This window comes from Anguilla anguilla, chromosome 14, assembly GCF_013347855.1.
Source record: "Anguilla anguilla isolate fAngAng1 chromosome 14, fAngAng1.pri, whole genome shotgun sequence".
NCBI classification, from domain to species: domain Eukaryota; kingdom Metazoa; phylum Chordata; class Actinopteri; order Anguilliformes; family Anguillidae; genus Anguilla; species Anguilla anguilla.
The window spans coordinates 10,074,123-10,196,018 of NC_049214.1; the positions used below are offsets into that span (position 1 = coordinate 10,074,123).

At 39.2% G+C, this 121,896-nt stretch overlaps 1 protein-coding gene across 2 annotated transcripts; it reads right to left on the minus strand.

The window, feature by feature from the left end:
• Positions 1–5,407: 5,407 nt before the first annotated feature.
• man2a1 (mannosidase, alpha, class 2A, member 1) lies at positions 5,408–119,494 on the minus strand. Of its 2 annotated transcripts, none has more exons than XM_035390370.1 (22): positions 118,018–119,494; positions 98,129–98,392; positions 94,081–94,225; positions 86,176–86,347; positions 76,549–76,676; positions 73,479–73,652; positions 68,765–68,951; positions 66,018–66,195; positions 65,072–65,277; positions 47,565–47,750; positions 43,732–43,846; positions 43,069–43,136; positions 41,521–41,686; positions 40,221–40,454; positions 39,475–39,597; positions 39,078–39,192; positions 30,461–30,594; positions 20,729–20,870; positions 18,856–18,989; positions 14,871–15,062; positions 11,228–11,341; positions 5,408–9,345 (listed from the first exon to the last, which is right to left on the minus strand). In XM_035390370.1, exons 1-22 carry the CDS (start codon positions 118,153–118,155, stop codon positions 9,193–9,195), a joined length of 3,468 nt encoding a protein of 1,155 aa, XP_035246261.1. In that variant the 5' UTR covers positions 118,156–119,494; the 3' UTR covers positions 5,408–9,192. The 2 variants fall into 2 exon arrangements, with proteins under 2 accessions (XP_035246261.1, XP_035246262.1); XM_035390371.1 differs by having other exon boundaries at positions 11,228–11,338; positions 118,018–118,155.
• Between the last annotated feature and the right edge of the window lie 2,402 nt (positions 119,495–121,896).

A 121,896-nucleotide genomic window follows, 5' to 3' on the forward strand; every position in this document is an offset into this window, starting at 1 on the left:
AGCTGCAACTACAACCTGCTGGGCAGGAACAGTGTGAACAAACTCATTTCATTACAGTGCAGCGAAAGGCTGCAAATCCTCATTCTCTCAGTTGACACATTGTTGAGGAGATGACAATCCAAGGGATAAGTTCACTTTCTGGTCTTTAAAAAATAGATAAATTATTTCAGTTTTTAGTGTATTTTTCAATTGGCCCAGATTCACTTCATGTAACTCAAAAGTAGCTTCTAACGCAATATTATGGCTATGCATATGAATTATTATATAATGTTAATTGTATAGCATTTATTCACAATTATTAACATAAAATCAATTTCTACGGTGCCAGTAATGCTTTCTTTCTCAGTTAAAAACAGACACAATCGCTTCTTTCTCAGTTCTAGAGAGGCCTGGTCTAGATGCAGTTGGCCTGGCCAAGGGGTAGCCTATCATTGCCTTGTTGCATGCCTAACATAAACAAGCCACTTGTAAATTGAAATTGAAGTCAGGCTATAAAACCAAAAAGTTTCAGCCATGAAACTGTCAAACCTTATTCAAGCCCATATTTACAGATGAGGAGTTGCAACAGATAGGGATTGAGAGGTCAAAGAGGGAAGGTACATTGCATTGCTGACATCCTGTTTGATGACAACTTGTCACAATTCCAATAGATCTGGATTGTTTAGTTGGTGAAAGTGACATGAACATCATTTCATATTTTTCCCCTGAACAGACACAGCACGCAGGGTGGCATATTGCCATGGTTGGCTGGTGCAGCAGCCTGCAATTTATATTTGCTTTCAAAGTTCTGTTTGCTCTGTACTGTATATTCAAGACTTAAAATGATCACAAGGAGAGGATAACTAATACACCCTACATTTACATTAGATTAAAGTACCAGAGAGCTGTTGGGTCTGAAGTATTGATCTTGGAGGAAAAAATAGGGACACACTTGGCATTAGTGTTACCATGTCGCCAAGGTTTAATGCACCTTGTGTATTAATGTTAACATTGTCTAACCTTTACAAAATATTAGCACATCATGAACATAGGAGAAAATGTCTCCCGCATTGGAGTTTTTTTTTTTCTGGTTCAGGCATGCTCACGTTGTCGTAAAAATTTCTTCTTACCATGAAGAATGCCTGACTAGTTCATCTCCCCCCCCACCCCCCCCCCCCCCCCCCCCCCCCCCCCCCCCAACAAGATTAACAAGAGACTACAACACAAGCTTCCTCTTTGAAGGACTTGAACACAGTTAAGCTTCAGGCTTAAATATTCAAATTAAAGTCTTTGTTCAACTAATGATATGGAAAAAGCAAAAAACGATTATTAGATAATATATATTAAACATTATATTATATAAAAATAACAACAACAGCAATGACAACACACCACCACCATCATAATGATGCATTGTGTTTGTGTGGTTTTTATATCCCTAGCATCAATATTCAGAGAAGGCTGAAGGGCCATTCCTCTCGCTGGCTGGCACCTTCCTGTTGGTCTATGTATGACAGGAGATAAAGGGTGACATGCAGCTAATAAGGTTCATTCTCTCTGTGTTTTCCACTGGCTACAATGAGATTTGCTGCCAGTTCTCATAGAACAGGACCAGTCTCAATATATCATCCTCTTGCAGCGTCACTTACCATGGGGGAATACAGATAACTCTTTCCATTAGATATAATTTCCAAAACAAATGTTTTATTTATGCCTTCATTCATAACATTCAGGGCCGCAGTGTCTGACCTGTGCCTCCCCTAATTTCGCTCCAGTCCACCCAGATGAAAGCAAAACCATACAAATGTCAGTGGGTGAATAAAGACGGTGCATAGCAGAGGGCATACACATATTTCCACCACTGGAGTTAAATTGAAATGTCACAAAATCCAGACAGAAGGTTTGTTAAAAAAAATAAAATAAAAAAAAAGACTGTTGGAAAGTGTGGAGAGATCATTTGAGTGCTGCATAAAAGGTGCTGCATGCCTCTTTATTGCTCAGGCTTTAGTTTAGCATGTGAAAACTCAACAGGTGGGAAGACAATCTAGAAAACTTCCCATTGTTTCCTGTCTGGGGGATTCAACCCCATTTCTCTTTGCATGAGCCAGCTTTTATTCAGTCCACCTGGAACATAACTGCCACTAAAACGAAGCTTATTTGTGAATCCAAGTGACCCAGGCAGAATCTGGAGTAGCCTATACAGTACGCACATACCTTTTTGGAAGCTACACATCTGAGACATGGGGAAATACGTACGTATACGCATGCCAATACATATCATATTTCCTGTGCTTAAATAATTGCAGATTTCAAAAGGCGAGACGACAAAGAATGCTTCCAACTAGAAACAGAGTGTGGGACTATCAGGTTCTTTATGATTATGCTGATCCACTACAATCATTATAAACCAGTTCCTACCATGGTCATATGGTAGAACAGAACATCACAGCACTTGCAAAGCTCTTATATATTGTTATTACATTTTGTGAAGTCTAGCAGTTGGACTAACCATCTCGGAGCTTCAACTCATTCCATTTAAAACTTAAAATTAGCATAACAAAACAAAAAAATCAACTGCCATTGGACCGCCCTCAATCCCCACAATAAAAGCATGTAGCAGCAGTAACAAATGGGAATTGGCAGAACTTTTTTTATAGTATAATCCTGTGGTTAAATGTACCAGAAAAAATGGTAAACATTTTGCAAATTAAGTTTTAAAAAATGTATTTCCAGTATGTGTGCCCCGCGATAGTTTGGCAACCTGTCCAGGGTGTATTTTTGCCTCTTTCCCAATGCACACTGGGATAGGCTCCAGCACCTTCTCAACCCTGACTAGGAATACGTGGGTATAGATAATGGATGAATGGATGGATGATTTGTCCAGGCTGTCCATTTTTGTCCCATAAGGTGAGATTCAATGCTCATGGAACATCAAAGTGATTGATTCACAGATCAAACTGCTTCAATTCCATTGCAATTACTTGCATAGATCTGTGGGAGATATTTCTCCCAGTCTTGGATAGCGACAAGGGAACTGTCAGTTCTTACATCTCTTATTGACTTCCATATGGTTCACATGCCTGATTTAGAGGAAATATCCCTGTCTAATTTTCAGCGTTATCTAAAATGAACAAAGTTTCTATCACCAAAATTATTATTCACAAATTCACAACTTCAGCTGTACTACAGTCCAAGGAATGTGCTGGACAGAATTTGTCCTTCCCAACATGTTTCCATTCATCCACAGTCATGTTCTGGGAATTGTAAAATGGCTTGTGTCACTGTGTGAATAATAATAATAATTTTTTTTTAAAAACAATGTCAGAGAGGTGGGGTGTAAATTAGACAGGAATCACAATGTTTGACCAAAAGGGGGGGAAATTCACATTGAAAAGCAAACAAAATTAAGAGCCAGAGCAACTGGCAGAGTGGGGTAATGTGCTCTTTGAACCTTGTCTGCCAAAGGAGGTGAGAGCTGAATTTTTAAACACTGGCAGAATTAGGCAGGATACCAAACAGGAAATTACAATAAAAGGATTAAATAAACAAAGCATGAACAAGGGCAGAGCAGGGTCTTGTTCAGTGCAGATTTTCAGTGATTTCATAAAGATTTCTTGGTTGGAGACTGGAGACAGCTCTACCATTATACCTGGGGTCAATAGTCCTATTTTCTTATAAACCAAGCGTAAAAATCATTGACATCACACGGCTGATCCAGAGCTCTGAACTGAACAGTAGGTGGAACTTAACAAATGTACTTATTCTCTTTTAAGTGTTATCTAGCTGGAAAGCCAACACACATTCCAAAACATTTCACAAGAAAAAAAGACAAATAAATATTATTTTAAAACAAAGAAAAAAAACATGTGAGAGGGTCTTTAGTTGGTGTCCTTGAAGAGATTTATTTTTAAAAGAATCACTGGACTTGGTCAACATTTTAAATTTGGTTAATAGCGCAGACAATCAAAGAAGTGACTTGATGATCAGCAATTTGGAGAAATAAGGCCAACAGGGGACCCAAAGTTTACACTGGATAAAGCAGAAAAGGGGATCAGTATTAAAGTATGTTCAGAGAAATTAAAAGAGACTGTTAAAATTGTGTCATGAAGACATGTACATTTCCAAATGTGTAATTACTTAACTAATCTTGTCTCAGGTGACCTCCAAATGTGTTCACACCATACAAACATCATATATTAATTCAAGATTCTTAATTCAACAGCCATTTTGTGACTGCATTCATTCAATGACCTTTCATTGCACTATGTAAATGTGTAATAAAAATCTAAACATAATTACAGTAAATAGTTACTAACCATCTAATCAGTAGCTAATCAATGTCAAAGATTTTAAAAAATGAACCCTTAAATGGGAAATATATTTTTCTTACATTCAAAGTCAGACTTTAAGATGTGCAAACAGGCAATACTATATGGAATATTTATACTTGTGACTTAAGAAAAAAGTAAAAGTGAAATGAAGAGCCAATGCCCTGCACAGCAGATTTTTCTGGCAAGGGGCAGGTAGAGCAGAGGGAAGCCAAAATGACAAATGTATTACAAGGAGAAAAGAGGTGGACTTTAATTCACTTTGATAACTTCTTATCAAGGACACACTTCCACAAATGGGAAAATGTTTGCTGCCAAAAAAAAAAAAAGAAAAAAGAACTCCCTGCTCCTGTGCTGGGTGGAACGGCTCTCCGACTAGCTAAAACGTTCAGTCTTCATTACAAATTCATGATTTCATAATCACATTATCATATGTGTGAGATACAGCAGCAGCATGGTCATTGCAGCAGGCAAAGGGCCCAGTAACGTCCTTTCACTAGAGATTTCATAAGGAAAAAATAGTGGTAATCTAATCGAGACCTGTCATGTTTACAGTGATAACCTACTCTGGAACTAAGGCTGTTGGAGGAAGAGGAAGAAAAAATAAATTGAGTCACATATCAACATATCAAGTACTCACTGAATAATTCTCAACTGAATTATATTGTAAAACAAAAAAAGGAAGGACTCTGAAACTTCATTAAAAAAAAGATGTTTATTTACAGGAATGGCAATTGCCATTCTATAATTGAGTACTATGCTGATCAGTGGCAACGAGTTGTCGCCTATGCATATAACCTGCATTGTCCTTATGATACGTTGACCAAAAACTGGGTGGCAGGCGTAGTTGATGTGCTAGTGTTTGAGACTTGAGTGGATAATCTTACAATATTATATCTGCTGTATATGTATGCCACTTGGAATTGTATTTATTTAAAAAGAAAAGAAGTACTGGAGAAGTGAGATGGATTACAAAAATAAAATAAAAAAATGTCTATATCCAGCAGTATCAAAGGAAAAAAAAATTTTTTCAACGGAAATATAAAATGATTTTCAGGATCTTATTTACATTTGTTGACATATAATGAGGACAACAGAACTGTAATATTTCCTTTTATTATTTCTCAATTATATTACATTTTAATCAAAGATAGAAAATTCTAGAAAAAATCAAATCCTGAATGAGCAGCAATCTGTAAAAAGTGATATCAACATTACACACAACTACATCCCCACCCACAAAAAAAAATAAAAAAATAATAATAATACTTACAGATTTCAAAAGGCAAGATCACAAGAAATACTTCCGACTGGGAACAGTGTGGGAGTTTCAGGTTTTTTATGATTATGCCAATCCACTACAATCATTATAAACCAGGTCCTACCATGATCATAACTGTAGAGAAAGTGATAACCCTTCCCCTAAAAAGTAATTTATTACCTTAATGAGAGGAGACTATTGCTAGAAAGCTAAATTTCAACATTCAACATCACTTTCGAACATCCCGCAGCACTTACAGTAAAACCACTTTCCATGCATTTACAAAATAAAATAAAAAACAGAACACAGCATTGCCTAAGCAATGTCCTTACATATTGTTATTACATTTTTGAAGTCTTGCAGTTGCACTATCATCCCATAGATTCAACTCATTTCATTATAAACTTAAAATTAACATTAAAAAAATAAATAAAATCAACTGGCATTGGACCTCCATCAATCCCCACAATAAAATCATGTAGTAGCAGCAACAGCAACAGATGGGATTTGGCAAAACCTTATGACAGCTGGAGACTCTTCAAGATACAGCTGGTCTCAGACAGGATTTCAAGTGTCCTCCACTACCATAGGAAGCAACAATGAAAAATGACCCCTGTTTTCACGCTCATTCTATTTAATTACAGACAAATAACAATATGGGCTCTATCTTACACCCGGCGCAAAGCGGCGCCAAGCGCAACGCAGGTGTCTTTGCTAGTTTCAGACTGACGCAGTTGTCATTTTCCCGTCCAGCGCACACGTTGTTTAAATAGCAAATGTACTTGTGTCCATCTGAGCGCCCATGGGCATGAGGTGTGGTCAGGCACATTGTTGGCGCACTGCTATCTTGAGGCAGCGGAAAGCGATTGCGCGATTGACCAACAAAAACCTGGTCTTAAGTCAATGGCGCAGTGTTTTACGCGCCCGAGCAGATCCGTTTTCTCTGCAGAGAAGCGTTCTTTCCTACTACTTGGCAAATCCGCCATTATAATAGCAATCCGCCAAGGTGCAAGCGCCGCTGGCTTTTAAAGGGAATGGGAGATGACAATCTGATTGGTTGATTTCATGTTACGCCCAAAACAAACCTATGATTAATTAAGAGACTAAGTGCAACCCCTTTGAACCATGCACCTTCCTTTAGCTCAGATTATCTGCTGTTAAAGTAGCAAAAGCGGCCCTAAATGCACTTGCGCCATGCGCTTTAGACTGTGCACTTAGATCGTTAAAATATAGCCCTATATCTTTAACAGTACTGCACTGCATTGACAGGGCTTATCTAAATTAATTTATCTCATCAACTTATCTATGGATGAAGGAAGAACTGTTTAAAAAAATAGTCCTTTGAAGACCTTAAACAAAAATCACGATGCAAAGCAAGATAGGTTGTCTCCGATAACTTGGAAAAGGTGACAATAAACAAAATAGGAGAAAGCTTAAAAAATGTAATTGCTCTTCCACAATAATGAATTAAGGCAGTGGTTCTTCAACTGTTTCCTGTTTTTTGTGGATCACTTGTAAGGAGGGGCCTTTACTTGAGGCTTTGACCCTCCTACATTAAGGATAAACATTATGATCACATCAATTTACACAAAACTCCAATGCTCTTCAAGAGCGAAGTAACTAAAAGCGTTTATTTTTTTTTTACATTTCATTTTCATAATTCTTGACTGGAGCAAATGGACTGCACACACAAAGGCATTTCCCCTGCTGCCAAAGTGGACTTCACAAGCCAAGCTACAGAGACAGATCAAATCTGTTCAGATTTGACAGGCTAGGTGACCTTTGGCATCTGTTATTTGTAACGCTGAAAAATGCTAAAGCCTTCCAAGCAAATTGCATGGCTCCAAGACAGACTTTTTGCAGGTCTTTGCCTTGCCACAGGTGTTGCAGAGGAGATACTCATATAATGCATCTGTTACAGGTAAGGCAGAACACACTATGGCATAGTTTGATTTTCAGTGCAGTTTTTGGCATATGTAATGATAAAAACAAAACCTTTCCCGCCACTGCATCCCAGTGAATTCACTAAGCAAAGTTATGGTTCAGGGTCCAGAAGGACGGATAAATTATTTAATGGCACAGCTAACAGTATAAAAAAATATAGTAAGAATTTAAAAAAAAAAAAAAAAAAAAAAACTTCATAGGGAACCGAAGAATGACAACACTGTATCCTTTGTTTGCTGAAGATTATTAGTATTATCTAAAAATCTCAAAACAAGTTGATTTGGCTGGTCACTTTTTTTGCTGTTGGTAATTTTATACAATTTCCTCTCACCTTTCAAGACATTTTAGTTTAAGAAAGGTAGTGACATTTTATGTTGTAGCTCAGTTCAATGTAAGCATCTGTAATTTATGAGTTACACCAGGGGTAGGCAATTCTAATCCTGGAGTCCAATTCTAGTCTAATCCAAGGATGTTTCACAGACTAACACTGTAGGTTAAATTTAGGCTGCTACATTAATGCAAGTGACTTGACCATGTGCTTGAAGTACTCAGCATTAAAATGGCTCAGCTTGTATTCCACATATATGTAATATGTAAAATCTTTCTGTTTGGCTGAGATAAAGGTCAAAATTGAATATTTATATACATTTCCAAACACTGTTCACCCCCTTTCACCATACTTAAGACTAAGTGTAAAAGCTTATTTGTCAATAAAATAATTTTTTTTTTTTTAAATAGTAGCTGGTTTAACACAGGTAACATTTTGAAGATTTTTCATCCCATGGTAAACAAAGAATTAAACCTGATTCAACAAGTTATGTAAAGCATTAAACAGAAATATTTTCACACTAACAAAGGCCAAGAAAGTGGACCCATACTGATGATTGTGATCACAGGTTAATAGCTGCACTCATTTGCACTGACAGCATAATGTATGGGACACTGAACTCCACCAAAACAAGAGCGCACCAAGATACAAAGACCAGATAGAAAGACTCATTAAGAAAACGTTTTGTTATGAAATTGAGAAATAAGGCACATTTCAAATTTCCACAAGGTTAAACTTTGGAACAATAAAAACATATCCAGCTTGGAATAAACTGCTTCTGAGAAGGTTGGATGTTTTGAGAAAAAAAGTTCCTTTTTCTGCACATTAAGACACATTCAAGACTGATTGAATATGGCATTGACAATGCATTGAACACAGATTGAGCTGTGTGTGTCTGACCACATAGATTATGTAGAACACATGGAATTCCAATTCACCTTCATTAAATTCAAGACAAGGAACAATACGCCCATCCTTTTGGGATCAACAGTAGATAATCATTCATTCCAAGACAAAAACAAGTTAAAATCCAAATCGAACACCCAAATAGAGTCAATAGTTTCCAGCACAGTGAATTTCCTGTTAAAATGCGGCATAAATGTTCGCAAAAATACGAGACCTGAGACCATGCTGCTGGGCAAACGTTTAAATAATTCTTTATTGCACTCGACTGTGTTTCTTAGAGAGCCTTTTTTAAATTCTATTTCTTTAAATCTAGAATTCCCATCAGTTTTGATCTTCAGTAACTGAAAGATATAGCCTAGTGGCTCTTGCATCACTCCAATGGCTGTGTTGGACACAGAAGAGGAGCATGGTCTATGCGTGTCTCTCAATCCGATTCAGGGTCAGGCTCATCTCAGCTGTACACGGTATGTGCTGATCTCCATCGGCTTCAGCTGGATTTCCCTTTGGCCTCTCCCTCTGTCAGATGTGTGCATCAGGGACAATGATACAGGTGTGATACTCCCCACCGTCAGTTCACTGAACAACTTGTCCACGAGAATCTTTCCAGACACAAAAAGAAACACACATTATCATCACACTGTGGTTTTACAAAAAAAACTTTTCATTTACTGTAATGTCATACTCTTGAATCCTGCAAAAATGTCCAGAATGTTTTCACCTATCTTTCTCCATGCATAATGCCAGATGTATTTGTGAAACATCCTGTTGTCAGTCATTCTTTCAAAATATTTCACTTTCACATAAACCCGTATATATAAATATGTTACTTCACTGATTGTATGCAAAGCTTATTTATACTATCCTCAATGTAATTTTATTATATTCATTTGACATCAATTATATATAGTAGATGGCAAGCTAGCAAACAAACAGAATGTTAGTCAGGGCATTCTAGCCTCACAGTGCATTGTAATGGAAGGACAGAGGCATAAGGTGGGGCATCACTTTAAATTTGATTCACAGACAAATAAGTGGTATATACTGTTACAGCTTGGCATTCTAGTGGAAGGGAATGGGAAATATGTGAACACAACAGGAAAAGTGTCGTAGCTGCGGAAATGGCTCTTGATATTTTACTTTCATACCTACAGTTACACGTCAAGAAACAACACATTAAATGCTGAAGGTGCGCCGGTGACGGACAAAATAATAACCATAAAACAGCCAATATATTTGATTCTTCTCCCAAAGTGCTGGTTCTATCAGCCATGTGTCAAGAAAAATTGGGTAAAATCTATCCTATCTCCAGGTGAACTTAATCAATATGCCATGGAGTCATTACCTCCGAGTAAAATGAGACCCTCAAGATGGAAAACTGTCAGTTGAATATGAACAGAAAAAATCAACAAATTACTGGAATGCACCAACTACTCACACGTTTGGCTTCCATTCTAATTAGACCACACTGAGCATTACATTTAGTATGACAAAAAACACAAAACAACGCATAGCAAACCTCTTGTGATTTTTATATTTCTATAACTGATGTATTACATGCACATGTGTGCATGGATGCCTCTGAGCATTAAAAAAAAAACACAGGACATTCACAATAAGGAAATTTTGCTGCCTTATTGTTAATCTTTTGGTTTACATCATTTTATTATGCCTTGTAGCCTTATTGTGCGTTTTATTGCTGACATTATATAAAAACGTGTTTATCAATTTTGTATCCCTACTTTGGCATAAGAAGATAAGAAAACAGCCACATTCCCAATAAATCGATGCTGAAGTGACCAGACTATGGACTAATTTGCCAAGAAACTCTATTCCACTGGAACGCATACAAAGCACTACATGGGTACAACTGTATAGTTTACTCAGTTTTACTGAATGTGAAAATCTAGTAATATTCTTGAGTGGCTGATAAATTATATCTGTCTGATAACACCTGGTAGTGCTAGAGTACTTGAGCCAAGAAGAGTTTTAGTTAAAAAAAAAAATATATATATATGTATTCATAGAATAAAATCATGTTCATATTGCAATGCATTACTTGTTCCTGTTTTTTTTTATCGAAATGGGGCACATGTGATATAGGAACCATGAATGCCTACACGTTCCTCTCTGTAAAACGTTTGGTCCATTGTTGCTGTTACGGTTCCTTGATTAGAGGTAATATAATAATTTTACTTATAAGTAGTAAGAAAACAACAAAATGCATAGGCCTAATAAGATGCAGCATAATAATAACTGTCTTTATTTGAACAATCAGTTTGAGAACGGGTAAAAAGCCGTAAAGTATCAATTCAGCAAAATGCTGAAAGTATAATTATATAACATAATATATAATTATATATCAAAAACCCAAGCAACACAAAGGAATTGGGGTATGCATTTTCTTACTACAGAAACAACGATAAGTAGAGGCTCTAACGGCTTTGTTGCTGTCGAATGTGTGCGGAGAGTGTTTCGCCTTACCTTGCCCCGATTGGTCATGCACAGTAGCCCAGTGTTCCTGTTGGAGAACTCACAGTCAAACCCTCTTCTGTGCAGAATCAAAGCCGCTTCATTGGACGGGCCAGCCCCCTCCTTCTAGAGGTAAAGAGCGAAATGGCTCAGCAGACGTAAAAACGCGCCACTGTTTCCTCCCACTGCAAACACTGGAGCGCTTATGAGACCCACTCTTTCACCACTCAGCTGCACTTGGGACCATTTTCCACATGAGCCAAGATAGGCAGGGAGGAAAATCATTGAGGAGGAAAAGGTTACTCCAGTTCAATGAGGTAAAACCAATAAGCAACATCTATCCCTACAGCCACCCCCCACCCCCCCCCACCCCACCCCACCCCACCCCACCCCACCCCACCCCACCCAGACTCCCACATTTTCAATATCCATCCTGTTTTTAATGTCGAGGAGAGGAAATGACAGTGCAGACTGGGTCACAATGCACAACAATGGCGTAATGTGAAAATGGTGGAAAAACAGCCTTGCTGTTTAACAGCTCCATTGGAGGAATGGAATGGACTATTATCTCCATACCCAAGCGGAGCTCTCTGCTGCTAATAGCTTCTATTGTTGAGGGATCGGCTATTCAGATTTAGCTAATAGCGATAACAAAGAACACCAGATGGATTCACTATGCTTGATACAAACTGGTGCAAGTTTCAAATATTTATAGTTGCTGGTTGTGAATGCAGAAATGTCTTTAAATAAATTCTATTTCAGAGCAATATCTAAAAAGGGTGCACATTCTGGAGAGATGCCAAAACCCTCTTAAATTTGCCCTCAGCCATGCATGAAATCAATTCCTTTATTCAACAGAGAACAAATTAATGTCCTATAGCATGTGTCACAACAAAGTTAAAACTTTTTGAAAAGAATAATTTAGATGCATGCTGGGCCAAAGTATGGAATGGTAAAGATACACTGTAAGATACACTGTATTTCCTCTCTTTAATCTCTCTGCCTGGAATGTAGTAAATTCAGCCTGCAATGACCAGATAAAGACACACAACAAAAGTGTAACAGATCAAACCTTCCCTATCTAAAACATTTCATTATCAGATCAGAAATATTATCACCAAAAATGGGACAAAACAAGGATCCCTCTGTACTAAAACCATCACAATACATTTAGTCATATAATCACAAAGCACATTTTCTTCAAATTGTTGAAGAAATATTTGAGTTATTAGAATTAGCTTATTTTTTCTGTAATATTTTGTCACAAAAATGCTACAATTAAAAATATCGTCTGCACAGTGCCCACCTACTCAAACAGTGTTTCTAATGAAAACACCAAAATAAAACCACCAGGACAACAATGACTACAGTACTGCACTGTACTACTATCCTGAGAACCTATACCTGCTTGCTTGCTGTTCCTTGCACCTAACAACAAGAGAAAACGACTGACTGAGACTTTCATTTCCATCACTGTAGTACTTCAGTCGTCTAGATCAGTGGTTCTCAACCTTGGTCCTGGGGACACTGTGTATACTGGTTTTTGTCCCAACCACAATTGCAATCCCTAGCATCCTTAGAAAAATTCTAGCAAGCTGTTGACTTTCTTCATTAGGTGCTTTTCACATTTAGAGGGTTTATTTACCCTCTGAAGCCCCATCATGTCAAAAACTGCTATGCATGCCATGAAGAATAAAATTCTCATATTCACATAGTGCTATACTGCAAACTATCACATAAACAGAGGTAAAAAAAACTGCTTTTTATCTAATCAAACTAAAGACTGAGATGAATCAACAGGCTCCGAATTGGTGAAAATGTTGACACCCGGCCACTAAAACTAACCATTTGGTAGATAATCAAGAATTCAAAGACAAACAAAATAACAAGCCAAACCTTTAAAATAAGTTGAAGGGAAAAATTATGCAATAACTTGTAGATGTGGGTTCATAAATCTAATTAGAAGCCTATTAATTCACCTAAGTCTTTAATTTGACCAGTTAAAAAATTTAGTTACCTCTTTTTAAGAAATTGTTTGCAATACAGCACAGTAAGCACAGTGGGACTTTTATTAATCATGGCATGCATAGCAATTGCTGACATAATGTGCCTTAAGAGGCTTAATAATCCCTCTAAACATGAAAAGCACCTAATTAAAAAATAATTTTAAATAAAAAAATAAAAAAGCACCTAATTAATAGCTGAATGCATTTAGAATTTTTACTGGTTCTCGGTACACATAGTTATCTTGAACTTGCACTTGCATCTTCACTTGCTGTTCTGGGAATGTCGATAGCCATGTCTGGCACAATTACTCGTATCAATCAGGTGATTATATTAATCAGGTGAATGCGCATCCTTTCCCCGAAAGACATATAAAGGTGGACGGCTTGTAATACAGTTCTTCCATTCGCAAAAAGACAGTTTAATCAACCTCTGATTCACACTGCTTCAAATCAAACTACTTTCAGCTGCTCAGCCAGACGCAATGACGTAAATGTGACTTTAAAAGCTTTATAGGAAGGGAATCGCACACCTGACTCAGTTCATACTGGGAACCCAGCATCATGAATGTTCCTTTTCAATCTGAATGCTCACCTTTTTTGACAAAAATGATAACTAGACTGGCAACTTATCAGCTGTGGGCGCCAGATTAGAATATCATTGCTAATGACTCATAAAACATGACAAATAATAATAATATGCTACTGAGAAATTAATATGCATTCTTTAGACTTTATACTTACTCCAACTGTACTATTAAAACTCAACAGTTGTGGGGTGAAGATTGAAAAAATACAGTATATATTACTGACTTGTAAATCTGGTACTGTGGTAATGGCAGAAATCGACTGTACGTTTTATGAAGGCTTTTGGCCTTCTCTCTCATTGCAGGCCCTTGAAAACAAATGTCCATGGATAAAAACTGCTCCTCTTAAACATTTGTCTCTGTCATGCAAATACCTCTTCTGGGGTTTAGTTCTATAACCGTTTCTCATCTGCAGGCCCCCTGCGGAACAGACCACTGCAGCTACGCTTGGCATCTTTGGTGGACCCTTTTAATTAATAATTCAGCAAAATGGCAGGCACATTCACCACCCCCACCCCAAAAGTAATTAGGGAATCCTTTAGTGTGAGAGGACGATGCATCAATCCGGGTGGAAATGAGCCAAGTGACGATGACGTCAGAGGCACAGAGCGGAGGTCAGAGTGAGGTGAAGAACGCTGCTCCTCTCACATACACCTCTCTCTCACGCTCACGGTCTGCAACTACTGAAACCGCGACATGACCTGATATAAACATTTCTAAAATTGATAAATACAGTGTTTACTGAACTGATATCGATGTAAACGAGAGTGACTTGATAAGCAGAGCACTTGTTACAATTCTGAAGAATCATCTGATCAGGAATTCTGCAAGGAAATATTCTCACAAAAGGTTGGCAGATTCCACTGTTTCCAGATTCCACTGCTAACCTGGGGGCATTATACCTAAGTTATATATGTTAATCTTTTTTTAAAAACTTTGTTACACTGGAAAGGGTCAGATCTTTATCTTTGGAAATATACAGGGCTCTGAATTCCCACAGAGCTGTGGACCTGACAGAGCACAGCACCACAGCAAGCTGATGATGCAGAGAGTACTTGGCCTTACCATGGACTGGATGGTGCGCAGGTTGACCAGGTGAACATCGCAGGGCAAGGATGATGCAAGCGGGCTGAAGGGTGACAGGGAGATGGACTCAAAATCCAGGCTGACAGCCATAGGAATGAGAGGGTGGTTCAGGTACATGGAGGAGATGTGGCTCAACAAGGAGGGGTAGCTCACAGGCTGGGCCTTTTCTCTCTGGCACATAAGGAGAATAAATGAATGTTAAAGGCAACCCATCTTGTTCTACAAAAAATAGACCAATAATCACATTTTATCAACAAAAAAAAAAGGTTTCAACACAAAAATTGATACTCAATGCATCTGTAGAAACTCCTAAAATTGTTTCTGTGCATCAAATTACTGATATGAATATGATGCCAAGATACAACAAAACTTGTAACTTGACCCTGCATTTCATCATCTTGCCAGAGAATGCAATCTTGTAACTAGTGATTTTTATCCATGTAATGATGTTTTGTTTGCATTCCATTTTGTGGGAATTGATATCACTGTCCTTTTAGACTGATATAGGAAGCCACCCTTCTTACATGCAGAAATGTATTAGGCTATTTTGCTAACCATTGTGGGCAGGGAGGGGAAACGACTAGCAGTAAGTAGACAGCTAGTTATAAATATATACAGTTATTATATCATTTTAAATCCAGCTAAGTAGCCATCCAGTTAATGTAACCTAATGAAGGTTAATGATGTCACTGGCCACATAGCCACGCTTCAATATTTAATTTGAATCAACTTCCTGGAAACTAGCTAGATTTGGATTTATGGAAGGCTGCACCAACCTATTTGTAGTTTAAGAAAATTAAACTGAAATCTGGAGATTACAACTTGCCGAGTAGTCATGCTAGCCATCAAAGCCACAAAACAAAGAATGCAGGGATTTCATGTGAAATTATAGAAAACACATGAAGAGGAAGAAGAAGAAGAATAAAAAGCATAACGAACAAAATTCAGTGCATTATTGTGTTGCTGTGTGCAATTGTATCTAAGTCCATGGGGTATGACCCACCAATCCATAACTTAGCAGATGGCACACTGGCACTGGCGTATGAGGGGGATAATGGTCAGATAACCTCTCAGTCCCCAATGTTCTTTATAATGTTCAGTGAAATATATACCTGTGCTAAACAACTTCAAAGTGATGCTAGAGCAGTTGGATTAAGCTCTTCATTTCAAACATAAGACAGCCACTAATAATACTGTATTATCCAGTGTTGCTTTGCTAAATTGCTATCATTACCTGTTTCTCCATCATTCATGATTAGGACGGTGGGAATAGAAATCTGGGATTGGGTCTGGTCATGTGCTATACAGTTTTGGTATGTGTAAATTTGTGCCATTCACACTGTGGTTGCATTCTGGAATGGATGCCTCATACTTCCCTAATTAGTTCCTGGCATGTTTGGCTAGGGTTAGCAAAGATGTTTGGCAGTTTTAAATCTGCTACCTCGCTAATTAGTTGTATAAGCAAGGGCAGACAAGTTTTTGTGCGCAAGTAAATAAATAAAAACACATTTTTATCATCATTCAATATTGGATGAATGGATATGAAATTGAACAGCAGGAATTTCTATTTATGGCATTTTTACTTCTTGTGATGCTGCTTTGTAGGGAATTTTCTTTTGTGAGCTGGGAACAATGGGGAAAACACCCATAATGTGCATGAATAATCAGAGGAATCCTCATTGTTTCCTGTAATTAAAGGTTTTCCAATGTTACATCCAGTGAAGTTTACCTTTTAACAATTAAGGCATTATAATAGTTCTTTGCACAATTTAGATTCAAAATTGAATGTTTTCTGCCTGAACAAGGACAACTTATTATTTGGATGATTGTTCACAAAATAAAATGTTAAAAAATTAAACAACATGAGGATAATGGAATGATTTTTGTCAGAGATGTGGATGTGGTATTTTTCAGTATGAGAACAAAGCTATGAGAACTTGGATTGAGCACATTAATTACTCACATAGGAATTGCTCAGATCACTTTAAAACCAATCATTCCTAAACCAGACAACAGAGCTCTCAATGAAAGTAATGAATTACCTGGGGAAAAACAATTGCCAATAAAATCTATGGAACTAAAGTCCATCAATAAACCTTAATGAAAAATAAATCTTCAAATTCCAATTTTCACCGACTGGCAATCACAAAACTTGTTTAGCTAAGGCAATTTAATGGCCTTGGTTTTAGTTGGGTTCCAAAGTAATCAGGATACATTTAATATAATCAGCACTAAACCTCCTATCTGACTTCTTCATACCATGTTATCAAGCGTTTTCTCCTGGATATTGTTAATTCTACTGCTAATTGTCTTGCTTTCAGTTTTAAAATCAATAATGTCTTAGGAATTACAGGGCAAGTTTAAAGTGGATATGTTAAACTCTGCAGCACATGAGAACTCGGCAAAGGTTTAATTGAAAAACTGTGTGTGAAACAACTATATAACTGCTGCACAGTGATCTGACGGTTAACCTCAATGTGGAAAGCCTTTCTTACATATCCACTAGAAATTGATAAAGCATGTTTTTGGCTTTACTGTTATAGGGTAACAGTTGTCTTCTCTGGGCTACATATATCAAATTTTATAATAGACACAGCCCCTTATGTTTACAGACATTTACATTTTTTTTAAGTTTAAGTCATTTAAAGTAAAAAATAAAAAAGTCCATACCATATAAATTCTTTACCAAGTGGGAATGACCTCTAGAAGTACTCTATATCACTATACATTTAATTTTCTCCAGTTATGTAATCTGGCTATCCCAGTGAATAATGTTATGTCTGGGTGTGTATTCTGCCTACACCAGTAAACGTAGGGAAAAATGTAATACTAATGTACACAGCTGGTTTTGCATTGCCTTTTTGACTCACTGCTGAGTGAATGATGCGTTTTGCATTCTTACTTTTTATACCACCATTAAAGTTTTTTTTTATGTTGTGTGCATGCACCTAAACTCAAATAACCATAGAAATGTGATCTCTGAAGATAAATCAAAGCATATTTCATATGATCTCATTCCTCTTACTTGTTACCAGGAGTTGGGAAGGGTTGAATGCTGTGAGAACTATCATTCTACAGCATGGTGCTTAACCTAATGGCTTTCATAAATGCCTGTCTATGTAAATGCATCACACATCTTTAAAAATCCATGCCTTCTAAGTCAGCCAAGATTAGCATGTCCACTGAATAATGAAAGTGCTTAATATATAAAATACAGATAATGCAAATGCTTTTAGATTCATTTCAGGTTCTATGTCATACATTCTTTTTGCTTTTGATCAACAAATCATTCCATTTACCACATTTGCAAAATAACTTAACCCTTCAAAGTGACTTTGAAATGGTGACTTGTCATGGTGACATTGTCTTCCATGTCTTGTCATTATGATTTTTACTGTGTGTATGTCAGGTCCCCCTTGAAAAAGAGATGCTGATCTCAATGGGGTTTCCTGGCAAAATAAAGGATAAATAAAATACATTTTTAAAAAATATCAAGAGAAACCTACATAAAACCTGGACTGTTATTTTAAATATGAATTGAAACTGGATTTACGGCTTTAAAACATTTTATAAAACTAGAAAATAATAAACTTTGTGGCCTGGACTACATAAAAAATTTTCCTTAACTTTGACTTGTAGTGAAATGCATAGTGATTTTTTTTTCCTGCTCAAATACCTTTTTGTGAGTTCTGTGACCAAAATTAATTTGGCAAACATTTGTAACAGACATTTGTAACAAAGACAAATTCTGACTGAATGCAGGCCTGTGTCATTAAACTTCAATCATTTCATTTTCTGTCCTTAGGTGAGGAATGACTTTGTGTTCATTTCGAATGTGTGTGGAAATTCTATATTGACTGTGACGTGTCAATGACAATCTGTGGTTTAATTTGTGGTACGGTTTGTGGCTACAGTTCCTCCTTTAGCTCCCATGTCAGCTGGCTTAGGGTACTGTAAGCGCTACCTCGTCCAGCTGGTTTCGCTTTTCCAGGAGGAGACGGAATAAGTTTGCTGTGATCTTGTTGTCTTGGACGCCCTGGCCCAGTCCTCGATTGTCATCTTGCATCAGTCGCCGATCCATGATGACCTCCACCTGCCCTGTGGGGAGAGGTGAGAGAGGTGCACTCATTACTGGAGCTTTGCCAGATAATACAGGGCACTGCTGAAACCCAATACTGTTACTAGATCTTAGGATTTTCAAAGGGTGACCTCACCATAAAGGTATAATTTAAATGTTTTGTTACTCACCATTAATGTAGATGGGTTCATTAGTTTAATTATGAACATGACTTAAAATTGTTTTGTGGACACATGGCCTATGTCAAGCTACCCAATATTTAATGAGTTATCAAACACCCATATCAATCAAGTGAAAAAGTAATTTCTTGAAAATTTAATAGACAATTAGGTTCAGTTGATTGAACACAGCCAGCCTTGATTGCAGCCAGCCCTGTTGAACTGAACCTCACTCATACTGAACCATACCACCAGAATGAATTAGTCACTACAAAGTTTCTACAAGCACACTATGCCACAATCAAAAGAAATTCCAGAAGAGATTAGAAAAACAATGTTGTTGAAATCTATCAGTCTGGAAAGGGTTACAAAATCATTTCTAAGGCTCTGTGAGCCACATAGAGCCATTATCTCCAAATGGAGAACACTTGGGACAGTGGTGAATCTTCTCAGGAGTGCCTGGCCTACAATAATAACTTTTAGACTTGAAAACGCAACAATTAATGAACTCCGAGTGTGTTGCAAGTCTAAAAGTTAATATTGTAAAAGGTTTCGTTTACAAATATTAACTTTTAGACTTGCAACACGCCCAGAATTCCTTAATTGTGATGATTAATTGCAACTGTTCTGATATCACATCATGGTTTCCAACTTAACTTTCCTAATGGCTGTTTTGTTTCCTGCAACTTGGATATGTACGTATCGCTAGAAATGTTGATGGGTCCACATTTTCTCATATTAACCTTAAATACTCAAAGGGTGCTTCTACAATATGAACGCAAGACAGCTTCCCTTATAATGATCATACTGCCTGCATTACAATGGTGAAATATAATTTAATAATTGCATTAAGTACATTTTAATGTCTTTTTAAACAGGTGTTTTAATTGTTCAACCCATTTAATTATGGTGGATAAGAAGAAAAAATGGGCTGAATGTTGTCAAATAATTTTTTTAATGTAAATATGCAGTCATCTTTAGGTGCTTCCAGAAGGAACAGGCGAAGATGTATAACAAAATAATTTGTGTAGATGGGATCACTGACCTATTTTTTTGGAAGCTAAAATACCATAGAGTTAAACACATGCTAGTATTTTGGCTTTGAGTGGCTCCACTTGCATCAAATTAGAGAAAAAGAATGGCCGCATTAGCCGAGCTGAAGAAGCACAAGACGATACCCAGACAGATGTACCGCCAGCCTCTAAGTGCCAGAGAAGCATCCCCTCTCCCTCTCTCTCTCTCGCCCGCTTGCTCATAAACATGCACGCACGCAAGCACGCAAGCACGCAAGCACGCACATGCACGCACGCGTCTGCTTACTTAGTATTTTGTATGTATTGTCATATTTATTAAATCATAACTGTAAAACTGGATGTTTTTTTTAAATAGGACATTTTCTATTTCAAACAATCTAAGCCCAAAATGTTAATGTCTAGCCCCGGAGTTTAAAATCAGATTTTGAACCAGACCGACAGTACCTGGCCTGAAATCTGGAGCTCTAAAGTGTAAGGAGCACTGGGTCAGAAGCAAATGCCAAATGTTTGGTAAGTGCAGCGAACAGACTGTGCTTAAAAAGGCGGTGCTTGAAAGCCGGTGCTCACCACTTTTTAAGCTGGCCACTCCGAGGGACTGGCCAGAGAGCAGGGTTAGTCGAGCATTGGGGTCCTGGATGTATGCCATTGTGGTCATCGGGTAGAAATTTGCTTGAAGTGGCAGCTTTGCCATTGTTTTTCTGGGCTGTATCTGTAATTAGAAACAAAAAATAAAAATAAATAAATATGGTTGTGCATTTAATGGCATGAACCAGATGTGCCTTATCTTAACTTTAAAAGGGGAAAAAGGCTGTGAAGTTCACATGTGACGTTCTTCAAATTTGCATGATACAACTTTTTTCTGAAAGAAACTAATTAACATTGATTACAGTAAATCTCCTTTAATCCCTCAAAGCAAGTCCAGAAAGCCAACAACTTGCAAATGAGTGTTTTGGAGAAATACTCTTTCCACAGACTTAGCAACAAATCAGATCGCTGCTAATGTTGGCTCCCAAGCATGTTTTCCTATAGACACTGTAACTAATCCTGTTACTCTTTTTTCGTGTTCATGCATTTTAACAATCTCATTTTTGGGGATTATCCTTCGCCATTCGTTTTTTGTTTCAAAATGGATCTTGCTGCAAGAAAGAAGAAAAAAGTACAAACAGAAAAGGCCCTGCAAAACTTTTTTTCAGTCTTTTTTTAAAATTAAAGTTTCAAAGCAACTTGAAACAAAATAAATCCTTGAGATGCTGATATTTCAAAATGGATTTATCTGTGCTGCCCGCAACACTACAATATTATCTCACTCCACATCAGGGGCGACATAGCTCAGGAGGTAAGACCGATTGTCTGGCAGTCGGAGGGTTGCCGGTTCAAACCCCACCCTGGGCATGTCGAAGTGTCCTTGAGCAAGACACCTAACCCCTAACTGCTCTGGCGAATGAGAGGCATCAATTGTAAAGCGCTTTGGATAAAAGCGCTATATAAATGCAGTCCGTTTACATCATGTTGTTTTGCCATTTGCTGAAGTGTCAGACCCCTATGCTCTCATGTGTGTAACTGAAATTTAAACATATACAAAAATTTTCATGTTTTGAAAACATGAAAATCCTAAGCTGGAAAGAGAAACAACGCATTATACAGTATTTCAGTACCACAAAGTATAACTGAGTGGAAAATGCTTTGTTTGAACCAGAGTTCAGAATCCCTGATTGAAATTAGCAACTTCTCCTCGACTAGAACCAGAACCAGGCAGAACAGTAAAGCTTGGGTTTGCATTGATTTTCCATTGTCTTGCTGGGCTTAAATGCATTTTACTGTTGGGTCTAAATGTACAACCTCATGACAAACTCTAACTTATGCCGACACAACAGAAAAGCCGAAGGTACAACCATGGGTTAATAAAATAACATGGTGAGAGAAGCACTGCCATCTCTGTTCCAGACCAGTCACTGAGCAGTCATCTACAGCTATTGTAAGTGGGAGGCCTCTCTTTGGTGGCATTCTACCTGTTACGTATTCAGATGTAAAAACAGAAACCATATTAACATCAGGGCAGCTTTTCCAATCCTCAGCCGGTTTGAGAAATATAATGAACACATTTATGACCCTGTGACCTCATTTACTTATAAGTCTTGCCCCTACCACATATATATATATATATATATGAAGGCATGTTGATTTACATTCCTTTGCCTGTGCAACCCCCAACTCTTCAGAGCTGGTGGTTATGTACAAATTCCTGTCCACCAATGACAAATTGAGGAGGCATCTGATAGGGAGGGGCTTTGAGAATTCTGACATGCTGACTATAGTGTCCAGGATTTGGGCCATACAGGAAGCTATAAATGCACACAGCGTTGTACACACCCCCCTTTGTGGATTCGATTAGATTTCTGTTCTGTATCTCAGAAATAAAACCTTTTTACTGGGGATGGATATTGACAAAACAGAGCCCTATTTTGATGACAAGACTCACACAGAGATGCTACCCCATCCACGTCCACTGCTCTGTGTGAATCCTCACCACATGGATCCACACCAGCAGCCTGTTAAAACTGAGCATGCTCCTCCGTGTTGGTGAGATACAGTTCCCCTATGGTGACTCACAAATGAACAGAACAACAGTGCCCTGAAGGCACATGTTTGTATTCCTGACAAACTGTCTTGTAAGTCCAGCTACAGCAGAAGACAGATGTACTCTGAATTGTTCAGAATTAAGCGATTCCCTCTCTAGCGTCCAGGACTTCAGGATGACTCAAATATGTCCGTTGGGCTACATATTTACAGACACATCTTGAAATAAAGCCCATGCACAAGGTGTAGCAGTAGGTCATTCCAGTTAGTTGCTTGTTGTTTCTGACGCAACCGTTGCCTAGCCGCTTGCTGTCCTTGAGGTCAAGTGTAAGGAAGCCAATTCCCAACAGATGGTAAAGGTCGAGAGCTTTATCCTATATTTTTTTATTGACAGCACTAATGGGACTGAAACGAGTGGTGCCACTGAAACAGTCCCCCCTCGCTGCAGCCAACACCCTTAGAGGCTGTATCTAGTCAGAAAAAGCTCTCTGGCTGGACCTAGTCAGAGAAAGCTCAAGAGTTTGCCAGCACAACTTAAATTCAACCATTAACACAACAGTAATAGAAAGCACAAGAGCACATGAATCTCTTTTTTTCCCACAGACTTACTGTTAAATACATGCTGTGTTTGAAATTAAATTCAATGCACCATCACAACAAACTTTGCTGCATTAGCAAAAAGTTACAGCTTTAATGGTGCAACAGTAGTTTAACCACACCCACATACGGTGCCTACTGGTGCTGGAGCAAAAAATTATAAAATGTAGAGAATATTAAAAATCATTAACACTATATAGTGACAAAGTAGAAATGCATTTGTGTTTTTCATCTTTTGAGGTATTGACTCTAGCAACAAAATGATAGAAATAAAAAACACAATCGTACAAAAGTATTTTCACTGCCCTGCTTACAGTAAATGCAATAATTCACAACTTCAAATATGAAATGAGGAACCTTAACCCCTTCTGTATCACGCCCATTTTTAAACACAAGTCTGAAAATGATGTACCCAAAGTAAAATGGTTAGTATTATTAAATCCATTTGACTACATGCATAATCCTGGTCTCTTCTGAAAGGAGTTTGTTTTCCAAGAGTCAGAAACAGAAGCTCAAACACAGTGGAAGTGGAAGTTATTTTCTCACCTAAAAGATGTTTTTTTTTAATGGATACATATTCTTGTGGGTGTGCCTGGTGGGTTTAGAAACAAAATGGAGCCACAGCCACAACACTGGACAAATCCTGGTTTAAATTTGATGACAATATCACTAAAACGCATTCCATTGTTATGTCCAGGTGGGTTTCCAAAAAGGCCATTTGGAGACTCCAAAAAGACACTTGAAAACCAAATGATATTATAGATGCTTAGAGGTAAAAAATAATATATATTGCATATAATGTGCTAGTGGAGTTTCACAGAATTCAGCTTGCTTTCCCCCCTGCCTGTCACCCCCCCCCCCCACCTCTACCTCTACCTCTCCCCCTCATCCCCTCTCCACCTACCTTTCCTTGCTCTCCCCTTGCCACCTCTAGCAGCAGTAGGTCTGGAAGACTGTAATAACTACATTATATAGCTAGTTTACTAATCTACTGATTGAGGTCCACTGATTGAAGTTTGCAGCTATAATATCTTGCCACTGGCTGGCTGTGTACTGGGCAGAACTTCCAGGTCGAGTCATTGCTGGCACACGGTGGGTCCCCCCCTGGAAATACTGAGGGACTGCTTGGCCAGTACTCATCAGAGAAGCTTGTACTGTAGCAGGCAGGTTTTATTCCAAACAATCTATACAAACAGGAGATAACATTTCTTGGTACCAAATACTTTTGGCATACATGCAACAACAAAACGTAGAACAATTATAGTTCCTCAGGAGAATTGCTAAGTAAACAATAGACATTCTGTCAATGCGTCTTTGAGTTAGCATGTTTTTGGGACTGAAAATTATTGTGGTGAGGATCCCCAAGCTTGTTTTGCTCACGTTTCAAAATAAGGAACCGTTGTTGCTAAAACATTGGCAGCGTAAAATAGTTTAGAGAGAGAACCCTGATTTTTAACTCTTTTAAATGGTATATTGTGTGTCAAGATTTAAAACTAAATTTAAAAAAAAAACAACAGAATAAATGCACATAAACCAGGCCGGCTCAACATAAGGGGTTAATAATGTTCAGTTTTCTTATCCTTTCTTTGTTGATTTCCTCAAAGGAAAAGGTAATTTCCTCTAGTTCAATGCAGAGCTTCTAGAATACATTTAATTTTCTTTCACCATCAGGTGAATGCATCACAAAAATGCACCTGCAGCAATCAAATAAAACAACTCAGAAAGCTAAAAACAAAGCGATGTTTGGCCATTGTGTGTCCTTTTTGTGCCTACTGTGATGCTGCATGAGCTGGAATTCCACTTCATCAGACAAACCACTGAGTGAAAAACATTGCGTTTGCCATGCACTGTATTTAGGAGCCTGTGATGAAGAGAGCTTATTATGGAGACAAACTATAATATCTAATTGGGCTTTTACACACTTTCCAGAAGAGAATATGTAAGTAGTTCTAAGGGCATTCAGACTACAGGATTCATGTCGCTTACTGTTCCAGTGCATTATATTTATTCAACAAGAGGTTAAAAGCATATCCATAAGTCCTTTCAGTTAAGATGCAACTCCTCTGTACCAAGAAAGGCACTACAAGTATTTAGATTGCTGAGGGAACGAGGGCTGGAGTTTAATCAAAGCTTCAACTTGTCACCTAATCACACACTGCCAGCCAGATAACCGCTGTTTTTTAACCTGTGGGACAGGCATTTTTTTCTGCAGGAGCCACCATCAGCACTGCGATTGAACTTTTTGATTAGTGGGAGGGACAAACCTCTGATTTGACCTGGCTGAGTTCCGGCCGCTATCAAATGAAAATGCGCCGCCCAAAACTGAAATGTCTAGGAATGATTTCAAAACGAAGAAAGAACAAAATCACGGTTCCACGTTTTCCCCCAATTGCGCTAAATTATGATTACACATTATGGTGTGAAATGATGTAGAGAAAATGTGTGCATAAACACAAATTAGTTAACTCAGATCAGAATCAAACATAGGCCCACCACGGGAGTGATATTTTATCTTCGTCTAATTCATGGCCGACACATCTTGCTGAATATTTTCTGCTATTGTATGGGTGTAATGGAGCCATTTCTATGGTCCCTTTGTTTCAAACAATACAGTTCTACCAGGTTTCAAAGCACACCATTAGCAAAACTGCTTCCTCAGCAGAGAACCTGGCACAAAACCCCATGTCCAGCACTAGATCACAAGCAGATAGTTTCATGCCCACTATTTTCCCTTTAGTGGATCCCCACAACAAATACCCCATATACTCGTAAACTCAGATTACAGAGAATATATTCCACGAAAAAAATGGTTTCACTACATCTGAAAACACAGTAAAATTGTGGTTATCACTCACTTAACCGTAATGTTATTTGGCAGAGCCAAATTATATTTTTAACACTGATGCTCCACATACCATTAAGTTATGTACAGTGCAACACTGCGTGTCTTCAGCTAATTAGCAGCTAATCAACCACAGAGCCTTTTAGCGCTTTTGGTGAAATGTTGATATCCGTCTCTTGGCCATCTCCCGCCGGTTTTCGATCTGTGCTCGTGAGATCAATCTTGCCGCAGCGGCTGTATTACATTGTGATTACCCTGTAGCGCTGGCGCAGGCAGCTTTGTCTCCTTTTGTGAAGTGACGCCAACCAAGGCACCACAGGCTGTGAGGGTTACAGATCTAATTCCAATGCCCCGCACCCTCCTGCACACAAAGACACAACAGGGCCAGCGTGCGCTGTCGAAAATGAGAAACTTGAAAAACCCTCACAGGACCTTCATTTACAAAACATGTTGCATTCCTTGTCAGCATGATTTCAGGCAGGGTTAATAACCTTTCTTCTGTTTGGGGAGAAAGAATATACAGGACACCACATGCCTGCACCTGTCGATTAATTGGTGTCCTTCTGTTCTCTCCACAGTGTGAAGCAGAATTGCGTCTGAGAGTATTATATTTGCTCTGCTGTTGTTCAAAAGGATTGTGCTTTGAGAAAATAAAAACAGAGGGAGACTGTCTGGCTAAATGCACCATCCATCTATAAACACGCCTTGTATGGACCAAGGAATGCACATCGGTATGTCCAACAACGTACTTTCCAAGGGGTTTTAGTATTTTCAAATACATGACAACTTATTACTAGTACTCAGTAAAAAAAAAAAAATTTTTTTTAAGTATGTTTCCAGCTGCATGTGTATAATTGTTTTGGCTCGTTGCTTAAATGATTCTCACCAAAAAAATACCCAAATGTTCTAAAAGGAGCTGATCGGTTTAAACCAATCAGCTGTAAAGCTGAATGTAAACAAGCTGCCTCATATGACAAATAACAATAAACGTACGTGTGTGTGTGTGTCTGATTGGCCATGGATCAGCCTTTTGGGAAAAATCTATTTAGTGCATCCCTGGAGACATTCATCCATACCCTTTCCCTGGGGATCTACATATATTTTACTGGAATAGTAAAATATAATCAATTTTAACACCTCATGAACACATAAAATAATAATGGTAGGGCGGACAAGTGATTTGTTTTCTGAAAAAGAGCACCTTGAAGTACTCCAGGCTCAGACAAACATGGCCGTCAAGAATTGGTCGTTGAAAAAAACAAAACAAACGCATTGCCTCTGCACTGGGTACCGTCTGACACCGCATCCCAATGTCCCGGGGGGAAAAGGAACTTTCATTTCAGTAAATACAAGACACTGGATATTCCGCTTCATCATTACCCTCCATTACCCAAGGCACTAACAGGCTGGTCTCCCAGGAGCCAAGCTCCATAAATCTCCCCTGGATCCAACTAACTGGGATGAGCTGTGCAGCATTTCGCATTTCATAGAATCTACGTGAGGAGACGGAAAATGCCACAAATCAAATCACACTCTCTCTCACTTTCCTTGGCTTTCATATTTACACCTGTACAGATCTGCCTAGTAAGTGTATGAATGCCCAGACTGCAATGCCAGTCTTATTATGCTGAAAGTAAGATTTGCCATTATTTTTTCCACTCATTTTCAGTTGAGCATTCTGACTTTTAAAATTTTTTCTTATGTAATATAAGAAATGAGTATGAACCTTATGAACCACCAATCCAGAAAAAAAACCTGAAACATTGCATGATACTAACCATTTTAACTGGAGATCATTTTAGCTCTGCCCTGCTTAGATTAGTACGAGTGCTCTATTTGTATCCTTGCTTAGGAAAGCACTAAACCATTAAACCCTGTTTTGTTTGATTATGTAAACACATGCAAGCAATGATGCAAGCCGAAAGATTGTTCAAGAACTCCAAACCTTTACAATTCTATTAAATCACTGATGCAATTTTATTTTGACTGTTACACTACATTATATAGTTAATACAGTTTATATTGTTAAATCAAAGTTCCAACTTTTGTGGTTAAGTATCTTTAATGAGACTGCCTATTGATTTTTATTATATACCTACATCTGTATTTATTATACTTCCCACATGTAAAAAAAAAAAAATCCCAAAATTAATTTCTCAACAGACAAAAAGCAATCAAGCAGTATGAACAAAGAGCATTTAACACAGGGTTAGCAGCACTCTATATAATGCTCCTCATACATAGCAAGGCCGCACATGAGATGGCTAAACAAATTTTATGAACGGAAATTTAAGTGATAAACTAAGATTTGGTGAATCTATTTCTGGGACACATTATGCGACAGCATTTCTACTGCACAAAAGACTGTGTCCAGGTTTATTTTTTATTTGCAGTAAATAATGGTTGTCCGAACAACGGTCCCTCATTTGACCTCAGCTGCATGAGGACCAGGCAGGCTTCAAAGCACCTCAAAACCACACCTGTGTTCCGGAACAAAACGTTTAATTTAGTCATACGTATTTAAAATAAAGTATTCAGATACTCTGCAAAAACTGGGAGTTGGGTAACTGTTATGAGCAAAAAAAAACAAACAAAAAAAAACACCACTGACAGCCAAAAACTCAAAAAACACAGGTGTGCATTTCACCACCATTTTTTCAGCACACAGAATACAAATTGTTCACCTGTCTGCTTCCCCAGCACTCAGAGGGTACAGCTAAAGGTTATGTTTACAAATCACATTTTTTCAACTTTTGGCTGACTTTTGCCTTACATTAATTCCGATGTTGTTTTTAACCTTGCTCAAGGACTGTGGATTGGGTCCAATTTTCAGCATTTTAAATGTTAGGAGCTTTGGGAAATCAAAAGGGGTAAAAAAAAAAAGAAAAAGCGAAAAAGCAGCAGGGTTTCCTACCTTGAAAGCTAATCTTCTCCAAAGTAACTAAACAAACAGAAAGAGGCGGGAGATCCTTCAGGGATGACTTTTTCCACAGAGGGAAAACCCCTAACAAATGAGGCTGTTTAGCTTAGTTCCAAGATTGTGACACTTGTACAAGAAGAACGGTTCTTTCACACTTGTCAAGTATGGTACATAATTTTTTTTCATTAATATGTTGATGTAATGTCCTACTGGTGTTATGCCAAACCATGAAATCAGGCTGTTATCAAACCTTGAGATTTCATCCCATGTTACTTGAATTCAAGGTATACCATGGTACACTGAAACAGTCTTTATCCCTCATTTATAATCGTCCCTTCAGCCACTAATTTTGTTCAACTCACAGTCCTAATGTAGAGGGCAAAGAAATTCATGTGCAGCTGGTGCAAGGCAACTACAGGTGCTGTTTAACTACAGGAGCTGCTTTTGCACAGCGCCTGAAACCTTCTCTTGATAGCCTATGCTATGCACTGGCATTTAGTCAGCATTTAGTGCTGGACCAGGGGGCACACCACTACACTGAGATTGAGTGTGCTTTGCTGGACACACCCTGGTATTTAACTTGGGGGAAAAGTATGGTACATTTAAAAATATTGTTTTATGTTTTCAAAATCTAAATACAGAGTAGAATGTCTTATGTGGAAAGATACCCCCATGATTCAGAATCTCCCAGTAAGCTATTCTTCCTTGGGAATAGCAATAGTCCAACAGGTTGTGCATATTTACATTTAATTGTGTTCCAATTGTCTTGAGTGACAGCAGTATGCAAGTATTCTTGTAACATGCTGGCACAATTAACTAGGTTGGTGTCAACATGTTGTTTATGCTAATTAATAAGAGTGTCTGTGGTGAGATAGCAGCCAGTGTGTGTGGTCAGTATTTGTTTTGTTGTATAAAACTTACGGTGACTACATAACCAAAAGCAAGTCAAGTTAACAAAAAATAATGGCAATACCTTCACCCAACAAAACACCATGGACTACAGTATACTGGTATACAATTATGCATGACAGTGAAAAATTCAGACAAAAATTAAGTACAGCTAGCATTGTTTGCTTCTTACAGGCACCCACTGCCACAACATTCGAGATTCACTGCAACTGAAAAATGTCATTTTCTGGCAGCGAATGAGCCACATCTGTTTTGGCTCTCGCAGAAGTACAATAGCCCCCACTCTCAAACCCGAATGTAACAGCTGTACAGCTTCTGTTTCCGTCACTCACAGCGTAGGACAAAGACACGGTCCCTTTTTCACAACCCAGGAAGGGTGGGGGAAGCAGGGGAAAGAAATAATTTTGGAAGGCAAAATTTAAAGCGAGAGAGAGACGTGGGATGGTAACCCTACCTGGAAACCGTTGAGGTCTGTGAAGAATCGATCGCTGCTGTTCAGATCTGACGTTATCCTCATTGCAATTTCACGGTTGGACTCCCCCCTTATATCCACAGTATTGGAGATCTCCACAGACTGGCCCTCTACGCCTGGAACGGAAAGTTGAAATAGTAACTCAATTAGAGAGCCCCCTGCACCGGTTACTGGATCTGTTTCTCAGTGTTTTCGTTGTGGACGAGCGCACCAACCCATTTCTCAGGATTTCAGTCAAGCTCCCGTGGGAGGAAAGAGTAATGCCATGAAAATATCACTGATCGATATGATCTCTGCCTGTGCGTAGGAGGCGCAGTATGCCTGTATATATGAGAGCTTGTACAGGTAATTATGCTTGTGAGAACCTAAATATAAAGAATAAAGCATTATGTTTTATGTTTTGAAGTATCTAGATGAGAATTAGCTTAACTTCAAACTTAGTTTATGTAAGCATGTTATACGTGTTGATAAAGAAATGGAGATGTAGTTGACAGATACTAAACTGTAAAAGGTATTAAATTAACCACATGCTATGTGCTGCAGTTTTTATCACAGGACTGAATGGCAATGGTAATGCTTGTTATTTGACTGAACATGGTGCTAAAGTTAATTAGTCCTTTGCTTATTATACAGTAGCCACTGAAATTGCACGGCACTGTGGGTACCCTTTGACCAAAGCATTCAGTGCTTTAAAGCTTCAGTGAAGTGAAAATTAAGACAGCAAGGAAAAGAAGACAAGCTTTTATCATTTTCATCTTCGAAATGCTGTTTCTGCTTCTAAATATGTGAGAAAAAGAGAAGACTCATTGGTATCCAGGTCAAACTGGGAAGGGATAAAGCATTACTTATATCCAGCTCTCTGCACACCACAGGCAAAATGCATGCTCATAATACACATCACGGTGCCTATAGAACATGCACACCGAATGTAATGCTATGGTGCTTTGTTGGTTGCTTTGTTGAAGGAAAGCTAATCAGTCTTTTGCATGGGAAAAGCCATTTGCAGGCATGGGGTGCATACATTTCAGCTCCATTAATGTCACATTGTTTGTGGAAGCTCAATCACTTAAATGTTGTGTGTCGAGGGGAATGGTTCTCTTGTATGCAAATGACAGGATGTCTCATTATTTGAAAGCCTTGGGGCTACTTAAGTTACTTAGGGTAAATCCCTTACAAAAACAGATTTAGCATGATGCCATGATAATGAGGGAGAAAGACCGTGCAACTTTCTGAAGCTCATTCCCCCCGTGGAGTCAGATTTTCTTTTTTGTCATTAAACGTCTCCCCTTCTATTTCCAAATATTTGCTCGAAACAAAAGACGATGATTTCAAATCACAGCTTTGCAATTATCTTTTGTTTAATATTTGCGGGCCTACGTAAACAAGCGCAAAATGGTCCGTAAATTACGAGCCGTCAAAATTTCTCCCGAGCAGAGAGTACAAATGGTAAATCAACAGCAATTATATTCTGTGTCTTTCTAAATTCTTGCTACAGTGCCAGGAGGTGAATGGCAGAGCAGTAATCTCTGCTGGTATTTCACAACTGCAGCTTTTGTACTACACTGCTTGCCATTTCTGTGGAACCCCGTAACCATAATATATTCCTATCGCAGACTTAGGAAGTTAAAGGCTAAAGAGAAAGAAGCAGAATGTGCACATGATAAATGCAGTAGACCTAAAAAAAAACCAAGCACATTCTATAACTATTCACAGTTCTACTGCAGGTGCATAGGTGTATAAGGCTAACATCATCTCAATTGCAATAAGGGAATGAGCAGATTATGAATACTCTGCCCTCTATTCAACCTCATTTTCAGCTTTGTCTCCATTAGCAAGTCAAACTTCACATTGTAGGATGACCCTTCTCTGTGTCACATCCAAGTTAAACGAAGGGGACTGCATCCATGCCTCACCAGTGTGCTCCCATACAGCACTGTAGAGAATGGCTTTGCACAAATGTGCGCAATGCAAGTATGCAAGAGATGGTCGCAACACAATGTGAAAGCAGTTAGCGTCAGTGCGATCCAGATCATTCTCAGCGCATGGATTCTGGAATGCATCTTCACACATCACGAAACACGGTAAAGGTCTGACTAGCTTTTCAGTCCAGCCTCTTGTGTTTCACATGCCCCCTTCTTCGTCCATCCCTCACAACAAGCTCCACAGGCCACTAAGCCCTATGAGGAGAGCTCACCTTGGATTTTGCTTTGGTCTTCGCGGCTTGGTAGCTCTCCTCAGTAGCTCAGCTTCAGGGACCGGCTATCCCCTTGTGAGCAATTATCTCCGCGGCTTCCCCCTTCCTCCCCAGTCGCACTCTGAGGGCGATAGCCTGCACGCGCTCCTATCCCCTCCAGCGCTATTAAGTGTGAGAGAATTCTGGGAAAGAGGCCAGAATCTCACCCTTCCCCCCTTGCTTCTGCTTCTGCTGAGTGCACTGGCTGTCCACCCCTACCCTTTCCCCTGGTGCACTAAACTGAAGGAATGAGAATTAAAGGCCTGTTCCCCTTTTTTTCTCCTTCTCCCCCTTTACTTTTTGGAGGAATTTTATTGCTTCTGCTCCAATGAGCACAGTGAGCGCCACTCCCCCCCCCTCCTCTCCTCACACTTCTGATCTCCTATCCCCCCCTCAAGGGGGGTGTGGGCGGTTAGCACAGTGCTCTTGAAGAGCAGCATGGCCCAGTCCCTTTGCTCTGTTTGAGTCACCTTCGGGACAGAGCGGTTTGCACGGCCCAGCACGCTTGTAATTCTGCCAGCTGAGGAAAACACAGACGAGTCCTTTTTTTTCCTGACCCTGTTAGCCCATGCAGCTGAATAACAGGGAGGACAGAAGGCCCTGGTTTCCCCACTCCCAAACCCCTCCCTTCTGGAAGGTTCCGTGTTTCTTCTGTTAGCCCGCGGAGCCGTGCTCCGGCGAGGCCCCCCCTGCAGGCGTTTTACGCTGCAGAACACGCGCGCGCTGTGCATGCGCCGCGGAGCTCGGCTCGGCTCCGCCCGGGCCCGTGCGAGTGGGAGGGGCCTTCCGCACCTGGCTGGGAGCTTGAGCGCTGAGAGGGGCCAAAGAAAACCTGCGTTTGGCCTCCGAATCCAGAGAACCCTGCAAGCGGAGCTGCCAAGCGGGAATGCCAGTTACAGGATGCACAGGAGTCCGCACGCTCCAGTCGCGTGCTCTGCAGGCTCGTGTGCGCCCTCAAAGCAGAATTTACAAAGCCTGTGCTTGGCTTCTGTGGCTCACACACTCTGCAACAGCAGCCCCTCTTGTTTTGGTTATCTCCTGTGGCATCTTGCGAGACCCACATCCTCTACTGCATGTGTATCTCGGTGTTTTAAGACATGCATCTTTCCAAGTGACAACAGTGAGGGGCTCTGGCTCTAGCACTGGCTGATTTAAGCATCTCTTTTCAATGGCAAGTAGATGTTAAGCTGAGATGTGAAGCTGTAAAGAATTTAAGTTTTTAGTAGAAAAGCATTTGACTTGATTCTTTGAACATTAGCAACACTTGAGTCAGTGGACTGGTAACAGTTCAAAACATGCTCGAGAGCCTTGTCTCACGGGCTAGCCTATGCCGCAGAAAATGCTCTGCAATACCTTTCAGGGGGTCAGGTGCTGTAAAACAGGCTTCAGGCACAAATATTTGAAATGATTAAAAAATTGTTCTCAAGTAAGCGCAAGGACAAGTCAGATTGTACTAGTTAAGAGAAAATCATAAAATTTTCCTCTCCACTCTGACACCTTAAACTCTTTAATGTCATTGCTGGATTTACTTCTCAAAAATGGCATGTACACAAAAAAATGACATATAAACAAAAATATAAAAGACTAGTGAGAAAAAATAAAACATGCTGCCTTATTAAACAGAGGCTGCTCAACCCTTTGATTTATGTGAGGCACTCATCCCATGTAACAGTTCCCATATCATTATCTGTGATGCCTCCAGTCACAATATGATTCGTCTTGCGCTGCCATTGCATCACCTGATGTAATTTGAATAAAATTTTTTATGTTGTGCCAGCCAGCACCTTTTATAGATCTCAGTGAGTGTATTTTTACAAATCATAATCATTTAGCCAATGCAATGCAGCAAGAATCTCCAAAGAAATCTGGACTGCGGCAATGAAGCCAGGATAGTACAGATACAAGAAGGATAAAAATGATACTGACAGATCCTTATTGATGGGTTTTTAAAGGTTACCATGAACGAAAAGCTGGTCCTTTTCCTTAAGTATAGCACTGACTGAACATCTGTCATATGGATAATGGTGATGGCAGTCTAGAACTTTTCGTCCTATTCTTTTCTAAACAGAACAGCCATAAATGAAATCCAGATAGCCAGAAATAATATGTTAACCACATATGAACATAAAACAGGTCCTGGGCACCAGGCTTCTCAGAACAAATATATATTTTGTAATATAAGATTGCTTAACATCAATGATTAACCTTACCAATTAAGAGCTGTACAACAGTATAATTTAATAAAAATGAACAGAAAATGGTTTTTATGCTTTCCTCATTTACACACATGGCTGCATGTACGTGCAACACCTCCAACATTTACCACTTAGTTTATTTGTCAATCTTTAAAAGCTTTTAATTGAAAGCTCCAGGTCATGATACATGTTTGGGCTGTAGTTTAATTCAATAGTTGTATCCCACGCTGCTTTTAGTGGCCTGTAAAGCTGGCTCCTGGTAAAGTTTGGAGTCCCTTCCTCTGTTCTAATGACAGCATACACAGCAGGATATAAATTCCCTTACTCTCTGATATATAGTACAGGGGTTGACAATGTCATTCTTAATGTGCAAAAAGACAATGTAAACACTAAATGGGAAAATCCCACTTTCAGATGTATTCAAACCCAAACAGCTGAGTCTGCACTATTCTCCATACAATTCTCAGCTATTTCAAAGAGATGATGGGTTTTCTGAAAGTAAAACAGAAGTTAACAGCATTCAGACAGATGAATGTAGCAGTCACTTTTTTCTATGCACCCAACACTTCAGCAAGCAGCTAGCTACTGTATATGAAAACATATTCTGGGTATAGCTGCATCAAAAGCATCCTGTGCAATGACCCTGAATAATCCTAAATATAGTTTGCAGCATTTGTCTGAATAACGTCACACTCAAATGCACTGCCTTCTTTTCCTCCAACTGGCAATGACACCCACTGATTTAATACGGAAATACTGTAGGCTCGCAATTGTTACAATGTACAAGGCTCTCACTGGCCACACTGAATGCAAATACGTAATTACAGCCACCGGTTGCCTGTTGGCAGTTATGTCTTATTTTTTCACATTATTATAAACACTTTGTTTTAGCCATTTCTGCCTTTATTTTTATTTTTATAATTTACACCTTATTGCCATTAGTTTTTCAACCTGCACCTATATTGTATTGATGACAGCCCCGAAGCTTGATTTAAAGATTAAAAGAGCAGGCAGGGCATATATTCTGTTGTATACAGTGGACTAAAGTTTCTACTGTAGTCCATCTGGGGAACGTGAGCCTGCTGGAAACTACACATGTACCTGGTCCACATGTGGATTCAATGAATTTTTATGCCATCTTACATTAGATCCCTGCACCCATTCCTCAAAATCCCTTTTATCTCTCAAAATTAAAAGAAGTGATATTATTTGTCCTTTACCATGCAAGTTTGGTGGTGAAATCAATATAATCAGCCATGTTTAGGCTTTTAATCTGGAAAAAAATCCATACAAGGAAAAAAGAAGCTGGAGGGGGTGATTGACCTAATGGATTAAATGATTAATATTTAATATTTGAAATGGGATAACGATTTTGTTTTTGGACATTATTTTCATCTCTAATATGATTACTGCAAGATATTGATACGTGCTGACACATGGTCGATAAAACATGCCCCGATGACCTCCCTGTTTTTTATTACGTGTCTGTGGCTGCAACTGTTAAAGAAATCCTCACAAAACCGGAGGGAAAATAAACAAAGATCGTCTCTGGCAGAAGACTGCAACTACAGCACCGCCAGACAGAAAGGTCTGAAAGGAAAAAAATGTTTATGGAACTCAAGGAAAATGAAGATACTCCTGAAGGGCTTCCTCTGCACGCACTGAGCATGTCAGAATCTTTGAAATGAGTTTCTATCTTCTGACATCATCTCAAAATTACGATGCTCAGTATTTGTGCAGGAACATTTGATGCAGAACATTTTGAACCAGATGACTCCCGATCATTTTATTTGCTGAAACATTTATTTAAGCTGATTATTATCCCTGATTTTCAGCTTTCTTGTTATTTGGCATGTGTAGTTGTACTTCTACGGCCATCCTGCTGCAGCAACATCCTCTTTTGGAGTTGGAGAGTAAGGAGACTTAACACAGGCCAGCCACTGCACCAGGTAATCTGCGCAGTTATTATGTAAGGGCATTGCATGCACCAAATTAAACATAAGAGTTCTAAGCTATTAAGTGTGGGGAAACCCTGCTGACTGAAACCCTCACTCCCAGTGCAATGCTATGGCTAACAGTTTTGCCCTATGGGCCTCCTCACTGAAAAGGTCTGACATGAAAACTGATTGGCCGCCCACAATGGAGGAATATAATTGGACTCCTGCCAGCAAGGGCAGGGTGGGCTTAATGGGGATTCTAATATTTGGATAAAGCAGAAAATAAAAATATATTGTTTCAAAGAATGTTTTCAAAAGTTTCCTTCTCCGTGGTAACAGGGGAAATAAAGAACCCCACTGAATCATGGCATGGATGGGATTAAAAGCCGTTAATTACAATGATAAACTGCTTATACCTGAGACTAATTACAGGATCCCTCCCTCCCTCTCCACCTCAGCTGATGCATACTGAACGCCCTGGCGTAAAGAATGGACGCCGTGCAACATCCATGTAGGCGGTTCAATTTATCCCTCCACTGCAAACCAGCTTGATATCCTAAGATGCCATAAAACGTAATCAATTTTTACGAACGTTTTAAATTACCAATCTCTGAATGTTATCGTTATCAAGGGTCAGAAGCATGGGAGTATTCTGTTATGAGATAAGACTAAAATTACAAACAATATGCCTTATTTATAGCAACCGTATCTGTATGCCATAATTTTCAAGGCACTTAATGCAATTCTGTGGCATTAAAAAATCTGATTAATGGCATAATTAGCCTTGTTTACAGTATGTGTTATAATTATCTAAATGACTTGTTGTATAAGTGCATGAATTCATCATTGCAGATTTTCCCTAACATATTTACAGTGTGTTTGCAGCCCCTGGCATAAAATTGTTTATAAAGACAATATTTATGTTCTCCCTACTGTATGGCAGTTCACGTCTAATGCAACATATGATGAACTTTTCAGGACATGCCTTTAGGAGCAGAAGCTAAATCGCAGCACATGGGCTCCCTAAAAATAATAGCTGGGCATCTGAAGGAGGGCTCAGAACACAACAGGCTTCGCGTAACCTTGGCGATAACCGACCATCAGCCGGCTCCAACAGAGGAAGTGCTGGGCCATGATAGCATATGAAACATTTCTGTGGTCTGGAAGACGTCAAAATGTAGGTCAAACGGAGCGGGCGTGAACGCCTTTTCACTTTGTGCAACGTGGAGTTTTATTTATTTATTTTTTTCCCCTTTCAAAGTTACACAATCAGAGGCCACGCCACGGCCCAAATGTGATAACAGGTTTTGACAATCGATCAAATTGAGGTGGCGGCTTTGGCCGCACACCCTCGGCAGAGAGGAGGAGGAGGAGGAGCGCTCGTGAACCACCACGCCGGACACCGGGGAGGCTCGGGGGTATCAGCGCATTTCATTTCACCGCGGCCCGCTCTCAATAAGGCGGGAAAAACACTCGGTCGCAGTTTACCTCAGATCGGCCAGTATCCTCAGACACAGCAAAACACCGCATTTTAATGCCTTCCGCACAACCCCGTGTCACAGTTGTCAATTTGATTGAAAGCATCATCTGGCTTTTATTACATAAAAACAGTCCTCTTCAGTCACGGCTCACTGGCTTGAATGCCTCATTAGGTAAAGAACACAAGACGGCCTGACGCTCATTCTTCTGTGAGACAATGCAAGGGAATGGCTATACTGCGATACCATATAGAACAGACCTGAAGCTTAATACGGCCTTTACGTGATGCGCAGGGGCATTCTATGAGAAAATAAAATCAAAGAAAAGCACTGGGACGGTGCATTTAAAAACTGTATTAGGGTTGCTGACCCATTATGTCTTAGAGAGCCAAAATGTTCACTTTCCTGTGCTTATTTGAAAGGACTCCAGCTCTACCTCTGAAAGGATGCAATTACTTTCAAACACTAATTGCACGTACATGTTAAATGGTAATCATAAGGTTAACTTCTACAGTTATTCTGAAAAAGAGCCCAGGCAACAGCCCTTTAAAGTGTAACTTTACCAAATTTGGAATCAAAATATCTATTGGTTTATCTATTTAATAAACTCAAAAACAAGCATTTGGAAAAACATTACAAATTATATCTAGTAGTTGAGTATAAGCCTTTCTCCAAGTGTGAACTGCTGTCTCCCAGCTGACATGAAAACACTTTCTCTAAAAAAAATTGTATGTTTTTTTAAAACTTCCCACTCACCTTGCACATTGTAAAGTCGGACATTGTGAGTCACATGTTCATAGATAGTTGTAACTTCAGAGAACACCATTCCTTTGGTTACTCTAATTAGGGGAGGACTGTTGGTAGTATAAATCTGCAGGACAAGGGAAAACATCAAGCATTCATTAAAATCAGACTCAGCAAAATCAAACCTATATTCCACATTCACAAAGGACAATAATCAATTATGTTTAATATACACATGTACAGCTGAGCTCCAACAGCAACTTCCTTTATCTTCAGCTGTCAATAACAAGTAGGAGCGGAGGTATTGCTCCGCTTTTGTGTTTCTTTGGCCTCTAAAAAGTATAATTCTTCCCGCAACTGCAAAGGTATGTTCAAAGTTGTGGCTAATCTGAATATAAGCATTTCTTACCTTAGCTTCCCCATCAGGCAGGAAAAGGTAGGCCCCACTCTTATCTCTCTTGCTGGTTGTTCCATACCATAAAAAGTCCACCTTGATGTGCTGCTCTGCACCATCTTCCTTGTTTTTAATTTTCTGTGGGACACACACACACACACACAGAGCCCATCTTCAACTGTTGTGATACAGATCAATCTTTTCCTGATGAATGCAAGGCAATTCAATTTGCATCTGTGGGTTCAGAGAGTGGCCCATCCATCAAAAAAGTTTTTCTTTGGAATAACTCCACAAATTGATAGCCCTGTTTTTTATAACTGTTTTATAACCATCTAGAAACAGTAAGCCGAGCCGAAGATGTTTCATCTGCAGAAGTCTAAGAAGCAAGCACAGCGAGCCTATATGGAATGGGAATGTGACAGGCAGATTGACAGATAAATAAATAAATGCAGGTATTTTCTGTGGCATAGTTTTTTTATTCTTAAGGTAGCCTAAGAAGACTACACCAGAGATACACAGTAATCTAAAAAAAAAAAAAGCTATATTTGAAAAAGAAATACAATGTACTAGTTTTCTGATATCTCAAAGAAAACAAGAAGACATGCCAATACTTATTGGACAAAACAAATACACTGCCCCTGAACATGCAAGCTGCTATCATTATTATATTATTATTATTATTATTTATTATTATTATTATTATTATTATTATTATTAAGCACAGCAGGCTTGAGTACTTCAGGCAGTGTTGGAGCACTTACCTCCATTATGCCAGATTCTGAAGAGCACCAGATCTTCAGGAGGGGGCTTTCTATGGTGAAGTGGGCGGAGCCATCCTGAGGCAGGGCCACTTTGAAGTGTTCCGTCCCCATAATGGACAGCTGGCTCCCCTGCTTTAAGAAGGTGTAGTCTGCCGGGACTGTGCGGAATTCTCCACCCTCGCTCAGCTGGTAAACACCCAGGCCCAGGGCAGGCACCTGTGCCACGAAGGACAACTGCGGAGAACACCCGGAGCTCACATTAAAAATGAGCGTTTCGAGCAAACCAATGCAACTGTGCTGCATACTTACCTCATGTAAAATACACAACTCACTGATATTGCAACTGTGCGCATGAATGTATAAACACACTTGTCTATACTGATATATAGTGAGGTCATTTTTGGAAAAGTGGAGCAACTGGTCTCAGCAGTGGTGCACAATTCAGTTTATGCTAAAAAATATAAAAACAAAGTATAAAAACTTGAGTGTAATGACTTGGGGTCGAACAAAGAGTTCTGAAGGAGCAAATACTTAAGCTGTAACTGTAGCAAAAAATAAAAATGTTGTGAAAACACACTAAAAATGGGACTGCATCACCTCATCACTAAATCTAATTATGATGGCTAAAATTAAGGAAGCAGGTTCTGGCTGGTTTTGCAACAGAAAGTAAGAAGTGAAACAAAGCGTCAAACCCCCTGCAAAGCAAGTCTGCACTTCACACCCAGTTTTGGATTGGTATGACACACAAATTCAGTACTTTGAAGCATGCAATAAAAATACAGCTCCAATGATGTGGATTTTTGAAAAGATGAACACCATGGAATTATTCATCAGTTTATCACAACTAAGCTTAAAAAAAACTCCCAACTCTAGATGCTTTTGTTTATCTTAAGGCAGGATTTTACAACCGCAATTAAATTAAATAGCAAATGCAACAGCCCGCAAATGTCCCTTGGGCTACAGCACCACCAGCTGAGAATTAAATTCTCACATCAAATCAATCCATGCATACACTGCCTACCCTGGAACCCAGTATTCCATTCTGCACTACACTAACCAGCTTTCCTCACCAAATACTGAATGGCCTGCAGAGCCATTCCAACTCCAAAACCTCTGGTCAAACTGCTCATGTTCACACTATTACTGCATGACCCTGCTAGCACCTCCACTTGAACTGGCCACCATAGACCGTGCATTGCCCTGCGAATGTGACCCGACGGAGGGACATGGGGGTTTCTGAAGCGCGTGACCCCGACGTTTCGGTCGAAAGGACCGGGCGGACGGGCCCAGAAGCCGGTACCTGGAAGGCCTCTCTGGAGGCCTTGGTGGGCTCCTCCCAGACCGCGGCGATCTGGGCCACCACCGGGTGGCCGTGGACGGTGAGCACGCGCACTCTGGGCGAGCTGACGTACACAGTCACCACAGACGACCTGTCCTGATCTGTGGGGTTGCAGACGACCACGGACCTGATACAGAGGGGGGCGATGCTTCAGTTGTACGACAGAGCAGAAATTAAATTCACAGCAATCTGAAAGCAGGCTTTATTGTTCTTGGATGGTAAGCATATTTTGAAAGTAATGAACAAAGTTTCTCAGACTTTAAGTTCCCATTAATCCTATTAATTTTTAACGTACATTTATCTAATAACCTATGCTTATATTGCTAATTAGTTTTAAAATTGTATTTAAATCAAGTATTCATTGTAAATGCATTAAAAAAATGAGCTATATGTTATTTTTATATTCATATATTCATGGGTTTCGATTATAGATTTTTTAAATCATTGTATTCTAAAACTTTCATTTGGACAGAGAGAACAAATCTGCATACAGCTTGCTAAAACTGAATAGCACACTCGGGTACCAGATTTAGGTGTTGAGGAGTATGCCTGAGGCCTTTTATGTATTATTTTTAATACAATTTTAATCAGTATTTTCCCTTAATGCCAATCAAAATCGTCTGTCGATTTTGGAAGGTACACAATAGCACGAGTGTCCTCTGAAACAGGAAGTGCCAAACAGCACTTTTTCCACTCTGCAGTCCGCTCGCTGGGCAGCCATTGTGCTGGAGGCCTGCATCTTACCCAGGTGCTGCACACACACTGCGGTGACCCAATCAACCAGCACTTATGAAAATGGAATATCCTACCAACACGTTGAAATAAAAATCCTGAATACTAAAAAGCTAAAAAAAAATACTATCAAGTTCAGAAACATATACAATATATGAGCCAACGTGCAAATTATTGCTTCTTTCAGGCATTGCAATATATTTTCAAATACACTGCCATAAATTGCATTGCATTGCATATATACGTAATATTTGCCAAACAACAGAGTACATTCCAAACAATACAGTAAATTCAATTTCTGCAAGGGAGACAAAGTTGTTACTGCGTCATTGTACAAAACGGGGTTTATTGTACAAAACCCTTGTTACCTTGGTAATGCTTCGGCCAATTAGCTTGGCATGCTTCCAATAACTCTGGTTTTGTGCAGCTCCAGATATCACCACTGAAAGACTTCACATGACCTCCCTTGGAACTTAATATAAGAACACCTTTTCGACAATTAAAATGCCTTTCAGCGTGAATTTTGTCCTTCTGCCATGAATAAAGTAATGATACGTAATAATATATTTCTGACAGCCAGTCGATCATTCATTTTGTGCCTTAGGAAGAGGACATAATGAAGATACTTGACTGATGCCTTTTCGAGAATGTGACAGAACACTGCAGAGTTTGCTAGTGCTGGTGGGGCTTCTTAAAAGATAAGTGGCTCTGTGCAGCTGTAAATATTAATTTGTTTGATATTCATGAGCCTGGATTAGAAAAGTTAAAATTATTTACCTTGGCTTGGGTCCCAGTTTGAGGACTGTTTTACGGGGCAAAGAATCTTGAGCAGGCTGAATGTCATCCTTTAGAAATATATTAAAGTGTACAGCACACACAGAAAGTCAGAATACACTACTATATATATATATATATATATATATATATATAAAACATGCAACATATTCCACCATTAAGAAAGACATACATGTATAGGACAAACACATTTTGCTCATAATATTATAATAATCATATGGGTATTTTTTTCCCCCATTTTATGTCTTCCCATTTGAGATGCTTCATCATGTGTTAGGACATTTCACAATATTTCTACAAGTAAGTACAAGTAGAACAGCACCACAACAAAAGTAATGACAAACGGCTTAAAAACCGGTAAGCAATTCCATGCCAACAGCATGAAAATCCTGCCCATAATTCTGGTTCTTGCTGTTAAAACACTCCCTGACAGTCAACCGTATGTTTAAAGCCTAATGATTGATCCATTTGAGTAATTAAAGGCTTTGGATGGACCCACTCCGAGCCCACCGCGGCCTGCTCCTGTTTAAATGACAAGCAGCACTTAACGAGGGCACTCCCCAGAGATCAAGCACAGTCTCCCACCCTGGTCATTTGATGTGGTTTTATCTAACAGTAACTCTCAGGGGAGGAGCGGTCACTCACCATCTGAAAGAAAGGGATGGAAGGATTGTGACTGTACTGCCCTTTCTCCTTCAGTGTCAGCCAATGTGCAGAGTTGACCATCACCTGCTTCAAATTCAAAATGGAATGAAACAACCTGAAAGGAAAGGGAAGATGCTTCTGAGCACAAAAGCAGCAGTGTTCATTGGGCAGATGCACTAAAGATTCACACATGTACTGTGTTTAAATGCCGTGGCCACAGCTTTTCACGGCTGGGTTTACTTCATGTTATGGATATGAAAAAAATACCTACAGGAAAGGCAGTGATCCATACGGTTTCATTAATTCATTCATTGGCCCAGCTTTGGAGTCTATCAGAGAAGTGGGGGAGGGGGGGGGGGCAGCAAATTTAAGCACATGCAAAATGTTAATTAATTGGTGGTACCACATGATCTGAAAAACGGGTTGCTTCTGCTTTGGTGAATTACCCTGATCCGTGGCTGTAAATATTAAGCAGTATAACAAAAGGAAATTGGCTCCGGACTAAATGACTGGACTCTGATAGTAACCTTGTATAACCACCAGAGGTTACAGCCAAAGAAACATGCCATTTTCGCTCCTGATCTCGAAAACTTTGGGCCTCATTCACGAAACATACGTACGATCATATTTGAGCATAAACTGTCTGCCATTCATCCTTTTTTTTCTTATTTGAGTTTGTTCTTCGATACAATCAAAATCTACTAGTTTGGAAACATGAGTAAAGCTATTCACAGTAGAGATTTCGATTTGGGTTGTTTTATTATTCATGCAAAGTCAATTTGACCAGTTACAAACCTCATATTAACAACAAAATGTTTATCAGTACAATAATAGACATAAACAGGCTACTGATTTTAACAGCATGAACTAACCTATTTGAATAAGCTCCAATCTAGCAAGGTACATACGCTTATTGTCCAAATGAATAGTTGCACTTGTATATGATTCTATACAATGCTATACATATAGGGATGCACAGCTTGTGATCGGCCATTTTTATTTTTGTTAATGATGTCATTCAGCCCTACTGACAATGTAATACTGACATGATTACGTGAGTACTACTCAAAGATTGTGGAATTACCACCACAGCCTTGTACTAGCAAATACACTTGGGCGTCAGTGTACGGTTTTTCACGGCATGCCAGACATCAAACAAAAAATCTCTCAACAGCACAATCAAGCTTCTGAAAAGCGCACCGAGCCCCTGACCTCCCTTCTGACCGAGCGGAAGAACCCGTGAGACCAGCGTCAGAAAAGGACCAGGCCGCCCCTGCTCCTGCCGTTGCGCCGCGCTGGAGCAAACCCCCAGAGCGCCGACATTTCACGCGCAAACACAAAAGGCAGTGCCGCAGCGCAACCGGTGCAGCACAGGCACCATCGAGTCAACACCTCAGCCTTCTCAGGGACCTACAAAATGGAGGCCCTTTTTCAAATTCACACGCCATTGTTATTGCAGAGAAAATGCCTGTTCAACAGCCACATAGATAGAAAATAACTCAAATGTACATTAAATACATTGGCAGGCTGTATGACTTGTGACCGTGAAACAAAATAATCTTGGTTTTTTTCCCAGATATAAGGAGATTTAAAAAATGCTATACTCAAGAGAGGAGTTGTAATTTATCTGTATAAAAGTCTCCTAGTTCTATTTTTAGACAGTAAATAACTGCATGCAGTTTATTCTGAAGCAGAATAGTTGCACTTGAAAGCAAATTAGGTCATACCACAATTACAGGTCTTACAGGAGATATCCAGGTCTTAGCACCAGGGAGAATGATTTTGGGGATGGTTTTGGGATGACGACCGGCTGACCAGTGCAAGAGGTGCACATGACTGAAAGGGTACACCCCCCCCCCCCCCCCCAAAAGCATCAATGTTTTTATTTGATAGCTGTCAAACACTTTTAAACTACAAAAATGTCCTTCAGTTCAGCTGGCACAGAGCCATAGGAAGCTCTAAAATGTCGGACTGTCCTTGGGCAAGTTGAAACCAGCCAAAGGCTTCCAATATCAGCTCCAGTCTATACTGCAGGTGATGCATTACTAGTGGGTACATTTGAAAAAGCGCCTCTCCAAAAGCCAGTGACGTGCGAGGAGAGTCACGTCCAAAAATCACCCGGTATGTAGATTCCTGACGTTTTGGCTTTCTGGCAAATTCCCATAAACAAAGGTGCCGTAAATACCTGTTCTAAAGCCATCTGATGTTCAATCAAGGCTGATTTGGAAATCAATACTTTCATTTGTTCCTCTTCATTAAATCGCCTTGTACAGCATCTCTTTATCCTGCCTTGACTGCTCAGCCGGGCTTCTCATTATTCTGGAGGCATGCGTCATTATACAGCCAATCAATCAAGAGCTTTTTCTTACAGCTTCTACAGCATGGCAGCTTGAATGGAATCCAGATACAGAAAACAGAATTTAAAAAAGTGGAATAATGTATATATATATATATATATATATGGCCTACTGTGCAGATGAGTAGAACAGCGTAAAGGAAAGGCCTCATTTCAGATGTAAGGTGCTCGAGGAACATGCAAGGTAAATCGACAGTGTTTCTGCTACGCATCAGGAGTTAAACTGCAGAATCTGTGACCTGTGAGTAATTGCTTGTGATATCCTAGTAGCATATGATAGTACAAATAAATATACAGTAGGATGTGTTTGGCTTTTGGAAAGATTTCCATTAATAAAGAGATGTAACAGTAACTAAAATATTTCATTTTTATGAAAATTTGCATATGAAAACAGAAAGGATACGAAGTAGTAAAGAAAATCTTGCAAATGCAAATCTACATTGAAGTGTCTATTCAAGTATTCAAGGGAGCACATTTATTTGAACACAGCAGGTCTTGATTAGATCTGTGTGCAGGACTCCACTCATAAGGTACACATATATAGAGTCCTAAACAAACTTGCTGTTTATGCACTTTCTCTAACAGAGCACTGGCAACAAATAACTACTCTATCGAAGCAGAACATGTAATTAATTCCAAGTCTCTATGAACCACATTTTGTAAATTAACCTTAGATTTCATTATAATGGCAAAACCATTAGCAGTTTGTATTGCCAGCAGGAATTGGAACCACAAACTTGCTGTCTCATTCCCACAGTCAAAGAAAGTCAAGGTTCAGCAGTGTTCTGATTTCCTTAATACTCCAGCAAAGTTTGAATTAAAATGGATTTCTGCATACACACAAGTCATATTCATGAGTTTGTCAGCTATTCATAGATCAGTCCAGAAGAAGTCCTTGCCTCATTTGAAAGAAATTGAATTGGTGCTGTGGGTATCTAGTTTTATAAACCAGCCATTCCAAACGTCATTGGTGAGAGAATGAGCACAGAAAAGATTGATTTTTTTCAGTGCTTGTATTAAGTTATCTTTCTTATTTCTCCAGAAAGCAATACAAACTCACAACAAAATTCTGCTTCCAGTAAATAATTTATATACCAAACATCCACACATCATAAATTAATCTCACGCACACATACACACACAAACAAAACAACTGATTATGTACTGATAATAAACTGATGAACGCATAAGACTTTTCGCATACATATCAATGAATCAAGGACTAAATGAAAGCAAATACACACTCACACGGACACACGAGACATGATGACTTGGAAATGTGTTTATATAAGACATATAACCATGCATGCAACGATGGGAAAGGTTAGTAGGTCGCAGATGGGAAATCTGTTATTTTAAGTGGTCTTTGTTCCTAGTGCAATTGCATGTGCGTGCGTGTGCGTGCTTGTGTTTAAATTATTTTGGCCGGTGGTAATGGCACTGCCGTCAGTTCATCTGATGAAGAAAACAGTTGTACCTGGTACCATAATCGACGACAACCCAGTCTTTCCCGGTTCCTGTGATGGCATCGTGGTGCTGAAACAGGCCGAGATTGCGTCTGGCCTCAGTCAATGATTTGTAATTCTCAAGGGATGGAAAATCACTCAATTTGTCCGACTTCTGGACACTAGCCAAGGCCAGTGAGTACAGAATCTCAGCCGCCCTGGAAGGGAGATAACAAGACAGGCAAAAACTCAGGATCTGCTCAGGGCTCACTTCATGCAAATACATGGACAAAATTTATAACAGTGCTAAACTGATTAAATACTGTAGCTGAAACTGAAATTAAAAACAAAAGCAAGAGTTCAAAACTAGGAGGGGTCCATTGGGCCTCAGGCCCTAACTTTATGACACTCTAGACCATAAATTACTGCAATTGCATAATCAGACAGGAAAGATGGAGTCAAAATCGAAATGACAGACGTACGGTTAGTTAACAATGACCAACAAGTTGAAGTCTCTTAAAAATGTAAAAATGCGAACCCCTTCACCAACTACACACACAAAAAAGCGAACTTATCTCCCTTTTAAAATGGATGGAACATGAGTGATTTTACAATTTTCTGTTTCAATTTCATTTAATGAGTGTGATTAAAATACAGAGCAGAAAGCAGAAGTGAGCATTTTAAGCACAGCTGCTAAATACCAAGAAACTAGAAGTCTGAAGTGGAATGGAGCTTCATTCAGAAGCTTTATCTTGAAGTGTCCTAAATGGAGCAAAATTAGCCTACTTAAATTGCTATGTGCTAAGCTAATCATGTAATCATTTAGAAAAAATACTATGCCTTCAAATGTTTTTCTGAGTATTTACTTGTTTAAAAGGTAAAAGAGAAAACGAAAATGTTTTCCCGGAAAGTAAATTCTCGTTGATGCATACGTATATCCTGTAAAGCGTATCTCTAGTCACAGACAGTCCTTCATGCGGAATCAATTCTCCTCATATTTCTGAGATCAGGGGACATGGCCTTAACGGAGATAATCAGAGAGGAGTCGTACTAATTAGAGATTTTCCTAATGAACTACTTCTGGGAACACTGCTCGGACACACCTTATGAACTTCCAATATTTCCAATAAGTTCACTTCAAATCACATAAAAAGAAGAAATATCCATTTTGAAAAGGTGATGCAAAACCTTCCTACTGGTTATTTATATCAAATAGATAAGGACCCACCCCCCTCTCCTTCCATCGTCTACATTCAGCCTGTGTTGTGCTCAATTCAATTTGGTGCTCTTTCAACAAAAGTTGTCTACTTTGCAAAAATAATTAAATCAGTATGGGCAGATTAAGCGGTTTACTGTGCCAAATCTGCCATTGATATCATGGTGGAACATACAACCCCACACAGACATACAGCAATTATGATTCACGTTCTAAATAAAAAGTAGAAAACAGACAACAGCACAATGTCATTGGGCCCCTAAAACCTACAGCTCCTAATTTTGTTCAAGTTGCTACAAACTTAACAGGATGTTTCAGTAAGATGCTACGTTAATAAGTAACAGCAAAAAAGTGTCCTTCCAGAAGACATAAAATACGCCTTCCAAGCGCTTGGAATTGTATTAACAGAAATCACAAGTCTTCCATTGAGATTACCACATAGCCTCACTTGCATTTCATGAATAATCAGTTTGTGAATATAGCATAATAGAATTTGCAGCAAGGATCAACTGGTTGTTAGAGTTGTGCCAGCTTGAAAAGGGTGCAGCAGTATCCTTTTTAGGGGCTACCTAATTTCTGCACAAATGTCTTTTTTCAATAAAAATAAATACTTCAGGAGCAGGATTTATTTGCACTTAATTGTGGCAAATGTAACAGCAGAATGCTTTTTCTTGCAAAACAAACCATGGTGCTTGTAAAATTAAAAAGTTAGAAACATGGCATCAATCTCTATTTTGGTTCCAAACATTTTGGACCAGCGCCAGTCCACCAGTAACCTGGTCAAATATCACTGCTCAGCACTTCAGACTAATTTATTCTGCAACACGCTTTTTTTCCACATGGTGAAAAGGCAATAAAAGTTGCAAAATGCATTCATGGTATAGCGTTATTGTATTCTACAATAATGCATTTCCCCAGGAGTAGGTACCTATTAGATTAGCTGATGCATACAAAAAATGGAAATGTATCACTGGGCATTCTAAGCATTGCTGCACTGCACCGTCTCAGCAGTGAAAAGGAAGCACAGTGGCCTCGGGTTCAGGCATACCTGCATAAAGCGTCCAATCAGAAAATACAGTGAGTGTACAGCATGAATAGACACCAAGAGGAATAAATGTTCTAACCGCCATAGAGCTGGATATCAATCCTTATTCAACGGATGTGTTTGGTTTATAGTCCTTGAACTACCTGAAATCTTCTTGAGATTCCTTGAGTTATGTAGGGTGAAAAAAAATTACCTTGAGGTACACAAAAAATGTTTATTATTTTCTGCATAAAGACATGAAAGGTGGAAAGATGACTTTAAACTGGTTGTTACTGTTACATATTTTTAAAAATGTACAACCCAACCACATTCCCTTACCCTAATTTGGAAATGCAGCTCTACCCCCATAAAGAGGAAATGACTACTCCCCTCTGGTGAATTTTATCACCAGCTAATGACTATTTCACACCCTACGCCTTAGAGAAATACATCTACTGCAATATATTGCAAATGTGTGACCTTTTTGAAAATACGAGTATATCAAATTCATCATAATATCATGTTTTTTTTATTTACCATAATATCTGACCGCAGTAAAAATTTGTATATTTGCACAAAATTTGCAAAGTGTTGCAATGTCTTGATAATATATTTTATTTCAATATAATATCAGTACATTCCATTTCCATTATGGAAGTCAAAAATTGGATGGGAAGTGAATCTTTCACAAAAGTAAAACCGGTAGTTTGTGGGCTGCAAATTTAGAAGGAACTCCTGCAGCAGTAATCCATCTCCTAGTGTGCACCATAAAACCCAACCTGTTGCTCATACCACTGGAGACTCCCTGTGATAGCTGGGAAGTGACATATCCAATGCTAAGACCGGCAACTACAGATAACAGCCTTCCCCTCCTGGTGATTGCATTACTAAGCCAGTCAGAAGCTCTATACCTGCAGTCCCAGATGCCAAAATTCACTCACTTGTGTACTTGTACTTCCAAAGAAAATGTTAACAGAAAGAAATACCACACAAAAAGAATAGTGCTGAAATTATACTGAAATACATATTGCTGTGATATATGGGTAAAAATGCAAATTGTTGCCACTTGCAGAGATTGTAATAGAGCACACTTCAGAGAAATAAATATATCATATTTACAAAACAGCCCACATATTTACGACATATTTCAATATATTCCATGCAATATATTTGCAAAATATTGCAATATATTCCTAGTAGAGCATGTACAGACCCGTTATATTCTACATAAGAGAATGAAAACGGCTGTACTAAATTTGTCCAAGGTAATCTAAATAAAACATAAAAATGCACTGCAGGCTTCAATATTTCTGAAAAGGTCTTTTTTTCTAGGGAACTGCAGTATTTAGAGAACTACATCTCTCCATGAGATGCTGTCTTCCAGAGAGGAAACGAAAGCCAAAATCTGCCTCTGACAATAATGCACAATGACAGTACTACTGAACTGCAGGCATAATTAACATAAGCTATCCCAATACATGCTGCGGTTTACCTACAGTTATATTCTGGAGATAACCTGCATGTGTTTAATAAAAATAACCCAGCTCAGGATTCCTAAGGGAGAATCCATCTTTTGATCGCTCCACCACTCCATCTCCTGCTGAGCTTTCTACTTAATGAGAAAAGCATGCAACACACACTCCACAGCTGAAATAAAAATAACCAATATGACATAAAGTGTGACAGATTCCAGAACAATCACAACCCAGAGCGTGCCAACATATATTTATTCTTCTATTTTATCCCATCAACCTCAATAAAGGGAATTTGAAAATAAACCAATATACAGTATAAATATTGTCTTATTTTCTCACTAACTACTGTTACTAGTTAATCATTGAGCTAAACAATTGTTCATTTAATCTTGGGACATGGTAATCTTAATTAGATCCATATTGTACATGCATTTATTTGGCAGATAACCTTTTCTAAGGTGACATACAGACTGTGCTTATTTACATAATCATGGTCTCAAAGCTCTTCAGGAATCCTCTCTTCAGGAGAGTTGTAAGCACACTTTTAAATACATATCAATTTTAAATATTTGTATATAATTACAGTGTGATTAAAAAAAAAGTCATAAATATGTGATGAAATTTTTCTTATATTGAAAGATTTTTGAGATGTGTTTCCCAACCTGATATGCCAGCTTGTTTTGCAGGGAAGACAGACACATTCAATTATATATACAGTTAATTTATCATAATTAACATTCTGTATAAGGAAATAAGAGGTAATCCATGCTGTGGTGCATGGATAAGCCCCACGGCCTCAGAGTGAATCCAGACTGTGCCAGTGCCGACTGTGGCCATTAGCTCCATAGACAAAACGCAATTGGCGAATGTGTCGCCCAGGGAACAGGAGGGTTCAAGTCAGATAGGGTTCTGTGTGCACTATTATTTAGTGACCCCCACTGGTCACATGCCTGTGGACTGCATGCTAAAGTTTCATATGAAAGGTCCTCCTTTGACTCTGCTCTGTGTGAGCCTGGGTGTAGCCTGTTGTGCGAAAAGAAGCATCTGGTGACACCCAAATCGGCAGTGAGGCTCACATATGAACGCGACTGTGGTTGCAGACAATTGGCCATCAAAATTGGGGTGGGAATTGGATATGCTCAGCCCCATTTTGGGCTCCAAATTTATGTGAGAAAAAAAGGTAATCACTGCTAAACTACGTACATTGTGTATATCTGAACTATTGGTAGCAGCCATGAAAATAAGAAAATTCTGTGTAAAAGTATTCACGTACATAAAAACACATTCGGCTGCCCATAGCCAACACCTTAGCCTACATACACCTATGGGCCATAATCAATAAGCATGTAACGTCTGAAAAAATGAAAATGTGTTACTAGGGATAAAAAATTTTAAAAAACACAACAAGCCTTTCAGCCAGTCTGGCTCTAAAACCTGATGAATGATTGTATTTCGGTAATCGCTAGAAGCTCTTCAGCTGATCAAAATTTTCCAAATCCATGGAAACTGTTCATTTTTAATCCTACTTACACACAGTCCTCACACCCTGCCTTTCTTATTAAAGCTTGATTTAATTACCAGGATATCATCTGATAATGGATACACAAACAAACCTACAGTACTGCCTGCAATCAATATTCCATTACTCATTGACAGAGGCATTTCCATTTGTAATCCTGGTGTTGCAAATGTCCTAGTCAACCTTTATTTAAGCCAGTTTTTCACTCGTACAGGAGAGAGAACTAGTGTGCATCTACTCTATATGCAAATAGCTATACAGCTTAAGTGAATATTAGGGATTTATAGAGGGTGTTCGCGTCATCCTACACTTATGCTGTCGGCAGGCATACACAGCTGATATTTTAGTCCATTCTTAGCCATAGCCAGTGGTTTAAAAAATTACAATTCACAAGAAAAAACATCCTCAATTGCTACCTACCACTAAGACCAAGACTATAGATAGTAGCAATTAAGGTTGTAACTTTGGTTTTAATAATGGGCCGGTTGAAATGCATAAACCCTGAGAAATGAAATGCAGTGGGGGGGGGGGGGGGGGGGGGGGGGGGGGGGGGGGGGGGCAACTGTACTCTTTGAATTCTTCGATGTAAAGTGCTCCCATACTTTGGAAGATTAGGGTCGCACACAAGTTTCCACCAGTAGTTAGATTTTATATATTAGAGCCACAGTAAAGAACATAATTTGACCACTTTAGCTTGTTGTGCACAGTACTCCTACTGTCATAGTATCAGTGGTAATCAATAATTTGAACTCTAAACTCTAAAGCTGTATAACAATGCAAACAACATCAACAGCAGTCACAAAAATGCTAATAAATTCTCATTTACATATTCTTGTGAATACAAACCCATTCTCAATGCAGCAATAATCTTCTGTGTCTCCTTAATATACCAAACATGTTGATGTTTTTATAGATGGTATTACATCAATAATCACAACAATAGAATGTGTTTGTACTGGTGTCATTTAGAGCTCTACTGAATCCTCTGATTGTAATTTGCACCCATAACTTTCCAAAATTGATTAATCTTCTTTTATGCTTGAACTGCAGGGATGCAGCGAGTGTGGGAATTAAAGCAGACTTTGTCAAGTATGAAAATGCCATAATAGGTCAAGATCAAATTACTATTTCTTGCCTACGTAAATTTAAACTTTTCTCTGCATAGAAGGAATTTCCATATGGTCGTTTTGATCAGTTTATATTCAATAATAATTCTCAGCTAAATGATTTGTAAGCTTGATGGGTAAAAGGCAAACTGCCTTTTACCCATCAACAATTCAACAAACACAAAGTGTACTTGTACGTAATACGATGTATTTTTTGCCAAAAGTAATACGCCGTACATTAGACACACCATGGGAAAAACAGACCTAGACACACCATGGGAAAAACAGACCATTAGGGTGCCAATTCAACTGACATTTCTGATGATGTACTTCCAAGAAGTTTTCATAAAATAATCATGGTGATCACTGATTATTGGTCATTCTACTCAATTGCTGGAATTGGGTTGCCAGTCCTCATCTTTAAAGAGCAGGCAGCGAAATCCCTGAAATTCTTTTTACATTGCCTCCCCGTGCTTCACAAGTAGATTTAATGTACAGAACACAAAACATACAGTATGAGTCCTGGAGAAGCATGCTGCAGTATTGTACTGTGCGCTCGGCAATGCTGAACAGTAGATCTACTTGAAGGGTCCAAATAATAGGATAAAGCTTAAAGGGCATTAGCGTATTGTGGTGGTAACAAACAGTAAGACAGTAAAAGCTCCCCCTGCTCTTCCCCTCATCCATAACGCCTGGTCACTGCCTGCAGGCAGAGCTGATTAAAACGTGTAAGGTACAGAATGTCAGTTTAAAAAAATCAACAAAGCAGCCTCACTGTCTGTCTGTCTACAGGACTGCAATTGCACAAATAAAAGTGTCATTACAATTTTATGAACCTCACAAAATAATCAGCGTAGGTAACAAAGTCTAATACAATGCTAACAGCCACTATCCCAGTATACTGTACATGGCCCGGAGTCACCATTCAAAGAAGTATTGATGGCTAATAATAATAACAGCAATAATAATAGTAATAATAATAGTAATGATGATAATAATAATAATAATATTACTGATATTTCTAATGCCATTTTAGTGATAATACTAGTATAATTTATTTATATTAATCTATCAATAATATTTCCAAAAGAGAAAAACAGTATTCTTTCAAAAGATAAAAAAATGGATGTCTTGTCTACTGATATTAATATATGCAATAAGAACATATAACAATATGACATTTTGTGGGTGCTCATTGAGAGTATGAAGAAAGCCTAATCATATGTGCGTTTCATACAGACATGACCCATTTTAATGGAAGGTGAAACTTGTCACTGTCTGCACAGTAGGGCCTTTAAACGCCACCAAAGGTAGCTTAATGCTGTACATCGACATCAGTGTTAATCTTCTGCTTCTCCACCACTTACATCTGATTATCCCCCCTTCCGACCCCCCACCCCCCACCAAGACAGCCTCCATCCCCTGAGCTAAATGCAATATCACTTTCATAATCCTCATTCAAATGAGGCCCCACCATGACACCATGTCGAGGAGCCTGGCTCTGTGGCAGCGTAATTTACTGTGAAATGCCGCCCGGTTCTAAGCAGTGTGTTCTTCCCGCAGCCTTTCAAATGAATCTTTGTGCATTTGTGTTTCTGCATAATTGAGAGAGCCATGGAAAATTGCAAAATGTATGACTCTCTTCAGATGTCTTTATCTATCACAGATATTTTTTTGCAGATATATATATATATATATATATATATATATATATAAAATAAATTACTGTGAAGTACATTTTAGAGTATACCATAGAATTATTACTCAATCCCAAACTTATTTCAGAATTATAACATTAGGTCAAAAGCTGCAAATCGATTTCCAGCACAACAGGTTGAGTTTTCTGCGACTGCACACACAGCCAAAAACATACCCAGCAGCGCAAATATTGATCATATCCCATTCCCATTCACAGCCAATGCTTTACTGAATTCCACTCTAACATTACAGGAGAGAAATAAAAGTTTAGAACACGTCATATGACAGTAAGTGCTATTACGTGAGAGTGCACTGTACATCATGTATATAAACATTTGTAATTACATTATGACTACTTTCCCTGCCAGTGCTTTATAACAAGGTTCATTTACATACTGCTAGCACTGTGCCTATATAAGCAGACATCAGGTAAAAGCTATTTCAAAATAGAGAACGATTTCTTGTATTAGTGAAGCAACTTAAGGCAATGCACAATGGGACTCATATCAAAGAAAGTAAGACAATATTTTGAAACCAGTTTGTAAAATATCACCAGTGCCATGAGGATGGCAAGGTTTGTAAATCTACAAAATCAGCTATGTTCAGTGACCACTTACGGCGTTCTATCCAACATCCTGCTACTTTATCCAGACGCTATAGTCACTGATATGACACTCATCGTTTCATCAGGGAATTTCCTTGGATTTAGCAGAAATATTACACTTTCTCAGAATAGAAAGTGATTCAACCCAATGTCTCCCCTACAAAGTTACAGAGCAGGCAAGATTTTGACATTCGTAATATCAGATAAACTACACAACACACACCGAAAACACCAAGTAACATATTTACTGAGGGCCTTTATAGATGCTAAGGACACAAATAGGTGTTTTTCTATATTTACTAAGGTGCTGCACCAGAGGTTTGTGCTGGTAATACGAGAGAAATGTGGCATCACTAAAATTTTGCATGTTTGAGTTAATGCATGTCTTTTAGGGCATTCCGATGGTAGACGATAGAAATATTGGAGGAGAGAATGGAAATATATTCATATGACCTGCAACTGATGATTTATCATGGCTGGTGGCCATTGCGGCAGGGGTAATTGCATCTGGTTTTTAACGACTGGAAAAGCAGGAGGTAACTTCTTTCTGGCAAGATAAAAATGGGCGTTCTTAAGAAAAGACATCGTCAGCGTGTTAGAGCAGGGGAGAGTCACCACAAATGCAACAGTATTCAGATTTTGCTCATTTGCATACATTCAAAAAATGTTTAGCCTAGCACTACTACTTCAAACAGCTTCTATATGTCAGTAGTCTAGTCATTACGTAGCAAGTTAGTGACCTGATATTAATAAAGCTAGCTGATGTGTATTCCATTACAAGTATATCTATGAGTACCTAGCTGACTAGCATCTCAATGCACTTGAGCTAATTGTCTTCTTAAGTCTGGTGCCAGCCAAGTTTATTTATTCTGAAGCGTGTTGTTGGATTGACATTGACTTTTTCTTTTTTTGCAGCAAGTATTTTTCAACAGAGATAATCAAGAAAATGATCGTGTTTTTTTTGTTTGTTTGTTTGTTTGTTTTTTTGTTTTGTGTGTTTGTGTGTGTGTGTGTGATGTAATTACAGTCTTGTTTGACAGTAATGGTAAAATTGCAATATAAAAAAATTAAAATGTGAATACTTAATAATAATTAAGAAACACACTAAACAAGGAGCAATTTACCGGGTAAACTCAATTTCATGACAGTCAAATTATGAGTGCTTCACAAAGCTTTAACCAGAACCATGGATCCTAAAATCCCAGACTTCCTTTATTTCCTATTCAAGAACAAAGCTTCTCTAGCTTTTTTTCATTATTCCCTAGCCTACCCAAATGCAAAGCACTATCATGGAACTACAGCAAATATCCTGCATTACTGGTGAAATTCTCCGGAGTGCTGTTCTATAAAGGCATACTGACAAAAAATATCATTTTTTGGGATTCAATTTTATGATATTAGACCTACTGTTCAGCTGTGGCTGAATATTTAAACTTCAGACAAGCCAAATGGTTAAAACACAGGAGGTGTGCTCAGATATCAAGCTGGGACTATATTTAAGTATCCAACTATCTTGACCTCAATCAATTTAAATGCGAATGACTTGCACACATGTAATGTTTTGCTAGCATAAAGCAGAAAGTGCCTCATATTAACAGCTACTATTTGATGGAAGTGGGTTAGAATCAGGAACAAGGGCTTGAAAATCCAGTAATTATTTTACTGCACAACTGACTGTTGCTGTTTAGTATGACCGATGCTGCTTCATGAAATAAATAAATAAATAAATAAAGTTTATTTATACAAGTACATGTCAGTTATAAATCAACATACCACCAAAATAGTGATGTTAAACATTTTTTTCGATCAATATAAAAAATTCAGTCTTCATCATTTGATGGGGAAAAAGTATAAACTCTGATCACCAGTCTCAAGCCAATCTAGTTACTGATACTGAGCTAACATTATACAGTCACTTATATTTAAATGCACATTTTATTCTGAAAGAAAGACCTGTATTCAATCAACATTTGTTCTTGGCTTTGACTAACAGGCAAATGTAAGCATTACATGTTATCTTCAGAAACTCTGTCTGTGAAATAATTTTAAAGATTGCTGGACTTACCAAATTGTTTTTCATTTGATTAAAAAAGTCAAAGATAACATTCACATATATGGCCATTATGGTGTTCTTTGGCATTCATAATTTAAATTAAACTTAAACAGTATTTTATGTAAAAAAAAAAAAAGTATTTATATATAATACGCAACCTAATAGACTTTTTCACAAGAAGCCATTTGTGGACCTTAAAATATAGAACTATTGTGGGACTGAAAAGAATTCAAAAAGCAGCGTGTTTTCCGAGCACAAAGACAAGAACCAAACATTCAGAACAGTGATTTTTCTGTGTGTATTTAATTAAACCCCTTATCATGGCAAGCACACTAAGTGAGCACATGAGGTACAGTACACTGGGTCAATGGCACAGAACAGAGTAAAGTGCAGCCTGATTTCATCCAGCTCTGAATGGCCAGGGATAAGCTGAAGCACACGGCCCGGTCAGTGCACTAAAAACAACCGGGCCATCCCACTGGAATCGCTACTGTGACAGTGAGCAAAACCTCCATATTTATATATATATATATATATATATATATATATATATATATATATAGATACATTCTATATATTTAATGGCAAAGCATTTCCTATTGGAGAGAGAGTTCTCATTAAAAACACATCAAAAAAGACTTAGAACTGCGGAAGGAGCGTCGACACCCCAAGCTCTTAATGAGCAAGCTAAATAAACAGTGAAGAGCCTCAACAAAGATGATTTTATGATGAAGTTAGTTGATTCATTGTAATCATGTATCTTTTCATCACAATTCAGATGACTAGAAAGGAACGTCAGTTCTTATTAACTGACTGACATGATGAAACTACGCATAAGTTGAAGTAACCCTTTTTAAACTAAAATAAATGGACAGCATCTGGTATACAATAGCTTTGGTTACGTCTGATAAACATCAAGACTAATCAAGATATTTGCAGGTTTTGAGAACTATAAACCTTACATACTATTAAATTCTGAATTCATGCCCCAATGTGAAAATGATCAATATATCAAAAGAAATAAATACATTAAAAAATAAAATGCATTGTGTGATACAACTGCAAAGTGTTTCACACTTCTGATCTGTTGGATATACAGTAACAGCTAAGTGCATGTCCATCTGTTCCAGACCATGGGCCCATGACAGTCCTTCCCAATGGAAGGTTCCTGTGCATTGACCCAGTCCATAATTTATAATGAATTAACTTATCATACTGGGACAAATATAATTTCAAATTGATATACACTGCATTGCATAACAGAATTATTACATGCACTGCATAAAAATGCCTTTTGGCATGGCTAGTTTCTGAAACCAGTCTCAGCAGAAGCAGTGGGAAAACGTCTGGATCACTGCTAATGCCGGGTTCCCCGGGCTTGTGCAGTACATGTAATGAGAGGAAATTTGGTCATTGCTGCACTGAGGCCTGAGAACAAGCCAAGCACACGCACAAGCTGAGCAAGATAATTAGTTCTTTCACATGTGAATTACTGGCCTTAACTTAAGCCAAGGTAGAGCTGCAACTTCCTTACATTTAATATGTCACCCTAATCACAGATGCCATGGCTACAAGATTTATGTTTTGTGCCACTGACCTACTTCCCTGTTTTCTTAGCAATCTGTCTACATTACAGAGCGACAGGGCCATGAAAAATGCAAGCTACCCTACAGCTATATTGATGCATATTTATCATGTCAGTCTCTTTTATTTAGCTGTTCCCTGTTCACCTCTTAGCTTCAGTGTGTGCCACTTTGTACTATTCCGCGGTAGAAAATGAAACCAGTCACGCCAAATTGAGTTTGAAAAATTACATATAAAAAATGCATGGGTGGGTGGGTGAACTGGCATTTGTTGCTCCTAGTGCATCTTGTTTACATTCAGGTCATGCAGGCTAAAAAGAGAGACATTCACATATATCCAATCCATAAACTAAACAACCACAAAGGTGTGTTCAAAGTCAACACAAACTAGTTTTAGTCAATAAATTGGCCTCTATTCAATCAACATTTACACTTATACTTGACATACAAATAAATGGACACTTTTTTCCACATACTGAGTTTGGTAAGTTAGTATTAGTCATTGCTGAACAGGCAAATCCTTGTTGTTAGTCAAAGTTAAGGACATATGTTGATTGAATCCCAATCTTTCAATGACCATATGAATCAAAAGGCCTTTGATGGCTGCTAAGTTAAGTGTTAGATGCTTACATACATGATAAAGAAGAGCAAACATTATTTCAGTACATAATGGGAAATTAAGATGGAATTTTTAAAATGCGTTGCCAATGTTCACATATTTTTAACCAAATGAGTTAGCACAACTAACTGCTCTAGTATTGGCTGACATGATTAGACAATGACGAGCCAACTTTTTAGATGCCTGTAAAGATGTGAAACTACTAAACCTAAATAAAATAAAAAAAATAAAAAAAAACACCAGATGTGTCAAATTAAACGAAAGGCTTTAAAAACAAATAATAAATCAGCTCACTTTTCAGGAAGTAATCAATATTTCCTAACCAAGCACATTACCTCAGTGAAGTTCATTTTGAGGTCATTTACACTGGTGAATCGAACATGAAGTATTAGAGACAGGGAAGTGGTTGAATAGCAAGGGGAGGTATACCTCAAATATGTCATACTACACCATCTCTATCATGATCCCCCCAGTAGTGGAAGAGCTCTCCACTATAATCAGGATACCAGATTCACTGCCCATCATCCAGAGCAGAGTGAAAAATGTACTTATTTAAACTGCACCTTGACTCACCCAATGCTGAACCATGATGGGTCTGCTAGCCATACCTTAACAACTACATCATCTAATGCATTTGAGTACAAGTGATACTGCATCCTCTCTTTCCCTCTTGCAACTGCTATGGTATCCAGCTTTGTTTTCTAAGATCATGCGTTGAGTACTTCTGTCGGTTGGGACCTTTTTGAATTAGCATGTGTACGGTTTGTTGCCCTTAGGCACTGTAGCTAAAGTATGCCTAGTCCAAATTTACAATTTACATTTGACATTACATTTGCATTTAAAATAAGCATACTAGAAAAAAACGTATTCACTGTAGCTGAAATATGCCTGGATTAGTCCAAATCTAAAATTTACATTTTCCATTACATTTACATTTAGACTAAGTGTATTAGGGAAAAACTGTTTTCACATCTGATAATGTAGAATGCAGCTACCAAAGACTGACAAATGCAAATAAGAACAAGTACTCTGAAACGCTGTATCTTGCTGGTTGGCAAATTTAATAATTGGTTGACTTATATTTCAGACAAAAAAATAAGTTAACCACAATTAATAAAGTTGCCAACCATCAAGATATGTAGGATTTAATTTTAAAATGTAAAGATTAAAATCTCTAAACTCAACAACCATATGCAATTTGACTGAAGAGGGCAGTTTTTTTTAAACTTGCACATCCCAAAAAAACTGTTAACTGAATGAGAGGAAGCTTGATGAAGCATTTCCTTCAAAAAAAAATGTGGACCCCATGTTGGCATGTCAACCCATGTCAAAACACAAACTGAATCAACCAAAGTCAAACAAAAAAAAAACATCAGGACACACTGCAATATTAGGGGAGTCTATGGAGGAACAGGAGTTGTATTCAACACTGCTCTACATACAGCATAAGACATCAAAGTATAGAATGTGACATGCTAGTGAGTGTGATATCTTGTTTCAGAGCATGTTCTTTTTTTGGTGGACCACCCTCTCCCCCCATATGCATATATTCTTATCCAGTACTCACTTGAGCTGGAATCTCAAAGCAATGATTCAGGTTAAGCTCCCTCATTATAGGACTCAAACCACACATGCTACATCACATAAATGCCCATTTTTAAACAGACCCCTGCAGATTCTTTCCCCTAGTATGCAAAAGAAAATTAGCATAGAAATTGGAAATGGTTAAATTAGTCATGCTTCATAATCTTCTCAAATATATTGGATATAATTTGACTCATCTTTAATGATTGTACATTCAGATGGGAAAGGCAGGGAACTGTTGAGGGGTTGATACACTTGAGCAGGTCACTCCAGTGTCCACAGGGACACAGCAGGAGAACTGAGAAACCAAAGGGAGGGAATGGGGGAGGGGCCTCCAGTCAATAGTGTTTGCTGTGTTATTTTTTTACCCTCAAAATTCACGTGACTGCTCAGTCAGGCAATACAGGCCTCCAAAAATGCTGGGTTTTACCTAGTTCACGACAATTAACAATAGCATGTATAAAAAACAGTATGGCAAAGCTGAATAAAACGTGCTAACTTTAACGAGAAAAGCTATCCTTTCATTAGAGAATCACACAGAGATGATTCTACTTGGGTGTACTAGGTCATGTAGATTCTCCGAAGTACAATACCCACCACCATGAAACCTAATGTCCTTCCCCCTGAAATTATCATATTGATTATCATACATATGGTGTAATCAGCTGATTATCTTTGATAACAAAGCAACCCATAGCACCATTGGGCCCAGTTTAGAAAGAAAACATTTAACAAGCCACAGATTCGTCCTAATAACTCAAACGGATCCACCCACGGTTCGTTCACAAAGCCTCGCAAGACCCCTTGCAAAAAATGAGCATGTGCCAGACGGCTTCTCGTAACGGGGATCGGCATGAGCCTTGACCTTCCCGGCCGACTGGGAACGGACCAGACCCCATTACACACATGAAGTGCTTCTTCAAAGCAGGTGGCAAGCAATTCATCACCAGACCTGCGGAGGATGACTGCCATAAAGGCATGTAAATACCGGGTGACAAGGACCCTGCTGGAAACGAGGGCAACGGTATTAGATTCCATCATCTCCAACATTACATTGCGAGAGCAGGGTGTTGACAAAGCCGGGCTGTGAAGCACCCTCATTTTTGCCCCTACTTTAAATCTGGGATAAATCTCCACTACTGATTTACTACTTTGCAATCACTCACATCAGAATTACATAGTTACAGAAAACGGAAAGGTAAAAAGGCACTATGGCATTGCATTTTTATGGCACTTTACAAGCCACGTTTCTGCCAAGAAACATACTTAGGTGCGCTAGAAAAGGCTTTTCAAAAATAAGTATGCGCTAACTGGCTAATGATATATTTTTTCCCCCAAAGTGAAAAACAACACATTCAACCCTCTGATATCCTTTTTATATTCAAATTTAGCTCACTAATGGGAGAGCGTGAGTCAGGTTTCTTCATTCATTTGTTCAAATAAAGGCACTAGATGGGAAAAAGCTCATGTCAGAAATGGAGTTTAGACCTTCACTGCAGTGCTGGAGCCATATCACTAAAAATGATGGCTATTGAGCAGTGTGCTCACACATACCACTCCTCACAAATGTGTCAGAGAATGCTGCATGGCTGTCCATTTAGGCTTCTTTCAGTATCAAAAAATCCCTTATATGGCAGAAGAAGGGCACCGCTTTGGTTGTCTTTTCATTGTATTTTCGTTATCCAAACACAAACAATGCACAGTTTAAAAATGCATCTGAATTACGGATCTTTGCACCTAATGTTGTACCTAATCTGTGGTAAGTTTATCAAATCAAAAATAATAATCATTATAAAAGCAAAATTCTGATTCTTGGAATCAAACGTTGCATTTTACATCTCTGCCATAAATGACTACTGCATAGGGGAGGCTAATACAGCCTAAATTATACTTTCAGCCCCTCAGCTTAGATCTGACGAGATAATTTGACAAACTGATGGCATTCTTCCATCCCACCCTGCAGCTGGGTGTGCGATTAGATGAATTAAACATATCTATCAATATCCCACTTCCTCTGGTGCGAGATATCCGTCTCATATTTCGTCATCAGTTTTGTCACACGCTCAAATAATGGGGAGCAGCAACTCAAAAGCATGAAATCCTCCAGATGGAAAAATAAATAAAGCTTTACCAAAAATAAATAAATAAATAAATAAATAAATAAATAAATAAATAAATAAATAAATAAATAAATAAATAAATAAATAAATAAATAAAAACAATGACACATATTACAAGTGAAATATTAATCTTTGCAACTACTTTCTTACTTTACCATGGGAAATTATACCTTTTTCCCTCTGGTGTGTGCGAGAGACTCATTTTCAAGTCACAACCCCAAACCGTGGGAGGAATTGCTGTATGAAGTGCACTGCATGTGTACATGTCTGATCCCAGGGGGCAGAGGATTTTAGACTTGGTGTTTATGCAAAGAAGAGGCTTACAGCCTCTCTCAGGCTTCAGCTGTTAAACTGTGTTCAATTAAAATCCATAATTAATGTCTGCCCCGGCAGTGGTGCTGTCAGTGATATTAATACGCTTGGGGGATTGGGTGAGATTCCAGAGTGCCACTTTCCGTAAATGCCATCCCTCAATAGATGTGACAGAACCACAGCAGCTTCCCGTATCTTCCTCTACGATTCCAATTCTGTTTTTCCTCACCTTTCAAGTCGTTGTACTGATCACTGTCCAAAACCGTTACTCCTCACAAGTTCTCAGTTGCGTGAAGTGCATTAGGCTGCACGTTTAGACAAACTATTTTACGTTTAATACTTTTAAAATGAGCTGCATTGATTTGGCAGTATTTTATTCTGTTTACCACATCCTTCTTCAGAGGAAAACTTAATTTAGAAAGATAGTAACTGTACATTTAGAAAGAAAAAAGGACAAACTTTCAATGTTTGTGTTGTCCCTGCAGACCCCACCAAGTATATTAATATACTTTTAATATTTTATAACAAACAAAGAATTAGACTAATACTGCTTTTAATTGGGTATTAGGCATTAGGCTCATGATGAAATATAAAAATTTACAGGGAAGGTGTATCTGTCAGCCTACCTCAGGTGTGACTCCAACATTCGGTCCAGCCTTTTGTAAAATGGACGGGATGTGAAATATCCGCTCCAGTAGTGGTCATCCCTGTCTGCGTATGTGAAGAAGTCTCCGCTCACCACCGGGAACGCTGGGCTGCTATCCTTCACAGGGTCCACATCGGCTGCCTTGCGCACAGCCGCAAAGTAATCTGAAATAGTGCCGAACTGGGCCTGCGAAAGCAAGGAAACAGAATTCTCAATCATACTGGAAGACTCACACCTACGACTTAGCATCACAAATGACAAACATCATTTATAATATAATATTTTGTTTTTTTTCTGGCACTCACTGAAAAGCTGAAAAAATTATAAATAATTCATAAGTGAATATCAAATTCCAATCCCTCCAGCCGTAAAATCAATTTTCAAATATATCCCTATTAATTACTGCAGTACAAATGTGTTTCTTCTGGGGAAAAATGTGTTGTGGTAAAGAGTATAATTAATCCTTCTGCATGCATATGCATCTGACAAAAGAGCCATAAACGAGAGGCTGAGTAGCTCTCAGAATTTTATCATTAGAAGAGTCTGCATTCAACAAGTGCTATTCTTGAGAAAAAGGTTGGAGAAGTTTAACCTCCACAGACATGTACTCTAAACTAAACTCTAAACTCCAGTCGAAACTAAATTAACACTGGCAGTCCCTGTGATGGGGAGCACCAAATAACTTTTTCCATCACAAAGAACTTCAATATTAATAATTAGCTGTGTTTTGCAGCCAACTAATACATGAATTCCCAGGAGAAGGAACCACTAATACTATAACTGTGCAACAGATGTTTGGTTTATTTATAGACTAACAATATAAAAGTACAGTATACTGCCAGTCCTTTTAATACAATGAACATTCTGTGCCTTTGCTACCAGGCTATAGGTAAAAGAGCCAGAGAAGAAAATAAAACTCCATTGACCTTGACATGCAGTTCAGGCTGAGAGTTCATGTAGTCAAAGAGCTTCTGATAGTTCTGGAACTGCTGGTCCCACTCCAAGGCCTCAGTGTACCTGAAGTCATCCCCTAGGGGAGCCAGAACCACCTTGGTACGGAACAGACTGGACTTCTTTCGGTACTGATCCAACAACAGGTGAGCCCTTTCAATGAGAAGAAAAAGGGTGTCAAAAACACTACTTTTTTCACAACAAGATTCACATTGATTTTCCAAAGTTATGGAAATGTGTTGCCTATCAAGGAGAAAACCACCCTGTTCCATAAAATAAACTGAATATGCTCTCGCAGAAAGTAGCCGTATTGAAATTCTACTCATTTGTTTGAATAGCTAAAAACACGATCAGAGTTCATGCATTTGAAACCTGCTTCAGTCCATCTCACCCTCGGAAAAGCCCAAAACGCATCTCTCTACCTCTCATTTCCCTTCCTTGCTAAACATGCTTTTAAGGGTCATGTGCAGATCACATAAATGGCTGTTGCATGCTTTCATTGCTCACACTAGAGTGCAAAAATGTAACATCAGACCAGACCGTCCTCATTGCCAACACCAGTGCTTTGCTTCTGAATATGCCCACCCACTAAATGCGCAATAAAGAAACAGATCTGAAGTGTGACTGAAACTGCGGGCGGTAAAATGCTTTAACAAAAATCGTAGCAATCAATTTCATTTCCTCTGGAATGAAAGGCACCTAGTATTCAGGTCATGGCCATTGTGTGTACACATTTTGTCGTCTTCTTCAAAATCAAAGCATTTCGACATCCCAATACTTTTTGGAATCTGCTTCTCAAATAAGTCTGGGGACCCTCATGGCTTTTCTACCTTGGTAGACCCTTATGTTCTCACCTGTCACACAGCTCAGGTATTAAACCAGTGGTCCCACGCCTGCCGCAGGGGTCCCATGCCTGGTTAAGCTAATAGAAGTGCAAATGGCCTATATAGCGTATATGCCGTCTCAATGCAAAATGTGGTTCTTGAGTTTACTTCACATTCAAAAGTCATACAACATGATAAATGTTCTAGTTATGTGCCAAATGGGTTTCAGAATTATGATTTGGTGCTATTTGAGGGAGAACACTATAAATAAAAAGGTTCAAATATTGACCAGGTGTGCAGTGCAATCCAAATAAATTATTTGAATAAAAAGAATAAATTTGTTTTATTTTTGAAGTGGGCATGCTGCCATTTATTGACTTTTATTCAAATATATTATATTTTCCCAAACAAAGAATGGGATCTGCAAAATAAAGTTTATTGTAGTTCTGCATTCTAGGCAGCATTTCAGAAGATAAAAGAATTTCACACCTAAAGCCCAACTTAATTTGCATGGCATGTCCATTTGCCCATTGTTAAGTGGATAAACACAAATTAATAGAAAGAACTAACCAAGCATAGAGAACAAAACAAGAGATCAGCAGTTCTTTCAGCAGTGCAACAATGGATGGCAAAGAAAACCACACTGACTCCCTTACTAATTGGAGTCACCTTATCGTTGCATTGCTCACTGGCAAATATCGACTTTAAGCCAGGTGAAAAGATGTATGCATTCAGGGGAGAGGGACCAATGCTTCCACAGGAACAATGGATGTCTACTTCAGAGCACCGTGAAGAAATTAAAGATTACCAACACAGCAACCAGGACGGAGGTCCAAGTGGACAAGCCCAACCAGGAGGGCCTAGTGAATAAACCCAACTAGGAGGGCCTAGTGAGCAAACCCAACCAGGATAGCCTAGTGAACAAACCCATGAAGAGGGCCTAGTGAGCAAGCCCAACCAGGACAGCCTAGTGAACAATCCCAACCAGGACAGCCTAGTGAACAAACCCAACCAGGAGGGCCTAGTGAACAAACCCAACCAGGACAGCCTAGTGAACAAACCCAACCAGGACAGCCTAGTGAGCAAGCCCAACCAGGACACCCTAGTGAACAAACCCAAACAGGACAGCCTAGTGAACAAACCCAACCAGGACAGCCTAGTGAACAAACCCAACCTGCAGAGCCTAGTGAACAAACCCAACCAGGAGGGCCTAGTGAACAAACCCAACCAGGAGGGTCTAGTGAACAAACCCAACCAGCAGAGCCTAGTGAACAAACCCAACCAGGACAGCCTAGTGAACAAACCCAACCAGGAGGGCCTAGAGAACAAACCCAACCAGGACAGCCTAGTGAACAAACCCAACCAGGACAGCCTAGTGAACAAACCCAACCAGGAGGGCCTAGTGAACAAACCCAACCAGGAGGGCCTAGTGAACACACCCAACCAGCAGAGCCTAGTGAACAAACCCAACCAGGAAAGCCTAGTGAACAAACCCAACCTGCAGAGCCTAGTGAACAAACCCAACCAGGACAGCCTAGTGAACAAACCCAACCAGGAGGGCCTAGTGAACAAACCCAACCAGGAAAGCCTAGTGAACAAACCCAACCAGGAGGGCCTAGTGAACAAACCCAACCAGGATGGCCTAGTTAACAAACCCAACCAGCAGAGCCTAGTGAACAAACCCAACCAGGAAAGCCTAGTGAACAAACCCAACCAGCAGAGCCTAGTGAACAAACCCAAGCATGTAGGCCTAGTGAGGAGCTCCCTGTTGCCTTTGAAATCCAAGAAGTTTTCCATGATGCTGCTATATTACAGCCATGAGTACCACTGTCTGCACAGATTCTGGGCTTTCGCATTGAGCCCGCCCTTTAAACGGCGGTTATCTATGACAGGATCACCTCTGCTGGACGTTGGCGTCAGTGATGGCCTGTGGAGGGACCCTCCAGGGACAGCTGATTCGGCCCCCAGGGAGCCTCTTGAAGTCAAACTGGCAGCAGATCTTGGGGTCCGGGCCGCAGGTGTGGGGGACGTCATAACTGTAGAAGGGCATCATGTGGCACAGGATGTCTGTGCTGGAGTCTGTGTCTGGAAGCAGAAAGACATTAAAAACAGGGATTTCCTCCCCCCCACATTGATGACGGCTCAGCCACCAGCAGGTCACAGCTGCCGTACCCTTGAGGAAGGGACTTTGCTGCTTCAGCAAGACCCTGCAGTTTATATGGTCTCTGGAACGTATATAAAAAAATTCTGAGAATTTCTAATCAGTTACCGCAATATTCAGTGTAATGTGAAGGGCTCCGTTTATGACATAAATCATATAAAGATTGGTGGCACGTGCGAATGCAATGTAAAAAGCTAAAATTACCCTTGAGGTCTTAGCTGGCAATATTTAATTTTATTACTAGATTGGATTGAAGACAAGCAGGCACAATTGATTTTTTCTCCATAATTCATGTCACTTCTACAGATAAAGAATAAAAGATTAAACATTCTAGATTTTCTGATTTAAAAGGCCATGGCATAATCTGTACTTTATCACAGCTTTGTAGGGTTTTAATGTTTATGTTAAAATGTCCTCCACCCCACACACATACACATAGACACACACAAACACAAAAAATGTTTTCAGCCATTTATAATTACTGATTCTTACAGTGCTGGCAAGGCAACGTATTATCAATGCATTTTAAAGTAATTTATATGGTGAATCATTAGTCACAGCTACTCTTGAACCAAATCTCTGATATGATGAGTATTTTCATTTAAATTGCGATTTATTTCAGTGGATGGGTTCCATGGACTAATGCCTGATAGTCACATAGATCACTACGTTTTCTATACAACTAAATTCAATTTGAGGAATATCTGCTCCAGAGAACAGAATGCAGTTCAGTTCTCTTGCCGTCGATATTACTCGCACTCAATGCAGCTATGAAGCTGTGTAGATTACAGGTCCTTCAAGTCTCAAGAGAGTGTAGTGACAATTTCATTACACTCACCATACATAAATCTTAGAACCTAGCGTGGCATAATAGCTATATTTCAGAACATCATATTAATGGCTACAATGGAGTCACGTTATACAAAACCCAAAATTACCTCAAATAACAATAATAAAATGTGTTGAAAGACAGTAGGCAATGTACTGCAAACACAAGATAGTCATTTATGGAAATGACCTTACTGTACTTGGTTTCATAAAGGAATAATAGCAAACTTATTGCAATTTTCACATATGCACCAACGCTGACAGTATTACATGCCAGGGGTCTGGGGGGGGATCACTAGATTTGCACTTTGTTTCCATAGCAATAACACCCTTCAGCAACATCACAGGGCTTTACTTGGTTGTGCAAATGCTAATTTACAGAATTACACAGGATGGTCGATCAGCTCGGCATCGACTCTGCTTTGCTAAAGATAAATGAACGAAAATCTAATTTTTCAGGAACTGCAAAAGCTCTGCCTCATAACGATGAACACACATTGCCTCTCCTCGTACCAGCATCTGACATTGACATTGTACATTCCAAGCAGATGTCCTAAAGAAAACCAGCAGGAAACTCAATAAATAATGCAGCATAGCCTTAACATGGCTATTATTGCTATTTTTGCTCTGTTGTAATTTCATTGCAATCTGCCTCTGGTATACCTCACTGCTCACAAAACATCTCAAATGGATCAAATAAACTGAACATATTATAATGTTGCACCAAACTGGTTTGTTATTAAGTTCTGGGGCAAAACCATATAAATTACTTTGAATGAGATCAAACTAGTGACAAACTCCATTCAATTAATATGTAGAAAAATCCATATGAGGCAAATGCATGATTTCAGAGCTTTGACTTCTGCAGAAGTTTTTTTTTTTATCAGGTTGGAAGGAAAACTGAACTTTGAGAAAAAGCAGATGTGAACTTCTATTTTTGCCATAACAACATAAAAGATCACCCCAGATAAAACATTTCAATATTAGAACTGAAGGATAATCATACTTGCATCAGTCCCTATTTCTGATTTTCTCAATTTGCTCACATAGGGCAGCATTTATCAAACAAAAACAGCACTAATCTCCAATACTGAAATACTGCATGCCACAAATGCAGCAACAATAAGATCATTTATCACGCGTACATTGAAATCGTCAAGTACTTTTAGATATACAGTCTAACATACTACTGAATCCTAAAGATAAACCATTAAATGGGTGTGACTAGCATTTGTTGACAGAAGCTCATTGATCTGAAAGAATCACAGAAGTTGGAAATTGAACTTGTGATTGATTGGTATGGTGCCAGCCATAATGTACTGTAGTTCAGGAAGCCTAACTCTGCTTTCACTGCTAAAGACGGCTAAATGATAATGCAGCTGAAGTTCTGATAATTGGAAGGGGCTGGTCTAGAAATGCATAACAGCTGTGCTAAAAAATCTTTTGGGATAAAGCATGAAATACCAGAGCTTTGATTAACAGCTTCTCACTTTGGCTCAGATTCAATAAAAATTAAAAGATATCACTAAAAACACTGAACGTTGTGGACGGACTTCTAAGCAAAACCATACATGTGCAGAAGCACATCAGGAACACACGCAAGTGCACACCAAAAATGCATGCACGCGCACATGCACACACTTTATCCGAGGAACAAAATAAAACATTAAAAATGAATGAAGGAGAACAATAGAAAGATAAATGTAGAATGCTGATTAGAAGGAAAAATCATATGAAGCTTAATCACTGGATCCAAGACTGGATCATTGGGCAAATGGTCTCCATCCAGGAGGACATTTCATTCTTGTTTTTGAAATACTGTTAAAAATCCCACCGTGTTGAACAGAGCATTTGGCGCTGGCTCCTCTGCAAAATGCAGAAGACATTGTGAGCTATGTATTCCCTCATGTTTCCCAGAAAATCATCATACTCAGCAGCAGACTTCCATTTGGACTGGAATTCTCTCTTGTAATAAACCGTATATTCAGATTTTAGCCATATGGAGCAAGACAACTTTTCTGCTTTCCGCATGTTTTTTTTGTAGTGTGTGCTTACATGATGTAGAGTTGAAATGAGCTTGAGAACATCCTCGGTAGGATATTAATGGCTTTACAACAGACCCAAAATAAACCTGCCACTGAAAAAAAATTAAATGATAGTCAGCAATGTAGATACATTGGGACATATTACATTTTGGCAAAAAAATCTCTTCAGACCTGGTCCAAAGTTATATTCACTTCATAACTCTGGCAAAGGATTGTATTTTTCCCCAAAGCTGTTGATGCATTATTCTAGAGGTAAGGCCAAAAAATAAAACTGGGCAAAATCTCATAATACTGTGATCTTTACCTACTCAATCAAGTAATTCCACAGGACATAAACAACAATTGGGAGGCAAGGCAGGGTAAGCAGTTTACAATCGGGATTCCACAGAAAAAAATAAAAAATGGCTGCTGTATGTGATGGAAAAGCTGTAAAGCCAACTGCTGGCGGTGGGATTTAATAAGGCCTCTCCTCCTGACCAGCCAGGGGATCAATGAGCACTGAACCAGCAGGCAGCGAGAGCTGGAAAGCCACCAGCTCTAGTGCAGAGCATCTGGGATAGGGGGCTCAGTTGGAGAACGAGCGGATAAATGAGTCTTCTCGCACGGCAGCGGCTCCGTCGCCGACTGCTCCCAGACACGCGCTGCGCACGCTGCAAGCCTAACGTGGATTACCGGCCGTCTGACCTCCAAACACTCCGCCCCTTTAATCCCGTGATTGGACCGCTTCGCTCGCCTCATTTGCATATTTGCTGCATGACAGTTCAGATTGTGGGAAAGCGTCCTTCTCCAAAATGTTAGCCACATATACAAGCTAGCTGTTTTTACATATGGCAGCGGTGCAGTACTACACCAGAACCTGAACATTAAACATGTGCGGGAAATTTTTTCTTCCAGTATTACATAGATTCAGCAGGGTGGTAAACCAGTGCTTAGCCAACCCTATCAAACAAGATGATTTCCATCAACTTAATCCCAGCAACCCAAGGCATCAACACAAATTTCCAACACAGCACCAAATGCAATATAGCAATGTGCCAATTATTCAGATAGTATTCAGCTAATTATCATAATTAAACAGAACAGTGGCAGTGTTGGATTCTGGGGTACCAAATGTTCCATTCATTATCACATGTGCTGATATTAAACATTAAATGAACAATGATTTAAATATTTATTGTTTGTTTTTGCAGAAATGCCAAATGAGTTAAAATAGGAAAATATTAACTTTTGTTATTTATTTATAGAATGCAATTCCCACTGTCGTTTTATGTATTATGCAATATAAAATATGAAGCATGACTTTTTGGATGGATATATAGTGCAATAAATACATTTAGGATCAAATAAACACAAACATGAGAGCACCATAGCCTTCAGACTATATGCTTTTTGATAACACATTAGACATATATATTCCTCAGGTGACTACCACAATACATTTCAACAACATCCTTGGCAGAAATTGCATCACCCATCATCATCTTGAGCCTTGAAAACCACCATGCTGCTGTAATTTACGCTCATAAATGAGCCCAACGAGTATTAAAGAGTGTTTCCGCAACATTGCAACCTACTTACCCCAGTTCTGACGCCAGAAGAACTCCAGCGTCTTTTGTGCAGAAAAGTGCTTCTTCACAGAGTAGTGTATTCTCTGGATGAGCATGTTGGACAAGCCAGCCTGTTTCAGCAGGTAAGCCATTGTGGGAGAGTGCCCAAAAGGGTCAACAGCCCAGCCAGTCTGCGGTTTTACTCCTACACATGAGCAGAGGAAAACATTTTTGTAATATCAGCAACAAAACAGATCTCATATGATGCCACCAAAGCACCGTGAACCTTGTTTTCTGAAATCATTAAGAATCGACACAGTTGATTTAGACTTCAGTGACATTGGACAACATGAAATGATCAAAAAAAGTAATAAAATAAAAAACCATTGCCCCTTGCTGAAAGTGATATTGGAACAAAGGTAATGATCAGGCAAAAGACTGGAGATAAGAGCAGGAGATAAGACAGAGCCGTACCCTTGAGAAAGGCACTTGATGTGAACTGCATCAATAACAGGCGCACAATGTAAAGTAATCTTTATGTTAATGTAGAGGTCAGTCATTCAGAGAGGCTTGATTAATGACGAGGATGTTGCGAAACCATCCTCCTGAGACGCCGCTATGATGTGAGACACTAAGCACTCCACTAAGCAGCACCAATATAAATATTGACCTCGGTAACATCCACTGGAGGGGGGAGGGGGGGGGCGGGGGGGGGGCGGCGCAGTGATGCGCACAAGATGGGCAAACAGATGAGGGTCTAATCCGCCTTTAGATTTCCACCTCGGCGACGAGCGGTGGCGGCTGACATTTTGTCTGGCTCCAAAAAGCTCCGGAAGGAGCAAGCCCAGTTTGGTCATCGGTACCATTTGGTTCCCGTTGGATATGCAGGGACAGACGACTGTCAGAGAAAAATCCATTTTTGAAGTCCCATCCAGAATGAGGATCAAAGTTCCGCATCCACGCCAGATTCTCTCTCGCAGTACATATGCTGTCCATTACGATGCTTGCTACGTGGCGCAATTACCCATCGGCCGAGCTCCACTACATACAATGGGCTTTTAGCTTTACCATTAGGTGTTCTGTTCACAGCTGGGAATTACACTACAACACACCATTTGGTGTCTCAATGTTAAATGGGTAGCACGCAGTCCTCTGGAGAGAAACAGTCAATGGCAATGGAATTAGCTACAGCGCTGTGGAGCATTGGTTCTGTCCGGCAGTCAAAGCTGTTGGGCATGGACCCTTACCACTATCTAGATGTACAAATAACAATTAATAAATGAATAAGATTAACATTTTAATGACTTCCTTATTGAGGGATTTCAGCCAATTCCATAACTGTTATACAGAAATTATCAAATGTTATGCAATCACGTCCATTACGTTCATTTGGTGGCTAACATGCTTTCATACAGTAGGTATGCCTAAGAATATATCTCAAAGTTATGCTTTGTTGTTAATGCAAATTAAATGGCATGTGTGCTTGCAGCATATGCTGTTCCAATTGCTTATATGGGGGGGGGGGAAGAAGTAACAAGGTGATACACAACATAAAGGCATAATCACCACTGAGTTCACTGATGCAACTGGATAGACTTCCCAGTCTTGTATTCAATAAAAATGAGCCAATAATAACCAGTGGCAGTTACATTTTCTGAGGTAAAGGCAGAGCCTGTGTACTCATAATGAAGTCAGTTGTGTCGCTGTGGTGTTCTGACTAATGGGGAAACAGGCGGGGGGGTTCGACTGTTTAGCCCTGCACTGCAAAGGCCAAGAGAGCATGGGCTGGCAGGTGTTGCCCTACAGGAAGAAACCAACATCTGCCACACTGTGGGATTGTGATGACAAACAGGGGTAATTACATGGGCCAGAGACGATAAGCTGGGATGAAAATAAGGCCGAGTTGGTCTAGCGGGGGCACAACTACATTTCATGGCCAGTCAGGGGGCGGGAGGGGGGGGGGGTGGCAGTGGTGATCTGGTGCGCGCTTTCCTGACCACCTTCAAGGAGGACAGGCAGGGAGCCTTGCAGGGACTGGGGGTGGGCACATGGGAGCAAGGAGAGGATCCGCTGCCCGAATGCCAGTCTGGGACATAAATATTAAGTCACGGAGGACATTTCCATGTGAAAACAGCCCCAGATGGATCCCGCTGCCTGGGGGAGAAGGTCATTACTCTAACCTAGGGGGTCCCCTCAGGGTAGAACAGAGAGGCCTTCTTTGTGGGTCACTGGATCATTCTGAAAACTTGGAATGGATGCTGAGGTTTACTACTGACTGTTGAGTAATTTGCACAGCACACACAATAGTGTAAAAAATATGAAGCTCATTCTTGGATCAATGAAACTCAATTTTCACATTTTTCCAAGAGCTCTTAGAGGCCATTGATCTTTATATTAAATATAACACTACATTACAATATAAAGATTACCGCATTACTGGGTATTTTTGCAGTTCACGGTGTCATACTGTTAAATTCCTTATGAAAAGTAATATGAAAGAGAAAGAGAGAGAGAGAGAGAGAGAAGGGGAGGGATAGATTAGTCTTTGTACCACACTGTGCTTTGGTGTGTCACTGTGAGTGAATGAGAGAAAGATCTGTATTTGTGCCAGCTTTAATGCTTTACTATCTGCGCATGTGCGTGTGTGAGTGAGTGGCAGAGAGTGAGAAAGAGGGATTATAGTCTTTGTACTGCGGTTTGGTGCGTGACTGTGTACTCAGTTTGTGCGTGTGCGAATAAATGAAAGAATGAAACCGTGAATGGGAGAATATGCTTACGCGTTATTACCTTGGAAACAGAAATATGTAACTGCATGCGTGTGTGCAGGGTAGCAGTAGGGCTACAATCTTAACTGGCAGGGGCTTATAAGAATAGTGACTTCTGAGTAACTCAGGTCTGATAAAACCACTCTAGATCTCACGATGCAACTATAATCCTTAAATGAACGGAATAGCATTAGTCATGTTCATTTATCCAAACATTCAAAGAATGTTCATTCATTTTTCATTTAAAGAAAAATAATAATAAAGGGGATACAAATTTTCAGTCAGATCTGTTGCTTTGTGCATAATAAATACGCACATACATACATACATACATACCTAAGTTTTTCTCCAACCACTGGTGTCCTTCTAGAAGCTGGTCGATCAGGGCGTAATAGTGTGTGCTGGCCTCATCAGGCATCACCCAGCCTCCAGTGGCGATTTCCAGCTGGCCGCGGTCGATCAGCCTGAGAGGCAAGAGAAAGCGACATAAGGAAGGCCGGCACTGCTTACAGGGAGCGCATTCCATTACGTACACCTTCCCCTTACTGCACACCCTAGAAGCAAATCACGGGCCGCTGATTCATTCTGGGTGTCCCGACCTCTTAGCGAGTGCATAAACATCGCCACCGTGGGACCCCTAAACAAGCACTCAAGGCAGAGCAGTGCTTAGTGTAGCTGTAAAAAAAAAAAAAAAAAAAAGCCCCACTCGTTAAAGGTAACACTTGTTTTACATATCATGCGCTCTACTTGGACTTCTTTTCTAAGTGGGGAATTTTTCTCACTGGCTGCCATAACATTCCTTAATGTCTGCATTCATCCTCTCCTTTTCTCCTCTCAAGGAAAGAACATTTTGGTATAGATTTAACAGTACTGTAGATCACATGGCTTTCTGACGTGTTGGTAAAGTGTTCCCCCAGAGCAATAGGAAACAGTTTCATTTCATTCTGCAGCAGCTCGGATATTGATGTGTGAGAACTCATCATCCATACGGCAGTTCTGCACTCAGAAAACTTGTGGTACTCTCACTGCCAGTGACAGTGGAGCTGGCCGCACAACACCCAACACCAGGCCTCATGGAACAACTTTACCAGTGTGCAGAGGTCTCTCCCGCAACATGGGAGCATGGTGCAATGGATGGGAGGCAATACTAAGGCTTTTTAATGAAATGCAGGAGAAAAAGTGGAGTTGACAATAACCAAAAGCTCATAATACAAAGCCTTTGTTCACAAAGCACACCAGACACTACCAAACATCAAACTGTTCCTTGAAAGTGTGACAATGACTCAAAACATTAAAAAGAAATGCATTCGGGACACAAAAGACAAGCAATGTTGGACCAGGAATGTCAGAAAGCAATTAAACTGCATCAAAAGTGGGAGCCGAAGAAACACAATTTGTGAAGGTTGAAATGGATGGCTAAATTGAATGAAGTTATCTTTCGCCAGCGTACAGTACCCAACCGAGACACTGCTGAAGAGGAAGGTTAAAACAAAGTAAAGAATGCGACACCTTTAAAGAAAAACCATTAACTCTGACAAAGAAAATAAATTAGCCTGGCATTTTCTTGTTTATAAGGGCATATTATCTTACACTATGAATTTCTTTGACCTTTTTTGATATGAAAGTCATGTGTAATGACTCCATACACAGAAACAAATCAGCATAACAGGAATAGGTGCACTGGCGATAGCAGGGAAAGAGAACAGATAAATCTGTCATCAAACAAGGTAACTGCCTTAACTATGACAGTAAAGATTCCCCACCAGAGGATTCTGAAAACATTCAACACTGGATTTGTTAAGCAGAAAAAGGGCAACTTCAAAAAATATATATTTTATATATTCCACACCCTTACAGTGAAAATAAAATATAACAATCTCATGAGAAGTAAATACAAAAAAATAATAATTAAACATGAGATGTGTTAAACCTGCATGAAATATACAGGTGTTGAGTGAAATATGGAAATACAACAGCATTTCTCGAGCATGATTGGGGGCTGTCATCTCCTCAGAAGGAAAGTTAGATACTGTTAACTGGTACAGAGTGATCATTTCTTTTCTGCAGAGACAGGTGTCTTTCAAGACAAGCTCTGTGTCTATGGAGCACGAGTGCTCGCCCAGTGGTTTGAGGAACACGACACTGCGGCTATCTATATATACACCAGCGTTCTCAGTCACCAGATCTGAACCAAATTTATGGCAACTTCTAGAAGGATGCCCGAGACAGCGTTTTTCACTTTCATCAACTGAACACTAGTTGATTGATATTCTCGTGTCGTATTCCTCCCGCAAAATTTCAGGCACTGATTGACTGAGCCATGATACATGCAGGTCATACTATTCACATGAGATAGGCCACCACTGTAGCAAATGACTCTATGGAACACCGGTGTTTCTATTTTCTCCCGTTCACTAGGTAACCTTCACTGGTAATCTTAAAGAACCTTCTGAAAGTCTGCTTCTGTTGAGAACAGCGGCATTTTTAACTGTGAGTTGCACAGAAATTCATAGAATTTTTACAATGCCGTATCTCTGTCGACGATACATAAACGTTCAACACAGATGTTTTCAAATGACTTTATATGTTAAGCACTCTGTATCATAGGAACTAAAATGTTCTTCCTGTTTCAAATGATGTTATAATTTGTGTATACAAATTCTGACAATGACTGGCAAAAACACCCAAGAAAAAAGCAAAGACTGGTTTGAACAGTTCTCCTCAAATGCATTCCCTCGAACAGAAATCTCAATTGACATTTGCTTTTACTGGTATGGCACAGCAGCTTTAACCAGTTCAACATTGCAGAATGTCAGGGAAATGCTGTATTCTCATGATTTTGTCAGGTCTCAAATATGTGCCTAAAAGAGTTTCAGGAAAGTCGATTCACAGCAAAGCTGGAGAATTGTGGCTTGGTGACAAAAATGAAGAGCGTAAGAAGGTTGTAATAATTTTCTAATTATGCGCTAGTTGTGATACCCCTTCGTGACATGAGAATACATCATTTTGCACAAATGTCTGAAACTCCAAAAACATGAACAAATCAGGCTGTTCTGTGAGAATGCCTGTTCAGATATTGCACCGGCTGTCTCAAAGTGCCACTACTTGGCTCCAGCTAGTGAATGGGCCTGTGACTTCAGGTCTTCATTACTTGCTTCTACTATGATTAGGCACATCAGTTTATCTAGAGCAGTTTTCACACCTCCAATTCAGTCATCCCCCAGCAAGAGGTCGATAGATGCTTCTTGACAGTCGATTATCACACATCCACTCCCCAGTAATCTTTATCAATTACGATTAATTAAACACGGATCACAATAGAAACAACTGTCCCCACTGTCACATGCTGCTTTAACTGTTTGGAACTGCAGACATGTGGCAGATATTTTTAGCATTGGGTGATTATGTTTTCTTTACACAAGTCGGCAGCTTGTGGCACATACTGTACTTCAGCCAATGCTGTTTTTTGGGAACATCCCTGCCATTTTTTACATTTCAGTTGAAAAATAAATTGTGAAAAATATTTCATTAAAATCAGACCAAAACTCAGTTTGCCTTCACTGAAACTAGACTAGCAATATTTAGATGACAAAAATGTGACTAAAACTAAAATGCTATTTAGTCAGAAGACTATAACAAAAAGGAAATAAAAATTTGTTGTGAAAACACTGGCTGGAAAAATCAATTTCAAAATGTGTAGGGGGCGCAAATGAGTGGCTTAAATGGCTTTATTTCTCAAAGGTACTCCGTGATGTTACACCTTGAGGCAAACATTTATCCAATGGAATTTGTATAGCACAATCACGCTGTCTGAAAATTTTGTAGAGTATGTGCTTTTTTGAGAGTAAAACCAGGCTGTTGTGTTTTTCTAGTTTAGCCTTAGATAGTGACCTTTCAGGACACATCTTACTTGGCTGTAATCCCTTGTATTTTTGATTGTAACACGCTCCCTTATGTGACTCACACACTTGGTTCCGAGCCGTGAAAGGATCCATCGAGGCGAGCAAATTAATTTTTGAGACACAGCAGGGGATAAAACAGAAACGTTCTTCCCAGGGTCATTATGTTTTCATAGGCTTCGTAGTGAGGTTAGAACCGCAGTGCCCTATTTGTTCAATTTATCATTACATTTACATACATTTTTCAATTTACCCTCTTATTCAGCACACAGCTATTCGCTTCCTGTGATTTTTATGCTTGTAAAGGGCATTCCAGGTAGGGGCTGCTGGATGGTTCATTTGGTTCAGACGCCACGTGGTGTACAGTATAGATGAGCCTCACAGCCTCGGACTGGATCTCGCTGTGCCAGTGCAGGCTGTGGCCGGTAGCTCCATAGGGCGATTCGCAATTGCAGACTGCATCAGCGAGGAGAGTGGGAGGGTTCAGTCGGATAGGCTTCCATGTTAATTGCTATCAAGTGTCCCCTGCTGGTGAATTTGGTGCCCATAGATTCCAATCAAAGCTGCATAAGAAAGGTCTTCCTCAGACTCCTCTCTATGCAAGCTCAGCTGTAGTCTGCGGTGAGAAAAGAAGCAGCTGGTGACACCACTTGTTTCAGATGAGAAGCATGGATGTCTACACTCTCCCGAATCGAGAGTGGCATTCGCGCATGCGACTATGGTTGCAGATGATTGGCCATGCCAAATATACGTCTTCCTACCACTTTCCCACTTCAGCAGATGGCACCTCCCATACACTCTGCCTAGGTGCTACTGCTAAGGTGGTGAAGCAGTGTTATGAGCCTGCTGTCTGATGCCGAGAGCATGGCCCTCGCACCCCAGAATAAAGCCACATCCTTTGTCTGTTTTGGTATTGACTTTAAATGCAGGCTTCCAGGTCTAGGCTCCCTCTGGACACACACAACAGACACTGACACAACAAAAGAACACAGTGACTCAGCACTGAAAATCGCATTTTTCTTCTTTAAGTACTTCAGTGCTCAAGTTGAAAACAGAAACAGCAGTGTTTACCCTATTTTTTTCCTTATCTTACAGGCAACAGGGATACCATTGCAGTATGGGGGGCTGGGAACTCCTAGACTGCAGAGACCACCCTCCTGCACTATTTAAAATTGTAGCAAAAAAAGAGTATGAGTGCTTTTTCTCCCTGAGAAAACAATCAATAAGCAAACACAAAATTGCAGTCCACTAGACACAAGGGGCCTAATAGGCTTTTTAATGCTATTTCACTCCACTCCTCCAAATGTTACCTTACATTTTTTATATTGTGACCAGCCCTGTGAGACAGCACATTAGATTAAATATCTCAAGAGAGCCTGGACTGATCCAGAGTTAATTTTCAGTAGTGTAACTCTCGTTCTTATATGCAGCTTTACCATTTCTATGTTTTTGTAGATATTACAACAGATTAATACCCGATCTACATTCTTACAATGATCACCAAAGCTGAACATGTTAGATGAACTGTTATACTCACACATACATAAAATCGAATTAAATAAGTATAAATCTGTGGGGCGTTTTTTTTTTTTTTTTTTTTTGTTAATTAAAAAAATACATTTGGCATCTCCAGTTCCCATCCCAATTAGGAATGGCAAATCATCCATTCTTGCTGCAAACCCAACTTCCAATTTGAGAGAATGTAGACATCCACAGGTTTCCTCCAAAACACGTGGTGTCACCTGCTGCTTCTTTTCAGACAACAGACCACAGCTATGAGTCTGAGGTAAGACCTTTCATTATGCAAACCCTCGCAAGCAGTCCAAAGGCACCGCATCGACCAGCAGGGGTCACTACATAGCAATCAACACAGATCCCTCCCATGCCCTGGGTGATACAATCGCCACAAAGAGTCTGACAGCAATGTAGCCTATAATAGATCCTAATTATTAGCACGGCCAAATAATCTGCTGTAAGCATACACTATTAATTTTTTTTAGGCTCACAGTACATTTGTATGCTTACAAGCCTACAAATTTTGCAACTGTGCAAGATATGATCACATACATTTGCATAGTAATAGTCATGCTATTTTAACAGGCAAGTGGCATTTTATCATAATACTGGAGTTAACGGTGTTGGAAGAGGATATGTTAATAAGTGTTTTTCAATGCACAGACTAGCCACAAACCAAGATCTACCCATCTACCTTGCCCAACACCGATTCATTTTCCCCACATGAATACATGTTAAGGTGTTCTGGGGGAAAGAACCACAATTTTGATACTGAGTTCACATAGCCTTTTCCAAAATGATAATTTACTGTACACAGAGTTATTTCATGTATAAATCATACTGCTCAACAGTGCTACATGTATCAAAGTCAAGCTGCACAAAAACACCAAATAGTCGGGTTTCACATATCTCAACATTGATCTTTGTTTTGTCATGGCACAAGCATGCTTCAATTAATCTCCTTTTCCCACACCGGATTCAGGGAGAAAGTTTCACAAAAAGCGCTTATTCACTGCAACCGAAGAGCAAGAAAAATGACTAAGAACAAATATTAAAGTTAAAAGAGCTTCTGAAATATAAATATGTAGAACATGGGGGGAAAATAAATTGAAACTTTCGATCACAGGATTTACTGGGTATGGAATAAGATAGAATAATAAATGGACAACAAAATGGATGCGGATTTAGATCTAGATACAAAAGGAAATAACAGGAATACTATCAGGGAGAATATGTGGTGGCATAATATTGTAGATAAGTATAAGGCAGGGATTTGATTTCACAAGGTCAAAGGATTGCAAAAGCCAGGTCAAAAAATATCTTCCTTTCCTTTTTTTCAATAATTATAGTGGTTTATCTGTAATTTTAAACTGAGAAAGGTGATAATGAAAATGTTCTTTTCAAACTGAATATATATCTACAGTCTGAAGAGACAGCAGAACAGACTATCCTAGTATGTGGCATTAGCTGAAATTGATATCTATGAACTGAAACGGTAGTTGACAATCATTCTTGCTTAAATTTTGTGCATATGTGCTAAAACTGTAAAGTTGTTTACCATAGATTGTGCAGTGTCAGACACTCACATGCAAAACAAACTGCTCTTGCAAATTCTTCTTAGCTCCAAATCAATCACCAGCAGGCCAAAAGACTGCCCTGAAATTAATTTAGTGTAGGGCTTCACAAAAATTGAGTAGTCTAATGCGCCGAAGGGAAGCAGATGTTTTCTCCGAACTCCGTTACTTAACGAATTGCAGAAAATCATGGAAGAAGAGGTATGTGACAAGACTTAAACACCCTGGCAAACACTGGACGTGAGGAACATGTTCAGCTGTGGATGACAGCATGAATGACTATTTATTTGGTCCAGTGGGCAGTGCCACATGATGTGTAAACCATCCGCAAGTCCCGAGGTGGCAAGATACCGTACTACCACATAACAGTACTGCCATATAACTCCCCACTTTCAATACACTGATTCTGCTGCATCTCTCCTCTACATTGACGCATGTTGATGCACAGTGCCTGTGATTATTATGATACTGATTGAATGCAAACGGTTATACAGGGAACTGGAAAGAACCAACTAAGCGGAACCAAATTCCATAATGCATGATGTATTATGATTTAGTAACCTGTCTAACGTGATGGATATTTTATAATAAAATGCGTTTTTATATTTCCATTACATTATAACAATTTTTGAGCTATTTTTGAATATGTCTCTGATGTGAATAGCAAGTTGTGGAACAGCCAGGCACAAATAAGGGATTATGTGCTGACGGAGACAAAGATCTTGATTGTCAAGCTATGTTGATCTTCTTTGATATTCCTCTGATGACGAAAAAAATTAATTTTTGCTTAAAATGCCACAAATTGCACACACAAATGTGCCAACCCAACTGAGAATGAAAGATTTAGTGATATCCATTTGTACATATTATATTATCAAGGCATTATTTTAGTATTGCACTTTGGTTTCTAAGTTACTACACAGTCACAGTACGTTTCTTGCATGCGCAAGAAACGTACAAACAAGGCCCCTTCTACAATAATAAAATACGATTTCATAGGAGTCATATTTTTTGCTGTCCATGTCCAAATGAGTACATTGAGCAACAAACGCACCAAGACAGGTGAATATTTAGGATTTTAAGTTAGTTTCAGTCATTGCACCACTATTACTCATTCTCAACAAAAGATGCTGCAAACTTTCTTAAAAAAGAAGCAAAGACCATAAGGATGCTACTGAATCTAAATTTACTTATGCTATAAAATAAACTATATTAATTCTTACTTTAAATTCATAAGTGACATAAATAAGCTCAGGCTAGCAGAAGGCTAATGGGAACACCATTAAATTCGGCAATATACCTTTACATGCAGAAATTAATAATAATCCGGTTAGCTTTGAACTCTTTCTGCCCACCAAAGGGCATAATATTAGTGCTGGATTTTGCATGACTCTCAATCCAACACCTTGGGCTGTTTTTCTAAGTGCTTATAATTGGGAATCCAATGCCTAAAAGTCATACACACATATTACGCATAAGCACACGCACACACTCAGGCATAAAGATCATGGGTCACACTTAATATAAAGACATATTTCCTGAAGACTTCAAAAGCATGCACGTGGCCTTCATTGCCACGGCACACCACCTGTATGCATTATTTATAAGCATTTGTACATAAGGCTTGACCTTAATCATCACATTTGAGAAACTGAATTTCTCATAAATTGTGCCATGCCTTCATAAAAAATTTAATTTGCTCACAAATTATATTTTGACATTTTAATGCAGGTGCTATACATTTTCGATGAACAGTTAAGGACAAGACACTTTGCGTCATCCAGATAATGTGTTCACAGTTGTGAAACCTTTTTTACAAGAGGTAGCAAGCCAGCCTTCACCAAAGAAATATATGCAAATCAATTGCACATGTTTACCGCTTCGTGTCTGTGATATTTGCTGTGAAGAGATAGACCCCACAGAAAAACACCTGATCTATCCAATTACAGCCACCGAGAGCAGACAAAACATGTGCATCTCTCCAGCGATTTCAGGACCTCCCCCAGCTTGGGATCAGCTTAGTTTGTTAAGCCAATTCCGGCCAATTATTTATCGCTACAGGAAAGAAAAACATTTTGCTGTAAGCCTTCATGTTGTCACGGATTAATTGTTGCTCCAGATTTTCCTCCAGCACCCCAGAACTGAAACATCAGATGAGGGACTTTCTGGAATGTCAATGTTCCCTTTAAGCGCTTCGCGACTGTGAGGGTCTTGTGTCTGTGAGGGGACTTTTAATTTTTTTTGTGCCTGGGATGATGTCAGACACGTTCAAACACTCATTTTGCTTCTACGTCATTTCCCAGGGTCTACCTTTAAAAACTGTAGAAATATTCCCCCAAAAAATCACATATGGGCCTATAAAATCTAGCATACTGGTAGACTATCTGATGACATTAGATTCATGGAATAGTCTTTTTCCTATACGTGACCTTATGAGCGTGATACGTCAATTTTGGGCACTTGAGTGAATTTGACACTGGTGTTTTTGAATGGTGTAATTGCAGGTGGCAAAAATGTGCTTATTCACTGTGGGGTATGACAGCTTATTAAACACTAATAAACATGTTTGTAAGCTAGTCTAAATACTAGTAACTATAGTGTTCTATTATTGAACATTATCCATCCGCAGTGCAGCATAAGGTAGGCTACTTTGCAACAACAGTGGCGGGTGCATGATGAGTGCATTTGGTACAACGCATGGCGCTGGAGAAAGCGTATCACGCTGTGATAGCGGCCTCACGCTGCAGACTTTGCACAGGGCCTCACATATCTCCCAGACGGCCCTGCCAGGACTTTAATTAAAATGGGAATACTGGGAGCTTTCACGAGCTGAATCCATCACGCGCAATCTTTTCTGGTTACTGCTGATGCAACAGTGCTTAATATGAAACTGATTAGTCCACAAATCAATAAGATAAGTCCCAATCCCGCGTAGTTTCTTAATGCCGCAGAAGCAGAGCCGAAATGAGACCCACCTCTTGACAGCATCCCTCTTCTGGTTGTCGATGCTCTCCCACCATTTGGAGAAGTACGAAATCTCAGACCATATCATTTTTCTCCTCTCATCCTCGTGGAGCTTCACCACCATGTTATTTAAGATGTGCTGTGTCTGGTCCCGGTAGTAGTCATCAAACGTCTTCAGCCACCCTGAAACAAACACAAGCGCACAAGGTGAGCGAGCATCCGCAATTACGTACACACTCATTATGCTCACATCATATAATTTAGTCCGATTTTCCATAAATCATGTCATGTCAAATACGCAAATTACGCTTCGAATTATGGCTGTAGGACAAAATGGAACATATGGTTCAGTACTGAAAGAGACAGGTTTATTCCTTTCCGTAGTGATTTAAGAATCTAATTATAATTATAATTGATAATTTTTTTTTTTTTTTTAAACACAGTAAGTGAAAAGGAAGTTAAAGTTTTGCTTTAAAGATAATATGATTCAAAGACATCTGTGGCAATGTGGTCACCTATTACTGTAAAAATTCTGAGTGACCCACAGCCCTGACTGCAGTCTCCACTAGGCAGAGAACATAACTGGTATAAGCAAGTATGTATGATTTTTCATATTAAGCACTGAATATGATTTTATTCCCCGGGCATCCCAGCTGTTAGATCTAATCACAGAAGGGATAATGTATTTTGTGATTCAACAATCAAAATTATTGAGCTATGGAAAAGAGAATTAGTGAAATTAGATTTATAATGGCCTGTTGTAGTCATAGGGACAAAATGCATGAAGCTTTGTAGCTTTTGTAAAGAGATGCAATTCAGAGCCAAGGCAGACTACATAAAATACTATGAATCTTATAGCATTACATAACTTAACCCTGGGTTGCTATGTGGTTTCATCTTAAGTTCATGTTGGCATGTACAAAAATGAACTAACTCGAAGCAAAAACGTTTTTTTTTTGTTGGTGTTTCCATTAAATTAACTATGATAGAAATCTTATACCTGCAAACTTAAGTTCTCATGGTGCCTTTTAGGTGTGTTTTTCCCACGGCGCGCAGGCAAGACTGAATACTGAATTCGTGTGAGTGAAGTGTGGTCAGTCACTCACTCACTCATGGGCGACCTTTGAGAGATGTTTTGTGGGACACATGCGCAGGTGGTGCTTCGTTTAGTAGGACGCATGTGCAGGTGGTACGGCACAACATTTTTAAGCACAGCTTTATCGTCTAACGTTACTTTAGCTAACCTAACTTGTTCGCGTTTCACCTACTTTACTTAACCTAGTTAGCGCGTACAGACCACCTACTTCACTTAACCTAGTTAGCGTGTACGGATGCTATCCTGCACGCATGAGTAAGCTAAGGACACACAGCTACAACCACTGATACAGATGTATGCACACACAAAGGACAACAAATAATGTTACAGAGGTGAGGACATGCCGTAGCTAGCTAGCTATATAGTTAGTACAGGTGCACCGTCGGTCTGGACAGTTTCGTGCTTGTTTGTACAACAATCCAAGATACCAACATTGGTATCTATTCCTAATGGAAGAGTTGTACACTGCTTAATCTCAATTCCATTTTAAAATAGAAGTAAGATATAGCCCATGAAGCTAATCTGCTTCACTTCAAAAGCTGAAATAAATACAGTTTATCACAATTGGCTAACTGACAGAGCAAAGACAATTTTATAACACTAAAATGGTGCAGCATGCTCAGTTCGAACAGAGAATCCCAGCAATGTCACTTCTCAGCCGTTCCAAGGTTACTCTAACCTTCTTAAAATGTCTGTCCATTACAGTCCACAAAGGAGCTGTGAGCTCTCAACAACAGACAAGTGAATACCAAAAAAAACTGGTGCTCTCAAACCATTTAGATACACATCCACATCTTCCATCCACAATACTACAATGAGATTATTTTTTGTTTGTTTTTTTAGTATGCAAAATACTTGCGTTCATACCTAAAATGCAATGAATCAAATCTCATTTCACCAGTGGACCCAGAACATTTATTTCAGATTCTATCTCTTGCCAAGATGTCTGGATAATGGGACGAGACTAGGAAAGGTGACCATAAGTACCTATTTTTTGACTTACATTTCAAACAGGTGAAAATGCATAGATTGCCACATTAATAATTTTAAACCGTGAGATCTGAAAGAGCAACTTCATTTCTGTATTAACAAGCAAATTAGTCCATTTCTCTTTGCTGATATGACAACTTATAATTCTGTCTGCCAAAGTACCTGCTACTAGTGGATGTGGGATTAATAAGAATGTTTATGCAGCATGTCAACGTTGATGTACTGGAGGACAGCCATTATAGAAACACAATGTTTAGAAGATTTTCCACCGCAGTCCAAATTTTTGTTTCATGGCTGGGCAGTACGTGCAGCAGTGAATTTTAAGGACGGCTTATAATTAAGCTGTTTCCAGTGGCCATCATGTTCATTTCTGCATCTCATAAGTAAGTCAGAAAGACTTAAGAGTTGGGTGCACTATAATCCATCATCTCACCAGTCACACTGACAGATCCATGAGCTGAGAAAGCCACAACCTCTCATTTCTCACTGTTCATGTCATGCAGAGCAGCTCCTGTACTGCCACCCGCTCCAGATTCCAAAGACTGGATTTCAAATGGATTCAACAGACAAGCTTAATATATCTAAACAAAGCATTGACTTTATGGAACAATTCTCAAAAAGACTCAGCATTTTATTTTACACTGCTCAACACAAAAAGTTTTAAAGCATTCTCTGGTTTTTGTCCCAAAAACATTATTTACATAATTATGCTGATCAATGCTGTAATATAAGCTGATATAAAACTATTACCATAAAGGTACATTATATAGCTAGTGCTTACATAAGCTGCATGTGAAGTGATATAACCACAGGATACAGGCCTACATCCCTGAATGTCTGAGATAGTATTTCCACCTTCATTGTTTGTGTGTCCCTCCATTCAGAAAAGGAAGGACAAAACAGGACTCTTAACACTTTTCAGAAGCTGCCTTCAACATCCTGCCTGGTCAGGAGAAGCGCAATTGTACAAATGCCAAAAATCCCCAGGGCCAAAAAAGAACTAGAGAAGTCATGCAGGTTTCCTGCAAGGATTTCCTTGTGTTTTTTTGTGCTCTTTTTTGGTGTTTCATTACAGTAAAAACCTCTCACGTTGATCTAGAAACGTGCTGACCATGCAACCAAAACTCCTTCTACCATTGCTCTGCATAAGCAAAAGAAGTCAAATTCACCATGTATGTGACTCCAAGTCAGACCATTCTTACATTAGAATGCAATGATAGCTTTGAGTTATACAAACCGCTTATGTGCACCAAAAGGCAGAAATATAAAATAAGTTAAAGGTAAAGGTAAAGACAAATTTTGATTAGGTATTATGAAGCACTTTCATACCCCTTCATCTTAAATAAAAAAGGAAGGGGGCAGCTCTGCACCCGAAGAGATTAGTTTGCTAATTGGTTTATGCTTCATATCGTAACAGCTGCACAAGCACAGCAAAGCAAACATGTTACGAGCATTACGGAGAGAGCACTTAATAAACAAATGGCCCTCAATATAGGACGGCTGCAACCATTCATTCCGCCCGCCCTAATTGAATAGCTCATTTGATTCTCAAACAGACATTATTAGTTACCCAAAGAGGCTGAGGAGAGAGATCTCGGAGGAGAGCTAACGGAATGTTTTCGGGGGAAGGGCGGATCAAATGAAAATGGTTACCGAGACCGTTCACGCCTCTCGGTACATAGCGATGTAATTTTCACCTCAACAAGCCACGAGTCATCGAGAAGGGAGAGACAGGCCGTTACGTGTCCAAACTGACCGAAAACCACACGGGCAAAGTCCCTGCCACACGAGACAAGAGGGAGTCAAAAACCCTGATAAAAAGAATGCTCAAAGTATCCATCCCAAACACGCGCATGCAAGTACAAGCATGGATACACAGTAGGGGGAATCGGGTAAATATCTGAATTAGATTGCAGAAATATAAAATCAAGTTCAGTGTGCCTGAGATAACCTATGTTAATAGTAATAGTTAAAGCCGCTTGATTATTGAAGCCACTACATTATACTAAACCTAAATGTCATAAAGAGAATCTGAAAGTATTCAAGTAGTAAATTCATTATGGTTTATGACAAAGAACATTTAAGTATTCATGACAGCATAATGCACCAGTGCTCCAGCTGCAGGGTGAAAAAGGAAACCTGATATATTTTCATTCAGCTTGGCTATGTCCTTAGCCCTTAGCTTTACTTCTTTCTGGTGATGATGTATAAATCACACTCCTTATAAAAGCTCTGGACCAAATGCTGGAATTGCATAGCTTCACACTGCAATAATTTAAATAGCTTAAGTTTTATGTTTCTGAGAATGTCATTTGCTCTGAAATTGTCTAGAGAAGCTGACTCAAAAGCAGACTTATGCAGGATTTGTCACAAACAACAGTTTTACAATTGAACTCATTTGTTCATAAGCCTTTTTTTATTAAGTATACACAAAAATAGACATTTATATCATACAGAAACCTTGATCCCTTCGGTGCTGTGCTTCTCAGTGTCAAACCTCTGAGAACTTTCACAGCGGAAACAAAAAGCAGATCTATCTGCCGTGATTCAGTTCAAGACCAAGGCCTGACCACAATAAACTGTCATTCATTTCAGAAAGAATTTTAAGCAATAAACTAAAAAATGTTGCATAATGTATAGGATAAAAAAGAGAAGAACTCATAAAATCAGCTTAAAATCAGACTGAACGTAGGTGTAGATAAATGACCTAGGCATCCCGCCAAATCGCACCAGGTTCACTGGGTTTACAAAAATTCAAAACCAAATAATGCATCGCTGATTTCAGATTTACTGAAAAGTCTGGCTCTAGCATTATCACTGGGGAGCCAACATTATTCAGATGATGATAACATTTAGTAAAAAGCTGAATTTAAATCTGGGCAGAAGAAAACGTAGGCAAATCTGTAAATGAGGTCATCTGGCATAGTTGTGTTTGTTGGAGCAAAGTCCCACTTGTGCAATCATAAAGCACATTCCAACGCTTTGGCTACAGCATACCACTTTGTGCCTCATGCATAGTGACAGTGCAGAAGTGCATCCCTGAGTAAAACTTCTGCTTCGTCTTCACACGCGTTTCCGATGGTTTCGGCCGCGCGTTCACACTCCGCGTTCTGCCGCCTCGCAGGACCGGAGCTCGGCGGTCTGTCCCCCGGGCGCTGGGGCGGCCGCTTCCCCTGCTGCGTCGGCTGCGCAAGGATACCATGCCGCTGGAAGCCAGCTAGCAGAACGTTGCTTATTAGATCTGAACAAAACACTGTTTCCCCCAGGGTGCAGCGCGAAGATTACAGCCGACTGCCTTTGTCGTCTACCCGGTATGATGTTTACACAGAAATACTTATCGCACGTAACATCGAATGATGCCACGAACGGTAACGTGGGCACAAACGTGTGTGTAGTGTAGCACAGTGGGTAAGGAACTGGGCTTGTAACCGGAAGGTCGCAGGTTCGATTCCCGGGTAAGGACACTGCCGTTGTACCCTTGAGCAAGGTTCTTAACCTGCATTGCTTCAGTATATATCCAGCTGTATAAATGGATACAATGTAAAAATACTATGTAAAAAGTTGTGTAAGTCGCTCTGGATAAGAGCGTCTGCTAAATGCCTGTAATGTAATGTAATGTAACAAACATGACAGCACAGTGGCTTTGTTCTTTTCAGTTTTGCCTCATAAAGATGTAAAATATTAAAGGGCAACTTCCCCGAAAGTCAGTACGTCTGTTGTTCCGTACCTAACAGCTTAGCAGCTGTGAATACTGGAAAGCGAGACACCAGTATTCACAATGGAGAAATAAAAATCTGCTTCTACAATATTCTAAAAATTGAAAAATGTATTTTTCCACACTGTGATATTTGTATGTGACACTGCTGGACTCTTTTACAGGAGCACACAAGTTATAACTTGTTGCAATAACTCAATTTTAAGTCACACATTTTTTAAGGAAGCACTGACGGTTTGTAACATTTTGGCGAAAAAAACACCACCACACTCCAAGCTGCTTCCAGTCCCAAAAATGCAGTAAATACACAACCCATCTACTGGTTATGATTCTAGTACACTGCTAAAATGAATATAAATTCAAATTCTACATGAGTAATCCAGACACACACCAGCTTAGCATATTGAGCAGACCATATTATACAGCTTAGTTAAGTATTTTGAGTCTGTGTTTTTGTGTTCAGTTAATTTAGAATGTTATTTTTTTTTTCAAAAGTACCCTGGTGCCTGATAGCCTGAGGTAGGTTATGAAGCCACAGAAAACATTTCAAATCTACTCATGTCTAAGGTACAAAAATAAAGTATAAAGTATGCAGTATGCAGTAAGTAGTAAGTATGCAGTATGAAGACTAATTTCATGAACCACAGGTAAAACATTAAATCAGAAACTTACACTCAAGATTAATTCATGAAAGAATCGTTGTATATGGTATATTGTACACAGCAAATAGCATACACATTCTGATTTAACCTGCAATGACTTTGAGAGAATAAGATAATTCTGTGATTCTCCAAAACCAGACTCGGCACAGTGATGAATTCACCTTGCCTTACAGACAAAACACAAGCTTTAACAGTCTGTTTTTGTCATTAACTCACTTATGTTGTGATGTAAACCTAGAACGCACAGCAGAGTTAAGCGTCTTGGTTTAAACCAAATGGAAATGATTTTGGCTGGGACAGCATAATGTCAAAGAGCCTTCAGTGTGACCCAAACAGAGGCCTTTAGACTGGACACGAGGGGTAATTCAATTTCATTCACTCTTGGCAGAAACCACACAGCAGGTGTCTCGCAGCTGTGAATCGCTTCTCGGAGATGTTTCTGAAAAACGCTCACACAGTCTCTGAAACGTGAGGACTAAAAACCCATTTTGTTTTCCGTGCAAGTGACACATTCACATAAATTATAACAGCCTCAGTGTCACCACAACTTCTGTTTGTGCACAGGAGAGGAAGTGTAACAGCAGACAGCATGTAAACCAGAAGAGAAGGATAAGTCCTGTCATGGGCGTGGAAAACTACTGTACAAAGATTGTCAGAAATACTGATCTTACCAAACACCGAATTGGTCAAATAAGTAATAATGAAAAGTCAACAGCACATCTTTCCATTTAAACAACTCAACACTATTTTACAACACTACTGTCTTGCTAAATTACAGGAAAGTCAGGACAAAGGGGCAACTGATAAGTGATAACATATTGATAACATATTGATAACTGATAACATATTGAGCTTTTCAGTAATAGATTGTCCCCTGCTTTACGCTGCAATTAGCTTGCGAAGGCCTCACTGAAACTTGTCTTGTCTTATTTAAAGTTGCCCACTGCACATCTTCCCACACCCCGTTTTGTTTTATCCCATGAGCACCATCATCATAACCAAGCCACACAGTTAATAGAATGCACTTCATGTCAGCTCTGCACATTTAAACAACCCAATTATCATTCTTGCATTCATGAGAAGTCCTTTTAAAAATAATTACACATGCTTCCCCCTCCCCAATTTACGCACAGAACCAATCTGCAAATTCCACATTTTGTAATTTTTATTATTTTTCCCATGCACTGATTTGCAATGATGGCTTCATTTAAAAGACAAAGCCAACAGGTTGCGAACTGTGAGATGTAATTAGAAAAGTGCTATTTCCCTTCCAACCTTAAAATGAGAGAATTTAGTGGAGCTAGTGGGCTGTTTACCATAATAGCCACAATAGCACAATCACAGCAAGCAATTACTTCGGAATACTTTCGCACTCCTTAAGAGCAATGGCTGAGGAGCGGCAGGAGAGGATCAGCGCTCTCACCAGAGTTGTGCAGGGTTTGTTTTTCCTTACCGGGGTCATTGTGAGAGTGGGGCACCACGAAAACCTGCAACGGTTCACTGTCCAACTCATTCGCCTCGTACGAAATGTCGAAACCCTGCTTCCAGACTCCGCCATCAGGATTGTCAAATGTGAGCAGGTCATACACGTCCAGCATCTGAAAGAAATCAAAAAATAACCAAAGTGTTCAAAAATTCAATTGAGGTCCCAGTGGTTTAAGCCTTCATCCGACAAGTGAGAAGGTGGACAGCGCTCCAGGCCTGGTAATGTTCCAGTTGAGGGATTTACCCTCAAAAATCTCTTTTGTGCATCTGTTCTGCATCCCTGTCTTACTGGTGGCCCAGCCAGGCCCACCGTGCATAATGCCCAGGCCCGGAACAAAATCATCCCCCGTGGGCCCCCGCACCTCACCCCCTCCCCCTGCCAGCCAACCCCATTTTCATCCCACAGTTGTGACTGCACACAGAATCGGTCATAATGCAGGCACAGGACCCATCAAACCTGACCTTGTTCCATATATGGAAGAGATTTCCATACTCTAAAACAGCACCCATGCACTGAAATAACAATAAACACATACATCATCAACCAGTGGCATCAACATTTTCATCGCTTTTCAACCATACCATCTTTCGATCTTTCAACAGAGCAGTCCTCACAGTGTATGGAGTGGTGTTATCTAACTCATCACCCATCAACATAAACGCATACATCATGTAAAGCTGTATAATTACAGACCTACATTATAGATTTAGATTTTTTCCCATATGCGTACCGTTACTTCTTATTGCGTACCACCTGGTGGATCTACGTTAGGGTGGCTAGATGTCTGGTTTTTGACCAGAATGTCCACTTTTCAAATTATTTGTAGATTTGTGGTCCCAACCAGACAATGTAATGTCCAGTTAGAGTAGGGGAGACCGGGGTTGGTTGTGCCCCATTTTTTGACATTTTAAAATGAACAACTTCATATTGTCTATTAATGTTTGGTGATGTTCATTTAATCCAATCGCTCTTAATGAGATGGCATAGCAGATCAAAACCATTTTTACAAAATAGATAAATGCTAAATCAAATGTTGACCTTTAACAGCATGAAAATTAATTATAAAATAAACACTGATGCTATGCGCATGCAACACAAATTATTTATTAATTCTTGTAGAAATAGCAAGTCAATCAAATAGTCCATAATTCACTGGACCAATGAAGGGATTTCCTGCCCCCAGCTTGACCCCAGGATGACAGGCCTGATTATCCCCAATAAATGGCAGCACTGGTCCCAACACAACATAGAAGAGGAAATGGCAAAAGAGCATGCAAGCAACTGTAAAACAGCAACTGAAAACTGGATACCCTTCACATTAATCAAACATTGCACATGTGCAAACAAATCTTTATGAGCATGTTTTCCTTATGTGACATCAACTTAAAACTGAAACTATGGAATTACTGTTTATCATGGTTTACTAATTCATCAGAATATGGACACAGACATTGCTACTTACAGAAGTTTAACTATTATCATTCTATTATTCTACTATAATTGTAGCAATACAATACATGAGGGATTATAGCTGCAGTCTCCAAACACAGGACTCCAAGTCATCTGTCTAAGGTTGTTATTTTTATCAGGAGGAGGACGAGTCAGATTTCAGGGTTAATGTGGGATACAGAAACACAGAAACAAAAGGTGGGGAGCTGGGCGATAACACTACCAAATGCGCATCAAGTGTAAAACAGATGCAAATAATCATAATCCAAGTTCAGAGCATCGCAAATCGCATACATGCGCTCTCTGGAAAATAAAGAAAGAACTGGAGAGTGTCACAGTCCAGCGTAGGAGTGGGTGACATAAATAATACTACTGTAGTTTTATGTATAGTCATAAGAATATTGATATTGTGCATAACACGAGGTCAGGCATCTCAAATTCCAGTGGCAGTAGCATTGGTGTAAGCAGTCACGTGTATGATTTTTTTTACAACCTGTGGTAAGCTGATCTGCTATTGCACACCTGCTTAATGAGTTTTGCTTTTGCTGTGATTTTCTTGCACTTGCTGGTGGAATTGAAAATACTTTTCCCTTTTTTTCCCCTCAGATGTATTATGCCGGGACTGATACCTGAAGCAGACCACGGTAAAGAAACTGATTTCTTAGTCTATAGTGTCCAAGGTTATGCAAAAAAAAGGGCATGTATTATGTTCTGAGTTAGTGGTCTGTACAGCCTGTATTCTATGACATTGACATTCATGCCATTTTGATCATGTACAAATTAAAAAGATAAATGTTTTCAGGTCATAACACTGAGGTGAAGGATTGGTTCACGGATAACTTTACAATTTTTACCCAGTAATTCAAACCAATAAGTAAGTAAAAACCAATTACTGCATACAACCTGGCTGAACAAAAATAATTATATAAACTACATTAAATAATAAATCTCATTTCTATGCTCGTTTTCAAAAAAACCTCATCTGTCCTATGCTTCAGTGCATTTGATTCAACCACTGAAAACATAAATAATAAGATGTGTAATAAGATGTGTAAATATACAGCACATCAATGAATAAAAATAGAACCTTTTTGAATTTCCGCTAGCTTTTCTATTCACGTCAGAAACCGCTGAAGTGTGTCTGCTACAAAAAAAAAACCTGGGTCAATAATCAAACTGGTTGATCAGACAGGAGATGGACTGTTACTGTGCATAAAGATCCCAACTTAATGTACATTAAATGAATGCGAGTTCTTCATAAGATATTCATGGCATGTTAGGAAATCATTTTCACATTTAGATATTAATGAAATTCTCAGATATCAGATAATTATGCCAAGGTCTCTGCTGTAAAAGCTTCTCCCTCAAGGCACTAAGATGGTTGAAAATTTCAGCACGATGGTAAATCACTTCAGATGCATAAGGTCATGTCTCAGTTCGGATTAAAACCTCAGAACTGCTTGTTATATTCTTACATCATGAACTATAATACTCATCTGGCCAAAAACTTGAGATGTTGAAATGTCAGAGAGCAGAAACTCTGACAAGTAATATTTTTTTGTGGGCAGCAATACAGTTTTCAGGATCACTCATTCTCTACTAACAAAGAATACACTGAATTCTAAAGAGGGTTTATCTTGAACTGATAGACGTTAGCATTTTATGTGCGTAAATTAGACACATTACAAAAGATCAGTTACAGTGTAAGCACAGCATTACACGAAATTTCATTTCATGTCCCCGTGGCGAAGTCTGAAGAAACCTGAAGTCTAAGAGGACTCGGCACGCTTGATCTTCTGATTGAATTTAGCAAGCCTCGGGTCACAATGAGTTCCGAGTCCATCCGCCCGCTTTCAAGCTACCTCTTCACAAAACATTCGTGCAGTGGTGCAATGGCTCGGGTTTGCGTGCGAGATTGCGTGCCGAAACTCTGAGAGTTTCACGAGGGTGGCTTTGGTGCCGGGTAATTATCCCAGAATAAGATGACTGGGTTCATCTGAGCCGGATGAAAGGAGCAGACTGACGTCAGATGTCCCAAATGGCCGGATAAAATGGCACTGCATAGAGCTGGGCTGGAAGAGTCTGAACAGCCCCAAACAATGACACACCTCAGCTTTATCAGCTATCTGGGTGAGACATTATCCATTTCATTGCCTGGTTCTGTCCCACAATGCGGTCACGTGGGGCAGAGCTTCCAATAAAATCATCTGAAGTATGTTTCTCCCCCCAATGCACTGTTGATTACTACATAACGTCAACGTAAATGAGGCAGAACACAGAGCACCCTCCTTTGAACCTGGTAAATGGACTTCATTTACATAGCGCTTTTATCCAAAGCGCTTTACAATTGATGCCTCTCATTCACCAGAGCAGTTAGGGGTTAGGTGTCTTGCTCAGGGACACTTCGACACGCCCAGGGCGGGGATCGAACCGGCAACCCTCCGACTGCCAGACAACCGCTCTTACCTCCTGAGCTATGTCGCCTGAGCTATGACCCTCTGTTAAAGTTGGCAACATTAAACGCAAATGCACTTCACCTTTTTCCCCCACACAGATGAATCTTTACCTGCACTCCATCGGCGGACTTGGAGTAAGGCCTTGTGGCAAACTGGCAGTCTTGGGAGTCGATGGGCACGACAAGCGGGGGAGAAGCGAGAAGTTCCGGGTAGGACCCGCGGGTCAGGTTCCCCACTTCAAGGCTCCCCCTCCCGTCCTTCACAGACTCGCTGAGGTTGATCACAGAGTCCCTGATATTGGAGATGATCTCGTTATTCTCTGCCAGCAGCCTCTCCAGATGGTCAATCTTCTCCTGCAGAATGGAGAGCTGGCCCTGGAAAAGGGGAGGAAAGTGGCACGTCAACAAGCAGGAAATGAGAGCAACACCTGGCCTGTGGCTGCAGCCGGGGACACATCGCCTGCGACGGGAAAACAGAATCCTCCCTGATTCTCTCACACTTTTCCTTCACACTTAAGCGGTGGAGAATAAAGCTGTTTGGTTGTTGGACAAGCTCTATTCACAGTTAAAAACATTTTCCCTGTTACCATGAATGAGTACGAGTCAGTGAGTGAGTGAGCGAGTGAACAAATGAATTACAATGAACCCTCAACCCCAAAATATATTTGGACTTAAACTGAAATACTTTATTCTTTTGGGTAGTATATAATCACTTCACCTCCCTCTCACATGTAGTGTTACAATTTGCCTCACATAAAGCACAAGAGGAACTAGGCAGTGAGCACGGGTTTCCCCTCGTCCGTTTCAAAACGCACAAACTCTGAGTGAACAGATTTCTGCTGTTTCCACTCTAATGCAGCCTGCTTCTGAGTGACCTTTTTGTACTCTTTTAACCACCTGACCTTTGGAACATCCTAATAGGGAAAACAGGATGTTGAAAAGAGAGACTAGCACAGCGGAGAAACCCAAAGTAGTCCTGAGAGATTCTATTAAAGGTATGATTAATGAGTGGGAGATAATACGGCAAATCAATGTTCACTGGAAAATGGGCACCGTCGGTTTCGTTTTTTTCGACATTTTACAGGCTGCAGTAAATGAAAATGTTAAAAGCCACATCTTCCTGCGACCCCCAGCCTTGAAGCAGCAATAAGTATCGGACGTGCCTGACAGCCGTGGGCAGTTCATTACACCAATGGGGAAACCGGCTAGACAGAAAATGGGCAATTGGTGGGATGGCACATCCAGAAGCAGATGGAACAGGTAGGAGTTTGGGAGACATATCACTGTGGCAGAACCGCTTTCACGTGAGGAGAGCCCAGGTTTTGAGCCCAGTCCAAGCCAAAACAAGTAGCCTAACCAATATTACATGTCAGTTTTTAAGCATATTTTATTCATAAATGTGACTATAATGCTTAAAAGTAACCTCTTTTCCTCACAGAACAGAAAACCTGCAATAAGCTATCGTGGTTTCACTGATGAGTAAATTACAGGTCACACAAGGTCAAAAGTTAAGAGACATAATTAAGCAATAACTCACGACAGGCAGTGGTATATTGTGATTACATCACAGCTAAGGGGTGTTGTTCGGGCCCACATGCAGCAAAGGACCACGATCCTCTTAGCTCTGATATAATGATAATACACCACAGCCTGGAGCGATTGTTATTGCTTTTATAAAATGGTTACCAAATATGATAAATGCAACGTTAGTAAACTCCCTTTTGTTCTGCCAAACTAGTTAGCTAGCAAGCTAGCATTAGTGAGCCAACAAGAATTTATGCCTCATTAATGTCCATTTGTACATTTCCATTGAATGTGCAACCACTGAAAAAATGTCCAACATCGGAGGAGTCACGTAGCATAGGTCGACTCATTTTGTTAGGTGGAGGAGGCACATTGCGTGGCGTGGCAATGGTCCCGAGTTTCTGTTGCCAATAGCTGTTATTATACAACGGCTATTAACCAATCAGATTATGAGATCACACCTACCCGCTTTATAAGTGCTCACCAATATCACTTCCTGTGCATCCCATCCACAACAGCAATCAACAAGTGGCAAAGCACAAAAACAAAAAATATTATAATCAGTATGACAGGAAATTGAACTGCACGTCCTTTACTGCCTGAACACAAAACCCGACAAAGTTTTAAAGACAAAACTATGGTCACTTTAGGTCTCATCTTGCGTATTGAATTACAAAAATTAATTAACATTTGATACCTTTCATGATATCTACACAGCAAATATCAATGCAAGCTGACAATGCAAGCTAGCTTACATTCGTACAAAACCATATTGGAAAAAGGCTCTTTTCCCACTGCTAGCATAAAGCACCAATAATCATGGAGAAAAAATATATTATGGCCATCAGCATATGGTTTGTGCATGGTAACACTGGAAATGAGGCAAGAGCAATACTTCCATTTAGCAAGCCATATTCTACTGAAAAGATCTGAGCACTACCATGATATCATTTTCTAGATTTTCACTGAAATGGAGGTTAGGCTGCAACAATAACTGCCATAATCAGCACTGGCTGGCTTGCCTCCAGTAAGAAATCTTAAAATGGCCTCCGCTGTCTAACCAAGTAGGCAATACAGTCGTGAGCTGTTCCTGTATCCGTTCAACTAACAAAGCAATACGTATCTGTATATTGGCATAAACCTGGAAGTTTGCATAGCATGCACATAGCCAATATGTACATTAGGCGAGAAAACTGGTATTTTCAGTTGTTAAACCACTTCCTAATTTATGTGACATCCACTTCTGGGTTTCAAACCAATAAAAGAACAGATATAGTTTTATTGGTTAAAAAGTTATAGAAGTTGCACACCCACACTTTGAAATATTTTGTGGTCATTGGTCACATTAAAGTTACAGATCCTGAAGTGTTTTAGTTTAGTTTAGTTCAAAACGGATAGTTTGTGTTTACATTACATTTTTTCAGGTACACCTGACTTGGAACCCATTCTAGAAATATCACAGGTAAACATTCTACCACACACCGACAGCCAGCTGTCAATGTAGTCAGACAGAAAAGCACTAGCAGATTTTTTTTAATGAGCACTTGCTATAATAAACCATGAAAACAGGGAAGCTGAAGGAGAGAAAATGATTAAGCAAGCTTTTCAAGATAATTTTTTGCAAGTACATCTGACAGATGTTTAGTCTTTGATTACAGCCCCTCAAAATCTGTTAATTCTAGTTACTGAAATTTTGAAAGTGAAATTACACTTAATTTGCATTTGAGTGTAGTTCAAAAACAGTGTCATTAGTTATTATATCCTTTAAGTTCATTTCAAATGTGTTTACATTTGTTTAAATCAGCTCATTTCAGAACAACATTTCCATATTTGGTAATTAGTTACATAAATACTTTAATTGATGGGATTAACAAAACATGTGGTATATACCCTGCCCAATACAGTCTCTCTAATTCAGTTCTCTGGATTCACAGATTAATCTGAACCTCCGCCTTTAAACAGCCAACTATTAAGGAAATTGGGCTTGTAACTCCAAACATGTAGGTTCAATTCCCAATTTGGAGACTGCCATTGTACCATTGAGCAAGTAGGCCTACTGTTTCTGTAAATATCCAGCTGTATAAATGGACTGTACATATAAAGAATGTAAGCTGCAAGGTGCTCTGGACGAGAGTCTGCTAAATGCTTAATTTATCATATGATGTCATCGGGAAGCTTCAAACAGCCAAGCTCACATTACATTATATATGTTATGGACACACATTAGCCTATAATTTTCAGTTGTTGTTTTTCAGTTGTTCATGGTTCAGAATATTCCACAGCTGTGACTGCCTGCTGTAGAGGGCAATGATTTGTTGAGCATTCCCCCTTTCTTTCCTTTGGCCTTCTGTATATCTTCAAAGAGCTAAAAGTTCACCCAACAAGCAACATGGGGGAGAGAACTAATTTCCTTTGCCTCATAGAAAATCAAGTCCTTTGTGATCTTCCTGGCTTAAGTGCAACGGGTTACCAGTCTTAATGACATGAAGATAACAGAAGAATGCAGAATGGAAGAACGCTTCCTCTGTTATGACCAAAAAACATTTTCCTTTTTTAGGAAATACAGTGCCCCTTTGGCGAACAGTGACATGTTTATTTTAGTCAAAAGCCAGCCAAGTTATGATAAAGAAGAAAAAATGTATCCTCCTGGCTTCCTGGTGACATTGCACAAAGACAAAGAGAACACACATCAGGGGAAACTTCATACAAGTAGAAAAGAGTTAGAAGAATAATTTGTATTGAGGTAGGCAAGTACACAACAATGCTGACAACGTGAATGCAATATCTATTCCAACCCACTAGTTTGCACCATAAGCAGAAAGTGGAAGAAGGAGGTTTCAGCAAGCTGTGTCTTCAGATGGCCAGCCACGTGCGCCACATTTCCCATGTCTAGCGCGAAGCCTCAGGGAGAAAAAAAGAAAAAGGAAAGAGAAAAGAATGATGCTACAAAATGAAGAACTGTAACTTAATCACAAGCAACCCATTTAGCTATTGAACTATAAAAGCCCAACAGGACCCAGTATTATATAAGTTACCAAAACTCCCAGCCATCAACCCTCAAGGAAATAAGATATCTATCAACAGGACATTCAACTCATGACAGAGACCCTCTTGTTTCCGTCAGCTTAATTTTCTGAAAAGAAAAACAGACAGATAGGAGTTTCTGCTCTTCTTATCAACAGAAAAAAAGACTTAATAACTGTATGTGAATGTCAGACAGGATACATCTGCTGTTTTGATACACACCAGTGGAAGAGACCAATAGAGTGAGCCAAGAGCAATGCCCATGCGCTATTTCGAGTGAGTAACACTGGAGGGTGAAGAAAATCACATTCTTTTTTGTAATTATTCAAAAATTCTCTCATGCGGTTCACATATTCAACTGGTTCCAATATGAGAACTACTGTAACTTTCAGAATTTCACCAGAATTCTTTCTGCATGCACCAAAACAAAGTACTGTGTGAGCATGTGTTCTTGTACTAAAAAAAAATTTAAATTAAAAATTCTCTCTTCAGAAAAGTTGTCAAAATGATCAACTTTCTAGCCATGCTGAAATATGCATTTATGTTATGTTAACCCAATTCAAATTAGAATACAGACCATTCATGAAATTAAAATGCTTTTTTTTTTCAAATTAATAATGGGAAATATTTTGAAGGGAATACGAATCTTTCACCAACTACATTTACTGAACATCATAAGCCTTAAATAACGTGCAATAAACCAGCCATTTTGTTTAGCGTTCCCAAATCATTTAACCCGCTGAAACTGATGTTTGTAATGGTGCTTGCTGTACACAAATACTTTTAAATACCCACACTTTCAAAACAAAGAGAGTACTACATCCTGCTGAGACACTGGTAATATGCTCATCATTTCAAGTAATGACACATCAAGTGGAGATAATAACAATACTGCACACTCAAATATGTATAAATGTACATATTGTGGAAGGCTTAAGGCTTTTTTCAACTGAAAAAATCACCCACATTACAATTAAGCTGGCAGAAATAGCCAAGGGTCATTATAAGTAGCTCTGTAGAAAGGCTTATTACTGGGTGAGCTATAGCTACTCAATGTGCACTGTATGAACACAAACAAGGTATAGGTGAAGCAACAGGTTCTGTGCTCATTTCATTTTGTAAAGCATTTTTTAAAGACTTTTTATTCTCCCACTCTGCCCATATTTTTTTGGCATTTCTTTTGGAATCTTGTGTGTGCCTGTAGGAGGAGGCTAATTAATTGAAGAAGCGAACCTGGGCAACCTGTATGCCAGGTGATAAAGCAGGCAATCACTGCCTGGTTTTTGGATTCCAACAATCGCACTTCAGGTCCCTATTTGTGTAATTTACAACGGACAGGCAGTGCTTTTTTGTGCTTTATTTAGTATTTTCAGTCAGTTTTGTATAGCAAGCAAATGACTCGCCTTAAGAAAGATATCTGCCAATTCAGGTAGGTTTTGACTTTTGCAGGTCCAGCTCTGGTCTTCCCATTGGCCTGTCCAGACCCACATCCCACAACCTGTGTGTGTGTGTGTGTATGCATTCTAACAGTTTTTTATTATTTATTTTTGCTTTGTGCTATAATTTCATTTTTACTACTTTGACTGCTTGACTTTTTTTCTGGCATATAGTGTAAAGCAGGGCTGCCCAGCCCTGTTCCTGGAGATCTACAGTCCTGCAGGTTTTCATATCAAATCTAATTTATCACACCTGATTCTACTAATTAGCAACTCAAGGAGATCTGTATTTACTGAATGAGTGTGCTTTGTTAGAGTTGAAGTGAGAACCTACAGGATGGTAGGTATAGGCTTGGGCAGCCCGGTGATAGGGAGTTCCATGTTTTCAACGAAGCTAGACTATTTGGGAAAACCTTTTCACCTTATGTGTGTATTTAATGATACATCTGGCTTTTTTAAAGGATGTATGTACTGGTTATGCATTTGTTCATAAGTTCTGGGAATGTGCTTTTGGATGTTTGTGAAGGTACTTAATACCTTCCTAATTTTACTGTGTAGATGTACCTATGTACCCAGAACTATATTTTGGGGATGGCAAGAAAATTAAACACTTCAAACATCTCCCCCCCAACCTACCTACCCCCCCACCCCCCTTCACCCTAGGAAGTAGATTCTGAAGGGCTGGATAGAACCAGCCTTTTACTTCAAAGTTTGTTAGGACACTTCATGTTGCATGCTGGAGAGCATAGGGGTGCAGTTATACCGGGGACATTGAACCCCTTTGTTCTTTGGACTTTGGTTATTTTGCTATTGACCACATTGTAACTAGATTAGTGGCCTAAAAAATTATTATTGGTGCCTGCTCAAACTCAGATTCAGGCTGATATGATGGACCAATCTGATCGTCAGAGAGGACACTCATTTGTGTCACTGATCCTGTAAGTTAAAACTCAACAAAAACATTTCCAATGTACAAAACTGCCAAGTTACTCATACAAAGCACTGTCTAGAAGTAATTCAGTAAAACTTGCTAAATCTAGGCCTCCCATTTAAAAGCATTCATATCAATGAGGCAAAGTTACAACAGACAATACTGGCTATCTTAGCTGACACAAATTAAATTCCAAAGAAATTCTACCCAGTGTTCCCTCAATTTCATGCAACTTGGCCAGGTTTTTTTTTTTTCATCTTACGAACTGAAGAGAACGTGGTCGTTAAAAAATTCACATGAAACAGTCAAATGGAAATTATTTATAGTGGAAAAAATTATTAGTTAGCAAGCAAGCTAGTTTCCAAACAAAACAGACATTTTAAAAACATGTTATACAGGCAGAAATGGCATCACGTGCACTTCTTTATATGTCCATTTTGCCTGTGAATCCGAGTATCCCGAAATAACGTTTGACCTAGGAAACCTGTTACTGGCAGATGTAGCTAAATGTGCAATGGGGAGAATTATTGATTGATTGTAAGACTGGAGCACATGGGATGACAAAATCGTCAGGAAAAAGGAGGAGAAGAAAAGCGCAAAATAGCCCAAGTTTAGGGCTTTATTGTGTGCACGTGTGAAGTTGTATCTGAGGTTAACGTTCTGAAGTGCTGAGAGCCTGTGACCACTGTGGCTATTTCTGCAGGAAACTCTGAATGCTGAGTGCCAAACTCTCAGTGCGGTATAGGTATGGGGCATGCCCCGCCAACCCGTAACGTGGCAGATGGGATACCTGCCATCCCATTGAAAATGCAATGTTCAATGTAGCCTAATCAGTCATCTGAACCACTTATATTTAATGCCTCATTTTTACTAGCCAAGATCACATGCAAAGCCATAGACACAGTAGCTCCCTAGACTCAAGCAATCTGCTAAAAAGCAAGCAGGTTGAAATATTTTGTTACACGTATAAAAGGTTTTCATTTATCCTTCAAAAGTTGAAGCCTGTGCTTATCTACTTCCTCCATGGATGTGAAAACTTGGTTGCAATTTGCATGCGTTATAAATGCACGGCTTTTCAATTCCTTGATTATTTAGCAGTATATATGCCTAAGGACTTCTGATACACCATAAAAATCCCATTAGCACAGTGCAGATCAACAGAATTTATTTGAACCCAGCTACTTTCCCCGGCTGTTCAAAATATTATTTGCATGTTTGGGAGCTTGGAGTCCAATCCCTCCTGAACTTCAATTCAGTACAAATATTCCATAAACCAAACACCAAATTCTGATCTTAGTATTTCAGGTTAATATTCTGCTAATGTTGGACCATTTTAAATTTAAGTGTACTTTCAAGGCATTACTTGTCTCCCAGATTTAGGGTGTTTTCACGCGCACACACATAATATGTATGTATGCATACGTGTGTATGTGTGTGTGTGTGTCAGCAAGACAGGCAATGTAGAGCACCCTGGGTCTTTGATTGGGACCTTGTTGTTTATGGCTTTCCTTTGATGTTCCACTCATAAACATTATGTGTAAATAAACGTGTGAACATTTGTCAAGACTGCATATACCTGGTGCAAAGCCTATACTTAGGAATCTATGTAGACTACCAGAACAGAAGAAGGCAAGCAATGTTATATCATACACCGACACTGACACAGCAGAGTAGTCAGGTAGGCATTCAAGATTACAACACAATATGAAGCAAATATGTCTGCCTAGCTGGCAACAGCAACTCTAATGTAGCATCAGAGCTGCACAACTTGCTAGATAGGTTGATATGCCAGTGACAGACAGACTGACAGACAAACATACACACACGCATGACTCATTTGTAGCTAGCAAGGTGTAGGCTAAACTTTTCTCTTCCTGCAATGTGCCTATAAAACAACCAAAACAACTTGCTGAGAACCTACAATACATTGTGCATGTCCTCACTTCCTCTATTCAGTTCAGACTTTACAGGAATTGTTTTCACACCAGAAATGATCTGCACCGTGGTCCAAATGAAGCGGACCAAGACCACCGATTTTTTGCAAACCTCTTGCGCTTTCTTTGTCCGGACCACAGTCCACATGGCTTCACACTAGTCAAAAAGGTCTGAACATAGCAAAAAGTCCAAACAATGTAGGTGTGAAAGCACCCTTATAATCTTGAAGCTATCCTACTCAAAACTTTATTTTTCCTGACAGCATATGATGGACACCTATTTAACGACTAGCTCTTCCTTGCCATCTACAGCCAGCCATGTTGGTTCTTTGAAACGGAAGTCCCTTTGCCAGAACAGTTGTCTACGATCATGAAAATGCACTTCTTGTACGTCGCTTTGGATAAAAGCGTCTGCCAAATGAATGTAATGTAATGTAATGTAAAAGCGTTAAGATCCTTATGGATTCACACATGACCCCAGCACACTTTGTATTAGGTCTTTACACTTATCACATCCTGTCATGTGTTTCTGGGGCATGTCTTGCCACTACAATATACAAGTGACATATTTTCTTCCATAAAGCATGTAGTCCAGAACCCACTGGAGGCTCTTTAATGTGAGGTATTCCCACAGATGGTAGTGTGAGAGACTATCATAACTTGGAATCTGAGATTAAGTACAACATGCAACACATATTCCCCATTTAAAGATTTGCAGCCTGGTTGCATTGTGTGCTTATTAATTCTAGTCATATCTGGCCTGTGACAAATTAAGCAACATAAATGGATACTTTAGACCAGAACAGGCCTATTCATTGGCAATTTGTCTTCGTAACAACCAAGTTGGTCATTTCAGTCACAAAGCATAGCACTTTCCCCATACACTGTGTATCAACTAATGGATGAACCCACTGACTCACCCCATAATATACTGCTGGTAGGTGACAGTGTGGTGTGGATGCACAGAGAAAATGTTTCAGGCATCATAAACAAACTGCTGCATTAATAAAGTGGACTTAATACAGCAGGCACACTTAAATGGATGCCCATTACAATAAATTTCCTACTCATATAAAACTCAACTTACTTTAAATGTACCAAACGATTTCACAATTAATAACGTTTCAAAATGCATATGCTTTGAAGATATGCCACCCTGCGTACATCTCATGTTAAACTGCTGAAGCTTTTTTGACTCGTGAAAACTTGGTTAGTACATATATTTGGATGGGAGACCTACTGGTAAGAAACTAAGTTGACAAACTGGATTACATAGATTACATTTTCAAAAAAGGTTTCTTCTTTACAAAAAATGTAATCCGTTTAATCCAGAGAAACTTGATGGCTGAAAAACCTTGATGGCAGCACAGAATTAAAATTTTCCTCTTTATTTTGGTATAGAAGAACAGAAACTGATATTAACTGTGTTGTAGGCCTACATGTTTCCTCCAGTGTTGGGGCTGCCAGTGACGTACACACTTCGTTTTCATATTAAAACTTAAGAAATAGTGGCACATCATTGCTTATATAGCACTTAGATCTAAGCTATCCAATTAGTTATCTCTTATCCTCTGTTTCCTGAGACCTCAGTTTACAAGCCATCAGATTTAAACAACATTTCAGACATTCTAGTGAACAAAAACTGTTACACTTATAGCCATTCATTCAGCTCAGTACAAGAAAACAAACAAAATTCACACAAGGACAACTCTTCAAAAAGGGCAAGAAAAAAGTGAGAGGAACCAGCTAGACTCATCAGGAGTTACCCCCTTGGGCTTCAGCTGCAGTGACTGTTCAACTCCTCATTCTCTCCGGCTGCTTCTGCCAACCTTTGTCCCTCGAGCAGCCATTCCCCGACAACGTCCCTTATCAGATCACTCGAAAACAGCACGTTCGTACATTAGCCCCGTTACCATGGGGACTTTATTTAGTGAGTGACATCTCACTCCATACCAGCGTTGACTGGACAAGCATTGCACATTCTCCAAACAAATGAGGATATTAATCCCAAGACCATACCCACAAAGTTTACCTTACTACCTACTACTGTTAATAACGCCAACAGATGGTAACAGAAACAAGGATGATAATTCTGCCCATACGGGATGGCACTGTCATAACTGGCCAGTAAAGCTCTTTAGAATAGTACAACACCAAGCACAACGGAGTTAAAATTTCCTGCGCAGTCAGAGGTCCAAGTTTATCACAATTGTGTCCAAAGGCACAATCCCAGTACAAGAAACCCAAGTCATAACATATAATTTAAAATCATCCCTAGATTACACTAAATAACTGTTCATACCTTTGGGCAAGCGGCTTTTCTCCTCGCTCACAACACACATACATATATAATTAGGTTAGTTTACATTACACAGGGATCTGTGATTCAACTGCATGAAGCAAGACGTATTTGAGAATTCCGGGCTAGAGCAGGTTAAATACTGAAATGGGTGAGCGAATACCAGAAGTGTGGTGGTCACTGTCCCCAGGGAGCGGTAAAGACTAGGGAAACATTAGGAACTGTTAATTTGACTAATGCTGGAAGATTACGATGCACCATGTAAAAGGATTTACTCTTGTCATTACAGCTGCCTGGACTGTATAAATTAAACATCTGACAGAGATGAACGTTTTTTCATGCACAGAGTAGCCTGATACTTTAAAAGCCTTATCCAAAACACATCTATTATTGTCTGTCAAGTAATTGCATAATAATTCATATTTTGTAAAATGGCCAATCCTTTGTTTACATAGGTGAGAAACATTTGAATGGGTTGGGGCAACTTGAATTTTAAATGTACTGAAAACTTCAACTCATGTCTGCTGGTTTTGGAAACTAAATCTGCCAGTGTTCAAATGGAAAATTTGAAACGTCGGTCTTGTTTTCCCCCAGTAATTCATTAATTAATTCATACAAAGCCAAGCACAAGCACTGAAACTACATATTCATATACTGATTTTATCAGTTCAAAAGTACAGTAGAGGTCACAAATGTGGCAAACTAAGAAAAAGGTTTAAGACAATTATAAACAAGTAATCATGAATCAGCAATTTACAGGCCTAAAAATTTGAACAGGCAACCAGTATTTACAAATCTCATACTTGGATGTACAATATGTAGCCTATATTCATTTTTATATCTGGAGTTGAGAGAATTGATTACCTCCATAAGAAGAGAGAGAGAACAATTTCTCAGCATCAAACACAGAACCTTACCTTACAATATTACAATGAAATACAGAAAAATATATCTAATGGGGATTATCAATACGATTACAATTCATTACATCATTGAAGCCCATGATTGTTTATTTTCCTCTCTCCTCAACTGACATTTACCACCACTTTTTCAGATTTTCAATTTGAGGAAATGTCCATAGTCTCACAATAAAAAAGGCAGCAAGACATTTTGGGCACTGTGAATAATTGAATTGAATGTACTCATTTTAAACTACAGAGCTAACCTTTTGTGATGTCACACTGTTCTCGAAAGACTCAAAACCCTTCCAGGGTTCAAAGCTTTACTAAATTGCAGAGGTAAAAAACAGTAGTTTGACACGTAACAGCTTTATATAGGCTTTTAAAATTTGAACAGAAAATACCTAATACAAGAAAACACGTTTTGAGGTTTCTAAAGATGAAGAGGCTAGCTGAGTGTTAGAGGGGTCACAGCAATGCTTGTGTGTGTGTGTGGGGGGGGGGGGGGGGGGGGGTGCTCTTCGTACAGTGTGATGAGTCTTCAACTCTCCAAAGCCAGCATGTGCTGTAGGGTAGTGCAGCATTCATCATTTATGATTACAGGTGTCTCTACCAGACATGGTTTTAAAGATTTAAATACAGACTCAAATTAATCTTTTAAATGACAGGGGGTTGTTTGAGCCTCCCAGGTGACACAGCCAGGTGTCCCATGGTGCAGATACAAACCCTCACTAAGTCTGTGACAACTAAATTTGTTCACTTGTTCAAAAAAAAAAAAAAACGTAATCCTGTCAAGTCAAAGTTCACTTACTCAACATGTTGGCAATGGAGACTGATATTTCACCACCATATTGCTGCTTCTGATGCTAGTTCAAGAAAGAATGCTCTCAAATTAAACCATGACAAAAGCTCATTGGGCATTGCCAAAATTACAATATACAAATAAGGTTTTGGTCTTCACATTAACATACAACAACATGAAACTAGGAGTGTGTGAGGACAGAATAAAGAGAGATAAAAACTTGACCCCTGACCCAAACTAGAGATGTTTGCCTGATAGCAGACTTAATATACACAGAAAACTCCAGATTATCCTTCATGCTTACACATTAAACTTTTTATAGCTCAGAAAACTTTCTGTATAGACACAGAAATCTTTCTGTATCTTCTGTTTATGTACAGGCCACAAATGCAATCTTACAATTAAACCCTCACTTATTTGGCTGTTACAACACTTTTCTAAACAACCACCCATCCTCAATGAAACAGAATGCGCAGGTGTGTACACAAGTGATTTGTTCTTGATGTTACCCAGATACTATGAATTACCCTATATTGTAGTCTACAGAGGAGGAGGTAGTCTACTCGACATTTTCCAGAATTGAAAATTTTAGTAATGCAAACCAGTTGCAAAATATAACATTAAATTACACATATAATGTATAAAAAATAACCCAGACGTAAAAATGTGAATTGGAGTATCAAACATTTTCTATTAAAACATTAAGAATACAACACAAACAAGCCTTGTAAAAGCTTTTGGTAATACTGCCAAAAACAGCTTGAAATCGTCACTCTAACCCTGCCCAGTACATACATTTTTGAGAATGTACAATGTGCTTTGAGACGATTACTTCAACACAGACTGTGTTTTTCTTCAGGAAATTGTGAAATACATTTGAGGCCGGAAACATCTAAAAGAAAGTATTAAAAAATTACACACAGTTTGGATGTTGCATCATGGCCTTAATTCTGACGGTGCCTAGAAAGCCATTTCTGGACGCCATACATCTGACTATATATGAAATCCATCACAACACACCACAAACTACTCTAAAAGAAGGTGCAAAACTGCTTGTTTTTCACATTCAATTAGCTTTAAATGTAGCAAATGAATCCATCATAGTGATAAGTTAATGCCATTATTTAGGCCGATAGTTTTGTATTCATCAAATTTAGGGCAGCAGGGCAGATTATGCATATGGCACCAGGGGAATGGACTTTACCTTAAATTATCCTATTTACATTAAAAGCCTCCCTTTATTACAAGGGTTAAGCACTGTGGTAGCCTTCCAAGTAAGCCAGGCTAAGGACATCCAACAAGCAAAGATGCCTATACAAAATTAATACACATTCCTATTTTAATAAAAATCTAAACATTGAAAATGGCTTCAATACTACTGAATTTCAAAGTACAATAGCCCCATTCCTTAAAAAACAGGTCTATCCATTGGACCTATATTGAAGGTATTAATTACCACACTTGGGGTGGGGAACGGGGAGGGAATGCATAGGGTTTTATGGGGGAAGATGGTTCCAATTTTGCAAGTGAAAACACTATTTTGAAATTATACCAAGTAAATGGTTCTTCACATTTATTTACCTCACATTGTGCTTTATTGCTTATGACTTTTTTTAGATTTTATTTTCAGACTTCCAGAGTGGAGTTAACGAAGTGCCTTCCATTTCTAGTCCCTGCTGCCAAACTGACATGCCCTGAGGGAGCAAACCAAAGAAAACTTAACTTGGCAGAATATAGATAGTGACACGCTCTCCGTCTCACAGTCCCACAGCCTCCAGGAGGGTCTACATCTGAAGTCAGCCCATTATTATGCCAGGAGACACTGAAGGGAAAAGGACCCTTGGACAATGTTTAAAACTTAAAACTAAACTATGACAATTTAAAACACAATATTGCCAATGCCAGCTATCAAACATATAATTATTCCTTTAAATGGGTGTCTGACAACAGATTGTGAAGCCAAAGTTTGTTTGGAACATACCAGTTTCCAAATGTTGACTGGAAATTCCCATTCAGCAGGTGTCCATGAGAAATTAATTTATGGTGTTAACTTAAAATGAGTAAATGTGGATCATTCCGAATTATATTTTCTTGATTACAAAAAACAGATTCCTAGGTCTAGAATTGAATGAGTAATCTGTTTTACCATTACAAGAACACAGCAGTCTTCTGCCACAAACATTGTGACAGGACTGAGGTAATATTTAATCAAGAGATCAATATATTTTTTAAATGGAAAAGTACCAGGTTACAGGCTCTTTGTGAGCTCACCAGGGCTTCCTTTCTTACTAATGATGTTTCAAACAGTTGGTTTTGGTTAGCCTAAGGTTTGGCCTATGTTTGACTATATTTTTCTTATTTCTCAGCCTCACAATGGCTTCCTTGACTTTCATTGGCACTGCTCTGGTCATCATTTTGACAAACGCCTATAATAGACTGCAAAGGCAATCAAAAAGGCTCAAAAAATCAAAAGGCTAGAATAAAAACTACACACTGAAAGGAAGCAATTGAACACAATTAACTAAGTCTTTGTCCCCAACATTATGGTGCTCACTGTGTTCTGTAGAATTTCCCCAAAACAGATGCTTCTATTACAGCTCAAGCAGATTAAGTTGAGCGGGGTCCCAAGTTGCCTTCACCTATACAAACTGTTGCGCACTTTTCTGCCCCCTCACAGACATTGATCGCCTTTTATAGCATGAAAAAACTGTCCCTAGCTTAAAGTTTGCCTTCTACATCCTACTGATTTTCTTGGGTAATATAGCTTTCAGTTTCTTGGTAATCAATGTACATAGGCTAAATACTTTATGCCATTATTAGTCAAGTTGTATTGTGTTTACTTTTGTTGGCTGAATACATGCAGATACAGGTAGTGTAGTCACTACACACCCCTAATATTCATACACTGAAATGGAATGAGAGCATTTGTGCCACTAATACAGGTAAATGGTAGCAATAAGGCTATGGCATGGTAGTGTCAATGATCTGGAAAATTTACTAAAAGCAGGCAGTCCAATGCAAAGAACCTTGCCTCAAACAATGTCACCTTCAGTGTCAGGATTACATAAACTAGCAGGCTGAATGACTCAACCTTAATTTAATTTAATTGTTTTTCCTTAAACTACTGACTGCAATTGCTAATTATTTTATTCTCCTTTTTAATACCTCCATGTAGCTCAGAGGAACAGTCAACTATGACCGGAACAGAAAGGGACTTACACGCCCTTAAATACATGCTTGAATGCACCATAAACTTCTTTCAGGGTATTTAATCACTTCAAATTTTCCCTGACAAATGAGAAACAAGATAGGTGAACATTTCAAGAAGACAAGCAATTGCACGTGAAAATCTTTACCAGCCCTTTAGACAGCCAAGATATAGAACATTCAAAATGAATGTCTTTGCAATAGCGACTGAGATATATTCTGCTGCAATATCCTCAAACCTCAAACAGTGCTTCCATTCTGTTTTCTTGCTGTGAGATTACAACTTGTGAAGAGATACAGAAAAAACTGATGGAAATTAATTTAAAGCACAGTACAGATATGCTGCAGATGATGATGGACTACATTTATAGAACCTTTCAAGTTCATCGTCCTGACATCATCCTGTCTCAAAGTGTGTTACAGCTCACCTCAACCCACACAAAAGTGTAGCACCCACCTGGGTAATGCACAGAGATTATTTTATTCCAGAACACTCACCACACATCAGTCAAGATGGAAAGAGAGGAATTATTTAAGCCAATCAAAGTTGGATATGGTTATGAAAGGTGCACATTTAAAATCTATCCAGGACATCACCAATATTGAGTGCCATGGAATCATTAAAGAACACAGCGAGTCAGTACCCCAGTTCCACATCTTATCGGACAGCACAGTGGATCCACCATTCTACAGATGCTGGTTTTCAGTTTGGTCCAGAGGAATGATTGCTGTAAACTGGCCAACACCACTTATGGGAGTAAGCCCTTTTTCAAGGTGGCCAATACAACTAGCTATTAACCAAGCTCAGCGCTTCTTGGCTTCAGAAACTGGTGACCATCACAAAGGTTTACAGATTGGAATGGCATCACCTATATAAACAATATAGCCTAGACTGGACAAAACGCAGTCTGGTGTGGTGTTTGCTAACACTGTGCACATCCCAAAAAAAAAAACAAAAAAAAACCACAACATCCAAACAACATACCTATGGCAGAGAACAGGCTCTTATTTGGGGCCTGAACCTGCGTTTCGTATTGCGGCAGAAGGTGGCTAGGACAACTGTGGAGTGAAGTAATATGGCCTTGCCATACTGTTTCAGACATGGCACATAAAAATCACCTGAGCAGAGAAATGTCAATAAAACTGTACACAGTGGGTACACAGTGGGTGCACAGGGTTCCCAGGTGGCATGCCCAGATGACATAAATATCAAAGAGAGCTGTGGAACACGCCATGGCCAGGTGAAATATGCCCCATGCTTGTGCGAGGCCTGCAGCTGGCAGTCCCACAAGGCAATGCACAGTAGGCAACAGCCTTACCCAGGGAGGAGGGTATCAGGTGGCAGGGTACCTCCTTAACCTCATTGCTCAAAAGCATCCCATCTGCTTGACTGGGTGTCTGCAGTCGGGCTGTGCCAGCTGCGTGATTAATGCAGTCTCCCATCACAACAGCTGCGCAGCTCTGATGACTGCAGAGTGATCGGCCCACTGCACATTTCATAGGACATGCATGAAAGTACACAGCTCTCCCAAAACTGACAGATCTTGCAGTGATGGGACATGACCATAGTTAGGCATTCTAAAATGGGATGAAAGCAGTGAAGCAAATTCCCAAATGTAATCTATACTGCCACAATCAAGTGACATTTAAAATTTGATATTCACATTTCACATTTTTTTAAAAATCAAATTCAAGATTATAGGAGAAAGTCTGCCATTTTAAAACAAAGATTTCATTCAATAATCCATGTCACATTTCATTTAAAGATTTAGTAGTAGCTACATACTGTATTATTTTATTTAGGGGAGTTAGAAATGCACAACTGATTATTTTGGCCATATAAATGTTAAAACAATCATTTACCAGCTAGCTATGAAATAGAACTCTGCACTGCTATGCCAATTTGCTTGTCATTCCATTATTATTTTAGCTTGTTAATACACCAGCCATGCAGCTGCACATAAGAGAAAAGGAAATCCAGCATAGCCAGGAAGCTAGTCTCTAGCAAACATCCAGCATGTAAGGTGGCCTTTGCAGTGACTATGTCAGCAACAAATGGTGAATAAGGTGGAAAAGTATCCAAAATCAATTGAGGATTATTTGATACAATAAACAGTACAAATGTAATGTGCTGGCTGAAAGTAAAAACAGCGACTCCTTTTTCCATGCAATAATGGGGTGGCAGTGTAGCATAACGGGTAAGGAATTGGTCTTGTAACCTGTAGATTGCAGGTTTGTACACCTGAGCAAGGTACTTATTGCTTCAGTATATATCCAACTATATAAATGTAGACAATGAAATGATGTCAGACAAAGGAATGTTATGTAATAAGAAATGCCTAAAATATTAATATGATACCCATGAGGTAAGTTTCCAAAACAGAGCGTACAGTAAAGCCTAACCAGTTATAGATACTGTTACAGTAGGCTACTGCTGAATACAGAAATTCCGGAAAGGAAAACTGGTTGTGCAGGTCAGCGACAGACTCGTGTTTGCAAACTAACTGGAAGATGCAAATCCAAAGCCAGATCTCCACTTATCGCTATAAAAAAATAAAATAAATAAAAGAATAATCATTCTGCAGGCAAGAATTAATTAGTCAAATAGTCCCTTCTCTCTCGCCTCTTTAAAATCATGGTGTGATTACCAAAGACCATACATGCGATTTATTTTCCATCCATAGAATCCCCTAACCAAACTCTTTTCCACACCACTCACGCCATGGAGACAGCCCTACTTTCAGTGCACTGGCAGTCACGTCCTTTAGAGATCCATCGACATATCTGTAGGCTATAGCTATGAAAAGTAGGATGATTAGAGCCTTCAAGTGAAGCCTTACACCAAGCAGGGGATATTAGACAGTCTTGAAAATATTCTCCGAAAGTCTAGTACAACTACGACTCCTTTTCCCGTAGCCTACATAGTCGGTGCGAGTCGTTTTATTTATTTATTTAGTTGAGAAAATACACGCCTTGTGTTATTAATCACTGTGTCCTCGTTGGTCCGAGTTTCAATTAAAGCCGATAGCCTACTTTTTAAACGGACTTTAAAAAATGTGGGTACAAGTAACTAAATTATCAGAAACACTAGTAGGCAACACAGGCAAAAACCAATGAAGTTAATGACCACCAATCTGCAATTACCAACGCGCGCCCACATGAGACCAGCTGCCAGGTGGTTGATCAAAGACGACTATTAATATTAGCTAGAATACAAGATACTGTAATTGTCGTCCTTTTTCTTTCCACAAATTCCAGTCGTCAAAATGCAGGCTCTAAATATTGCAACAGCATTACTGGCTATAGTAGGCCTACACCTTTTTGTGGTATTAATTTCATTATCTTACTTAAACGATTTAAAAAAAAAAACAAACTGCATGGAGATTTGCATTTTCGAATGTTTAGCAACCTAATCTATGTCTGTATTACAGGTTACAGAACATTCAGTTGCAGTGTAGACAAAGTTGGTCAGGCAACATTTTTCTCGTCATGGTCGCATACAATAAATATAGTTTTGCTGCAATGCTTGTACAGTGGCATGGTGTTTGCTCGCACTGAGAAGCTTAATTCCACTGAACATCACCAACAACTTCCTTGGCAATCAGTCAGCCAACTGTACTGTGACGCGTCATTGTTAGTGCATTGTTTATTAGGTTCTAAAACTTCCGTGAAGGGCAAATCCAGTAACTATAAAATAGCCTATATCCCATTTCATTCACTGGCAATACTATATTCGGAATGTTCGACTACTGTATAATAGCTACATATTTTTATGAAAGCATGATCAATTTACCCCAAAGCAGCTTAGACACCACAGAAACTATTCTGCCTGAAATTGACAATTGCATACTCTTTTCGAAACGGCTATGGACAATTAACTTATTAGTAACAGTGTCACTTCTGCACAAAACTTTTAAAGAATCAAACAATTTAGTTCTACTTACGTTTTGAAACCTCCCCACTCCGTTGCTTGGGTTTTTGGTATGGTCTAATTGTAGGTGATCCAGCATTAGATACAACGAGAATACCACCACGCAAAATATGGCACTGCCAAAAACTGTGAATTGTCTGCTAAGCTTCATCGTTTGCGCTATCCAGTACAACAGTGGAACTGCGTAACAAGAAGCTTTAGGACCTACAAAAAGAGCCAAAGTTTATGTCAATAGTCACATGCACAGCATGAACTATCTTTAGTGGCGGATAATTGGTATTGAGTGTCTTGAAGCTTCCGTTGGAGAAAGATGAAAAAAGGTAAAATAAAAAAGCACCATGAAGTACCCTAGAATATAGTCTTCAATTACTCATTATAACAACATGGTGTCTGGTTCTGCATGTTCCTCTCAGTAAGAAACTTCGAAGGAGTTCAAAAAAGCACAAAATCGCTGTACAGCCTAACGACAGCAAAGTTTCATGTCAATGCGGAAGGGTTTGTGTGATTCAGCAAATCGTGCTGGCAAACACACAAAAGCGACAACCCTGCCTTCTTCCTGTAGTTATTTTGTATTAGTAGGCAACCCATGAAAATGAACACTAAGGTAAGTGCTTGCGCCGCCTATCGAGTCATACCTTCCATCTGGTTTGACCAGGTAAAAACTCATGGATGCGTTTCAAGAGTCCCGCACGCTCACAGCAGAAAACGAATTTTTAGCCTTGAAAGATTCGCCGAGTTCGCCGTGCGCGTTATAAAAAGCGAGAACTTTCCTCCAAATGTGTCGTGGACAATCACGTCTCCGTCATTCGACTTTCACAGAACATTTCACTAGGTATCGCCTACTTATTCCAATAACCTGTTTATCGGTGGTAGCGATTGTACATGGTTTCCAGACTCGAAAGTAAACTTTTAGGATATACATCCCCTTTCAGCTGTGCATGTAGAACGATTTTCCATAGCATGTGGTTTTCTTTCTCTCGAGTCCCTTTTCCAGGTGTGGATGTCAAGGTTTAAACGTGCTGCTCAGAATCCGATGTTCGCAAAATATGTTTCCCCTTCAGTATTCTATAGCATACACAAACTCCTCTTCGGTGAGTATAGCCTACGAGCGTGACGCAACATTTTTACGGGCACGTAAAAAGTGCAGCCGCTTTTGTAAATTGTCAATGTGCCATTTCCTTTTCCCTTCTAGTCAACGGCTTCTTATTCAGACAGTTTTCGATTTCTGGAGTTAGACTTCCTTTCCCCCTTGTCAAACAACGCCACTTTTGGCAGTAAGATTGAGCACTCAATGTTCTGATGTGTTCAGCACATTCAAATTGGAAATTCCGTTTAACCGCATAGTTTGCTGAATAGATCAAAATCCCGTGTGGATTTTAAAGGCTATCTGTGCATGCAATTCTTCCCATACGTCGCAACTGCCACAGACTCCGTGGATGACTCCTAGTGGCAACACATCCCTTCCTCGCTCAGGCCACGGAGAGGAAACATCCACATTTCAGCTACAATGTGCCTCCGCCTCTCATGACATCATGGGGTGACGTCCAATGTAGACCAACACCTGAGCGTATTTAACTCCATGTTTACACAATCCTCAGGTTGTGAATTCGAAACGCGCTCTATTTTAGCGTTTGTGCAGAATATGTATTGGAACTGTAATTATGTATTTTAATTTATGCATGTGTGTATTTACGCAGAAATGTAGACAATAGACTATGAAAGTTGTGCCCCCATTAATGCATATATTTAGCGTTATAATAATAATAATAATAATTATTATTATTATTATAATTATAATTTGTGTAGCTAGCACCTTTCATACAGCAAAGTAGCACGAAGTGCTTTACAGTGATAGACATATAGATACAATTTTGTATAAAAATAAATCAAGCCAGAAATCAAATAAAACAACAATTAATCTGTAATGAAAGCTCATAAAACATTAAACAAAGTAAAATAAAAACATTGGACCACAAACATTGAAACATCCATTGGACCAATTGGCATCATTGCAGTAATTGAGTAGTGTGTGGGACTGGTCATATGAACATACCTGCTAAGTTTCATAGCTGTAGTATTGACTGTATTTGCTGCCCAATCAGTTTTAGAGAATAATAATAATACTGCTACCACTACTACTACCACTACTACTACTACTAATAATAATAATAATAATAATAATAGCTGCAAGCAGCAATTAAGCACTCAAAGTCACAAATACATATGCAAATTCAAAAAGGTGGATTTGTAATTAGACCATATCAATGCCCATGGTTTTGGAATGAGATCTTCAAGTACATATAATTGTGATGTTCAGGTGTCCACATACTTTTGGAAATGTAGCATATCAATAGACCCACCAAAGTTTTTGGGTTTTTTTATTTTTATTTTTTTTTAGCATTTTTCAGGCACATGTACATTCATTGACTTCCAGCAGGCACATTTTTAAGTGTAGCAAATTTATGTATCTATAACATTTTACACTGTTCATGAGTAGATGTGGCATGCCATGTTTTGTGCAAGTTGGTCAAACTTTGTAGGGGTGGATGCCTTTTAAGTGTTTTTAATTTATTCAAAATGGCAGAAAATCTACGTGATGCACCTTTCCAGACAAAAAAGCAAAGTTGTTTTGTCTGAGGAGAGGCATCGATTGATGTTGGTTTCATGTCTCTAGACCAAATGGGGGCAGCAGTTATGCTCTTTTAAAGTTTGTTGTAGCGCTATAGCATTTAAAAGCGCCAAAGTTGCTCCTTCTGTAATGCATGCAACCTTCGGCCACTGTGCAAAGTTCTGTAAAAAAAAAAAGTTAGACACATCTGCCAGAAATTGCAAATGTTCCAGCAATTCATGCTTGGGCCACTAATAAATTATAGAACTAACTGGGAGCCAGTGCAGGGATCTAAGTTCTGGAGTATTACGTTCCCACTTCTTTGTCCTTGACTTGTCCTTGAGTGGCAGAGTCCTCTGTCACTCTGCTGCGTTCTGGCTAATCTGTAATGATATAATATGGGAGGCGAGAGATAAAAGCATTGCAATAATCCAGTCTAAATCATATAAACCACAGGTAGTTTTCTCAGCATCAGACGTGAATAAACATAACCTTACTTTTGCTATATTTTTGAGGCAATAAGCAGAGAATTTGGTTATGTGTTTAATATGGGATCTTATACTTAGCTGTCTCTCAGAGTGCTCACAGTTTCAAGTCTTCAGTCTTCAAGTTCAGAATTTTTGAAATTGGATTTTAAAAAAACACTCATATACAAAAAAGTTATCTTCCTATTGGGACTAGTCAAAATGTCTTGTATTATTTTCATTTAACTGAAATCAAACAGAAATTCAGTGATATCTAGTTTTTTATTTATTCATATCCAACGACTCCATCTGAAGAGTTTCTACCAGGTTTAACTTACCGTTTTCCATTTTCAGCATAACTATGGGAATACACCATTTCCAGGAGTGATAACACCAGGAGGGAGCAGTTCAGTAAACTGAAACAATAAGTAGCCCAGATCTGAGCGCTGTGAGGCCCCACAAGCAATGTTGACATTTCATGACATGGAATTACTGAAAGTAACAAACATTTTTCTGTTTCCGGGATTAGAATGAAACTATCTCAAGATTGTTTCACCCAACCGTACCGCTTTAAGCAGTGATAGTAATATTCTCTGCTCCACATTATCAAAACCAGAGTTCATGTCCAAAAGAATCAGCACACTGAGATGATCAGCATCTGTATTTAGCCGAAGGCCATTTGCCACTTTAATAAGGGGAGTGTCTGTACTATGATGGACCGAAATCCTGATTGAAACTTCTGAAGAATGTTGTTATCTAACTGAGTTGACTAAAAACATAATTTCAAGTACTTTGCCAAAAAAATGTCTGTTATAAATGA

Excerpts from the sequence above, each read along its gene's own strand:
- man2a1 (XM_035390370.1), bottom strand. The coding sequence starts at position 118,155 with ATGAAGCTTAGCAGACAATTCACAGTTTTTGGCAGTGCCATATTTTGC. Across the intron at positions 94,226-98,128 it reads AGTCCGCCGATGGAGTGCAG|ATGCTGGACGTGTATGACCT; the intron begins GTAAAGATTCAT and ends GATTTCTTTCAG. Across the intron at positions 43,847-47,564 it reads GTCGTCGATTATGGTACCAG|GTTGTTTCATTCCATTTTGA; the intron begins GTACAACTGTTT and ends CTTTCCTTTCAG.